Raw genomic sequence first — 144179 nt, forward strand, 5'->3', positions numbered from 1 at the left:
ATGTTTTGCTTGTGCTAATTGCTAGTGTCTCTTCCACTGTTTTACAATGTAGAAGAGGTGCTTTCTTCATTTGGTCAAGCACTGTAAAAGAGACAGCCTCCTGCTATTAACCAAGTATTTTGTCTGGAAATCTGGATCCCTGTCCTGTAACATGCTAAATGTCCCAACTTCTATTACATTTAATAGACACTTGAAAATACGGAATTGCTTTACTGATTGGAGTATGTGCCTATCAGATGGCTACACAACTGACATCTTTCATTTATGTAAGTTCCATGGCAGATTTCATATTGTAGAACTATTATGGCTCTCAGTATTTATTCAGAGTGAAAAAGCAGTTACGCATATGGAGAAACATTCTTATTGTTTCAAACGAATCTATTACACTTGAAATTGCTCAAATAATGCAACATTTCACATATTTATTAATAAATTATAATTACATGAGGCTGTATGAAAACAAACTATAACATGTATAGTTTTTCTGTTTGTACTATTAAATACATAAATACATAAATACTATTAAAATGCTTGTTAAATGTTAACAGAATTACTGAGTATTTCATTACTGTTCTTAGTATAACACTGACAAACAGCTCTTCACTACAGAGAATCTGAGGAATCTGGTAAGGTGACAGAGGGTCTGACTAATGTGAAGATTACTATTAAGAATCGAAAAGTCGAATTATTCCTTAAAAGAGTTGAATATCTAAAAAAAGTATTTTGTGGAAATTTTAATTTGATGAAAACATTTTTCCAATAAGTTAATTTTTATTTCCATTTCTTATTGCATGATTTAGATATATTTAGATATTGATAATTCATAGGTGGATCTTCTACTGTAAAATATCTGGATTGATTATTAGGCTAGAATGAGTATGTTTGTAACAGTGTATCAGCTAGTATTAATATTACTGGTGACTGAAATACATTTTTCCAAAGAAGCAGCTTTTTGTGTTTATACCTAGATGTAGCATATTTAGACAATGTGCTACATATCATTTACGTGTTTATACCTAACTGTTAGATTATTAATCCTAGCATCTTTGAAATAAATGACAAACCCCCACTGATTGCTCCTTAGCTGTCTTCTTTACTCTAAACTACTGGGAAAATTACAGTATGTGTTTAAATAAGTCAGAAAAATTGGCAGCATGCAAGGCTCCAAGGTTTAAATACCTATTTAAAATAATTGTCTGGTTTTCTTTTCATATTTTGTTGCTAGTTCAGTGTTTTCCCCAATAAATATGATTTATCTGTATCCGTTACTTCAAAGCAGAAGAACTGTGGTGAAGGAAACCCTTCCCTTGCATGTGGGGCATGGTACTACATGTACATTTCTGAGTGACATAAAATATATATTAAAGAGTATTTGATCTCTCAATTATTCAGATGTTTTTCTCTGTGAGTGTCTCACAACCTACAAAAAACCTTGATTCATCCTAAAACCTGAGTCAGCTCTGTTGCTCCAAATAACGAGGGGTTATTGAGTTGCTCTGGAAGAACAGCCACCGAAGGGGCTTGCTCTGCCCCTTGCTGCCAGGGAGTGCTTTCCAAACCACCCTGGGTCAGGCCTGTGCTGGGCTGAGCTCCAGCTGTACCTGAGCCCAGGCTGGGTTGTGGTACAGCAGGTCTTGTTTTGAGACCTCCCTCTGGGCCACCATTGATGGACAGAACAGAGACAGGCACAACAAGAGCATGTGAGACAAAGATAATCTAATAAGAGATAATACATCTCCTGATAAACTCAGTCTCCATAGGAACTGTTTCGGAAATAAATAATTGTGTATCTCTGAGTCACTATTTTCTACCAGGGCTTCACAGGGGGTAGGTCATTTATGTGCCACTGCAGACCTGTGCCATAAAATTTCTTTTGTCTCAGATATTTCCTAAGGGAGGCCAGCTGTCTTTTGATGCTTTGCTTTTGGTGAGCTGACTTTCAGTGGGTCATCACTTTGTAATGCTGAAGAAAATAGTTTTTCCCTGTGTGAGTACAGTGACATCCCTAGAGGCTGATGGCCCAGCCAGGAAGGAGGGTCGGGAAGGAGCTAAACTATTAACTGCTTGTCCATGTCTGACACGGTGCTTCAGTGGGGAGCTGGGGGCATTCAAGGGCATGGAAGAAATTCCATGATTTTGCCATCAGAAGAATGGTAAACCATCTGCTTTGCTTCTGTTTCTTCTTGTTTGCTTGCTGTTTTGACCGAAGTAGCCACTCACCTAGGGAATAGCAAGACTTTACACGTTTGCCAGGAATGGTGAAGCTCACTTGAGGGCTGAAGGAACGTCACCGGCCCTGAGAAAAAAATGTGCACAAAAGCCTCTGCTTTACAACCTGTGACTGCATTGGGTTTAAGGCTGGATCTGAAGCCTTACTACATTATCTGTAATGCAGTCATTTATGCAAGAGCATCATTTATGGGAGCTTCTGATTCCTCTCTCTTCTGACATTCACTGGGTTCAAGATGTTAGCTGGGCCAAATTCCTTACCCTCTGCCATTTTCAGTGTCATCATTTACTAAGGAATTTGCCAATTTGACATTTCTTTTCGCTACGCTCACAAGTAGCTTTTAAGGAAGGGAATTTACTTTGGCTGTGTTTCTGTTTAGGCTTAATTATTTCGATGTTCTTCATGAGCAGATGGTACCTTGAAACTTGATTTGACAGCAAGTCATTAGCATTTATAATTTTTAGCAGGAGTCTTGCAGAGCAGTTATTAAAAAGGAGCATGCAAAGTAGATTGCCATTGCTTGGAGAGTGCTTCAAGTCGTCAGATGTTGGCTCCCTGGCAGAAGCATGAGCTGCAGCACCCACATCGCTGTGCCATAGATTCGCCTTTTTTGCAAACACTCAGCTGCTCCTTGACATGGCATGCAAGAAGATGCCGGGCACATATACTTACAGCTTGCTTTGAGGAACAGAGTAAACTGGGATTTAGTGTTGCCACACCAGCTATGCTTTCAAATTACACAAAAGCTGGTGGGGCCTCAATATTTCTAATTGTAGTGATATGTGCTTGTAGATGTTGCTTGAATAAAGACTGTCTAAAACAAAAGACAAAAATCACTTTAGCAAACTATCAAGAGAACTGTAGTGTCTACATACATTTAGAGTGGGTAGTGTAAAATACAAGATCTGAAGATTTACAGAAACGTCTGTCTCCAAGTCCAGCTAATGCTCTTTGAAACTTCTGAAGGAAGCTGCGGGATTGTTCCCTCAGCCACGAACTGTATTTATTGTTCCTGGATATGAGCAGGGTTACCTGCTGATGGACCCTGATAAGAGAAGCAGGGACTGGAGGCTGCTCCCTGCCCACCTCTGTGTCAAATCCTTTGACTGTTACCAGGGAGACAGACAGAGATTAACCAGGAGCCACCCATCAGACCCCAGTAAGAAATGGGACTGAATTTTTCTTCAAAGAAAGCAGGGGTTTGAGAGCAACCTAGCAGATACAGGGATTTTTGGTTTTAATCTAAACATTTGTTGCAATATTCGGCTGGAGTCATTTTTATCTGAAGTCTAGTTGCAGAGATACAAGGCTCTCAGGCAAGGATCAAAGCTGTTAACTCTACATCCCAAGTCACAAAAAGGCGCTAGGGAGAGGTGGTCTTCACTCTGATGACAGCATTGCTGGACCAACATCCTGACCCTGTGAGGCAGCATTTATTTCATAACATTTATTTTGCTTTATTAGAAAACCAATTAGGCACAAATGGTATCTGTAAAAACAGAGGAGGAAGAGTCAGAGATGGTTATGAACAAGCCTCATTAATTTATCCATTGCAATGGCTTTAGCATTGCTTTACTTTTTAAAGAACAGAAATACTGTATTTCCTTATAAATCCATAATGTGAATAGTTAAATGTTCACTGCCCTGGCATGCTGAGCTCTGTCCTCATTACTGTTAACTGATTAACTGAGAGGAAAGTTTGTTTAAAACAGAAACTTGATGCTGTGAGTGACCCAGACTTAGTTTCTGACTCTCACAAGCTTCCTGTTGAAGCTTTAACCCTGATGCCATGTACTGCTCCACACACAGACTTTCCTGGTTAACACTGGGTGGGTGTTGCTGGAAGTTAAATGCATTCAAATACGAAGCCTTCAGATGCTACAAAACCGGGCAGGAGGCATGTAAATACTGACAGACGTTCCAGCAGTATCACCTAAAGGCACAAGGGTGATGAATACTTTACAAAACGGGGTAAGTAGCATTTCCTAAGTAGGCCAAGTAAATCAGGGATGGGAAAAGGGCGTAAGAAGGTAAGACGACTTGCTAATCAGCCAGCAGCTAATGCAGGCATACAACTCCTGGCTTTGCCATCCCAGTATTCATTGACCCATCCAGCTTTCATGTCTCCCACCCAGCAATATTTTTGCCAGTGCAGGACAAGTCGCGTTGAAGTGATTTTAGGGGTAGAGCTGAAATCCTGTGCTGACTTTCTAGTGGCCCACTCACGAAACTGCATTTGGGCCACATCCCGTGAACTGCATGGCAGGGCCTGGCGGTGAACACTGTATTGGTTACATGCTGGGAGAAGTGGTTTGCTTGCAAGGTGGCTGAAAGGAGAAGTGCTGGAATGATTATTGCTCAGAAAATGGAATTTTGCTCTTCAGTCATAAAAAGCGCAGCAGGCTTGATAGTGGTGTTGGTTTTGCTCCGGGGGTAAGCAAATTCCAAATGATGGCTTTCAGGTGCGAGCAAAATATTGTCTGTCTGGATGCAGGTTTTTACACTATTGATCGTGTACCAGATGAGCACCTTCCACAGAGAGCCAGTAGTAGTAGCCACGACTCTCTGTTTCCCCTTCTTAGAGGTTGGTTGTTTTGGGTTTTGTTTATTTGTTTGTTTGTAGGGGTTTTCTTTGTTTGTTTGTTTTCCTTGGTATTGGTATGCTGATTTGGCTAATGCTGCCTATTTTTTCTTTTTAGTTTTTAGTCAGTTTTAGTGGGTATCAATGTAGTTGTGCTCTGATTTAATTTTGTGGAAGAAGGGCCATTTAACAAATGGAGTATCGCATATTTCAGGCACAAATCTTGCTCTGCAGAAAAACTCCCATTTCTTTTGTACTGAAAGCAGTTTTTGCAGTCTTTGGGCAGCTGGGCTGATTCTGGTTTTCCCTCTATCAAACTTCTATTGTAGCCGAGTCCCCTCTTATGCATTGTCACAAGCAACTGAAAAAGAAGCAAAAGCAAGGTTAAACGGAGAGCCCCTTGAATCATTTCCAAGCCTCTGTGAGCAAAAGGGAGTACAAGTCCTCTCACAAAGACTGTTTCATAGGAAGGCAGGGGAACAGCTGTTTGGGCTACAACTAAACAATGAATACATACCAACTGTTTGTAGTCCATTGAGAAAGTAAACAGGGTCATCTTGCCTATTCCCCCCAATTCTTTCTTTGTCTGCAGCCGGTAGCCAGCTACTGATCATCCAGATAAGACGCAAACACATTAAGTCTTGAAAATTATGTCTGGCTTCTGGCTGTCACTGGAGATAGCTCTATCAGTTAAGTGAGGAAAACTGTGGGCGAGTGCTCCTCTGACTCCAGCACACCTGGAGCTCGTCCCTTTTAAGTCGCTTGATGACATTTTGCATCTAACTTCTATGTATCCCAGCCATCCGGAGGAAAGGCTCTCAGCATCTGACATGGTAACAGCACATGGCAGGCCAAGCTCGCTTCACTGTAACGCCATGGGAGCCTGTGGACCCAAAGTATCTCTTTAAAAGTCAAACTTCAGCCTAAATGCTGAAGTTTGAAGTTTGCTGAATAAGCAAATTTAAATAACGTCTGTAAGGTTTCACAAATAAATAAATGTGCTTCAAATACCTGAATTAGATTTTATGGCCAAATCTTCTCTAAGCAAAATTCTCTCTGGCATTAGCAGGATTATTTTTTTTTCTTAATAAGAATGGTAAAATATAATCCTTTTCCAGGCACTGAAAATGTATTTAAATCTAAATAGACAAAACAAGTGTTCCTGTTGCAAATGGTTTTGGTGAACTGACATTAAAACAAAGATTTGTTGAGAAACAGTCAGAGTTACACCCTGGACGTGAATTTCAGCTTCAGGTCTTTGAAATCCAGGTAGCTTTTTTTTGGTTATAAATTTATGTCCAAGCAATGGCTCATATTGTTTTTAAGGGTGTAGATTTACATTTTACAATTTCAAGGAAAAAAAAACCATCTTCTGGATAAATCCTAGCTTTCATTTTCAATTTTCTATGTTCACTATTTTTGAAAGAGTTGTGTTTTTTTTCTAAAAGTATTTGCAAACTTTTTCCTTCAAGTACACGTGCATCCTAAGCATAGGGTAGCTTAACTAAAACAACTAGCTGTGTCCTGAACTTAAGTGTGTATACAGATAGAATCAATATTCACAAACTGTTTGGGGGCTCACAGAAAAGAAAAAAATATTTTTAATTGTGGCAGTTACAAATTACTTAAGAGAGTAACTGCTTCACAAATGAGTGTGCCTGTTCGTGGTTGTAACTGCTTCACAAATGAGTGTGCCCGTTCATAGATGCATGGCATAGAATTGTTACCTGACTGCTATGCAAATAGTTCTTGTCTTTTCTGTTACTTGAGCTCTGTGGTTGAAGGGGAAGGGATACTTACTGGAAGTCTAAATATTCTCTACCTATTTTCACCCTCCTCATTTTACATCTTCCTTTACACACACCTTCTGGAAAAGGACAGCCACAAATGACAGCATTTTGAAGGCTTTAATACGCCTTCTGACTCCACCAAAAGACACATTTTTATTACAGCTGTCACTAATCTACTTTGCTTCAGTATTTCTCATGTAACGTTCAAGGAACTCAAAATGTTTTTTCAGGTTTCAATGAACCAAGTCACCAAGCTTTTGTGTAACCCCTTTTGATTACAAATGCATAGCCAAATGACCCCTTTTTGTGAGGAGTGAAGACGGCGAGAGAGAGCAGGACTGTAGCACCGGGACAGGCAACACGCCAGGCGTTAGCTGGACCACAACAGGCAGCTCTAGACATCAAATATGACATTGGCCTGACAGACATGACTTCTGTTTGAGTCAAACCTTTATGATTCTCTCTGTGTTGTCATACAGGGATGGCTTTTCTTTAAGTAGTCTGTAAGTCTCCTTGTCCATCTGGGAAGGCATCTAGTAGAACAATTATGTAAGTTATATAAGTAGATTTTGCATCTTATACACTTACTAAAGCTTTATATATATACACCCTAATGAAGTTACATAGTGCCTTCTCACAGCACTGTGATGTTGGGCCCTCAAAATCTGCAAAACCTCTGCAATTGCTCCTGTAGGGAGCATTCATATTGCCACAGCAATGCCCACACCAGGGCTGAGAGTCAAATCCACTGCTCCATCGCCACTCCACCACTTCGTGGGACAGCCTCATTGGTATTTGCGACAGATATTAAAGCTTCTGCAAAGGGGGAGAATCCAATTGAAAAAAACAACCAACCAAACAAAAAACCAACCAACCAAAACCCAACAGCTAAAACAACAAACCAGTCTTCAAACAGAAAGCATAGATGCAACATGCTTTAAAAGAGATGGGGAAGAAAATATCAGTTTTATTTGTTTGGGCCTTCAGTCCCTCAGAGTTCAGACGGCAGGTTCCTTCCCTGTTGCACATCGCCTCTATTGAGATCAAAGACATTTGGTTTCTATTACCCTATCTCAAAGAGAAGTTCTCTGATAAAGAAGTCTCCACCCTAATGATTAAACCCTATTTGGATTGAAATACCTGGGCAGAGCCCCGCAGCCTGCAGGCCAGGATTAGAGGGTCCATGACTCCAGCGCCCACGTGCTAATCGGGATGCAGACCATGCCTGTGAAATGTTGTCATTTGGCTTTCACAGCCCTTTACCCTCATCCCAGGGAAATCCTTTTCTTCCAGTGGTGCTACAGGGAAATGAAATAGAGGTGAATCCATTCTAAATAGCTGCATGACAGCAAGAGCTGAATAAATAAGGAAAAATTATAGAGCAATCATTTAGAAATGGCTCAAAATCAAACAATACCTAAACCATCTTTAAAACTAGTTTACTTCTAATTAGTTTAAGAAGCACAGGGAGAGAGAACCAGAGAAATAATTAAATTTAAGGTTAATCAGGAGAGGCAGATTTTTTTTTTTGGTCTTAGGAACCATTTTCATTCTCTAAATAGCATTAAGGGTTTCATGCTGGTTGTGCTGACAAAAGATTGATAACTGTATCCACAGGAGGCTCTTTTCATTATGGAAACCATAGAGGAGCAAATAGTTTAGAGGTTGAAAGTATTCTGAAATTAGACTCAGAAGCACCAGAGACAAGAGATTTGTGATTGCAGTTCTAGTTTCAGACCTTAAAAGAAACATGTTTGCCTGACAGCTTCTTTAGTGTTTTTTGTTTTCCCCTGGCAATGTCTGTCAGATAAAAGCTATCACCACTCCCTATAAGCCTTGCCTTGTTATATCTACATCTCTGCTGCAGCATTATCACTGTTAAATGTACTAGGCCAGGAGAGCTTTTTTGTTTGGTGTGAGAGAAAAATATTTTTAGAAAATATATATAGAGAGTGTAACCTGAGCACTCAGTTTTGGGGGTACATAATGCTCTGTTTTGTTTTGTTTTGTTTTTAACAAACCAAACCAAACCCAATTGGGTGATATTTTGTCATCCTTACTTGCTGTGTAGTAATTTTCTCATTGATGCTCTCTGAAAATGGAACAGAAGTGCTGGCATTATTAGCAGGCTGATCTTGTACTGAAGGAAGGCAATGACAGTTTCCGTAGCCCATGATTATATACTGAAAGGCAAGATTCTGCCTGTATTTCTCATGCTGTTACAGTACATCCTATTGATGTCAGTGCAATTCTCATGGCACACATTGATGTGAGCAAGACTGGCAAAGGTGACCAACACAAACAGGCCACCCATTCCTCTCTTTTTGGTGAATTAACTTTCAGGAGATTATATAAAAATGTTTGGTTTGGGTACATGATATTAAAAGAGAACTCGGTATGGAAGGTGCTTTCCCCTGCCATATGGCTGACTGAGTAAAACATCCTCATCCTAATATCTTGGCTCCAGCAAGGGACACTGCAAGTGCATATGCCAAGCTTTAAAGTGAACAGACGGTTTATTTCCCTGTGTTTGCTGGAGTTACACAGCCCTTCCCTCCCTGCTCTCTGGTGGGAGACACCAGCTTGGCTCTGTGTCCACATGTGCGAGAACATTCACTTGGTTATTTATTTTTTTGAGGATTAACATTAATCATGTAAAATCCAGGTGATCAGAACCACTAATCCAGCCATAAGGCATAAAAAGCTGCAAAAGCCATTGCGAAACCTAAGGAGAAGTAGTACTGTTCTGATTTAGAGTCTTAAAATGGCAATACTGAGTAGCTGCAGTAATTATAGTTACTGTGAGCTGTTTGGGAAGAGAATCTCGCTTGTTTCATAGTCACCTGGCTAAATACAGTCATAGTTTCTTCTGATTGTAATTCTCAGCCACATTGTCTTTCTCTATATTAGCACACTACTGTTCTTATGAAAAAGAAAATTCAGTCTTGACTCTCAAAGAGAAATGTAAGGAGTTTTCTCAGCGCAGCAAAATAGTTAGGCATAAGCCAGCTGGTACTACTTGGCAGCAGGAACTGTGTCACGTACAAGCACGGCTTTTAAAATGCCCCAAAAAACCTGCCTTGGTCCAAGCCCCCAGTGGACTAAATGCCCGTGGCTTCCCAAGTATAATTTTACTCTTATAATCTGTTATACTACTACTGTTACAATAACAATCAATGAGTTTCTCATTAATATCAGGCTGAATTGGATTAGGTGGCAGTCTTTGTGTTGGTATTACAGGTGTCAGCGATGGACTCTTCTGCTCCCTAGCAGCATTCTCAGACAGGATCTGAGCAATTGCTTTCACTACATTTCATTTGGTTGCTTTACCAGTTGCCTCATTTTGCCTCCCAAAGGTAACACTGTATGCAAAACACATTTTATGAAACATGAAAGTAGAGGAATTGCATGCTGAGATCACTCAAACTTGACTGGGAAATGCCCCTCATGTGTACTGATGAAAGAGACCTTGGGGTGAACTAGAAAACTCCAGCATACAAATGTATCAAGGTTAAGCGTGAGGGAGCTCTGCTTGCAGAGCAGGATAGCAGCACACAAATATAACAAATCCTTAAATTACTTTACTTGTCTCAACTTACCTCCTTGTAGAGGGATGCTGCTCCCGGCAGCTAAAGGCATGCGTCATTCCCATGCCTGAGAGCTGCATGTGGCTGCTAGGTGGCAATGCGGTTTTTAGATCATTATGTTACTATCCCAGAGGGCTGAAAATAATCTGTGTGCAAGAGCTGCTCATTAACTGGTAGTCTGTGAAGTTCCAAAGAGTGTCTGTAGAATGGAAGTCCTCCTCCCCCAGTCTTTCTCCAACTCATGCTTCTGAATCCTTAAAAATACTTAGGAGGAGATTCTAAGTGCTGTAGTCCATTAAACTGCCTCTGATGTTATTTGACTCACACAACCAGTTGCCCTACAGTGTATTCATGTGATGGAGAATTAATCAGCAGAGACAGCAGGTGGCATGAGTGCCTGTTCTTCCCCAGTACCTGCAGGGACCATCCAAAGGCCATAGGAGTATTTCATACGAAGATCCAGTGAATGATGACATCTAACAGATGCTTCATTCTCTGACCACCTTAGCTGAAGCAGACCAGAAGCATCTGCTATTTGTATTTGAACAGCAGATCAGAAAGAAGGAGGCTCAAAGAACCCCACACAGCTCAGATATCTGGTAGTTCAGAATAAAGAACGAAGTGGATCTTCTGAACACATTTTGGAGGACACATACGAGCACTGACCTCAGTGTTATCCTGTAGAAAACCCAGAAAATAATCAAGTGAAGTAGTGAGCCGTATCTGGCCCACACCACCACATTATCAAAATTCAACATGAACTATGAGTCTTTAATGCAATGAAGACTAGTACTCAAGGGGACAATCTTGCTCTAGAAAACTCAGGGGCGCATGGGTTTTCAGGACCAAGGTCCCACATATCCAGCTAGAACTCTGTTAGCGACTTCCCTGTCCAACTTAAAGATGTATATGCTTGATGATGGTCAATCTGATTTTGGCTTTTAAAATCAGACTGAGGAATGCAACTGTTTAAGGACTGAAATCCTGTCCTTCAGAACAAAGCAGAGATGGCTGGTAAATCCAGGATGCTGTAAGAAGTAATTAGGGGGCAGTAGTTCAATCAAATCAGCTTTGTGGATGATTTACAGTTTGGAAAATGAAAGAAAGGGGTTTCTGGTCCGACTGACTTCCAAAATAAACTGCATCAGCAGCTCATATTACATGAAAAGCACCTACAATATTACGTTTCATACAGTTTCCTTATACTGAAAATACTATTTTCAGGAGTGATTACACATTTGGGAATACATATGGAGAAAATCAGACCTTTACTGTGTAAAAAACAAACCTCCAACCTTTATTTGTCACAATACATTTCAAGTACATGCAGAACATATTTACATTTCTCTTTAAGGCAAACAGAAATTGGGTTCTTATTCCTGAGTTGCTTAGCACCAGCAGAAATAGCAAATAAAAACTTAGAAAACGGTGTCTCTCCCTTTGAAGCAGCAGCTGTCTCCCATGAAAAATATTGCCGCTTTCAACTTGCACTTCTTTAAATAAGCTATTTATATCAATAATCTCTATTGCTGTGTGGAGCCATTTCTGCAGATTTCAATCTCTTTGCTGAAACATCTTGCCAAGATGTGACAACCCTTCCACGTTTGATATTTTACCTTACAGACTGTTTGCTGGCTAGACAGCACAGCAGCACTTCGGTCTGCGCTGGCACGTGCATCAAGGTCTTCTCTTCAGTCATTTTAAGAGTTCTGTATTCTCCCAATATATACAAAAACTAACATTATCTTCTTGTATCTTTCTCATGCGGGCTAGCCACTTCTCCAATACTAAGTCAAGATTAAGAGGGGGAAAAGTTCACCATGGATGGTTTTAGGGCTTGACTGCACTAAAGCTAAAGGTGGGGGGGGAAATGAAAATGCCCATTGAAATGTTCGCATTTATGAAGAAAATGCAAAGCAGTTCAATTAAAAAAAATTCTCCCCCAAGTCTAACATTTGAGCCATCTGCATTATCTCAAGACTTTAGGTATTTGCTAGAATTCAGGATGTTGAAATTCCGTTTAAAATATAGAGGGAGTATTTTCAAAGAAGCTTTGCTATTGTTCCATTTCCCATTGACTACCTATATGAAGCCCACTAATTCCAACAGGCACTTTTCTGCCATGACTTTTAAGAGGACCACAGGGCATGATCCTAAAAAGGAAAACATCTATCCTGTAAAAAATAAGGTTCCTATTTAACATAAAAGTGTAGTCCAAGCAGAAAGTCAATAGTGCAAAATGGGGTATGACTCAAGTGTGCCTTCCTCAGTGACCTGTAGTGTGGAAAATGTTTTATTTCAAATTACATCCTATGCTTTTTTTTTCACGCATTCCTGAAACTGTAGTTTTTAATGACTTGTCAAATACACCAATAATTCAACATTTCTGTTACCATTTAGTCTCTCCAGGTGCCTGTCTCAGCTAATCAATGCTCATCACAAACAATTTTTAAACAAATGCTAGTATTTACAGGTGTTCAACTTAAATGTTCATTGAAAGAAACAGAACTGTGCCTTGATTAAACTTCTGATTTAAATTGGTTATTAAAGCAAAAAACACAAAAAAATTTCTTACTTCTTTTCCAGTTATTATCTGCTACAATCAAACATCCTCCTCCACAAGCAGCAACATACAACAGCATAGTGCATTGGGAATAATCCACATCCAAACAGTCAATTGTCAAGTCATTACCTTTAACAAGGAGAAGCATCTCACAAAGAAAGTCTTCACCAAAGGTTTGCCAATTTCTTTTTTCTACATCTGAGAGAATATTACAAAATAAGGGCCTAGGAAAATAAAATAAATGAACGCAGACAGTCAAGAGGAACTCATGAAGTGTCTAACCAATATCCCATCAGGAAGCTGACTCCTTCTGATAAGGCACCTCCCAACAGAAGGTCTGATGGTTTCCCCTCAAGTAAGAGGAGTTCAAAAGGCTTAAAAAAAAAAAAAAAAGGAACGTTTGTTATTCTGCACCTGGCACAGCACCTCTGCACACTGCGAACAAAACACTTTGCTGCAGGTATTCCCAATGAACAGTTGCAGCATAGCATTGTTATCCTCATTTTATGTTCTATGATGTGACCCACATGCAGCTTCATTTCTAAAATCAGCACCACTGATTCTATAACTAGTACGTCCTCTGAGAAAATCTACTTTCTCAGTGATCATCTCAATACTAAGATGCTAGAGAGCTTACAAAACTTTATAAAGTCTTAAGAATTTCTCCCTGGAAATCCTTGATTCCTACTCTATTATACAAGAAGACCTCACTGTATTCAGAGGAAAATGTTGCACCCCTTGAAAATGACTGTTTATCCATTGGCTGTTTACCCTGTGCATTTGTGAAATCTTGTCCTGCTGTGCTGGTTACTTTGAAAAACATCTAAGATGTTGACACTTCTCTGCTTCCAGCTTCTTGCACAGATCCATCAGACACAGCTGGAGCTCAGGTTCTTGTCCCCTTCACCCAGGCTGTGTCTCCACTATCTGCTGCACTGCCTGAGGTGACAGTGGCTGATTTGCCTCTCCACGCATCTTACTGAGTGGAAATATTCCAGAGGAAGTCACACAAATAGTTACTGCAGTCAAGACAGTTCAATGGCCTTGGGAAGCAGTCACGGCACATCTCGGACGTATCCTGTGTCTCCACTTGCTTGGGGTGGTAACTTGTATGTTTCTGGTCTCTGAAGAATTAGTCCTATCTGCTCTTTCAAGGATGGCACCAGGTTATCACAGTCTGAATCCTTTCGTGCAGAAGGAAGAAGCTGTAGGCAAGAATAAGTTCCTGGATAGTTTTGAAATGCTACTCTCAAAGGCACCAACTTCCAAGTGCAGAGTAAAAGACACGGCTCTTTCTTACAGTGCAGATGAAACAGATTACATCCAGTTTATTTAGAAAAGTTTTATACACCCGAATTTCACAAACATTTACAACTTTCCTGCTTTCTTCTGAGTTCTCAAAAGATGGAGTCATACAATTACACCGCTGTCTCCTTTGACTCCAATGTTTGTGGTGGCTTGAAGTTCAATATCTCTTTATATGTAATGCCTGGAAAAAAACAGAATAAACATAGTGTTGTTGGTCTAATCAGAAAAGGAGCTGTACAGACATCAGGAAAGTGCAGCCCCCCCTATGGTTAGGCTCTGGTCTAGGGTCAGGAAGAGAGAGACCTCTTCAGGCAAAAAACAAGAAAGAGTACAAGTAAGGGAACCAAGGATTGGGTTTTTTTTGTTTTACTGTTTCACATTTGAAGAAGTAGCCCAATACTGAAACGTTACAGATGCTTTCAAAGGGATGTGCACATGGGCTTTACAGTATAGTGTGCAACATCCTCAGAACGAGCTACTGAGCACATCAACTTCAAAAGTCCAGTCCTCACTTAAAAGTCAAAACACAAACCTCTGACATTGGATGAAAACTAGATTCAGGCTTAAACCTCTGCTGACACAGGTTCTCTCAGGGACAGGAAACATCTCTAAGGCCAGCAACAGTTGCACTCCCATAGGGCCAACAGCTGAGGAACCTTTGCCTGTCCTATCCACTGGAAGGAACATGTTACAGAAATGGTTTCTTTCCTACATTGCAGAAGATGAGAGAACAGACACACTGAGGAAAGTAACAGAGAAAACCTTTGGAGGTGGTTCCAGGAAGACTTGATAAGAGGAACACTGGCTTATCAATAGTGTTTCTCTGTCTTAGCGCTGTCTAATTTGTTCCATCAAAAACAAAGGAAGTAAAGGGGAACACTCCTATTTCGGGATGGCCTTCCTATCTGGTCGTTTTCTAAAACATCGCAAAACTAAACTCACGCTTCCACTCATCCAGTGGAAGATCCATGTTATCAAAGGTGTCATCGTATTTCTCAGCTTCAGTTTCTTCCTCAGGATCATGAATTGGTTCAAAGTAAGGATGCATCAAAGCCTCAGCTGCTGTGACTCGCTTCTCTGCATCCAGCACCAGCATCTTCTCCAAAAGGTTTACAGCTGTTGAACAGAAAACAAACAGTGCATTCAAACCACGCCACTGATTTCACCTCACACACAGTAATGTTGCCCAGGAAATCTTTTAAATAAACACAGAGCTGCAAAGCAGAATCATTGGTGTTCATCCTATAGCCCTGGCATGTCCAACTCATTTTCACCAGGGGCCAGAATCAGCCTGGTGGTTGCCTTCAAAGGGCCAAATGTAATTTTAGGACTGTATAAATGTAGTAGTGATTTTAGGACTGTGTAACAGCCCTAAACAGTGGGGCCCATCTGCATGACAAAATAATGTTGTGAGCAAGCTGGGATGTGTACAAAACCAGACACAGAGATGCTCCCTTGCTTCTGTATGCAATACAGCCACACCACCTCAGGTCATGACTTCTCTGCTCCAAGACCAGCATGCTTGGGGCCTTCCCAGGTGTCTGTCATCACTGCCACCACTGTGCTCTGGTTCTAAGGTCATCACAACCGGATAGCAGCAGAAAGAACAGGCGAGTGTAGAGCTAAAGAGAAATGCTCTGTGTGTGACCAAATCCAAGCCCAGGTACACTTTGAAGGCGGCTAAGGCAAGTCAGTTTTCCATGCTCAGAATTCTCAGTGCTGCCTTCATCTGCTGTGTGTTTCTGACCTCAGCCAAAACAATTCGTGAAAATCTTGCATGTTCCTCTCCAGTGGATTTTGGATGAGGTTCACTGTTAAACTGTCAAAATCAGCTAGTGTAAACAGGTGTGATGAATGATTTGTTTATTCTCTGTTTTTCCATCCTGAAAGAACATTCCTGGGTTGGATGGAACAGCTGAGAGGAAGAAGAGGCAGCAGTGCGGGACAGGACGCTGCACCTCCTGCTTGCCACATTGTGGATTCTCTCCAACCTTCTCTCTCAGACCATGAGCAGTTGCTCTCTATGTAAGGAGCAGCCAGATGGGCACAGAAGCAATAGGAAGAAACATCCTAAAAACCAAATGGAAATGTGTCTCATCTGCAGCTGAGAAGTTCAGTGAGCTAACCGTGCAGTCAGGATAAGAGCTGCTTATTAATCATGCTTATTTCTACTCTATCTAAACATAAAACTTAAACCTTTTAAGTTGAGAAGATTCAATTATCCTAAATGATAATCTAATAAAACTGGCTTTGTGAGTGTTTAGGTCATTGGGGAATGGATAAGGTTTGGGCAGAGCCACCTCAGAGGTCTGACTGCCTCGGGTCATGTCACAGTTATGCACACTCAGTGTGCTCTTCTGGCTGTTCATACCTATCAAATCCAAGCCAGTGCTTCTCAGGAATGCACAGATGTTTCTCAGGAGGTAATCATTCCATGACATGTCAGCTTTCTATTTGCTTGCATTTCTACTGTAGATCAGATTGTGCTTTCAGAATTATATTTCAAATACAATACACACAAAAAAATTATTACATATATTTAATTTCCCAGGGCTCTTGAGAAAGCTGCTCCAGTAAAACCATTAAGCAGATGCTGGATCGGAGCCTAAAACATGAAGTATTTTTTTGACTCTTTTAAGAAATATCTGATTCCTGGCAGAGTCTAAAATTAGCAAAGTTCAGCCACTAAAATCAGAGTTATGAATTATGGAAAGCAAGAGATAGAAAAGCACAAAAACCATCACAGAACCCACCACATGACTGATACTGCTGCTGTCTCCAATGCAAACACAAGACACATTGTACACAACCACACAAACTGTCTTACCCAAAGGACTTGCGTACTTCAAGATGGATGCAAAATCTTTTTTCTGGACTTTTGGGAGGCTTTTGATATAGTTTTTTGCCTTAAAAGAAACATAAATATTAAATTAGACCTTTGCTGCCATTCCAATGTAACAACATTAACTATATGCTTAATAGGTAATTCAACAATGCTTTGATAGCACATTGTACAAATGGATTTTTTAAGGGTCATAAACCCTGATTATATTCACCTTCTTGTTGAAAGGATTTTTTTTTTACATAAAGCCTTAAAACTGTGATTAAAAAATGATAATGTAAAGCTTTAATTATTAGTGCTAAATATTTAATATATTAATTAGAATAAATATGTAAGTATAGTTTGAAAGAATGTCATAGTTTACATTAATCTCTAGAAACGAACCTTATACAGTAATTCGTTAATATATAAATTGTATAATTACTGTAATGATTAATCTTAGTTTTTTTTACAGTAGGGCCTTAAGGATTCTAGATGGACATCCACACAAGAATAGGAAAGATGACATCAGAGACATCTGCAGAAACAAGTGGGTTCTCTGAATAGCTTGATGTTTTCAGTACATTTCTGATAAAGGTAGTAACGCATCAGCTCAGCTGTTTACATGGTACATACTGGAAACTTTGAAGTATTTAAATATATAGATTATTCAAGTGTCCTGATCATTTTCTGTGCACTCTTAATATCCAGTAGCTATTCTGGGTGTGCAAAGCATTTCAAGGCAGAGATGTACCCTCAGGGGGCATTTCAGTAGTCAATATATATTATCTCAGCCAGTCTAGGAACTGAGCATAGCTTAAGTCAGATTAAGACATGTGAAACCAACTGACGAAGCAGAATACTCACATCTTGACTCTGCAGTTTTTGAACAAAATCTTGAGTTGGTGTACCCGTTATTTTCATGATTTCTGTGAGCTGGTCCAGATCTGAACACCAGAAATAAGGAACAAAATCTTTCACCATAAAACTAAACACCTTGCAAAAATTGTGAGTTTCTTCACTATTGGAGAATAAAGCAAAAATCACAATGCAAGGACTGAAGAGAAGATACAAAGGATGAGATGAAAGTTCTCCGTTTTTCTTGCAAAATGCAAGGACACTGAAAGGACATGAAATAAAATGTCCTGTAACTTGGGAACACATAATTGAATCATCTGCAAACTGCTCTAATATCATCAGGTAGCCTCTATATTTTGGGTCAAAATCAGTCCAAAAGTATTGGAGTATCTGAACAATCAACACATATTGGATGCATTGTCCTGGTGTATGTAATACTTAGGTGACACAGGCAGGAGAAGTCACAGGGAACATCAAGTGGTACAACAAACAGGACAAAAATCAGAGGAAACCAGTCTTTGTTAGTTCTTCTCCATAATGAGAAACTTCAAGGATAGATATTAATCTCTCTGCTCCTCATTTCCCACTTGCTGAGCTCAAATTCCAGATGCTGAGATGTTGAAGACTCTGGGGGTCAGGCATCGGAATGCTCCCTAGTAGTTAATAATTTGAGTTGCATGTCCCTTCTGTGTCCTAAACCAGCACAGATTAACCACTGACAGTATTAGCTGTTTCAAAGAAGAAACACGAGACTCACAGGAGGTTAATCCTGCAGGGAACAGTTTGATGACTTGTTGCTGCTCTGGTAAGAGCAGCAGATAAGAAGCTAGAAGCCTGATTAGCGTCTGGCACACCAGGATTTCATCAGCCCCGGCAGAAAAGGGCAATGTTGGGTAATGCTGACAAAATAAAGAAATAAATAAAATCCCATAACAAGCTTGCAGGATAACCTGTTCATAACACTAAAACAAAAATTCCTTGTTCACCTACCTACAGCTGAAACCATGGCTGCATTTCCCTGGCAAAAGGTAATACTGATTCACACACTCAAGGGCCAGCCAGAACTGTTATGTGAGGGCAATTTCCTTCAGTACACAGGATGCAGAACTTCAGCCAATAGTTCTGAAATCTCCAAAACCCAGTACGACTAAAATTCTAATATTTCCACTCACATTTACAGTGTAACTTGAAAATTATGACTCATTCATTTCCTCATTTATGTACCTTAAAGCTCAAGCATTAGTTTAGAAACGCCGTGTTAGTCAACAGCTGTTCTTTGGCAGGCATTTTACTATTTTCTCGTTAAGAACTAATGTGCACTTAAAATCTGCACAGCTGAAATAATTTGATGTATTCTACTTTTCCACAGCCCAATTCATTTATTTGGTGAATGCCATCTTCCTTTTCTACATTTTTGCTCACAAAACAAGAATAAGATGATCCATGCAATGATGTCCTATTCTTACATGTAAGTACTTAAATACAAGCATAACTAAAAATAAATAATTGTGATGCTGTTATTCTGTAAACAAATATTTGCAGATAGGCAATTTGTTGACTGGAACTCCACAAGGGAAAAGCCGTGTAAAAAGATTAGGCTGAGCTGTCAAACATACAAAGCTGGAAACCAAAAACAAGTAAAAAATTCTTGTTGTCTTCTATTAACACTGTCATCTATTAACTATCACAACTACTCCTGCAAATAAAGTATCACTTGAGATTGAATTATGGCTTAGTCTTAACTGTTTTCTTAATTCCTCAGCAAGGAAATGATAGGATTAGGTGTTTTCTGTAAATATAAAAGATTTTACTAGGTGTTATTTACATAACATTTTTTGGTAAAAGTCTCAAAAAGCATGAAATGGACTTGCATGTGCACATAAGTCCATATACTACAGCAGAATCTGTGCGTGTTCTGGAGTTATGGAATCTATTAATTAAAAAATTAAAATATGCCTTTTCTATCATCACAGGACCTTTTACCTGACGATTTGAGATGTGATTCAAAGATCACCTATCTTCCTCCACTGAAAAAAATTTAGTAATAAAAGTTTTAATTTGCAGATGTGCAAAAGTGGCACAGATATCAAATAACTGCTTAACAAGAAAGGTGCAAGCCATTTTACTATTCATTTCCATTAATGATCACTAGTTTTTGAACAGACCTACTGTATCACATAAGAACCTTAGTGTCATAAATTCACTGAAGGATACGATCATTGCCTTTGAACAGAGGCCTTCCAGTTATCATCTCAGCCATTATACAGCCCACAGACCAGATGTCAACTGAAAAAAAGACCAATAGTAGCATTAAATTGCTGAATACTTGTCCATTTAAATGTACATAAAGTTTAATTTAAAACATATTTTAAGGAGGTGTAAAATTTACCTTTATAGCCTGTTACAAAATAAATTAGTGCCTTGACAAGTATAAGTAACAGCACAGCTATAACTGCAAGCCTTTCTAACTAGCAAACTGGAGATAATCTGATAATATGCAGAATCAGTTTCTCAGTAACAGGCAGATGCATGTGGGAAGTAAATTTTCAGCGCTTTCAAAACCTTCCATAGTTATCCCAATGTTACTTGATTTCCATCCTCCTGCCATTTCCCCCCTGTCTGTCCCAGTTACAAGCAGCACATCTTTGCAGGAAGATGACAGCGCATAATACAAGAACATAGAGCAGACTGTCACATCTGTATGCATTTATATCACTTTTTTCCAACCACCTTGGCACTTTGTTACTCTCAGAAAATACACAAAAAAGCCCTCATACTCACAACCACCAAATGATTACCTGCAATTTATCTATAAGGAAGTTTTACATAACTGTATTGTCATTTCCACCTCAAATTTCTTGCTCACTTCGGAAACAAGGACTTGATTATGTATTGCCTGATTCAGTGAACGTTTCAGCTCCGTTACGACTTTTCTGAAGAGAGGCTGACCTGTTTGCGTATAATGCATCCAGTTCAGTATGACCTCTGGGGCTCTGTACCACCTTGTAACCACATAACCAGTCATCTCACTGTCTGTGTGCCTTGCCAATCCAAAATCCAGAATCTGTAGTGGAAGTAGAAAGAACATCCTGATCACACAGCTAGTTATTTACTTCATACAGGCTTTACAAATGTGGAAAATAAAAGAACTGGAGCATTTTGCAGAGATTGGCTTATTTTTTCCCATTGAAGTGTCTTGCTCTCATTTGAAAAATCAAGACAGAAGTAGGAAGGAGCTTTAAATTTTTTTCCCCATGTTAGATATTTCTATAGCAACACTAAAAAGCTGTAAAATCAGTAAAGAAAATCATAAATTCTCAGATTTTTAATTAAAAAGATACACGTCCCATTCAATGCAAAAAATTCCCTGGCCATGGAACGACTATTGTAGCTTGTTACGGCTAAAAGAACAGCACCGTTCTTACATGGTATTCATTGCTCTCATATCCCAGATTGCACAATTATTCAAGAGTGCGTTCCAACAACATTCAAGTATCTTTAAGAGTTTTCATACAAGGGAAAGCTTCCTCTAGGTCACAATGAAAATATACAACAAGAGTAGGGAATTATGATTATTTAGCCCCACTGAGTTTTCCCAGACCTGCTGTGTCAAACTATAGAACTCTAAGAAATACAAGGTCAGTGCAATTTTTTTTGAAGGATTATGCACAATTTAGCTTATTTCTAAGACTCTCATACATTTATCTTTAGATATAGCAATGTGTACAGCTGCAAGATTAACAATGAATGTTATGACCTTTTGTCAACTTGTACAGAGTCAGCTAACGTAAAGACCCACTCGCATGGACCATCAAAAGATGGTGCCAAAAGACATGGCCAACAGCGAGGAAATTCCGCTCCTGGAATGACAGTTCAGAGTTTATTGAGAAGCTCATGCTTCTAACAAGAAGCAGGTGTCTCATGTAACTAAAATCTATTCAAGATAAATCATCATCATCCACAGATACTTGAATATGTAGCTTTGCATGAACAGCCACTAGTTTCTGTGTGTGTCGGGTTTCACACATATTGACAGGGCAGAAGTTTTTACTAGGAGCACCTCTGCATTATTACACCAGGAGTGATGTTTTTGTAATGCTCTCTGTAATTAAACATTTTAAAATATTTTAGGAGCTCTATCATTCCCTGACACCAGCAGAAAGGAAAATTATATTTTCATTCATAGGTCAAGAGTACAAAGTGTTATCACTTATCTTTATTGCCATTCTTGAAACATCATTTCCGAATCTTCCCCATAACTGCTAATTATAATGCTACCAGTTTAAAAACAGGAATAGCATGCAAAGGAAGAGATTTTTATTCTTAGCAACAAAATACAATTCATTACAGTTGAAGCTACCCCTCAGAAATTGGAGTACTTAACATTTACTGGACTCAGAGTATTTGCAGTAACAAAATATGCTTTCATACACAGCTTTCAAATTCATTCTACATATACAACACATATTATGTCTTCCCAGTAACACAGGAGGTGGGATGGAAAAAAAGGAAGTTTAATGTAACCGGTCATAAGCCAAATGTGGTACCATCTATTCCAATACAGCTTTTTAGACCTTTTCCATACTAAGGCTTGTGACACTTGGGAGTTGGATACAGCTAAAATATAATTTGGGTGTGTATTTATGGAAAGCAGAAAACAACAGGGAGAATTTTTGTGCCTTATGTATTAACTTCAGGATTTTTATTAACATATTCATTAGGTTCAGGAACAAGCATATCCTGTTAGCACTTAGTATTAACATGGTACCACTTCAACAACAAACTTGACATGAAACTATTATTCTCATACTCCCACCTTCAACTTTTCAGCTTGAACTTCCAAAGCAATTCTCAGAGCACATTTTAAAATCCTTTTTGTAATGCAGGAATTATGAAATAGAGATCACATTTCCCTAAGCTCCTCAAGGACAAGCTCCCTTTCCACTCAGCAAACTTAATCTTCCTAACTTGCTTCAATAACTGTAACAAAAATAACTTAGAGACCACAGAAAGGGCAGTGGTTTCCCCTCTGGCACCCTTCACCATCACATTTCTGATTCCTGTGTAACAGTTGAGAGCATCAAACAAGGTGGCCAGAAAGCTCATAGTGAAAAGTAAAACTGATTGCTTATTATTAATTACCAATTCAAGGAACTGTTCCAACTTGCCTACAGCCTCACCGCTGCTGGAGCTGATGCAAGGGAAGATGGTGAGCACACAGACACGGGGGAAAGAGGGTTTGGGTGATCCCTGGCTGCCTGGTCCTGCACCCAATAAATTGACTTTGAAGGTGCCACCTCCAAGCAGGGTCACATTTGCCCATCGCACCCGAACGCAGGCACACAGGCAGGGGAAGCCAGTTTAACCTCCTCTGGTGTAAGAGAGGTCCCAGTTACATCCTTGCCTTGGTGTTTTTATGCATCCTTCTCAACTTACTACAGTTTGCTTTCTGTTTATAGACCAGAGTTGCCTTTTGACAATCAGGATTTCCTAACTGCAAAGGTGCGCTTTCTTCTGCATATGTTATCAGAGCTTATTGTACAACCAGCGACAGCATCATTTCACTCTGAGAGTCAAGAAAAAAAAACACCCTAAAGCTTAATGCCACATTTTCTCCTTTCCATTGTGAAAAATTGTGCTCCGATGTAGAATTATTTGCCTCAGAGTTTATCTAAAAGCTTAAAAGTCTCCAAGGTAACAGAAAAATAAGTTGTGTTAAATAAGGAGATACAGTGATTGTATCATGCAATGATGTCTTAGACCTGGGCTGCATCTCAAAATGTAATTGCACAGCTGGGGCGGAGGGGGAAAGAAACAAGTACAACTGCATTGGCTATATTATCTTTTCTTCCCCATCTCACTCACTGTTTGGCCACCCACAAGGCAGGAGGAGACAATGATTTTTGTGTCAGATAGGGAAATTCTAAAATGACAGGACCCTGAACATGCAGGTCAGTCGCCAAAGACCAAAAAACCGTATTACAACAACTACACACAAGTATGTAGTTTGTATGTTATATGCTAAAAATCATCCTTGCAGTGTTGCATCAACTTTTATTTAATTAAGGGAGTGCTTCACATCCTATGGTCTTGTTCTGTAGAGTTTTTATATTTATTCAAAGCTGGAATTCCAACATAACTGAGCTTCTCCCACAAAGTCTTATATCTCTTTTAGGGAGGAAACCTTGGTCATAAAATCCAAATGTACTTACATATCAGGACACAAAAGCCCCTATTCAAATTTACTGTTGTTTTGTAAGGATGTATAGGCCAGTCATGACTCTAGCACAGCACAGAAGATGTAGCTTGATTTTGTAATTAACTGAAAAACCCTCACTAGCCTTTCCAACCACTAGGGCTAAGAGAAGGCAGGTGAAAAAAAACCCAAAACCTCTAAAAATTGATAAAAAATTAAAATACAAGAACAGAATTAACTGGGGACTAGAAGCAGTCTGGGGCTACTACCTCTGCACTCGAGAGAATTAACTATATTCCTAAAATAAGCAGTATTGAGTACTACATAATTCTACTTTGTAATAAATAATGGGCTTTTTTATAAAAAAGCCATTCTACACAAACAAATAGATGAGCTTTTGCTAGGTCAGGGTACATTGCATTATTATTTCTGAACTACGAATATTATCCACTCTAACAGGCTTTGGAAGATTTCCAATACGTGTAAGGAACTGCAGTCAGAACTGGCCAGATTCAGTATTTCAGTCCAATGATTTAGAAGGAGGCTTGAAGTGACAAACGTGCGTATGGGAATATAGTAGAAGATTCAGTGAGGAGGCTGGTTAAATGTAAATACCCTGAAGTGACCTGCACTTGTCTGTAGAAAAAGCACATACATCACACTAATTGTTTTACTGACCTTGTGTGCTTGATGAGTAGAACCTCTGTGTTAGATAACATAGGCCTGTGAGAAACTCTAGACACCTTATCGCTATGTCTGAGATTCCTGCTTTGTTGTGAGAAGGAGCAGGAGGCTGCGCCTGCCTGAAGCCTTGACATACAGGTGAGCTCAGCAGGCCCAGGGATCTTCCAGCAGGGCTGAACTGACCAGTGCCTGCGTCCCCGCCTGTGTCACCTCTGCCTGGGAGCTTAGGTGTGACCTTGGAGATCCCCTGGTAGAGAGGTAACCAAAATAAAACTTGCTCTTTGCAGTACATTTGTGTGCCTCTGGCTCTTCTTGCGATGTGCCTGTGTATGTGTACACATGTGCAGGAGAAGAACGGCCCCTCAGATGGACTCTACTGAGACCATTTCCAAGGAAGTGGCAACATCTACACTTCAACACAGGTAACTTTCCACGATGGGTGCGACAGCCCTGCTTCCCAGGGGTGCATGCCAGCTAAGTCCAGTTCCCACCCTGGCAAGGGGTGTAGGTGAGCACCACCCTCCTGCCCATGTCTGGCGGGCAGCCCCCATGGGTGGGATGAAGGAGTCAGGGTACACACCAACACCTGCCCCACTGCAGAGAAGCAGCGACCAGGTAATACAAAAAATGTCATCAAGTTCTCCTGTCTTGCAGAGTAGTGGCAGGAACTGCTAATAGCTGAACTACAGGAGGCTGAATTAGGAATTGTCTCCCTTTAATGTATTTTTTTTATCTCACTCCTTCAATTAAGAGCAAAAATTAAGAAGAACTGATATATTCCTGCTATGAAGTAATCTGTAGTCTACATGCAATTGATGCTACTGTTAGTTGTAACAGTGCAGAAGAATCACTTTCAAAGAAATAAGTTCTCGTTCGTGGTGAGCAGTATGTGATGTCTCTCATGCCCCTCTGAAGTGAATAAAACGTATCACAAAACCAAATCTCCATTACAGTTCATATTGGACTGTAACCATGACATGATTTTTTTCTTTAACACTATTTTTAGCTGAGTGCCTGCATACAAATATACCAGTATTCATTGCAACATACACACCACACAGGAAAAGGGTGAGTGTTACTGTCACACATGTGCACTCGGTGTGGGCACACAGCTGTGGCACAGACTGCTCCAACAACAAACCCACAGGAACAGTTTCAGTTCTTACATTGCTCCTCACCCAGCTGGAGGGACCCACATCAGCAACTGCTGTAGTGGTGCCATGAACATAACAACCTCCTCACCAGAAATCCTCCCTTATATCTTGGAGTCAACCCCCATCTCCACCCTGGTAGCACTGGGCACCAGCTCCCCAGAGTGTCCTGTCTTCCTGGACGTTTTCAGCTGGGACATCCTGGGCAATGTTTCCAGCTGGAGGTGCAGCCACTTCTTGTGCTTGGCTCTAGAACAATCTCAGGAATTAAACATCGCCTCTGCCATTCATATGAAATGCACATTTATGTCAGCTGAGGACATACAAATAGGAGGTGAACTGACACTCACTATTCAGGGCTTTATTCCTCAAATAAATATTTAATTAATCTTGCGGTGACTGCAGTAAGACAAATGGTAAAATACTTATAAGGAGCAGCCTCTTGTAATTTTTTTCAAGGCTGTTACCGCTGCTCATCTGGATCCTCTTCCCTTTCATAGTCCTGTCTTCTCCTATTTCTCCCTGACTCCTCAGAGCCTGTGGGCTGCAAGCCTGGCCCAGCACGGAAACCGGCCAGCACCTCTGCAGATGTTGCACTGGTTGTCTTCTGTGGTGTGGTTCTAATATATCTGACTATTTTTCCAAATACACATATCCTACCTTCAATTCACAGTCTTCATTTACTGCCAAGTTTCCAGGCTTTAGATCCTGTAATCAGATTTGAAATAGTTGTTATTTATTTATTTTCCAGCAAGTACTACAAAACACACTTTCTTTCTTTCATTTAGGTTTAATGGTTTTCATACAACTACTTAGAACAGCAACAAGTAAAACGATGTCATCAATCTAAATTAGAAAATGAAACATAACAAATAACAGAAACAGACACAAACTTGAATATGTTTGGCTTTTTTTCCAGTATGCTTTCCCTCCAGATAAATCAACTTTTTTTTTCTGCTACAAGTCAGAAAAATATTTGTCGGTGAAGGAACTCACTCATCTTACTGTTCCTGGGATTTGGACATAAATTTGTAGCATTTAATACACCACAAAGTTAAGGATTCACGTATACTGAGATGGAGTAAAATAAATTTCCTTCACTATTTTTGGACTGTACACAATGCATGTCTAAATGTACTTTCAAAAAGGTTCCATATCCTGATGGACCTAGAAGGAGCACCGAAGGAATCAAAGAAGATTTTACTTAAAAGCCTCTGCTCCTTTCTGTGGGAAAATCAATTTCCTAATGAAGTCAATTGAATGAAGAATGCAACATGAAAAAATAAAATTCCCTTAAGCCTCTTTAGCTGTTGTAGGGACTTCTAATGTTCTTTAAAAGTCGTACTTCTAAGTTTAGCAGCAAAAGGAAGAGTACTGGAAATGACTAAGAAGATTTTGCAATGTCAGTGACTCTTAGACATTCACAGTTATAAAGAGAAAAGAAAGTGGACTTTAGACACAGTAGGGATTCAAAAAGAATCAGATGCTTAATTTATCTCAGAAAAAAATGAGGCTTTCAAGGCTCTAAAATTTGGGACTATTATTTCAGTTTCTACGTTTTCATTCCCCCTGCCCCAACTTTGAACATTAACATGATGTTTAAACAACATTTAAACATTGTTTTTGAAAGTTTCATCCTAATTTAAAAAAAAAAAAGCCAGAAAAAAACCTTTTATCCATCTCAATTTAGACACTATTTGCTCTTGTGGGGATTTAAAACTCAACTTCACAAAGTAATTTAAGAAATCCAAATCTAAGTTGTATTTAGTGCACCTTGAGTTCCCAACTTACACTGATGTAGCCATACCACCTTTTGTTCCTATTGAACAAGAACCAAAAGGCATCATCAAACACTATAGACACTATAAACAGAATTTCAGGCATATTTATGAGAATGCTTACACACAAACACCACTCACATTATCAAAATATAAGCATCTTTTATATTATTTCAACTTACCCTGTGAATTATGCCTGATGAGTGAATATACTGTAAAAAGAGAATGTATTTTTTAGTTAATGAGGTCATGACTTTAAGAAGTTGCCTAGGGCAGGGGAGGAAGTAATTTTTCATAGTGCTAAATTAATCTGAAATAAGAAAATATTTATTGCACGGAAGATATTTTTTCATTATGTTTTTAATGTTCAGATAATAAACTAGCATTTTGCCCTTTCCCTCCCCCAATAATGAGAAACCAGCAAATCAGTTTGAGTACTGCAACAGATCATACAGTTTTTTCTAATTCTTCCCATACATAAAAACCTGTTTCCAGTTATTTTTTGGCACTGCTAGATATATATATATATATATATATATGCATAAAAATAAATCCTGCTATTTTATGTATCAGAAATGCTCTCTTGCAATAGACATCTCTGGTGTGCCATCGTATTTTAGATTCATATGCTCCAGCAGCACAGAGTTTTAAGACATCATTTAAGACCAGGATGAAGCCAGTCCAGGTCTTAGCTGAGAATTCTCGCTACAGTTATTGCTGCTTCAGTATTTCCTCAATCTAACATGGAGAGGTCAAGTTACAACATCTTTTACCTGAACAGTTTCATCACCCTTCCAGTGACCTATTTAAGGGCTCTCAGAAGTCAAACCAACAAACTGGACACCTAGGACTAGTTCTTTTGGGAAGACACCTGACTGAATGCAGACATCTGCACCTGTGAATGTGACCAGATACTCCCCGTTGAGGTAGAGAGTTCCTCTCACCAGCTGAGAAATGTAGAAAGCTGTCCTGAAGTGAGGACATGCTTTCCAAGAGCAGCCTGGGATGCACTCCAGGTGTGGGGATCTGACCTGAAAACCCCCAGACCATACAACTGATGGCAGCTCATCCTACTGACACTAAGCAACATAAAAACAATAAAGCCTTTTTAAAAAGTCCCCAGAAGAGATCTGGGCAGGCTGGGGAGTTGGGCGGGGAAAAATTTAATGAAATACAACAAGGGCAAGTGTAGAGTCTTGCATTTGGGCAGGAACAACCCCAGGTTCCAGTATAAGTTGGGGAGCAACCTGTTGGAGAGCAGCGTAGGGCAAAGGGACCTGGGGGTCCTGGTAGACAGCAGGATGACCATGAGCCAGCACTGTGCCCTTGTGGCCAGGAAGGCCAATGGCATCCTGGGGTGTATTAGAAGCGGGGTGGTTAGTTGGTCGAGAGAGGTTCTCCTTCCCCTCTACTCTGCCCTGGTGAGACCAAATCTGGAATATTGTGTCCAGTTCTGGGCCCCTCAGTTCAAGAAGGACAGGGAACTGCTGGAGAGGGTCCAGCACAGGGTAACAAAGATGATTAAGGGAGTGGAGCATCTCCCTTATGAGGAAAGGCTGAGAGAGATGAGGCTCTTTAGATTGGAGAAGAGGAGACTGAGGGGTGACCTTATTAATGCTTATAAATATGTAAAGGGTGAGTGTCACGAGGATGCAGCCAGGCTCTTCTTGGTGAAAACCAATGGTAAGACAAGGGGTAATGGGTGCAAACTGGAACATAGGTGGTTCCACTTAAATTTGTGAAGAAACTTCTCAGTGATGGTAACAGAACACTGGAACAGGCTGCCCATGGAGGTTGTGGAGTCTCCTACTGTGGAGACATTCAAAACTAGCTTGGACACATTCCTGTGTAGCCTCATCTAAGTGTTTCTGCTTCAGTGGGGGGATTGGACTAGATGATCTTTTGAGGTCCTTTCCAACCCCCAACACTCTGTGATTCTGTGAAAAGATGGATGAGAGGCAAATCCCACCAGCTTCACATGGAGAGTTTTCATTTTATTCCATGCTGAAGAACAGGACAATAACTGGGAAAGGAGTTACTGGGAACCCGCTGTCAGAGCCAGGAAAGACTCAGCAGGGACAGCTGGCATGGCATCAGAGGTGCACAGAAGCACTGGACCTTGTAGGACAACTGTCAACCAGCCATAGCCCCAGCAACCATTGCCTTCTTCCCCAGCAACCATTGCCTTCTTCCCCAGCAGCCACCAACATAAGCAATTAACCTTTTAAATGCAACAGTCCCTCTGCAAAGGGACCCTCACTGTGCACCTGACAAGGGGACTAGGGAAAAGCAAAGCTACAGATCAAAGCCAGCTTCTTCAGACATGCATTTCACACTTCAGTTTCTGAACTTAAACAAGTCCCATACAACCTAAGCAGCACAAGATGTGAATTTAAGGCACCAAGTTTTTAAAGCAGTGACTGAACAAAAATAAAACCTCTGACATTTACTTTTTCCTCTCTTACATTTGACACAGCACTCGAGTTGTAGCCTCCCAGGTTCAGAAAACAAGAGCTGGGGGTGGAAATAAATTAAAAAAACCACTTCCCTTAATCCTGTGCCTACAACTTTAGCAGTCCAGCCCAGATCGTGGTCAGGCTCTGCTGCCACATGGGTGCACTGTTGACTGCCGTGCCCAAGTCCATCTTGGCATTTGCAGCAGACCAGTTCCTGCTGAGTATTACTCGCAGATTAGGCAAGGTCTAACATCACCCATAGGAAATGCCAAAACGCTTCACAGGATTTCCTGGGGCAGACACAAGGGGCTGAGGGTGCAGCGCTGTTCCCCAGAACACAGGCTGTAAAACCACTACAGCAAACAAAGAACCATGAAATGCTGTGTCTGCCATGGATGTGCGGGAAGTGGATCGGGATGGGAGGAACCACATACACAAAGATGAAGTTTGTGATTTGTATGCAGAGACCAGAGAGGATATATGTGCTGCCCTTTTTTTTAAGAAATGTATCTGTAAGTAGTTAGACTCCCAATACATTAAGAAAAAGATTATGTATTCTGCCAATAGCCATCTTGATCAAGGATATCACAATGACTACTTGCATTCTAAATAATTTCAATGTCTTCTTACTGAAGCCTCTTGATTTTCCAGAGCAAATGCTGAAAATATTCTGTAGGCTATTTTTTGCTGGTATGACTGTACACAGTAAGGAAATATCTGGCAGATCCAGGAATTTCTGCATGTAAGAATGTGGCATGTAGAAACAAGAATTTTAAGGGCTGCACCCTTCGGAGTTTGAGTTAATCTCCCCTGTTTGGGGGGAAGAGCGTGGTTTCGCTGGCATTCTCAGCTCACTGATGGTTTTCTGAGTGTTTCACAGCACCAAAATCATGTTAACACTTTGGGGAGAACCCCTATATTTTCTAAACACTCCTCTTAATACAACACTACTGAGATTACTTGAAATAGCACTTATTCCTGATGCTAATGTACACATCAGTCTTTCTGTAAGCTCAGATACCAATGGTGTGCTGCAGTGTTTCTTTAACAATAGAAGTATTTTTTTAACTGCATTTTATTATCTCCTGGCAGCTAGGAGCACTAGAACTACGCCAGTCTTCACTCAGAAGGTTTTCCATTACAGTTCAATACCTCGCTGAAACAGGGTCCTATCTTACTGATTCTCCTCATTCAATTATCCATTTGTTGTCAGAATTCTCACTCTTAACATGAGAACAACATCCAGACCAGAGCAGACATATCCTTCGCAATGTTATTACCACTTCATCTGAACAATACTTGAATTAAGAACCCAGTTAACATGAGTGAAGTGCCTTAGAACAAAGGAACTCCGTGCGTTATTCTGAAGACAATCTTTGGTAGCATGTACAAATCCTTGAATGCAAGCTTCAGATTGTGCTAGGAAGCTATTCAACAGTTGTCTAAATTCTAGGCATTCTTGTCTGTATATGCAATCTCTACACAAAATAAAAAAGCTAATCAAAAGGGAATTAGAAAATACTCAGGAGAAAGTATTCTAGGCAGCACGCAAAATGAAAATGAAGAGTGACTTGGCAGGGAAGGAAAAACTAAAGAGTAAATGGGTGAGAGGGGGAAGGGAAAGCAGAGAAGCAGAAAAAATGTAAATGTGAACAACAGGCAGTAAAATAGAGATGACAAAACAAGAGAATTAGAGCAGTTAAATATTACCAGAGTATGGCAAAAGAACCGTGAACAGGTGTTTGCGTGGCCCGAGAGCTATCTGTCCATTCTTAAACACTGTACAAATAATGAAACGGGGCTGCCAGCTACCCCCCAGGCCCCTGGGGACAGGAACCCAATGGGCACTGCTGCAGAACAGGGACCCGAGACTGAAAGTGCTGGAAACCCCAGCTCCTTTCCACCAACATAAAGACATTTATGTTCAGCTTGGCTTCTGTACTATTTGACAATACACAGGTTTTCTGTCAAACAAGAATTGATGAAAGCCATCCCAAGTTGCAAGCTCATACTTAAATAAAATTTAATGCCAGACTAAGGCCCGAGTAGGAAACAGAGAAAGGAGAGGCACATCATTTTTTTTTAAGTAGCGTCAAATCACATTTTTTGTACCACAGATGAAGTTAAAATTATGATAATTTACAAGGGTCACCAAATAAGAGAAATGAGTATTTCTTTCTCTATAGAAAGAAGACAGTAAAATGGTGGGAACAGAAACTAACTGACAAACAAGGACTGTATGGGCTTACAGAGCAAAGACCTGAGGGCTTGATACAAATCTTCCTGAACTCAGTACAAACATTCTATTGACCCCAATTTATATATATATTTTTAAATCAAACCTGTATCACGTTTTGGCATACAACCAATCCAGAGGTAGTCCACAGAGAGAATGTAGAAATGAAGCCTGCAAAGAACTGACTTGGGGCTTAGCAAAAAATCTCCTCAGCCTTTCAAAATATATCACTCATGCGGAGCTTTTTCTACACGTTTAACTGTCACACGTAAAGAGGTTGTTACAATACAAGTATGCAATGTGACAAAAATGATGGACAGCCTTCTTGCCTTTTACCAGACATAAATACAGATACCATAAAGTCCTTATGTACTGTACACAAAGAACAAATGCATATTGCAGATAACATCTTTAACACAAAAAAACCAAACCAAACCAAACCACAAAAACCCCAAACAAAAAAAAAAAACCCAAACCAAACAACAAAGAGAGTCCATCACATTTAAAAGGTGCAAAAGAATAATATGCATTATAAAAATGAGAGGCTAAGCTTGGGAAGTTGAAAGAGTTTTACAACAAAGATCTACAAAGTGGCATATTCCTCCCTCCCAGTTGTTGCGAGTATTTTTTGTTATAATACCTCAACTGAGCACTAGCTAAATATATGTTTTGTTCCCCTGCTCCATCAAAAAAGCAATCTAAGTAAACACTGATGGACTGTCTTTAATTCAGATCCAGTAGTCCTTAAAAAGCAAGACATTTTAATGCAAAACTTGGCAGATCTTTCTACAACAGCTAACTTACTGATATCTGTTAAATAACAAACAAATTGCCAACTCATTTTCTTTTTTTCTGTGCATGCTAGCAATACTGCCTCAACCCACTTCCTAGCATGGACAGTGCTGCAAGAATGTCCCTCAAGCCCTGGACCACTCCTATTTCTTAAAGATATTTCCAACTAGGTGCATTTCTACAGTTGGATGAATTAGTTCAGGAAGAATCCAAAATTTAATGGAACAGATACAGTAAAGACTGTTCTCAAATGTTTGCTATGCAATAGGAAATGACAAAAGAGTCTAGTGAATAATGTCTTATTTCCTGATGGTAATTTTGAGGTAAGTACAGTTGTGCTCTTCAAAAATGTGGGGCAAGAGGAAAAATATTCAGGCAAACCACTTATTATAGAAGATTTGACAGAGCTACAGAGACCAGAGAAACCTGTTCACTAAGACTGTCCCAGCAGCCCTGCTGGTTGCCTTGTAGCTGGAATGAGAACCCTGGACACAGCAGCTTGCATGGAGAACTTCTTCCTCTTTTCCTCTGCGGTGGGTTGACCTTGGCTGCACACCCGCTGCCCACCAAGCTGATCTCTCATTCCCCCTCCTCAGCAGGACAGCGGGGAGAAAATACACTGGAAAAGCTTGTGGGTTGAGACAAGGACAAGTAAATCACTCACCAGGTACCATCATGGACAAAACAGACTTGAGTTGGGGAAGATTTTCAATGTATTGCCAATTAATAACAGAATAGCATAGTTAGAAACAAAACCACAAACTAAAACCACCTTCCTGCCCCACTCCCTTCCTCTCAGGCTCAACGTCACTCCTGACTATTCACCCTCCTCCTGCCAAGTGGCACAGAGGAATGGGCAAAGGCCGGGTCATCTCGCCTCGTCTCCGCTGGTCTCTGGTCCTCGCACTCCTCTCCTCATGCAGCGTGGGGTCCCTCCCATGGGCTGCAGTTCTTCATGAACTGCTCCAGCATGGGGTCCCTTCCGCAGGGTGCAGTCCTTCAAGAGCAGACTGCTCCAGCTTGAGTCCCTCAGGGGCCACAAGTCTTGCCACAAAACCTGCCAGGAGCCTGCTACAGCATGGGCTCTCCATGGGCTGCAGCTTCCTCCAGGGCACATCCACCTGATCCAGTGTGGGATCCTCCAAGGGCCACAATGTTGGTATCTGCTCTGACATGGACCTCCATGGGCTGCAGAGGGACAGCCGGACTCACCACAGACTGCACCACAGGCTGCAAGGGAATGTCTGCTCTGGTGCCTGTAGCACCTCCTGCCCCTTCTTCACTGACCTGGGTGTCTGCAGGGTTGTTTCTATCACATTTTCTCACTCCTCTCACAGCTGCTGCATAGTGTTTTTTATCCTTCCTTAAATACGTTATCCCAGAGGTGCCACAAACATTGCTGGTGGGCTCAAGTTTAGCTCAGGTTCAGAGGAACCGGCTGCGTGTGACACGGGGGCAGGTCCTGGTGTCTTCTCATAGAAGCCACCGCTGCAGCCCTCCACTACCAAACTTTGCCAGACAAACCCAACACATCCTCTTTAATTCCTGCTCTGTTTTCTTCAGATACATCAATCATGCACTGTTGCTCTGCCTGCCTTCCACATTTACTGACCAGCAGACTTCAGTGTCAGCCTTTGAGGCTTACAAACCCCACTCTATCGGCCTCTGCGAAACAATCCAGGCCACTAGGACCAAAATATGTTTCTAGGCCATTTCACTGCAATTAAATTCATTATTCATCCTTTCCACTGCACTCAACTCAGGCTAATTTTTCACAGTTCATATGTTGCTTGCCTGCAAAATTAGAACAAATGACGTTTTCCATCTCTGGGGAGCAGCATGCCTCTGCTGCAAACCGGCTCCCAGACAGTTACCTGGAACTGAACAGACCACTCCACTTATATGGTCCTTGAGAAAACAATTTTTAGGACATGGCTTTGCAATTAGGGAACTATCTACAAAACTGAAATCACAGCTCCACTTCTAAAGCACAGATCAGAGGTGAATTCCCTCTAGTTAAAATAAAGCCAATTTCCCCAAACCTGGATTTAGTTTCTGCATTTGTAAATTGGGAATTACCATGTTTAAATGCACAACTGTAGAACAAAAAGGATAATTACTTAGCATATGTAAAAGGCTATGCGAGTGAAAATCTGCTGAATGAATAACACAAAATCTATGGTAGGGTCAAAGAGAAATTACTAATGTGGGATTCAACAACAAAGTATACTTACTAAGTTTTGTGATGGGACTAAAACTATTTACTTGCCCTTCTGTATCTGTTAAGTACTCAGAGACAAAGGAATCTTGTGTATGCTGTTCCTGAGGTTCTTGTGCAGTAATGGAATGCTGTCCTGTGATGCTATTCATTTTTAATAGTGTTTGGCAATGCAAATACAGATCTGGAAGAATCAGCATCCCAATGGATGTGCCAGGCCTTCGTGTATCAAAACTAGTTCCATATTTCCACTGCACGAGTACATCCCTGTGCAACACACCTTCAGCACATTGATGCCACTCATCTCTGCACCAGCACAAAGTCTGCCCATATGCTATATGTTGCAGGCACAGGACTGTAAAACCAAAATTGTACGGTGCAAGCAGCAGCCAAGGAACAACATTCAGTTCAGACACTGCTGTCCCATAGCCTCATTACAACATGTACCTCCAGAGCAGCAAAGGGAATTAAACAGCCATCACTGCAGGAGAGCCTGGCTGAAGCCTGCAGAAATAGGTCAAGGTTTTTCTCCTCTTGGAATTGTCACCAAAAGAAAAATAATAAGGAAGTAATAGCCTTTTTACAATCAATGGTTTTGTACACCCGAAAAGCAAACACTATAATCTAAGAACTGCAGTGCCAATCAAGATTGAGGAGTATTTTCATTTCACAGTAATACAGGTTATACATGAACAGGTAGTTTAAAGAGTATCTTTTTGTGTTGTAAGATACAAACTTTAATAATCATGTTTCATTTTCAAAAAACCAAATAGAAAAAAAGCAGTAGCAATAATAAACAGTATTTAGCAGAGAGGAAGAAAAAACATACAAATTATATGACAGCTAATACATTTAGAATAATCTCTGTGAGAGTCAGTAAAATTCAAAGGCATGTTGTTTTGCTATAGCTGTTGGCTCTGCAGTCCACAGAAGTATAAGATCCAAGAGACAAGAGAAAGACTAATATAAACATTATTTCTGAGAAAGAGTGGGGGGTTAATAGTCAGGCTTAACTAGGCTTATAGTCTGGGTTATTCTCTCTCTCTCTCAAAAAAAAAAAAAAAAAGAGAATCACAAAGAATCCCAACAACCCCAAGAACTAACTTAAGGATGGAGTCTGGTTACACCTTTTGTTCAAGTATAAGAAAATTTTACATTGAAATAATTTTATTCTTCCCCAGATGCCATGCTCTAGCTAAGTCATGACTTACTGGAAGAGCTACAAGATGAAGCTTTTCTACACAGTTCAAAACTAGACGAATCTGAAGAGTCCCTCCTGGCCTATTATGAATCCTTTAATGATTTCACGGTGTTAAATGCTGGCATGTTACAAAAACAGGCACTAGAAGACAAAATCAAGTGAAGGTGGCAAGAGGCCTGCACGATGAACCAAGAGATCCAGGAGAAACTGAAACATAAAAAGAAAACATACAAGAGGTGGAAGCAGAGTCAGGTCACCCAGCGGGAATGTGGGGACATTGTCCAAGTATGCAGAGATGGAGTTAGGAAAGGTGAAGTCCACTGGGTGCTGAACCTGGTGAGGGACATGAAGGGCAACAAGAAGGGCTTCTATGTGCACAGCAGGAGCAAGAAGAAAACTAGAGAAAATGTGGACCCACTGCTGAATGAGGTACAGCTTCAGGTGACAAGGGACATGGAAAAGGCAAAGGTGGTCAATGCCTTATTTCCCTTCATCTTTAGTGCTAATACTTGCCAAATTAAAGGTCCCTGAGACCACTGGTAAAGTTTGGAGCAAGAAAGACTTACGCTCAGTGGAGAAGAATCAGAATAGGTAACACTGAAACAAACTGGATGGACACATGTCCACAAACCCTGATGGGATGCACTCATGAATGGTAAAGGAAGTTAGCCAAAGTCATTGTGAGGCCCCTCAATAATATGTGAAAAGTCACAGTGATCAGGAAATGTTCCTTATGATGGGAAGAAAGTAAACATCGTGATCGTGTCTTCCGAAAGGGCAAGAAGGAACAGGATCAAGGAACTAAAGGCCAGTCAGACACACCTCACTCCCTGGGAAGGTAATGAGTAAATAATTATGGAAAGCACTTCCAAATATAACAAGGACAAGGAGGTGACTGACAGTAGCCAACATGGATTTACAAAAGGGAAAATCATGCCTGATTAACCTGTTAGCCTTCTATGATAAGATGATTGGCTTGGTGGATGATGGGAGGGCAATCAATGTTGTTTATCTTGATTGTAGCAAGGCTTTTGAAACTCTTTCCCATAACACCCTCATACACAGGGGAAGAATGAGTTAGATTCATGGACAGTGAGGCAGACTGAACTGCCTGGACCAAAGCTGACGGAGTCAGTGGGCTGAACTGCCCAGATACAGCTGGAGGCCCACCACCAGCAAAAACTGAAACACAGGACTTTCTATTTAAATATAAGAAAAAATTATTTCACTGTAGGGAAGACTGAACCCTGGAACAGTTTGCCCAGAGAGGCTGTGGAGTCTCCATCCTTGGAGATCCTCAGAACACAAGTGCACGAGATCCTGAGCAGCCTCCGCAGTTTGACCCTGCTTTGTGCAGTGGGGTTGGACTACACAGTCTCCAGGGGTTCCTTCCGATCTCATAGAGTCTGTTAAAAGGCATTAAAAAATTGTGGTGTTTTTGTTTGGTTTCGTTTGTTTGTTTTCTTCCAGTGGACTCCCTCCTGACATCTTTCACAGCTGTTTAATCCAGGTGCCTATATAGTTTGGGCTTTAAGTGCTTTACCTGTGCTCCTCTCAGCCACCTCCACTCAGATTTGTTACTAAAAATCCACAGCCCTTCCTCTTTATCAAAGCTGCTCCAGACCTGGAGACTTCAGAGACTGTAACTTCATATGCATATTATGCAAAGGAAATACACTTTTTTTCAATTTGACAGAAAACATTCAGACATCTGGCTCAGAGGGGTAGTTCAATATGGAAATAATCCAAATGATTTACCTGCTTAAGTTTAGCAATGACCTTTAGTACTTTGCAGAACTGCACTTTCAACACGAAGGGACCAAAGTAGCACTTACTGTGGTCCACGAACACTTCCCAAACCCAGTATGAGCACCCCGAGTCAATGGGGCTCAGAATCTCTCTAGGGGTCAGGGTTTCACCCCAAAATACCACACCTATATGTTAATGATATGTATACCACACCTATCTGTAGGTAGCATACCTATATATGTACTATGCATATAAAAATACACCCCTCCCACCCCGCATTCCCCAATCACATATATGTGTATATAACAAACACACACACAAATATATATACGTGTGTTCTTCAAAAGAGCACAGAAAGATACTAAGAGCAGGTTGGGTGCAGAGCACCTTAGCAACAGTGTATCAGGCCAGTATTGGTAAGCCATGAAAAAATTTTCCAATTAGATAAATTTGAAGCCGATGGCATGTCTGGGGGCTCAGTTCGAAGGGACTCCTGTCTCTGAACTCAGTGGTTTCATTCTTAGTCTCTACGCTCTCCAGCTGCGCACAGCACAACATGTGGCAAAGCAGCAATGTAATCAACTACAGGGACTTCCGGTGTACTCAAATAAGGAAACCAAGGTCATCTTGGATCAACATACTATACAGATCTTGAATGACTTTTCTTTTTGCCTGAAAAAAGGCCCAGACAAAACCATGATAGAAAAAAACCCCAGATAACATATATCATCACAAAACAACTTCTATGCAGAATGTCTCTACAAAGTGAGCTAAATTTTTATCCTGCTATCAAATCATAAGTATTTACAGATTTCCAAACTGGTTTATTAGGAAAAAAGATTGCGAGATCAAAATAACATTAATAGTGTCAAACCTTTAAACCTTTCAACATCTGATATACCAGGAACTGGATTCGGTCTTCAGTTAATTTCTCATGCTTCATTATCTTGCTCAAGTCGGTTCCCATAAAAGGCATGACGAGGTAGCTAAAAAAAAAAAAAAAGGACAGAATAACTTTGGCAAATAAATTCAACCATAACTGTATGTTATAGTTCAGTGACAACACTAAATTATAGATAATTCCATTTACCAAACAATCCCATCATCATCCCCCTGCCCTCTATGTTTCTCTGGTTTTATCCATTTTTACAGTCATAAAGAGCTACAGCCCAACCCTGTCACTAATTATGGGAAGTTACTAGTTATCAGAAGAGTGCAGATTCTGAACTAGTTAGAAAGAACCTAACCAAGAGCTATGTGATATTTCAAAGGCACCTACACAGAAAGCAAAGACATACACGCAATGCTATTTATCTCACAGTCATTATCACAGCTTTGAACCAGCTGCCATCTACTGAAAGAAGTACACACCTTATAAGACAAGTAACTGGTTCTAAGGACAACCTGAAAACATCAGCCTACGAATTTTGAAGTTCCACATAAGAGTTATATAACAATGAAATTCAGAAAAAAAACCAACCATGAAGCGACAATTTTGGAATTCTCCATTTATAAAAGTAACAATCCTTCCTGCTGCACAAGTGATGATGCCCTGCTCCCCCACACAAACAACTCAGAACTTACAAGTCATTAAACTTCTCCAGGGTTACATCTGGTGTGAACACATCCAATATTCCAATGACCTAAAAGTAAGACAGGATGGAGAGGAAAAAAAAACCACATGGATTAATATTAACACAAAAAATCCTGAAATGCATAATAAGTGAAAAAACGTAACAAAAAATATTTCCATAGTGAGATGTTAGCTACAGACACAATGATGGCAGAAAGAATACCTAAAGCAGTGCCTAGCAACACCAGGATTTGTTATGTGCTAAATTTTGTAACTCTGAGGGCTATTTGACCCTGTGATAAAAAAATAAAAAAAGATGTATTTACTTGAACAAAAAGTTCGGAGGCTAACAGTTTCATGTAAGAGGAGAGAGCACCTTCTAATTTGAACCACTAAAGTGACAAAAATAAAACAGACAAATTGGTTTATAACTTGAAGCAATCATAAGCACTATCCACCTAGCCGGGCCTGCTGCTTGTCAATGAGGAACACTTCAGATGTCTTCTAATTTCAGTAACAGATAATTGAGGTACACAGACTACAATATCTAATTGGGAGTATGGAGAAGAAACTAGAACAAGACTGTCTTTACAAAGACTAAATTATCAAGAGCTTAATATGATTTACTATGGCTTATACCTTAGGTTCTCCTTAAGATTATTTTTTGTCAAACAAAATCATTCTATATCACTCAACCAAGAAATAACCATCTAGTAAGACAGATTTCCCACCACAGTTTTTCGTGCTACGGTGCTTTTCAGCAGAACTATATGAACTGACTAGATGCATTACGGTAACTGCCAATGCTTCTCTCCAGCCCATTAAACACCACAAAATTAAATATACAGAACTTGATGCTCCAAAAGGTGTAGCTGGAATTGTCTAAAGCCAGATGTCAGCTTGGATGCTGATAGCACAGACTTTTAGAGTTGCTTCTTTTTTACTACTAATTCACCACCATTTCTGTCTGCTCAGAGGAAGCCTCCAAAACCATGGACTGCTCATGGTGTTTGCCAGGCGCAGGCTGCCGTGGCAATAGGGCAGTGCAGGGGTTTGCTGGAAAGCAAACTGAAAGACTAGTAACCTTTATCAGCTTGTTCAGACCCATCTCCACAGCCGTACGATTTAAGGACACCAGACTGTACATTAAACTAGAACTGTATTAAATTAGAAACCATAAGAAAGAAACTGGGGTAAAAGCATATTATGCTGTCTGATGTTACCATCAAAATACTGAAAGGACTGAAAAATCCTTGATAACAATAAAGATGGATTTTGGGCATTACTACTATGTCTTAATTGCTAAAAAAACCCAAGAGTTATTTTAAAAAGGTATGTGAAAGTAAAGAGAAGCAATAGCAGAAATGCAGGAAAAAAATGCAAGAAAAGAAAGGCAACTTCCTTTTCCTTAAAACAAAATTCTCCAACTGTGATGAAATCCTTACTGTATGTATTTTTATCTCTTCCACATTCAGGCAGAACTACTACAGTTAATCTGGATATTATCAAAATGTCACAATGATGAACAAGACAGAAAAACTAATAAAGAGGAAGACAGAAAATTACAACTCTTTTTCTTTGTAGCCATGTATATCTTTGAAAAAAATCACTAATATTTTCCTGAGGACTGCTATATGAACCTAATTAAAGAAGAATAATATAACAGACATAAACCAATAATTAAACTCACAGAGGATGTGGATATTATTTGAAGTAATACCTTCAGTGCTAACATCACAGCAAGGTTTGTTTGTTCTTTTTTTTATGACAGTTTTACATAAGGTTTTCAATTTCTAGGTGGAGGAAGGGACAGAAAGGGAAGAGAGAGGAATTAGGGAGATGTATGTGACAACAATGGAGCATAATGCAGCTCTATGGGCATTTCCTAAGGCAGTCTGTACACACAGAGCACACACAGCCAGAAAAGTTGTGTGCTCTCCAAAGATTTCAGTATTAAAAAAAGGAAGTTAATGTTTTAACAGTAATCTTATCCAATATGTACTTCTTCCTCTATTAATCCTCACTTTTTCAGAAGTCCTGCTTGTTTTCTTCAATGGGATATTTCCATGTCTTCATTTAGCTAAGCAAGATACGTAAGAACACAAACCCCACCACGTGTGATTGTAGCAGTGAAAGGCACAGGGACACCAGCACCACAAGAACGGACACAGCAGAGGATGGGACAGCATGGCCCTGTACCACATTCATCTGCACCGAGGTGTTCTCAGGCACCCGCTGCGAAATAAGGGGGAAGCATGAAGAACACATCTCCATAAATAACATACCAGTCCAAAAAACACAGTTAATCAAGTTGACTCATGTTTTACTACTTCTCCATTGAAGAGTTCCCTGTAGTTACTTAATGCTGCCTGAGATACCACATAGATTACTGCAGAGGTAATGTTGCAAACTGATGGAGACAACTTGATCATTGCTGCAAATCCTCTGCAGTGAAGAACAGCTCCGAGACCAACGCTCAGCGCCTGCTGAAGGGGATTTTAAATAATAAACCAGAAAATGTTTTTAACATGCCAAAGACTTCACAATACTTCTTTTCTTCTTCTTACTTCAGCTTTCTAAAAATCCTGAAATGCATTTTAGTGTCCAAAGTGATGAGACATACTAATAGTTAATCCATTTAAAAATAAAAGTGAGGGACCCATTTCCTTTTCCTCACTGATCTTTATTTAATAGCTGTGCTTTGGGATGATTTTCCTGTACTGGAACAGAGTCATTAGTGGGCCACATCCTTCTAATGATATGTTAAGGAGAAGGAGGTACAGGATAAAATAAATCCTCTGAGGAAGACACAACTCCAGCTACTTCTTCAGGAAAAGAACTGGACAAAGTGTAGGAAAGTCCCTCCTCCAAAATACCACAGAAGATCCTGTGTCTGTCTAAAATGCTCTCAATTAAATACAGTATTTGTAAAAAAAAATCTTTACAATACTTAAAGATAATGTCCTAGCACAAAAGCAAGCCCCATAAACAATTACAAGAATCTTTTATTTTTCATACTGTGGCCCATATGAAATGTAACAGAGACATCTGTGAAACCTTCTGTAGATCTATTTTTATGTTATTTCAACATGCATACTGATACTATCAGAGATGGAACAGCTGAGGAACGAACCCAGTACACTCTGCAATGGCAACAAAAAGCATCTGTGGAAACCAGCAGGAGCACTGCCCTTTCAGAGTCTCTTTTTTTCCCCCATTAACCCTGCCAAAAGGCAATTTCTCAGATGAACTGGCCCACAAAGGATGCACCTCGCTTCCTACTGCCCATCTAACTAAAAGCAAACCAGGATTTCTGCAGACTCTACTGAAATACCTTCCTTGCTTTTACCTTCAAGAGAGAGTGTGATAGTGTATCTCTACCACCGTCCTGCAAAGAAAAACCACAGTAACAGCTAAATTACCCATTTATTGGTCTAACTTGTTTTCCACAGGTATGCTTTTACTCAATATATTTACTTTGCTGATTGTGTCTCTTTCCCATGAACCCGTGGGGGTAGGTGGCAATGTCTCCAGCCTTTCTCATCCCTACACTTGGTGTGTGTCCTGTCCTCCTCCCCAGACATTTATAATGACCACCCTGGCCAACTTTAACTACTGTCAACAAATAAATAACAGCTTTGTGTTGGTAAGGTGGTTTCTGCCCTACCCTCCTCACCTGCCTCCTTTTCCAAATGTTATTCCAGCAGTGGAGCACAACAGTGACGAGTTCCTCATCTCTGTCCTGCCCTGCACTTTGATGTCTTGGATTACTTTTATTCAAGGACCATTCCACTGCATTTCTGTAAAGGAAAGTTTCTGATGTAAGCAGCAGCACATCAACGAAAGACTCGGATCTTGTATAAATTAATAAGTAATGTAGGTTATGTCTCTTATTCAGTAAGTGCTGCTTTCTCTTGCGGATGTTATGCATGAAAACACAGTGAAGTTGAGTGACTTTGGCACTCGGGCTACAAACACAAGTACATTTTTAAGAGAGATCCCTGCTGGGGTGGTGCTGAACTACATATTATGCTGCATTAAATTTTATGCAGGGTTAGCTTCATGTTCCTGCGCTGTTCCACATCACAGGGCACTTGCATCCTTTTACTACACTAAGAAGTCTCAATGTTTTTAAAATTTTAACTATCCACACACAAGGCTTGCACCACAGTCACCTTTCTTCCTCACTGATTACTGCTACACGACACAAGGGATGGCTGCTGATGGACTCCTGCCAGTCAGCACACCAGCAGGCACAAACCGTGCCCATGAGTGTCACTACCCTCTTCCTTCAAAGGACCCATATGTAACACTTGGACAGATCCAAATCCTGCGGACAGACACATCTTCATCTCTGGACTGGATGCCAATTCAAAGAGAAAAGGTCTGGGTTTCGGTGTTACCTTATTTTCATTCACTGGACTAGGCTAATAAGTCTACTTTATTTACCCAAGGCTGGGGTGTGAATAAATGGCTATTAGCTGAAGCCCAGCTTAGGTAAAACACCTATTAGGCAGGTTTGCAAAAATAAGCAGAAGTGACCACTGATACCACTGTTTTGATTTATTGGCTTTTGAGTAGCAAAATGAGTGACTCTGGTGGCCTGTCAGCTCCCTCGCTATGCTAGGCTTTCACCCGCAGAAAAACACCCAGGAGTGTTTCTCCTCTACAACCTTCTGACAGCAATAAACAGTTATAACCGTATTTTTGCTTTCATAAGGACCCATAAGGAGACTTGCCACCACCAGCCAGGATTCCCAAACTGCACTTTACTGGCACTTATGTACCCAAAGGGTGTCAATTTTTAGCTGGTGCGGTCCTGCAGGACTTGCTGTGGGAAAGCTAATGCAGTGAGTGTGCTTCCATCTGTAAAGGCATCACTCATCTACAGCTCCCTTCTTGGTCTGATATTGTACACTGCAGAGGCTGCTGCTCTTCAAATGCTCATGTCAGGCTAGATGAGCTGCAAAAGGTGACAGGTTTAAGACTTTTTCAGGCAAGAACATAGAGTGCCCCACCATTTTCCCTGAAACAAACCCCTCGCTTGATTGATACTGCGTAGATGTAAATAAAAAGCCCAACATTTTTTCAAAATGAAGAAGTCAACAGAGTTAAATATTAGCCAACCTAGAAGAGAGGGCCTCAACCATTCTCAAAAACATACCTGTAGAGAGAAAGACAGTTTGGTGTCTGTTGGATACCCGAGTTCCTTCCAGAAGGTGGAAAAAAAGCTACATGGTTCTCATAATACAAAACATACACCGTTCTTCAGATGTGGGAATACACCAGAGAATAATTTCCACTCAGAGCAATGAATCAGAGTACAATATAGAGCACCTTTAAACAAATACTGCAGTTGCCTCTTATACACAGGGTTTCCATGAAAAGAAACCATCTGCAGAACATTAACTGACCCAAAAACTATTCAATGGGCATTTGTCAAAAAGTTTATGCCAGAAACACATTCAGAATTTAAGTTGGTAGAACTGTGTAAGAATTACTATATGTGCTTATATGTATACATAGGTATATCCATACATACACACACATACTTGTATACCGCACTTTCATATATTCCACACTCTGTTGTGACACAAGACATCACCATGAGCAGCTGCTTCTCTCTCCCTCTCCCCAGTGCCATCTCCCCTCACCAGCTGTTCTGCACTCCTGCTGCCAACTTCAAACTGGGAGGCGAGATGGGCACCAGGACTGGACCAGTAAAGGCACTATGCAATTGTTCTAACAAGTGTGGGTATCACGGCATCACTTCCAGTCTAAATACATCATAAAATCCAAGTTATTTGCCAAATAAAACTAAAGGCTCTTCATCTCTGCTTACTTATCTGGGTTTAGCTTTGCATGCACAGATATCTCTGCTAACTTCAGAAGAATACATGGATGCAGAGGTATGCAAATGTTTGAAAGCCAAAGTCAGGGACAAAGTTAGCACATTGGCCATATTTTTACTTGTTTTGGTTTTAAGTTGGAGCCCTAACAGATAGTTTTAAGGATCCTCACTTTAACTGAACTCAAAACAGAAAGAAATGGGGAACAAAAGCAGCACTAGTGAAAAAAATCTTTCTAAAGGCAAACAGTCTGTTCTTCTATACAAGATGTAGCAGATGCTGAAGAAAAAAAATCAAGAGCTGCTAAGGCTGTAGTGGGATGAATACTTCAAGCTAGGATGAATAAAGGAAGCGGAAAAAAAATCACAACAAAAACCCAGTGCTTTCTTCATTCTGCTTTAGCTGTTTTTATTCCTCATTTTCACACCATTCCCTCTCTTGTGCCAGAATATCTGTTTATGCAGCTACACAGTGATCCAGCAGCTTATACTGCTGGAATCTAACTTCTCTTTTTGGAAATGTCTGAGGAATTGATCTGGGTTAGACTGCTTGTTAGGCAGCAGCAGTAATTCAGTAGCTTATCATGTTTGTGAAACATCCCAGGCCCTCTCAAATTAAAAGCCCTACAGAAAAAAAAAAAAAAAATATATATATATACACATACATATATATATCAGCGTAATTAAAGACAGAAGACAGTGATTTATCTTCCAACAGCCAGGTCTCACTCTCTTCACATGCAGCCTCTGCCTCATGGTCCTCAACATCATTTTTCTTCTGTATTGTTTGCCAGGGGTTGATGAGAAGTTGCCTGCTACCAAGTTTGCACAGTTCATATAAAAATACTCCTCACTACACTTAAGTAATGTTGTGCTTGAGAGCCATCAGGGAGCACAGAGATCCAGTACATATAATGAAAGCAACCAGAATGGCCTCCTCCTGAAAATGCCTAAATAGACAAGCAAATTAAGCCATGAGTTAGCTTCACAGAACCACAGAATCACAGAATTGTTTGGGTTGGAAGGGACCTTAAAAATCATTTAGTTCAAGCCCCCTGCCATGAGCAGGGACACCTTCCACTAGACCAGGTTGCTCAAAGCCCCATCCAACCTGACCTTAAGCACTTCCAGGGATGGGGCACCCACACCTTCCCTGGGCAGCCTGTTCCAGTGCCTCACTACCCTGATGGTGAAAAATTTCTTCCTTATATCTAATCTAAATCTATCTTCTTTCAGTATAAAGCCATTACTCCTTGTCCTATCACTACATGCCCTTGCAAAAAGTCCCCCTCCAGCCATCTTGCAGATCCCCTTTCGGTGCTCAAAGGCTGCTGTAAGATCTTCCTTGCAAGCTAAAATACAGTTCCAGTAAAATTCAGCAGGATGACTACTGTATTTGTCTTTACAGGACTCCAGATCATCCTACAACCCTTCCACATTAAAGAGATGAACATATTCCTCAAAGGGTCTATAATGGAGGTCATGCAGGGTATTACGTAGAAGATTTCCTCTTTTCTTCACTGAAGCATGTCATGCTGATGAATTGTATTACTGTGGCATAGGCTTAATGGTATCTTCTGCTACCTTAATGGAAGATCAGAGATGCTATTTTTAACACAATGTGTCAAACCACTACAATTTCTTCCATCATTCTGAACACAGCATAAGGTTAAATAAACTATGATAATGTATTGCTATATGCTTAATAAAACACTTCCCTAAAAGCTATGAAAGCCAGAGATGGTCCATCGAGAGGTAATTATGCTGAAACAAACAAAATATCACACTTTTAATGTAATCCAACAGCAAATGCATCAGCTTACAGAAGTTATTTTAAAAGCAAAACAGATCAAAGGGGCCAACTGGATGTAATTTTAACTACCAAATTAACAGAACCTTGAAAGAATTTATATCCTGAAGTAGGAAAAAAGCAAGGTGGAGATTTTAATTCAATCCATCGTGGATGTATCGTTAGATCAGCTATCACACACCACTTCCTCTACATATTCAGATAACCAACACCCAAGAGAGAGATAACAGTGGCATGGCTATTTTATTGTGGTCTTTGAAACAATTCAATTTTATTAATTTTTAATACCAGTTGTATCTACAGCACAGCCAGAAAAACAGATAACTGCTATTTTATAGAAGTGTACTACAACATACTAGTTAATAGAAAAATCAGGAAAGCTCCTTCAATCAGTGTTCTATTTCTACTAATTCCTGTTATAAGGAGATGTGCACCCACGTGAGTGGGACCCATTCAGAACTCCACAGCCAGATCCACAGAAGCCACAATGGTAATGACAGAGGATGCACATCTGTCCTGTCACATGTCATTAAAGGTGTGCACAGCACACTGGGGGCTGCTGATGTGGATAAGAAAGGATCTTACTCTCTGCCTGCAAATCCATCATTTGGCAGAAACATGCAAAAAGAGGCTCTTTGACAGAATGGTCAACGGGGCAGGGGGAAGGGCTGGAAATCCTGACAAGGAGCAATATTGCAATTCTGGTTTAATTCTGGATGGGTGGAATGGCTAAAGGAGTATCCTGAGATCAGCGCAGGCATTAGAAATCCTAAAAGGTGTTGTTGCTATTCGTAATTAACTATGGGTGAAACGACTGACAGAAGGGTGTGAGACTGGGGTGGTGGATGGAAATTCCTTGATGGGCTGTTCTGCTATGTGATCCTGGTCACAGAGGGGTGGAGAAAGTCACCTTCTGACTCACCAGTGCCCATATATCCCTACAGGATCATTTATTCAGTCTTTGTTCTCTAATGAGTAGATGCCATAATTCATGGCAAATCTTTTCTTTAGTACATAGGCTAGATTCTTCTTTCTGTGGCCCGAACTGTTTCCTAAGACTGTAAATTATTCCCTTCCTTCATATATGTTGATTTGTAACATTTACAGATTGTGCTCATGTTCCCCAGGGAGCATTTTCTTCTAGACTCTTTAATCATCAAACAAGCCCATGGAGGGGTTCCAGAGTATTATCCTGAAGGGCATACACTGCATAAAAACCGCCAGGAGTGGAAAATGCTACCCAACCGATCATTCTGGGAAATGGAAGAAAAATAATCTCAAAATTCTGGACACAGTTAGGAGCTTGGCAACTGCACAAGCTGCTCTGCTCCCAAATGTTCAGTAAAGAAAAAGCTGAGAGTATGAAAGTCCATGCATGACACAGAAGTTCCCTACAAACTTTAACTCTTTAACATATACAGCAGTGGTTATGAAGCTGTTACTTCAAAGGAATCAAGTAAAATTATCAAAGGTATTAAAAGATTCAGACTAAAATATTAACAGGCACATAGGTTCTTAAGCCTACAAAAAGGTCTGTTTTTTTCTGAACAGCCAGGATATCCCACAGATTATTCTTCAAAATGAAAGCATATATTGTTGGTACACACAGTGTCGGTACCATAACATTAAATGGCATGGATAGGCTATTGTTATAACCAGTTTCTCTTATCCTCACTTTTGATCTCTTAGCTTTCTTTGAAGGCCATCTGATGGGACTATACTCTTAATCTCCCACATTATTAACATCTTAAAGCAGATTCTTATGCATCAATTTAACACCTCCCTCCAAACTCATTTTTTTTTCACATGCATTCATGGTGAACAGCATTTAAAGCCACTACTGTGATCCTCCAAGCCTACTCTGAGGCCCTTCTCACCTGGAGTCCATGTTCTGATTCCACAATAACTGTTCTAATACAATTTTCTTGTTCTTTACTTTCTTCTTAAACTACTAAGCACCATTGCGATTAAGTACCTTTATCTCAGTGACACTTTCAGCACTTCTTTCTACAGCTGTTCTTCTTCCACATTATGTCGGAATCTGTGCAGAGCTCTGCATCCTGCTCTCTGCTTCCCCATAAAGCAAATTATTTAGTCATTCATGAACTTCTCCTGTTTCATATTACTACAAATGCAAAACTTTCAAATGCTTCATGGAAGATTAAAAAAAAAGGAAAACCCCCTCCTCAAAGATATGCATGTGTACCATAGCCATCCTCATGCAAGTTCAGAGGAAAAGAGATGCCAGCACCTGAGACACACAGGTAAAGACCCATGCTCCCCCTTCTCCTGCACCTCACTGGAACGCACTGATGGAGATGGTAACTTCTGGTCCTTGATCTCTCTCACTAGCTCAGAATGCAAATTCCACTGTGGTCCTAACCTTCCCAACCCAACCTTTCCTACATGGAAATGATGTTTCCCACGGGATATTCTAGTTTGTGCCAACTGAAGGACAGATGGACAAAAGACAGGCCAAAAGTTTCCTGAATTCCACTCAGATACATATCTGCCTCATCCAAATCTGCATATTTTCTTTGTTTTTAGGGTTTCAGCCTTTTGGAGGATATCTGCTAACCACCCAACTCACGTTTTCGTGCTTCATGTGTTTCAGGAGGCGCAGCTCTCGGTATGCTCGTTTGGCAAAGAGTTCAGACTGAAACGGGCGGTACAGTTTCTTAATGGCCACTTTAGTACCACTTCTTCCATCGACGGCTGAGCTGTAAGGGATTAGGAAGAGTTTGGTGAGCGAGGACTGAAGCGAGACCGCAAACCCCACCACCCCACCGGTGCTGGAGAGCGGCTGCATCCTGCCCTGCCCTGCCCTGCCCTGCCCAGCCCTCAACCCCCTGCCTGCCAGTGCCTGCACGGCCTCCCTGTGCCCAGGGAGGAGACCACAACCCCAGAACACCTGACTGGCAGCACCCAGCGTTTAGTTTCACTCCTTTAAAAGGCTGCCAGGCTCGGTGATGAAAAGCAGCCAATTTTCGAAAGCTTTAAAGAGGAACAGCTGGGGAGGGCGGGAAAAAAAAAAGCCTCAAATCCCCCAACAGCACAAACCCAAATCAAGTGTCCAGTCCCGAGGGCCAGCACCACGGGTTTTGGGGACGCTGCAGCTCCGGGAGAACCGCACCCCGCGGGCCGGCTCCGAGTCTGGCGGTCGCGGACAGCGCTCCTCGGGCAGGGCTGGGGCTGCGCCCAGGGCTCTGTTGCTCCGGGACGCAAACACGCGTGGGACGAAAGGCGACACGTCCGCCGGCTGCCCCACCAAGGGCCGGGGTTCCCCCACGGCACAACCCGGCTCGGCGTCGCCCAGGTGGGCAGCGGGGCCGCCCCACTTCGCCCCCGCGGGGCCCGGCAGCACCGGGCGGGGCCAGGCTGGGTCAGACACAACAACTGGGAAAAGTTGTCAGGGAACAACGCGAGAGAGCCCTGGGCTGGGGAGCATGCCCCCGGCCCGGGGACAGGTCACCGCGGCGTCCAGCCGGCCCCGGCCGGCCCCTCCCGGGGCTGCCCCTGCTCGCCCCGCTCACCAGACAGCTCCGTAGGCGCCGGACCCCACCGGCTGCAGGTCCCGGTAGCGGTCCCGCACTTCCCAGAGGGTCTTGGTGATGTCCTGCCGGTAAAAGCCGTTCTTGGGGGAGGCCATGGCGCTGCAGCCCCCGCCGGCGCCCGCCGACAAAGAGCCCGGGCCGGGGGGAGCGGGAGCGGCCGGCGCCGCCGAGCCGGGCTGCGGCGAGGGGCCGGGCTTGGGCGAGCGGCGCCTCCCGCCCCCGCCCCGCGCACCCCCCGCGGGGGGCCCGGTCGCCCGCCCCGCGCCGCCCCCGGCGAGGCTGCGGCGGGCACCGGGCGGGACCGGCACCGGCACCTGGGGCTGCGCTCCGGGCGGCACGGGGCTGCGTGGTGAAAGGGGAGTCCCGCCTGCCAGCGCCCGGAGCACGCGTGGGCGGGGAAGCAGGTGCCGAGGCTCTCGCTGCCTGCACAAGTCCTTGCTACGGAGCTGAAAGTAAATCCATCCCAGCCCTCTTGTGCGTGTACACGCCGCGGTGTGGCACTTCACTCGGGGCTCCTTTTGCGGTCCTGTTTTAGATCTGATGAAATGCATCCGGCCTTTACAGGAAAGCGTTAAGGAGTGTGAGGGGCTGTAACTGGCGAGAGCTGGGAGCACAGGAGCGAGCTCGCAAGCGACCTTTGCACGGAGGTGAACGGCTGAGGGCTTCCCGGTTCGTCGCAGGGTCAGACCCCACGTTTCAACAATAGTTAAAGAGAAACAACCTCACGCGTGATTCATGTGCTCAGAGCAAGTGGTCCCATATGCGCGTCTGGTGAGATATGAAACAGTTTCAAGCAGCAGCTTGAAACAATTGCCGTGCTGGAGTATGGATAATAGCGACCTCAGTGTAGTAAATAGGCCTGGACGGGCCCGTGTGAGGCAAAGACCTTGTCTACTTTTTTTTAATGTGTAATCTGTGTGAATATAATTAATGTTTTTGCCCTTCGGGGTCTGGTAAAGCCTTTGTTTTGTCTGACTTCACCCCTGAGCAATGTTGCAATGTTGCTGAGGTTAGATAATTCAGACTTACTGCCACTAGAGTTCAATTTGTGGCTTTGCTCGAAAGGGACAATCTGGCCAAGTTTTGTTGTTCCCAATGCTTTTTTGTAGTTGCTATGGGCCCAGACTTTTTCGTGCCTGACTCCCAAATGTGGAAGCGCAGCCCTACCCGCTCTCCCTACTCCAGTCAGGTACGCGTTGGGTACAGGCAGAAAACATCCCGCTAGCGGTGTGTTCCAGCGCTGCTCTCTGCTGTCCTGTGACCTGTTTGAATCTCTGGCTGAGTGACAATGGAAACGAACCTTCTGACATTTGGCAGGTAGCGTGAGGCTTGTGTCAAGTGTTAGATTAATGATACACATTTGGTTTTAAAATCTACTGTCCCAGCAGATTTATTGTTACTATATTTTTTAGTTTCTGACATCACTTTTATGCCATGTTTGCCATTCAGATGATGGCTGGAGTGAAATGTGCTTTGGGCAAGGTGAAGGATAGAGCAGCTTCTGCTCAGTTTTGAGCCAGTCCATTAGTTAAATTGCTTTTAATGACAAGTATTTATGTTTCTAATATGATAAGAATTAGTTCTGCTTTTGATCCCTCATGTACTTTTCCTTTATCCAGTTATGAAAAAATGATGCTTTCTTACTGCTTGCTTTTTATCAAGGCATAAAGTAGATGATTTTGATACAGCAGATGAAAGTACTAACCCAGCAGCAAGATGATGAATGTCACTCTTGTGCAGAAGCTGAGAATATTACAGAACAACTTTTGTAAGATATTTAAAATTCATTGACAAAGATGGCCAATACTGGTTTTTCCATGTTTTTTCCTTTGTGTAAGTATTTAGGTATAGTTTGCTGTGGATGGATGAAGTAGCAGCATCCGTCAAATACAAGACCACCTTTCTGCATCAGGTCACACATACAGCAGATGAACTGATCAACTTACTGAAAACCTTAGGACATCAGCACTGTTGGAACAAGGGCAGCTTTGTCTAATAAAACCATTAGAGGTGTCTATGAAGGAAGTGAGACAAGAAACTTGGATCCATTCACAGCTGATAGATCTTAACAGCAGAATTGCAAAATGCACACGGCTCAGCATCCTGCCCAGCTCAGTTGGACAGATGATGTGTTTTCCCAAAGATAATCTGTTGCAATGAGACTAATAGGATACTACGGCTGTATCTTATCCCAGGCAGTGTGTGCTTGACAGTGTAAATTAAAAAAGGAATGCTATCAGATGTTTCTCCTTTTGGCATATGTTAATTGTAAAGTTTATATAACAAAGAAGGACCTTCTTCAGACATCATGAATAAAAAATAATAGATGGATTAATTATGCAAAAAATCTGTATTTTCTAATGCCCATCCCATAAAGGGAAGCTTGGCAAGGTTGTTACCAGTATTAATTTCAATACTTTTTTCCCCTCTTTTTTCGTTTTTCCTTTTTCCTTTTCTTTTTTCTTCTTTTTTCTTCTTTTTTCTTCTTTTTTCTTCTTTTTTCTTCTTTTTTCTTCTTTTTTCTTCTTTTTTCTTCTTTTTTTCTTCTTTTTTTCTTCTTTTTTTCTTCTTTTTTTCTTCTTTTTTTCTTCTTTTTTTCTTCTTTTTTTCTTCTTTTTTTCTTCTTTTTTTCTTCTTTTTTCTTCTTTTTTTCTTCTTTTTTTCTTCTTTTTTTCTTCTTTTTTTTTCTTCTTTTTTTTTCTTCTTTTTTTCTCTTCTTTTTTTTTCTTCTTTTTTTCTTCTTTTTTTCTTCTTTTTTTCTTCTTTTTTCCTTTCTACCTTTCTTCCTTTTCCCTTTCCCTTTCCTTGCTTTTTTTTTCCTCCTTCTCCTTCTTCTTTTCTCTTTTTCTGCAGCCAACTTTCAATGTGTTGGAAGGTTGCCATCAGCTGCAAAACATATGAGATAGATGGGATGCGGACAGTAGTCTGTCTGATCTCTCCAGGGATCAAGAGCTCAATTTACACTCCAGCCTGGACATGAGGCTTCGGTGCTGGAGCAGGAGCTCTGCGAGAAAGCTGATCATGTTCTCCTGAGAAACTCGGCATGTATGGAGTCTGCTGAGAGAGTTTGATGGCAACGCTGCTCGCAACAAGCTGTTAAATAGCAGTGATAAATGGCACAGCGTGGTTTGTCAGGAGCTGACCTGCAGGCTGGCCGCAGGGCCCCAGTGCAGGAGATGTGTCTGTGTGAGCAGGGAGGGCACTGGGACCTTGATCCAGTCCAGGCACTGGCAACATGGATTCAGCTGGGGAAAGTGGGAGATCACGCAAAGTCCTTAAAAAAGCATCTTCCCACCTTTCTGTGTATGTCTATAAGAGGTGTTTCACACGGTCATTTTATTCTTGATACACTAATTCACATATGAATAATTTAGTTCTGTAAAACATACCTTAAATGTCAATAAACATGAAGTCTTGCTGAACTGTCAAATGCTGATTCCTAGGATGTTATTTTTTTTTAACTGGCTTTCTATCCCCATCTACTCTGTTCTTATCTACTTAGATACATTGCCATGAAGGAAGTCCATTTTATTTATTACAGCAAATAAATTAAATAAATAAAACACTTAAATAAAAAGAAAATCGCTGTTTTCATCTGAAAATATTCCCATGTTATTGTGTCCCCACCCTTCCCTAGTGGAGCTGCTGCCAGCTATTTTGCAACTTTTCCGTTTTTGTCTCTCTGACCCCTGAGCAGGGTGCTGCAGTTCCAGTGACACGGGGCACCCCTGGCAGCCTGGCCATGCTGTGAGGGTACTCAGCCAGCAGTAGAAAGGAATGAATATGCATCACCTAAATGCCTTTTTTTTTTTTAATATCTATTTTTTAAACTGGACATTTAATTTGTTCAAGAGGTCGAGGGAGCACTTACTAAATAACTACTGACTACCCCGTTATTATCCCTGTTTGCTGGAGGGGGGTATATAAACCAACTGCTTTTAACACTCTCCTAACTCTTTCTCCTCCAAGCCTGCCTAAAGGTCCTCTTCATACTCATTCCTACAATAAACTGTAGGAGTTTAGTTTTTAAACTATCACAGATTATCACAATCTGAGATGCTGTTGCACACAGAAGAAACAAATACTTGTGTTGAAGTGTTTCCCAACTTCAGTGAAAAAATCATACAAAAAGAGCATTAGAAGATATTGTGCATAGCTTTACATATTTGTCGTTACATAATTGTGCACATCAACTGTGTAAGTCACCAAAAATTTAGTGGCACTCGTACCTTGGCTTTCCCATCCTTCTCAACGTCACATTCATTTGTTGCATTTCCATCTCAATCTAATGAGGCAGTTGGACAGGACAGGAGAACGCTGTGTCACTTTTGAACAGAATATAACATTAGCGAGGGTTTATTCTTGCTTTGAGCCTTTGGGCTTTATTATAAAATGAGTATGGAATAGGAATATATTACCTTAGTGCTAATCTGCAGAATATTATTCTATAAAGAGCAAAGTATGGCTCAGTGGAGGCTGCCAGTTATGGCAGATTGAATGTATATTTGTCTCAGGGCTGCCACTTTGATTCAGTATTTCTATTGCATTCAGTATTACTTGTGATCAAATTGGAACCTAAAAGGACTAGCTAAAACCTCAGTACTACAGTACACATCTTAATTTGGAACAATAATTGAAACCAGGGGACTATGTGAGTGCAAAATGAAGCATTTGTATGCACGCAGGATTGAACCCTAATTGGACAGTTTCACTCATTATGTAAAAATTTCCCGTCTAATGGATTTAGTGTCAGATTGGTTGTAAGATCAGTGTTCGTATAGGAAATTCCCTATATATTCCCTCCTTGTAGTGAAAACTTAGACCTTTTTAGGCATATCAGCTCAATATTTTATCTTGCAGCAGAAAGAAGGTCAGCGGCAGCTGCACTAATGCAGCTTTCTGAGTCTCTTGGCAGTAGTTCCATAAAAAGCCTTACGCTTTTTGCCTAGGCTCATAAATTAATGACACTTGGTACTCTCACATGTGTCAGTGTGATGATTTTCTAAGGACCAGCTTTAGAGAGCTGTGCTACATCTGTAAATGCTAGCAGCACAATTCACGTGTGAGAAAAACAAGAAGCTGCTTTTAAAGCAAGGAGAGGTGTTACTATTAGCTCCCTCCTCAGGAGACTGATCTTGCCAAGCCTGAACTTCTTTGTGCTGCTACCAAAGGGCAGAATTCACCCAAATTCCAGTACAGGTCTCTTTTAGCAAGAGCTAAACCTTTACCACTGCTCATCCGTCAGAGATTCTTGGAACAAGGCAGCAATTTACAGATGCAGCAAAGGATACTTCAGTAATTTGTGCCTGCAGCTAAATACAGTGTTTTTTTAACAGATTCACTGTTGACCAGGTCCCACGAGTCAGGAGCAAGGAGGTCTGTTTTCTCGTTATGATCCAGGAGCACACGTGATGGGAAGAAAGGAAGGAAGTGGCTTTTGTATTGACTGCTCCCCACTCTGTCAAAGGTGCTTTTGCTGCCAGCGTTTTGTCCTTGAAAGGGTTGTCACCCTCTTGTCCCCAGGGTGAGCTCACTGTGTCGGGTCCTGCAACCTACTGACCCCCCTTCCCTCTTGCTTTTGTCTTTTCCACCACATCAAAAACGCGCCAGGAGCATTAATGGGAATTCTGCAACAATGCTAATTAATGGCTCTTGACCTACAGGTGCGCGATATATTTTTTCATTTATCAGGGTTGATTACTTAACTTCCTATTCCCCACATCCCCCTTCACATAAATTCCCAAAGTTATTAGTAACCCTGCTGTTTCGTACTTGTGTAGCCACTTTGTATGTTCTGGGAGGAGGGAATTACTGTGTTACGGTGAGTGATGCCCTCTAACACTGAGCTTTTCCTCTAAACCATCCTCAGTTTTTCTTTCCATTAGCACACTTGTAAATTACAGATTTGTTTAGTCTTATTTCTGCTTCGGCTGTGATTCTGTGGTATCAATTCCCTGATGCTGGGCTTCAGTGCTTATGAGGTAGAGAGCTTAAAAAATGAAGATGCGGATTTTAGAAGAAATGTAGTGTATACCTATGTACATCAAAAGATTGAGATGTATGTAAAAGACTTTTATGTCCTTTTTCAGGACCTTTTGCTTCCAATTATGATAAAATTACTAGACTTGGGGTTGCACTTCACACTGATTAGAGTGAGACAAGAAATACTAAAAGTGATTTCAGTTCAGCAGGTGGAGGGATAACAAGCTCTTATGACTGAGAGCTGAAAATAGGTAAACTCAAATTGGAAGTAAATTGTTAACAGTGACAGTAATTAAGCCCTTGGAGAGTTGTGCCCTCTCCCAGTGGAAGCCTGAGCTGCCTCCTCTGTGAGCATCACCCAGCTGTGCTCCTCTGAGCATCCCTTCTGTGGTCCACAGGCGGTCAGGGATGACAGCACCCTCATTCAGCATGGACTAAAACCTATGGCGCTCTCATCAAACATATGTGCAATGCATAAAGGATCTACAAAAGCACGGTTGTAATTGTGTAGTCATGTCAGGAGATGAAAAGCCCACAGTATAAGCAGACTCCACTACTAATTTTGCAAATAAAATTTGGGCCATCTAAACAATGCCTATTTTTAGCAAATAGATTTTTATAAAATAAAATCCATACTTTTATATTTATTTATTCTGTAAAATGTGGTTTTAAGTGATCTGTCTTAGAGGTACACCGAGCATTACAAAGCTCTTACTCCTAGATGTTTACCGCCTTGCCTGATTGTGTTGGTTAACAAATGGTTTTTTCCATCTGTGCTTAAATGATAAGCATGATTAGTGCTAAGCCCTCCACCTTTCTGTCCCAGTGGGGTACTGGCTTTCCAATTACTCTGTCCTGCTGTTGTAAACTGATAAATTTACCACATTGCAGTCCCACGTTGGCTTACCACAAGGGAGTCAGTTACCTGTTCTAGAAAAATTCTTTAATTAGTGGCGTTTGAGCTCTAGGAAATCACCTTTATTTTGCAAATCTAGGAAAAGGATGTCTCTCTCCCTACTGTTTTCTTTGACATTAAAATGAGATGATTTATGAGTTTTGACATAAGAAGGACATGGACCTGTTGGAGCGAGTCCAGAGGAGGCTACATAGATGATCAGAGGGCTGGAGAGCCTCTCCTATGAAGAGAGACTGAGACAGTTGGGGTTGTTCAGCCTGGAGAAGAAAAGGCTTCAGGGAGACCTTATAGCAGCCTTCCAGTACCTAAAATGGACCTACAAGAAAGCTGGGGAAGAACTTTTTGCAAAGGCATGTAGTGAAAGGACAAGGAGTAATGGCTTTAAACTGAGAGACACTAGATTTAGACTGGATAGAAGGAAGAAATTCTTCCCCATGTGGGTGGTGAGGCACTGCAACAGGCTGCCCAGAGAAGCTGTGGATGCCCATCCCTGGCAGTGCACAAGGCCAGGCTGGATGGGGCTGTGAGTAACTTGATCTAGTGGAAGGTATCCCTGCTCACAGCAGGAGTTTGGATTAGGTGATCTTTAAGGTCCCTTCCAACTCAAACAATTCTATGATTTATTAAAAATAGCTGAGCTCTTGAGACCCATTACTGTCACTTTCGATTAGTTTAAATGTGGCTATGACTGGATCCTTCCTACATAATTTATCTCCTACAAAAAAATACATCTTTGCATATAACTGTCCAGTTAAAGAAGATTCAAAGTTGCCAGAAGAACAAATTTTGTAATATAAAACTTCGTCTTTCTACCTCAAGTATCAAAGTTACAGTAAGAGCAGACAGTCTGATCTTTGCCTACCACAGAGTTTTACACATCCTTTGAAACATTTGGCGATGGCCACCCTCATAGCCAGGAAACCAGATTAAACAAATGATGGGACAAATCCCACACTAAATTAATTGTTGTTGGATGCAGAGGGTTCTTGTGAAATGTCTTTATTTCATCCCTGCCATTCTGGCTGGAAGAGAGCTGCAGAACAGGCTGGCCAAGCTCATTATCAGATTTCAGAGAAAATAAAGCACTAGGCTACTTTTCTGTTAACTGGTAAACAAACAAACGAAAACCACATGTTTCAGACATGAGTAAGGGATTATTTTCATTAAATAGTCAGACAAGTCATTTAAGGATTTACAACTTTTTCACCTATTTCAGTCAGCATGAAATTCAGTCGTTGCATGACCATTACAGGCCTCACCTTGCTTCATAGGAAGCCAGAGTAATGATGGCCTGGCGATTATTCAGAGGACTTGCAGGAAACGTATACAGGCATTTACTTTCAGATTAATATACCTTGTAGAAAGCTGAATACAAATGATGAATTCTACTGGATGCAAGTATCAGATAACTGGCCAACATTATCAGCACCAGCCCACCACTCAATCCACAAACCAGGAGCATGTTTTCTAGATGGAATGCTTATTTCTGTTTCTGAAAGGAGACATGAAATACTGTGTCAAGTATCTCTGAAAAATCAAAGTTCTTGGACTTCATTTTTCTAAATCTGTTTATTAAGAAAAAGCTTCTCTTTTTACATAGAAAAGATACAGAGGAAGGTAAATAAATGCAGTAGAATTCATTACATCATGTAATAGCTGTACAATTGAATCCTAATGACAAAAGTTGCAGAAAACCTAAATAATATAAAAAGCCAACCTCCAAAATGAGACTCTGACAGACTGAGAACGAGACACAAAAATGAACAACAATGAACAACTGTGAACCACAAGTACATAGACAGACACAGCCAGTACACAAAGGGCCTCATGCCAAAGGATATTCCTGTTTCAGTATTATGCCTTTAGTGGTGAAAGAAGATAAATTAAATTCTTTGAGACATTCGGATATCCACTGTATCCTGCAATGTATTATTTAATTTTCCAACTTTTCAGAGCTGGAAAGCCTTTATTCACAAACAAATACTTAACTCTTCTTGTTTTGTCTTGTCTTCCAATGGCAGTTTATCAGATTATTTTCCCAAGGATTATGTGAAGGAAAATAAGACAATAAGGAATATTGAATTCAAGGCTGTGAACTGAACACTCTTGCACTGTCATCAGTCACTGTGTTTGCTGAAGCTTGTGGGAGGCTGCAGAGATCTGCCACGGTGCCTTCAGGGCAAATTCACCAGCACTTGGCTGATGGCGTGGTCAGGAGCAACACTGGGAACTAAAACGGTCTCACAACCTGGCACTGTGCAGATTAAAAAAAATATACACAGGGAAAATAACGAGAACAGACGCTTAAAATGGCAACAGAAGACAAAGATTTATTTTTACTGACTTTTAGCTGATGTTAAGATCGATTGAGAGACATCCAGTAAATTTGTAAGACCACCACAGATATGACTACATATGCATATTCTGTCTATCTCACTACCACGCCCTCTCTTCATAAAGGCACTAGCTATAAATAATATGAAAATGGACAGATAAAATGCCAGGAAAAAAACTGATCGCTTGTATGGACTTCTATGTTCATGTTCGTACACATTCATGCTTTAAATGTACAATTTAAAAATTAATTTAAAAAGTCATCTTTATTTTGGCAATACAACTGATAAAATGAAACATGCAGAACACACAGCGCAACAGAACTCAGTGCATAATTTTGTCAGAATGAAGCAGTTCATCACCCTTTGTGAGTTGGGAATACATTCATACTACAAGGCAAATAAACCCCCACCACAAACAGACAACATCTGGCTCCTGTATAACGCAACTGCTCTGCCACATCTCCAGAATCTTTGGATAGTAAAATCTACATCTGACCACAGGTTAAATTGTACGGTTATATTTTAACAGTCTTCATAGTGCAGCAAAGCAAGACAGAGCTGCCCATGTTCACTGTTCTATCTCCAGGCTATCCATTTTCAAGTCGGGGGGTTTAAAGCTGATCACTTCTTCATAGGTAAGTTCTGTAGAGAGAGTGTAACAGAGGGAGAATAATTGAGTGATATTCTGTTCAAAAGAAAAGCATTCTAGACAAAACAGGTCTATGGATGCATGTGACTTGTAGTTTATATTTCCAGCCTCTTTAGAATCGTGCTCCAAAAACAGACTGAATTCACCAGGAATCCTTCTGTTAACCTCAGATTATAAATTAAGACTCACAAATACTGTTATTGTACAATATGTCCATCCCTTCCAGCTAATTACTAAAACACAGGTCCTGAAATGGAAACATCAATTATGCTGTCAGATGTCCTGCCAAAATGACATAATAAAAGACAAAATGTAATGGAAAATGGAATTTTCAACAGCACACAATCAGGTTTTACATGTACGCTTGTAACTGCAGATTGTTCTTTATCATCTCTCAGTCAATTGCCTTCAACATAAATTCCTTGCAATTCTGTGTGAGTGCCTTGGGATCTAGTTTTTTAATATATATATTTTATTGTAAACTTAAGGTACTCTTAAAAAAAAAGTTCTTTTGTTTTAGAAGCATGTAACAGTTCTATTTTCATCAAGAAAGGCTTAACTAGGAACATGGATTCCTTGCTATTTTACCCCACTTTAGGAATAGCCCTTTATCTTTTCTTGCTGACAGTCATGTCCCATTTTGTGCCTTCCACAGTAACAGACTATGATGTACATGGCTACCTCCTATGTATTTTCTCAAGTTAGATATTGTATTTTAAAGGACCAAATCCTGTTTACACATAAATATATGGCTAACTTCCAGATCTGTTTTCCAAACACAGATGTTTAAATCATATCAAACTTGTGCCTATTAGTTTGTCTATTAAATAGATCTGTCTGAGACAGCTGCTACACAGGCAAGCAGACCTCGCACTCCTCTAAAAAGTATGTAAAAATCTTTGGGCTGACAACACATAGCATTCAACTCTGAATAGCATACTCTTGGCCTCTAGAATTTTGAAATATTTTCTAACTGATTAAACACGCCAGAAAGAAATCTATGAGCTTGGGCATCTAGTGCGCAATGGAGGCCAACAAAAGTCTTCAGTGCATAATGTGTAAGACAAGGTGTCTGAAATCTCAGTTTACTTTGCTCAGTCTGTCTCCCTTAGGATCAAGCACCACTGATTTTTAATTTGAACAGAAAAAGAAGGGAAATATGCCATTGATACCTTGAGAAACCAGGTCAATATTTCATCAACAATACAAAAATTTTATGCAAACGGTGACCATGTCATCTTGCTCAAAAGTGACACATACTATCCTTGAAAAGTACACTTGCCAAAATAAAAATATGGCCAGGAGGAACGGTTGCATGTCCTGTGACAGTTTTGAGATTTTTGTCTCAAGCCTTTTTTCCTCACGCTCCTGCCCCTGTATAAATAAGGAATTTGACCTGTAGGTCCAGCAAAGACAGTCATGTAGAAAAATGTGATACTGTCCTTCCTAGAGAATTCACCTCCATGTCCTCATCTCAGTTCAGAAAATGTTAAGCTAAGATTGCTCCTGAAATAATTTCAACAGAGTTTCATCACAAACAGAAATCAGCTTCGTGACTCGGAAATTGTTCAACTTTCCTGTTATGGACTCAGTCAACTGAAAAAGTAGCATAAAAAAATTGCCCACTGGTAAGTACAGCAGCAAATTGAACATGCTTCTCAATAAACAAGAAGCACGGTTGGTGCTGCATGCTGCCAGGTTTTGCAGAGGAGAGCACGTGTAAGGAATAAGTGATACCAGTCAACCCTTCTTGTTCGTACTGATATACTAGGCTTCTAGAAAACCCTTTCCAGGGCTCTAGGAGGTTGTTTTATTGTAGAGAGACCCATGACCCCACTCCTATTTTTCTTCAAGATGTATTTGCTGTAGTCAGACTGCTTGTCTCCCCCGTAATGCCCAGGATAAAACATGGCACAAGTGGAAGGGCATGAGTAAGACATGAGAGGTCAGTATTTTTCATCATAAACCTACTATGTTGATTTTTTTAAGCAAACCTCTCTGGAGTAAAAGTTATAGAGTATACGAATAGAAACAGAACATTTATTTTTAGAATACATATTTGATCTTAAGCCAAGGAAAGGACTTTATTGATAAACAGGAACAATTAGTTTTCTAGAACATTAATCTCAATTTAAAATGTCTACTAAGGAATTTTTAGCAGAACATGTCCTCATCAGGTAATGATGAAATTAAACTGTACTTTTCAGTACACTTGCAACTTACACATTTAGCCATGTTTCTCCTGTGATACTGTAGTGCAATAGGATCATGATGCAAGCATGGAATTAACTAATAAAAAAAGGTTGTTGCAATATTTCTCAAGAATGGGTTTTGGGGTGTCACTCCAAAGTAAAATCATCAGCTCTCATCTCAAACAGGATCAACAGCATGGTTTATCTACTAATCCCAATTACTTGGCTACATGAAAAATGATTAGCTAAATACACATTTGTCTAGAAAACTTCCATTTTCGGTGCTGAACAAAGCTAGATCAGAATCCCAAGTAGTGTCACTCACCCTAGGACAGCTACTTTAGCTGAGAATCTGACCTAGGAAACTAAAACTAAGACAGAATGCGTGGTTACCTGCTAACTCACATCACCTTTTAGTTAAGAGTAAACCCACTACAGAGAATGTAGTGAGGAGATGATAGACCGGGGGAAGGGAGCAAAATCCAGAGAGGAAACACAACCCTTTCCACACCCACCTCCTCTCCCACATGCATACAGGTGGACTTATCTTGTTTCCCTGAGGCTTAAGCATTCAAATTGCTCTGGTTAGAAACAGAGGAAAACTGTCACTTAAGTGAGGTTTTGTCCTGCTGTGTGTATTAACTACCACGCATAATTCTGTTACCTTTCCATTCATCTATGGTTCGCTCCTTATTCTCTATTGACTCGTCATACAGCTCGGCTTCAGGTTCATCGTCTGGGTCATGATACTGTACAAAATATGGATGTGCAAGTGCTTCTGAGGCAGTAATTCTTTTATCGCTGTCTAGTATAAGCATCTTCTCAAGAAGATCTACAGCTATGGGAAAAAGAGAAACATGGTTCAATGTCAGAAGAGATTGTCTAGAAGTAAAAGAGAACACAACTGTTTACACACAATCTGTTCTCACTCACCATAAACACAGTTAACATTGTTGGCAAACCCATGAAATTTAGGCAATCTACCAAACAAGTTTTGAAGATTTTATACTGTGAGTACAATTCTCGGAGCCGAAGGAAGCCTCTGGTTTGCTTACAGTGTGCACACAGGTCACAGAAACACAGAATGTTAGGCATTGGAAGGGACCTCAAAAGATCATCTGGTCCAATCCCCCTGCTAGAGCCATTACAGTCTATTTGTTATCAGATTCACCTTTACTGACATCCAATGCCTTAATTCTGAAAAGACCTCTGTGCTTAAAATTTAAATATCCTGTCTTGAAGTAATTAAAAGTGTAATCTCACATTCCCAATTTTAAATTAGTTGCACCAATGAAATAATCAGATGAAAACTGCAAAGCAACTTTACAGGACCCAGCATAAAGAAAATATGTTTGAAGTCAACAGTTGCAAAATATTAGAAAAAAGAAAGATCTGTAAGACTGAAATTGGTTTTAAATGGAAAGTTTATAATAACTATTTAAAATATGAAATAGAAATTTTCAGTGCTTTTATATAAGCACTGTGATTAATTTGCCTTTATGATATTAATACGTAGTATGCTGTCATGCACCTCATGCAAGTAAATCCTTTTTTTCTTTATAAATAGTTCACAGCTACTTGTATTTGTAAAAATAAAATAGTCTTTTAACACAGAAAGAATTCAAAACATTTTAACTCATAATACTTCCCTATCTTCAGTATTTTAATGTGCACTCAAGGGAACCAACCAGGCACTGTAGCAAGATGACTCCAGTGACTCAAATGTCTCCTTTGCCATGTCATAAGAAACAGTTCCGAGAAACATCTCTTTTGCACAGGCAGAGCCAATTGGTTAGACATAAAAACAATTGTGCAGGATCAGACTAAAGGTCTGTCTAGCCCAGTATCCGGTATCAACAATGGCTAATACATTTCTAGGAAATAATACTCAAAAGGGTCATTCTAACAGCTTCACTTCCTGGTACATTCTTCTGCTCACGAGCAATTTACAGCCCATGGCCTTCCTGAGCCAGAACTGATGTTTCTAGTCTAGACCCCATGACATTTATTTATTCCTGCTATATATAGCTGGCTTTTGCTTTTTATCCACAGAATATTTTCCTTTAGGAGGTTCCCATAATCTCCACCAGAAACAAAAAACACAGGCTTCATGAAGAGAAAACAGTCTCAGGATGAAAGCTTAAGCAATGCTTTTCTCACTGGTCCGATCATTATTATGTGGGATGATATAGCAAAGGAAGGCTTGAGTTCCTGTGTTAGTGAAAGTTATAAACTATATCCGTCTGACTTTCTTACCTAGCGGGTTTGCCCCACGGAATACTGCTTTCAAATCCTGTTGAGGCATATGTGGAAGAGATTCAATGTATTTTCTTGCCTAGAAATAAATCAATATACATATCACATGCACAGAGTTTAATTTTTGCCCGGCAGTAACCATATCAACTCTAAAAGAACAGATGTAATATTCGTTATGTTTTTTTTATACATGGGAAACCTTATTTACATAAAAACATAATGTATGACTTTGTTTTAAAGTCATTCCTGTATATTGGACAATAAGCAAGAGGTATATTTTCCTCTAAGGTTTATGTGTTAGCATATGGTTTTCAGCTACACTTACCGGTTCAATGCAATATATCCCCAGGGAACATGAACAGGTAACATTCAGCCAGAAACTGCAACCTAAATAATCTTTCAGTTACCCTCAGCAAAGCGGTATCATCCAATCTGTGTCCTTCCCTCCTCTCTTCTGCCGAACAGTAGCTTCACTAACCAAAGAATAAATCCTGATACTCGCATGGCACAGATATTCAAATATTTAACAGAATTTATAGCTTGGCTTGTCATCACAGCTGTGAAAGACTGATCCAAACTCAGGTAGGAAAGGGCTGCCCTCGTACTGGACCTACAATGTCAGCATGGAGTCTGACATGAGGTAAGTCACAAATTTCTGCGCTGAAGTAGACAAGTGAACATTTATCAGCAAGAGATGGGGTTGAATGCTGGTCATGAGGGCTAGAGTTGGACAGAACAGGGAGTTCTGAAATGGAACAGGTAAATAAGAGGCAAATGGCTGTCCCCAAATCCATAGAAAACTCAGCTGGTCTTTCAACAAACCTCAATCCTTTAAAAACACGCTTGTGTTACAAGGACATCTCCCCGCACACTTGGCAATCCTATTAGAAGGAGACTATCTGCAGGAGGCCAGCTAAGCATCCTTGGCCTGCTGAAGACTGCACAGGAAACAAAGTTGTTCACACTGGGCAGCTCCATGGCTTCACGTGAGATATGGGACTGAGAACTGGAACTATCTGCAGGATTGACCACCTCGGTGCATCGTGAAGTGATTATAAAATGCTCTGACAGGTCATCTGTGCAATACTACAGCCACGCTTGGGAAACAGACCCTGTTCTCTACACAGTTCTCTCTGACATCATCTTGATTTCTGCAGCTACAATGAACTGATATAAAGTTATTTTAAATCATTACAAAGCAGTCTCTTTTCAAACTGTTCTAATTTAATGAGGCTGATCTATTTTTTTTTTGGCCTTTTTAAGAGATGTAAGCATATTCTAACATAATTCTAGATTAGCATTAGTGACACATTCCAGAGTCTTACTAAGAGAAGCAAATCCTCATGTGTTACGTCCCCACCTGTTAAAACTATATTAGCACTTTTCCTCTTCATTATGGGGGTTGACAGCAAAGCTTTCTAAGAGGATTATTATTTTTCTTAGCAGCTGTAGCCAGTCATGAAGAGAACAGTGTTTAAAGACTAGTCATACACAGGCTTTGCTCCACCTATTTTATGCTCCTCAAGTTGGTGTGCAGCTCCCATCAGAGTTAAGTCTTCCAGGGCATTAGTTTATACATATGTATGAACAGCAGAGCCAAAGAGAGCTGTCACTCATTCTTGCATGGAAGATATGGACTAGGGTAGAAACAAGATGTAAATTTATCTTACGACAAACATCTGTGGATTTGTGGATTATTTGTTCCTGAATGGACATCAATTAACATCACTAATCCAAACATGACTGAACAAGATACCCTCAGAATTATCTCCACCCTTGTCCAGAAGTCCTTTGAAAACAACATAAACCTATCAAAATACACCTGCCAACTCATCCCCTCTGCTTATATATTTGTCACAGAAACCCAACCAATAGAATCTAAACATTTAAATTATCCTGAAAATAATGAAATGCAATCACAGTTTAAACCTATATTACTCCAAGAGACCAACAAATCAGCTCAGTAACTTGTGTTGAAATATCCCATGAGGTTGATCTTTTAGTTTCCAGTTCCTTAATCCTCCATTTATAACTGTGAATAGGCTTGGCATTTCAGAGAACCTCTGATCTTGCTGTTAAGAGGATGGGAAATACTGTCCAGGACTGCAAATTGCATTAAGAAATATCTAAACAATAAGGCCAAACTATAAGGTAAAGAAGAACTAGAATGACAGAACAGAACAGATACTCCCTTGCAAGAAGCAAGTATCTCCAAGTAGCTCCTCCAACCAGGCAGCAGCAGCCCAGAGGTGACCTCGCAACACTCCCATTCATTAACTTGCTTTTTATGTTCTCTCTATGCTCTAAAGGTATAATTAGCCCCAGTAAAACAGTTTAGGGATCTCAGTAGCTCACTGAGGTTTGCTCTGAAACACTACAAAATTAAACACAAAAGCAGATACTATCTCCAGTAAACATTTAAGGTGCTTAATCTCATAATCAAAAAGCTCGCAAACTGACTACTTGTGGGCAAGCCAGACGTTTGTATACACTACTGCAAACTCGTTACTGCAAAAGCTGTAGGATCTCAATAAGACATCAAGGCTATACAAGGGCTTAGGTTTCGGACAGCACAGTCCAAGATTTGCTGATGGATCCAAGCCTTGGCCATCCCCAGGTGCTGGTACTCACAACCTCTGGGGCTACGCGTTGACCTGCACTGATGAGGTTTCCTTATGCTGAGACCTTCCAGAAGTACAGCATTGCTCTGCTTCTCCTACTGTTCCTGCTTACTTAACCCACTGGTGTATTAAATGCAAAGAAACTCCATCAATATACACACATGAGCTGAAAAATTAGCCATTAGTATTAGACTGAGGTCTATATAGAAAATGTTTAAGAAAAAAGCTTCAGCTCAGGAGGTTTCTGTGTGCTGTTGTTTATCTGATTTTTTACATTGTGGCCATCACCTGCCTTTATCAATCAACACCACATCTCATTCCTCAGCTGGATATCCATGGCTATTGCTTGAAGTGAATCCTTTAAGTGTAGCTTTAGCAGAACAACAAAGTGGGAATTGTTAATGTACTAGATTACTATCTTAAAGAAGTCACACAGAGTTCAAAAATCACACCTTTAACTACAGATATTATCATGAAAGTGAACCTCACACAAGAATTCAAAAAGATGAATAAATATGAATTTCAAGTTAGGGATCCAAATAAGAGCATTTATGCAGAACACACATTATTTGATTCTGATATATCTGTTTAGATCCCTTACAACAACAGAAAGCATAAAAGTTAAAGAGACATCAGATTCAATAACAAAAATATAATGCTCTGAGCTGACTGTAACTTGGAATTTTTTTATTTTCAGTATAGCAGTAAAATAAAAGATCATGCGGACCAAGTGCAAAACTCCTTTCAAAAACTGAGTACACAATAACAAGTATAAAAAATAATCCAGCTGACAGTTAAGACATTTGGATACCTCTAAAAATAATAGATTTTTAAATCATGCCGGTCTACTGACAAAAAAAAAAAAAGAAGAGAGACATCACTTTGATATGTTTGCCCATTTTCAAATCAGAGTATCTGTGTAACACAACCAGTGACATATGATGCCAATTAGAAAAAAGACAGAAAGTCAGTTAACCAAATAAAGCTGTGAACTCACGTGTTCTGATGATATCTTCTTTAGAAGTTCAGGGCTGGGTGTGCCCACAACTTCCATTATTCTCTTTAGTTGATCAATATCTGCATTATTTCAGGGAAATAAAAACAGCACACGGTCCTTCTGGGTTTAAACAATTAATGAGCTTTCATGCAGATCGTTAAGATATTTAAAACTATTCAGCAAGACAATTCCATCGTAGTCCATGGAAGGACATCAATTCATACCTGCTGAAGCCTAGTCCTGGAGTATCAAATTCTCTGTTTGTACTATAGGAATCTCTGTCAGGTGTGCTTGTATGTGAGAAAGGTGCATACAAAATATAGCTTCCCTGTCTCTGTTCCCCATTTAACATATTCCTCTGAAGCTTACTTTTAATAGCACATTTACGTTTCAGTGATCTGAAGGATTTCGGAAGAACTGCCTTCTATAGCACATAAAGCTAGATTACTAACCTGAGGGCTGGTAAGTGGAAAATTCTCATTTGGCAGCTTTAAAAATCTGTTTTATGTCACTCTCAAGACTAAAAATTTTTAAATGTTCATTTTTCATTGTCATATATGCCCTGTAAAGTACATTACCTTTCCTCCAGAGACACAAGGTTATTTTACAGCTTTATTTAAACCGATGTAATCACAGAATTGTAGACAATATAATGGTAAAAACCATCTTATTTCTTGAAAACTACACGTATTGATTTTTCCAAATACCACATATCATGTAATCCAACAGTCTGAAGCAGTCAGCATCCAGATGATAAACATCTGGACAATGCCTGTGGTTACAATAGAGACTAATAATGCTAAGCACAATAGAAAGGCCAGTGGGGAGACCTGGTCACTCAGCTCTCTTTTGCAGGCAATTTTAGCGTCATGTTGTTTTGCACCTGGCAACACCTTAGTTTTAGCAGAAACCTTTGCTTTTTGAGGGGTTTCAAAGTAGTGAGAAATGTCAACATTTGGTACAGAAGAATGTGTGTCTGTTTCTTATGTTAAAAGCTTTTCCTGCTCTGATGTAGTTGTTTCCTCATTCCTCGTTGCCTGTTTTTCTTCAGTTTTCTTTTATTATTTTATGGCTCTTCTTTGTCTCCTGCCAGGGCAGCAAACACCAATGCAAATCCCTGACGTTCCAGCAGGGACCACAGCACAGCGCTGAAGAAAATGCTTCTGTGGCATTTCTAAAACTGCTGGATTTTTTATAACAGGACGCAATATGCCTATTAATTCACTTATTATCTAAAAGGTAATTTGTTCCTATTTTAGGAACTTTCAGCCTGAAAGCAGTTCTGTTTTTAAAAATTATATTAGCTGATCAAAAAATACTGCCTTTACTCAGCTTCAGTTTTAACATATGTTACTTCAGTAAGATGCACACATGGAAGAAATCTGCTCTGTTGTAACTAGGTTATTATTTAAATACTGATACACAACAAAGAGTAAATGTAACTTATCTTTGTTTAGAAACATCTGTTACTGTTTTTATTCCTACCAGTGGGTCTCATATTCAGCTGTCATATACACTAAACTGAAAGATTAGCAAAAATACTTTACTGTTTTAAAGTTTATTACCTCAAAAACATTTCCATAGAAACACTCAAATAATTATATATATATATATATAAAAAAAGGGAAGATTTACAGAGTATTTTATACATTTTATGTTAAGGATACAATCATCTCCTGGAAACAGAGCCTTCCCTTTCAATAGCTCTGCCATGATGCATCCAACTGACCAGATGTCAACTGCCAAAAAACGGAGACAGAAACGTGTACGATGAATCAAAGAGATCCTCAAACAGAGTTGCCAGTCCGTTTAAAACTATCATTATATCCAGCTGTAGCAAAACGCAAGTCTTCACAGTTTACCTGTTTGATTGTAGTGCATCCAGTTTAACATAATTTCTGGAGCTCTGTACCATCTTGTTGCAACATATCCAGTCATTTCATCATCAGTTTGTCGAGCTAAGCCAAAGTCTAAAATCTACAGGGTAAAAAAGAATTAATAAAAAATTCCTTTTCACTTTTGTTACAGGTACTGATTTTCCTCCCTTACTTATTTCTGCATTTCTCCAGCAGCCCAAGTCCCTCAGCACTCAATGAGTTCCTCTGCTCTCCCTCCTGTGGCCCTGCAGCCTACAGGGCTGCATCAGGATGCTGCCACTGCCACGAGCCTACTGAGCACTATTGCTATAAAAATGAAACATTACCAAGTGGCAACGTTTGTGTAAAATGCCAACAGCAAGCACCGCTGGCCAATTAACATTGAAAGACCACATGAGCTGATCACAAATCCACAGAATTTCTGTTGTTGCCCTCTCACGGCCACCTAACCACTGTTGCACACAGGTAGCACTTACCCAAATCGTGCATCATTCTGATGCCATTAGGAGAGAAGCATATATCCTGCGTAACAAGGTAGATTTAAACCACATACCATCTGTTTTTGGTAGAACTCCCCCACCAAAACAACGAAGAAACTCTGTTTAGATACACATACTACTCACAGGATTGATAGCAAAAAAGTTCCCCTCCATATGCTCTCCCTTGCTAAGTTTACATTGATGGTAAGCTATTTCAGCTAAATTTTTTCCTGCTCATTTCATTGCTGGTTTTTTATTAGTCTATTTCCCATTAATTATGGAGCTAAAAGGTACTCCTAACTCCAAGAGACACAGTTGCAAAAGGCTACAATCTGTGCCTCAGCACTATTCATTAAGACAGTCATCTAAGCTAGTTAGCATCTCTTCAAACAGAAATGTGAATTAAGATCAATGGCAACCTCCTGTGATGAGATCCAGGATTATTTATTAAGCTGATGGCTAATCCTTTTCATTGGGAGTAAGAAAATTTTAAGAGTATCATTCAAAATTCTTCAGTTATAATCCAATTTAAAGATACAAAAAGCCTAAAGAAAAATATTGATATATAAATAACACATTAACATCTTCACTTCTAATACACTTTTAAAGCATTATTTGTTTCTTAAATAAGAAAAAATAAAAGTGTGAAGTAAACATGGCATGAATAACAGCTTGAAACTATAACACTAATGCAATTGTTTCGGCAATATTTTTCTTTAATGGCTGATCCCTTCTATCGTATGTGTGCACACACGTTTTCCTTTTTTTTTTTTGCCTCTAATTCCTTTTTGTTCGTACTTGGAAATAACCACTAGTTTGTTGTATTAGAAAATAATTTGGTATCAGAAGAAATAAAGCTATAAATATACACAAAGCAAAGAGCAATGTAACAAAAGCTAGGCAGTGAGGTGCACAGATACCATAATAATAGGGGAAAAAAACCCACAAAGGTCTCTTTTACTTACAGTACAAAAATACAGCATACATTTTAGAGTTCATGATCAGACACAGATGACCCATAAAATTTCACAGATGCTGAACATACATGCATGAAGACATTAAAGGGATAATCATGAAACCTGGTGAGCATCTGCAAGTGTCGCTAAACCAAACAGGAACTACAGTTTCTCACCACAGATCTGGATTAGTGCGAGAACCTAACTGCACTGCTCTTATTCACTGTTGGGTTTTTTTGCTGATCTCGTAGTATTTGGAATCTTTTCTTAAATCCCTCACAGCTGGAATAAAGTGATTACATCAGAGTCTCTCAGGGAGAAAGATGTTTCTGGCTGTCATGGAGAAATGCTAAACTTCTCATTCTTAGGCTTAAAGGCTTAGCAAGCTACAATACATCTTCCTCTTCTCCAGAGTCTCATGCTTATTATGTATCACACGGACACACAAAGGTATGTATTTATATAGACATGTACATTAAAATAGCATCTGAGAAGAGGGGATTACAGGGAATTTTTTTCTGAGTGTACCTGCTGACATAACTGGTAATAGTGGTTATCTTTTTTTTCATATCATTATTGAATTTAGCTTGTATATTTGGTAGATATAAAAAAGGAAGTCCTTACAAGGCTTCACCTAAACATGGCAGATGCAGATACATATCACAGGACAAACTTCCAAGATATACTCAGTTAAGTACTCACTCACAGGCCAAATTATCAGCCTATGTGCCATCTCTGAGGAACTAGGGATGAATGTTTTACAAATATCTTTGTGTTCATACTAAATTAACACTGGGGAGAAAACACACGCTCATGAAAATGGGCTTTCTATGCCAGGGGAACAACAGTAGCAAACAGTGGAAACTAATGGAATCAGAAATAAAAATGGTAATGTTTTCTCAGAAAACTGTAATCTTGAGAGCTTTTACAGCATTCTTCATTACAACAGCATGATACCTACCCTCAATTCACAGTCTTCATTTACTGCTAGGTTGCTGGGCTTCAGGTCCTGTAGCAGAACAGGCAGAGTTAGTCTAGCACAATATTAACCTTTTAAAGTATATTATAACTATCTTGGTAACACACTTGATGCACAGAGGGACATATGTCATTCATTTTTATTATCCTGATGAGTGAACTCACCCGGTGGATGATTCCAGCTGAATGAATATACTGTGAAACAAAAAGGAAAAAAAAAAAAAAAGGTAAGATTTGAAGTTAGAGATGAAAGGAAGTATAAGTCACTTGTCTTCTAGCTTCTGAGATCGATGGTTTTATATACAGAAAAGACTTATGTCACACTACGTTTTCAGATCAAACAGAGATATGACGCACTTCAAAACCTCCTTGTTTTGACTTATCCAGAGCTGGATAGTTCAAGAAAGGTAACCATGAAGACTAGATTCTAGCATAAATGATAGCACTTGCAGTGATTCTTCTGTCCAAAGTTTCTTATCAATTTGGAATTCATTCCTTTCTTATCTGGATGCCCATGTTGACTGGCTATTGTGAGTGGCCTAGGGAGCTGTAGGGCTGACTCCTAGCTGACGTAAATCCCTTTCCCATGCTGTCAACACGGGATGTGGGTATTTGCACCCTGGGACAGGTTAGTGGCCAGGATACCCACCTGGGCCACAGCATTGCCTCAGGTGCACTCCCAAAGCAGGGACCTGAAGCAGTCTTTCAATGGCTACGTGGGGTCTCTGCTGTTTTACATAAAACATTAAAGCTCAAATACTGAGAAAAGCTTACTCCATAACTGCCTGCTGTTCACTTGTTAGGATTAACACCAATTTATCTGGGATCTTACAGACCAGGATGGGCAAGAACTCTAAAATCTTATCTTCCATACTCTAGAAGTGAATTTACCTTCTTATTTATGAGCAGAGATTACACGCAAAACCTGTATATTAACTGGGAAAACCCAAAGAAAACACCGGGGCACTCTCCTTGTTCCAGACCCTTACACTGCTTATCAGCAGGGCTGGGCCACCCCTGAGTGCTCCTCACGACAGCTGTGAGCAGCTGAACCGAGGGGAAACCAAACCCCGCTGCTGACAGAGCGAGGTGTGTCCCTGCTCTGCCAAGACCAGGATCCCCTGGTGCCACCAGCCAGCTCAGGATCCCGCTGACCCAGGCAGCTCCATGCCAAAGTGTCACCTGCTCCAACAGCTTCCGCAGGGCACAGAGCCCGGGTTCATCCTGCTGAGACACCAACCAGCCAGCCCAGTGCTTACTCAGGTGCGTGAATACACATCCTAATACTCCAGCATCAGTGTAAGGGAGGAGTTACACACAATCAAGTGTTCTTTAACTAATGAGGCATAGGAATTTCAATTGCAGAAGAGCTGAGCCACCATCAGCCCCTTCCCTTCGAAACAGAGCCAGAAATGCACCTGAGTGCATTTTTGAAATTTATATTCACTTTAGAGCACAACTCCTACTATTATTTAGCTCTGACAGAACATACTCTTGTATTCAAAACCACAAACTGGGTAATTAACTCCAGAATCCATCTTTCTAATTAAGCTATTAGCTTAAGTAAATGAGACGAAGCAATTAAGTGCTCAGTTCTGCAATTTTTATTCACTAAAATCGGCACATAAACTGACAGAACCTACATGCATGAATAAGAATCAGTCTCAGGCACCAGGTGACTTGCTGAAATAACGTAATAAGTGTATTTCAGAGCCAGTATTTACCATGGCTTACTTTCAAACACAGTTATTTTTCCATGTCTAAAATATCAATTACTGTTAAGTTACCTACTGAAGCAGCTGACCTCTGTCTTTTCTTTTTGCTTATACTTGGGAAAATCAACACTGGTCTGAGAAAATGCTTATCACCTAGTAATGGGAAGCATTTTCTAAAGCTTCTGCTGTTTATAGACACTTGCATGTTTAATGTCAGCAAAATGACACATATTTTAATTATTTCAGAAGAAAATTTTGCTACAATTGCTAATCACCTGTATTATCTAATCGTACAAATTTTAACTGGTACTATTAATGGAAACAATGACTTTACCGGCACAATAAATCCTAGGTGATTGTATGCAACATTGTACATTGTGAGGATAAACTTCTACTTCCAAACATTTCGGAACTCAGCTAACTTGGTTCTCTCACCCATGTGATGCTCTCTACAAAAATCAGGGTCGTAGTTTTCAAACTAGCTGACGTCTTTCAAAGCAGAAATGTAAGTTACTTGACATATCATTCTTTATCAATTTCACCTCTTCAGAAGTTTTTTCACTACTTTCTCATGACAGGTGAAGTATCTAAAACACACACTGTGTGCTACAGAATATGTTTGCTTGAGACACTATACAAGTGATTCTCCTTCAATAACTTTAATAGACACTGATCTGAAGTTAAAGTTCAGGGGGAGTGTTCATGTGTATTGCGCGTGCAAACACTGGCAGGCTTGGCGTTTTATTTCTGGTTAGAAAAATGAACTGATAATTTCCGAAATGATTGCTGCTATCTGCACACTCTTAGGACATTTAGAGAAAAAATTGTTACTACAACATTTTGGTTGCTGACTCTAAAACTCCTGCATTCAGCCAGTACCTTAAGACCTCGAAGTAACTGATATATGAGAAACTGTATATGATCATCCGTTAACTTCTGGCACTTCACAATGTTATTTAGGTCAGCACCCATTAAATTTGTCACAAGATACCTGTGAAAACAAAACAGAGAGAAGACAACAAAGAAACGCACCTCATTTAAGGAGGTGGAATGTAAACCCTTCTAAAAGCAGTACATCTGAAGAGTAACTATGCATTCCCGTGTAGGTGCCTTTTCCACTCCCTACTAACACGCAGTTTATGCCTTTTAAATCAGCGATGAGCTTTAATAATGAAATCACAGCTATGGGATTTAATATAATGAAAAAGAAAAATCCTTATGGTGCATTAAAAGCTTTTATCTCTTTTTTCTCCATGATGCACTACAGCAGTTCAGTGAGGGGAACGCATTGTATTTTGAGATGAGCAGGAACCCTCACCCAAGATCATAGTGGGAGCCTGAGGCACCAAAACTGCAGCACCTGAAAGGCCCCGAAATATCTGACGACAGCCACTAACACCGGATTGGTTGAAATAATTGTGTTTTGTGCAACTTTCCTCCCTGACCCCACTGGAAGTTCTGTTTTATGACAAATCTTGCAGAAACACTGACTGTCTTCCAAAAATAGTGCTGGGATGAAAGTACGAATCTATCATGCCCAGTTCTCATTTGTGTAATTTTGCCCCAGAGTCAAAGGGGTTTGGCCACTAATTTCCATGGACACAGAAATATATTAATTACTATTTTTTCTGCTTTTTTTTTTTTTAACCCAAGTGCTTATACACAATGTAAACCAAGAGGAACTCAGCATAAATCGTATGTTTGAGTAACACCAAAATGCACCTAGTCCTAGGTTAGTCCTAGGTTGTCTCAGTTAACCAACAGAATACTCTCTTGCATTCCTGAACTGTCCTATCTAGCTGTGAAAAAATAATATACAGCTAACACAAAATTGAATTGAAAAAGTTTTAAGTTTACTGGCATTTATGCAGCATCAAACCATTTACCATACACCTATAATCTTATTAATCATAATTCAAAAAAGTACAAAAAATGAGGCCCATCCTCCTGCCTCCTCTTTCGTGAAAAAGTTGCAAAAAGATTTATTGGAGTTTTTCACACAAAGGTAACTGCAGCTGCAAGTCTATTACAGAAGTATGTTCTTTTTTAAAAAAAAAAACAACAAAACAACAAAGTGGTACTTACTTTCTTACTAATTATTCAGAATGATTTTAAAATTTTACTTACACTTCATTAAAATTTTCTATTGATGTTGCAGGTGTAAAAACATCTAGCAATCCTATAACCTGAAAGATGAGGGAATAGACATTATATTTTTAGAAATCTGTAAAGCTACATGTAATTACTATTGACAGTGATTAACATTTTGGGGATGAAACTTGCAAAAATATGACATATGGTCATCCTGATAACTTAGTGCCACGATCAACAGAAAAATATATTAATTACAAAAAGCAATTATAAGAAGACTTTAACGTTTCATTTGAGAAAAGCTGACACATGGCTTATGCACTTGTTATACTTAAGATTATGCATAATTTCATGGGTTATCTTGCTCTGTTGTTTAACTTTTCTAGCATCCTTTCTCCAGGATACTTTTCAACCCACTGTATTTTATTCAGGCTTAAATTAATCAAGTTACTTTTAGGCAGGTGGATACTCCCACTGAAATCAACTGTTTGCCACATAAACTTTGAATAGTGCTCAGTTACTTGGGGCCTGAAGTTCTACTGTGTTTCATCTACATATTACACTGTTGTTAATACCAATGAGAGCATCTGCCCTTAATTTCTCAACAGAACCCAAATTCAGCAAAAGGTTTGAGGCATATTTTTTCCTGGACTGATGTTTCAAGAGCACCCAATAGTAGTGAGCAACACACTATTATTACTTTCGTTAGAGAAGAGTAGGATCACTTGTTTTGGATTTCAAGAGCTGCATCTTCCAGATGAATTTAGATAATTTTTCAATAAAAAGGCATCTTTTTACTGAAAGTCTCTATTTTGAAGTCCAGTGATTTCACTTCACATAAGATGGCCAGGTCCAGGTATCTTGGGTAGTTAGAGAGTTGCACATACAGGGTGTTTCAAAAAGATGGACCAAATTTAATGATGGCAACACGTTAATTACACAAAATTTTACAAATGGTTTAGTGAGTTGCCAAGTTTTAGTACCCTTTTTATAAATGCTCTACGTTCCTTCCAGCTGCTGTATGGACAACATCGAGACAATAGTTGAATTCGTATGTAGTGATTTCAAATTGGGTCCCTCTTTCTGAAACACCCTGTACTCTTCAAAAAAGATTGTACCTAATTGAAACTAAGGCTGTATTGCAAACTTTTGCCATAAAAATCCAAAGGGAAAGAAGTCACTCTCCACTTACATTCTCATGCTTCATGTGCTTAAGCAACCGAAGCTCTCGGTAGGTTCTCCTCGCATGGATAAGTGATTGAAAAGGTCTTGAGAGCTTTTTCACTGCCACCTTCTGTCTTGTTTTGGTATCATAAGCTGAACTACAAGAAGAAAAGAAAAAGTCCACGTTGAAGGCATGTTGTACTTCAAAGATCTCAGCTAGTTCACTGGAGAAACCTGTACTCTTTGGGCAATCTTACTCCTTCCTTTGCCCTTTTTCACCTTCTGCTTAGGGACTGCAGCTGGGGGAGCTGGTCAGCAGTAACTCTTGAGTATTCAAAGACAGTGCCCTTGTGTTCCATCTAGCAAACTACTAACCCTTATGATAATGTTCTGAACTCAACCCCAGGTAACCCTTCCCCATATGGCAGGAAAATAACCAGAGAATTACCTCCACTAGTGCAGCTCTTGCCTCCAGCTCCAAGGCAAGGCTCATTGGGAGTATGGGGATTCAAACTCCGGGTCTTATTCAACAAACATAGGTCTTTACTAATTAGAGGAACACTGCCATCATGTCTAGCAATATTAATTACTTATGTAACCATTATCTTGCTAGACGATAATACCACAAAGCTGGTATCAAATTAGGATGTTGACATAGCCAAGCCCACACCATTTCCTCAGAAGATGCTGGTAACGAGTCAACAACAGATACGTGTCTCACACTTCAGCCCATAGATCATGCTCACACACAGTATGTGCTTAATTTCATACAGATGATACAGCCTGCTGAGGAGGATACTAAAGACACACATCACCATTGGCACAAAAAGGAGACCCACTGCTTTTTGTGCATTAGAAAGACATGACAATCAAAAAAGCCACAAATAAATGCTGTCTGTTATGTAGAACAGGAATAAAAATGATCCTTGTATGCACTACTTCATGACACTACACACTACAATTATAAAAATATTCTGTTTGCTACCTACTGTTACGAAGAAAAAAAACTTTGAAATTGTTAAAATTGTGTTCAATTAAAATACCTTTAAATTCTCTCTGGAGGAGAGCACTATTTGCACCTGCTGGAGAGCATTAGAAAACGAAGAACCTTCACACATTTATCTTACAGAACTCTTTTGGAGTTACAGCCACTGAAAATTAGACAACATGAAAAACGTACAATGTACGATCACAACAGTCCATAGTCAGATCAAATACTATTAGCTCCTTATGAACAGTGTTTCAGATACTCCTGCAAGTTGTGGTAGGAGACAACCCCTAGAGAGAAGAAAACATTGATCTTCCCTGGAGTAGCTCCCAAACTAATACACCAATCCTATAATCAGCTCCAAACAGGTAGACTCATACACATAGCTGGTGCTCTGATAAAGTGAAGAGCTGGGTGAAGAGCAAAGCCTCTTTATTTGCAGGCAGCTGGAGGACAAGGTGGTGTTTCTAATTAGAAGTAACAAAGGTTACAAGCAACAAATGGGCAGGAAGAACAGAGGGGAATTAGATATTATCCTCGAATTCACCCAACCTCTGCCAAGGCCAACACAGGGCACACCCAGCAACAGATAAAAACGGAGTAAGAGGAAGTAGATTGGAGCAAAACATTTCTTGCAGGCACCATGGAAAGGGCGAGTCACTCATGAGATAAATGAAATAAGATGAGCAGATTACTTAGCTGGTTTCTTGCAAGCGCCGCAGAACTGCATCTTCAGGGAAGTTTTAGAGGCATAGAGGGTTGTGGCTTTGCTGAGCCCCTCAGGAAGGGGATTCCCTGAGCAGAAGCAAGCACAGGAAGGAGGAGAAGCCTGGTGGCATTCTGAAGGGTGAGAGGAAGGGATGTGACAGAGATAACATGTTCTGACAGTAGGGTACGGACAGAATTATTCAGCACGTGATGGCACAGTGGTGCTGAAACATGTGGAGCAGCTCAAGGAATGAACAGTGTGCGAAGAAGTGACAACAGAGACATCTTGAATTCCACATGACTGGCCACAGGCGCAACGTGACGGTTGCACAAGAAAATCTGAGGAAATAAAAAGGAAGCTGATGCTTAGCTGTTAATGTAACAAAGATCAGATATAATTGCCCTGTGGGTAATCCTGGCTGCTGAAGCCACTGGAAAATACTGCCAAGTCTCACAAATACGTATTCTCTATGTCCTTTCCAACTTTTTTCCAGTAAAAAAGGAAATGTTTATCCAGATAAATAAATAACATTGCTGAAAACAGCAGTCTGTGCTTAACATCTCAGCTCTTCTGGTAATTCACAAGGCTTCCCACTGATGTTTGTACCAGTTTGTGAAATACCGTGCACATTATACAAGGCTAGGACGAATTAAGTTTTAAATCCTGTTATCATGATAAACATCCCTCTCCTCCCAATTCTAAGGTCAAACATGGCTTTCAGTGTTTAAAAAACTGCTGATCGTTAAGATGGATTGCTTTTTAGCCTCCATATGACCCAAGGCTGCAAAGCTTTCAGATGGCATAAAGCACTGTTTTGTTTAACTTCAGTAATTCTTATGACAGCAGCTTTTTAGACCCAGGATGGAAGCACATAAGGAGGGAGGGGCAGGGAGGGGAAGGAGAAAACAAATGGCAACTTATGTCCTGGGAGCCCCAATGGGAAATCATGAATTGAAGCTGTACAGGCCAGGGACTGACTTGGTTTAAATTAGTTACTCTGCAGTCAAGAAACTGTACCAAATGATAATTAGAGCTAATGCCTTCAGGCTCTTTCCCTGCCTGTTTACCATCATCATAATTGAAGTTATTAACAGTGAAGCATTCAAAAATATAGATTTGATGTTGTTTGAACTCCCTTGTTTGTGAGGTTCAAGGATGACTTGCATCTGTGATCTCTGCTACTACCTCTGTGATCCTGTTTCACAAGCCACTGCCTGCATTCCTGCTCGGGTAAACTAGAGCTTCTTATTTTAGACTCGGTCTCCCCTCATGCTGTTATATCATCATAGCTGCAATCTGGGTCGTCCCCTGAATCCCTCATCCTCCCCTGAGTAAACTGTTAGGTGACAGGATGAACTGCTTTCCTTTCTGCATAGTTTCTCAGAGTGTTCAGGTTTCAGACTAGTCCCTGGACAGGACCTCCCCAGCCCCAGTCACGATGACTCTATGGACCCACTTCTGCTTGGCACCTGCAAACCCTTCCTTGGAGGCCTGTGACTGGCCCAAAGCTCACGACATGCGCTAACTAGTTTTATTAATGGGTAAGAAAAGGGGCAGGGGCCCTCACCTTCCCTTACCCTGCATAGCACTCGACTCACACCCTCCTCACCTCTGTGTCTGGATGGAGAGCGCTTTTCTGCCTGTCTCCTGGTGTTTGCATTGCCTCACCAGCACCTGCCAGCAACCTACAGCACCTTTTCTTTTTGCAGTTATTTTCTGCTGCTGTGGTGGTTTGGAGCATGGGCTTCAGCTTTGGTAAACCACTTGTGTTTATACCTAGTTTACGCTCACAGCTGGAAACAAATAATCCTTCCAATGATTGGTCTACTCTTTCCTGATTTTCTTTGAAACTACTTATTCTGAAGTGCCTTACCTCTGATTATTGTGTTACGCCATGAGGCTGGGCAGAATAGTATGATAGAGATAAACTTTGATAGTTATAAAGGGCTATCAACTCCCATCTCTAATCTACTATTTACTGCTAGCATTTAATTTGATGTAGGCAGTGACAATAAGTGACTTTTAACTGCACATCATATTTCTTACATTTAAAGCAATATGTTAACATGCCTCAGTACCATATGCGTATACCACTTTAGACAGAGTTTCTACCATAATCTAAAATGAAACACAATTCTTACTATTTTTTCTTATTTTACAAGAAACAACTTAGTAACAAACTTAGTAACAGCTTTTTCAGATATGATCATTCTTGACCCAGAACCCTTTGCAGTTACGACACCTTTTGTTTTTTTTACTTTCTGTCCTTTCCAAGATCAAGGATAAAAAGCTATTATCCTGCTTAGAGGGAAGGCATCATTTTCACACAGATTAGAGACTTTTACTTAGTGTGATTTTTCAACCATTGCTTAAATTAGACCTAACTTTTCAGTGTTGTCAACTCCTATATTTAATAATTCTATTGAAGTTTCAGTAGATGAAATATTAATCTCTATTTATATGCACATTTTTCCAGTTCTTAAAGTTTCAGAGAGAAGTATGAACATCGTAAGCTAATGTAGTCAAAAAACTCAGAAGGAAAAAGCACAGGATTTTAACGGCTTCGTGCTAACTTCAGGACTTTTGATGGGGCGTGGATTTTTAGTAAACCCATACAGTCATTTCCCTGGTATCCATGGACAGTTTATCCTGTGGGTGCAAAGCAGTAATACTGGACAGACAAGCCATTCACGTGTGCAGCCTTGCTCAGATTCTTCAGGGCTTTTGGGTTTCGGAGGACACTATTCAGCCACCGTTCCTCAGCCCCCAGGGTCAGATTTGCTCCAGCGGCTGCAGGGCTGCTTGCAGGAGCCCAGCCCAACAAACCACTCCTGGAGCCAGTGTGGATCCCATTCAGTAAACACCAGTATCCAATGCAGGCAGGACTGCTCCTGGGATCAGCTGGTACCCTTGGAATACAGCCGGCCGCTGAGCTTTCTAATGCTTTGGGCTCAGAGAAGGCTTCTTAGCTGGGTACAATACTACTCAAAAACGCCCAGAAAAAGTTCAGCTTGAGGGCAGTGTTTGCTCTACCAAGTTCTTTCCATTCTTGGGGCCAGCTCAGTTCTAGCTGATGCAGAATGAAGGCAAGACCCAAGCTGGCTGTACATGGTGCCCATCTTGTGTCTGCAGTGAACTCCCCATTTACTGGTTGGACACACTATACCAAACTTGGAGAAATACTATACACAGCAGATCCTTAACTTTGCCACATGTGACAATGACACTTGGTCTGGGCTTTCCCCTATTATTCTAGGCATCTATTTCTTTCACTGTAGTTTAACAAAGGTTTCTTTCTCTCCTTCACTGGGTCATATTCCTTCAGAACACATGAAGATTCCCCATAACATGTAAGTGTTAAGAGAAACAAAAAAAAAAAAAAAGGTGGGGTGGAAAGGCAATTCATGTTCAAAACACAGATTCACATGGAGAGAACTTTACTGATTTTGGTAAGAAAGAAGGTATCATCCAGAAAACAAAGTGCAAAGCGCACAGAATTTCTGCCACATATTTAGTGCAGTCACAACTTTGAGCTCTTATCCAGAGACCTCAGCATCGTTTCAGGTACTGACTCCTTTCATTACAGGAGACATGAACCTCCTTGTACACAAATGCACCCTTAATCTGTAAAATCCTGAATTTCTGACAAAAACAAGTAACAGCAGCACAAGCGCGTATGTGAGCAAGTGATGAGGGGAAGAAGGGGCACAGGGGTCAACACAGAGAACCTCATCACTGAGGTAAGCAGCGCTTATTGCACCACACGTCGGCCAGTAAGACAGGAAAGGGGGACACAGAAGGACTCAAAATGTCCTGGTGCATTTTCTAGTGCCCAATCATATAATATGAGTTTCACACAACTGTAGTGAATGACAACCCTTTTTACATTTCTCATAAATATCATGAAAATTACTGAAAGTCATCACATGAAAAACACAGATTTTGGGTTTTGTTTGCAAGGCTTTGTTTGTTAGCTTTGTCTTCTGGGTCTTCTCCAGGATCTTGCTGCTCTTTTTTAAAATTAACTTTTTAAAAGAATATATAGAGCTACTTTTTATTGGGATATAGAATAGTATTGAAAAAAAAAAAAAGCAGACACAGCATCTATCCAGTACCAGAAAATAGACCATAATAGCTATTGGCAGTGCAGCAAGAGAACAACAGAAAAAGCAGAAAAAAAGGCCACCCATGGTAAGCTTAAGTTAATCAGCCAAATAAACTCAGGAAATGGCTCATTTATTTCTTCTTTATAAATGTTTTGTTACTTTATGCAAGTTCAATTTGGTGATTTCCACCCTTTGAGATCCAGATTTAAGGTACAGAGTGTGTTTGTTTACTAACCAACACAAATCAGGAGATGCATGTGCATCAGAAACCATACAGAAAAATGAGATTGTAGCAAGACAAAAGGTGGGAGGATGAGTAATGGGCAGCTCTGGAATGACATGTTAATCTCCTCATTAGAGAAAAAAAAACCCTTGCTCAATGACGACAGGTCATTGTATTGTAAAATTACAACCCATCACTTGGATATTATTCCAACACACCATGCTGAGCACTGGCATGAATTGTTTTGGCCTCAGTAAAATCAGTGTCAATTATCTCAGATTAATTTATCACTAGATCTAAATATAAAAGCACAAAATCTCTCACACATGCAATATAATTATTCCATAACCAACATAAATATGTACATACTTTTAAGCAGCCACTGAAAACACTAAAACCATAATTGCTATCCATATATTTACATCAATATATCATCAGTCTTCTTTCAATGTAACAATATGATCATAAAAATGCTATTTTTTATTTTCTGATCTGTCTCATGTCTCCACAGTGACATAAATATTCAAATAACTTTATAAAGGAGCAGTCACACTTTTCTAGGTGAAGTCACAGGCAGTAGAGTTTCTATCAGTAGCAGTGATGCGTTCAAAATCACAATAGTAAGAGAAACATACAGAGGGTTGGGGTCATAAGCTGTTAGCTTCCCCGGCGCGTACAACCAACTCACGGACACTAAAATAATCGTGTATTTTAGATAGCCTATAAGCCAAATGTCAGCATGTAAACAAGAAAATCTGTCAGCTGCCACTAAACGAGTACACTGCTAATGACAAATGTATTCTATTCAGCATTTCATTAAAAAAGACCGCCAGGTAGTTATAAATCCTGGGCTTCAAAGCTGCAGCTAGAAATGTAGTTATAAAGTTTAACGTGAAAATTACTCATGCTTTCAAATACATAAACCTAAACAGATGAAATCTCATGTACATTCTTGTCCTTCTTTTTCCTATTCCTCCCCTACTTCTCCTTCACATTTCCTGTTTTCTCTGTCTGCAATGGCCAAAATATTACATGGTAGCAACTTGTTTGCAGGACACACAAAGGTTTTGAAATGCCCTCTCTCTCCCCAACTGTATACACAGAACTAAGATACTGGATTTTTGGTACATGCTAACAGGGTCTGAAATTGCAAACAGCTCCTTGGGAAGCTATATTGAAGGCACCCAGGACAAAGACTTGAAGGGCTCTGGAATAGGGACCATGTCCCCTCACCAACTACAACCACAATCATGACTGATGGCAGGAGAGGAAAGCAATTCGCTATACCACTGCTGTACCGTGTGCTCAGGAAGGTGCATATTGTAAGAAATTATATTGAAGTAGGGATGGAGGAGATCTTCTGCAGAGATTTTTATTCTGGTAATGTATTCCTACAGCCACATAGAAGGTTGTAATTCCATGATCCTTGCTGCCATTCTGCCACAACCTGCTCACCCCATGCCCTCTCTCTCTCCTGCACAATCCAAAGTGGTCTTCCCCACCTCTTGAGCTTGCCGTTTCTTCACCCTTCCTACAACTCCCTCTACCACCCTCCTCACACACATGCAGATATTTCTCATCTGCTCTGGAACTACTCCACAGGCCTTGTGACAGCATCATACCTAAAGATCTCCATCACAGCCACTCTCAGCCCTTCTCATCCTTCTCCGCAAACACCTCCTTCCTGATTCAGTCTCCTTCATTAAAAGCATTTTTAGATATTCTAATTCAAAACAGGAACTTTGACTCCTCTAATTACCATCCCACTTCCTTTTCCAGTAGCTATGCTGTTCCAAAAACTGGAAGATGTGCAGAATGAAACTGGACAAAGGAATTACAAGCAATCTGCATTCCATCCTAGTACTTCAACAAAACCACTCTCCAGTGATGTTTCCCTGGTGAGTGCTCAGAAACACTCTCCCACCTTTCTCCATGTATCTTTCACAAAATGTCTTGGATTCTTGACCTCCCTTGGTTTTATAGCTGCAAGCCCCACTGTGCCTCCATTCCTAATAGCTATTTCATCATGTTCCTCTTAGGATCTTTGTCACTCTGCAACATTTTTTGTTGCTTCACTTATTTTCATCCATTCATTCTAGCAAAGCTGCTGTAAAGATCCTCCTCCTAACCTGTAACGTTGACCATACAACTCCTTTTAGTTCTCCTCCTTATTGCAATCTCACTTTCAAGGGCCTGCCTCTAAGCATCATTATTACATACCCTCACTCTTAAGAGATGTCCTGCCTCTGACTGGTCTCTCATCAGCCTTTGCCTCTCACTCAGTTTTCAAGTGTTTGAATAAGCTTAAAACGGCTCATTGTAAATATCTGCAAAACTAACAAAAGGCTTCAAAACTTGCCTTCTGAATGATGCATATCAAAAATAGACAACTGCTAACAGATCTTGGACAGCAGTATTTTAACAATATTGTCTGAAATGTTTCAAATAAAATATTACCATGAACATATGTGGGATGAAGTTTCAGCCCCTGTTTTGCGTTGCAAACAAAAGACCTAATCTGAAGGAGGAACAGCCCAAAGAGTCCACTGAGATCAACTGGCTCTACATGTGCTTGGGTTCTGCCTTTAGCCTGTATAGATCTATACAGTCCCTAGTTTCCAGAGGTATTTACATACGGCAGGTGTGTGTTACTATCCTACCACCCTAAAATCTTATCTCAGCATTTACTATTTAAAATAACACATAAGGTCACAGTGATACAAATCATAACTCTAGCAACTTGATCTCATAATTGAAAGCACAGTTGTGATGTGATACTAAATATAAGTAAAAGATCCCTTAAAAAAAAAAAAAGTCCAAAAGTCATCAAGTACCATCTTGGATGAAGGAATTTTTCTTCTTGTCATTCAAAGACAATTTATATCAGCTTTTAAAAAAACTCACACTCGACTGAGTTGTCTCAGCATCTCCTTTGAGGTCCTCAGTGTGAAAAGGACAATATCAGCAATGTTATGTCCTAGTCTTGCAAGCTACTGCCCACAAAACACTTGTGAGGGACAGTCTAACCAAAAGCACAGGATGGCGTGGATGGGGGAAAGAAGGGGTTAAACTTCAGGACGAAACCCTCCTGTTTCTATCTTTCCACTCCTACTTCCTCAAAGCAAAACAGAAGCTTAAACACCACCCCACCTTCCCCTGTTTTGACCCAAAATTAGCCAGGACAAAAACTCAATGGATGGTAAGCATGCACTTAAAGTTAGCAGGATGAAATGCTGCATTGCAGAAATGACTTATGGCAGGCTTTCATTTCCTGCTTTTCTTGAACTGAGGCCTGTGCAACTACACTCTGACTTAACACATTTTAAAAAAAAGAGGCCTGCTAAGTCACCTGAGTTGGTGTCAGGTGTTGCATACTCTTAACATTAAAAGAGAAGTACTATTGATGCCAATGGCCTCTGAGGAAACAGTGCAGGAGTTTCCAGGTGGGAAGAAGCTCTGGACTCACTGATTCACCTTGAAAGGTCTCTTCTTTCCAAAGAAGGCAGAACACAGAGCTTGCAATATGCTAATGAGAAATAACCTGTTGGAGAGATCAAAGACAGCATGCTGCAGAAAGCAGTCCATACCTCCCAGGCAAAAACAGGACTAAATAGGTTGGAAGACAGTTTACAAAAGCCGGCATGAAAAGAGGCATACAGGCTCTAAAAAAAGAAACAAAACCAAAACCAACTAGCAAACAAACAAAAAAATCTATTCATGTTACATAATTTGTGGTATAACAAGAAGTTTCTAAAAAAAGAAGAGATGAAGAAGCTCTTTCTTAAGCAGGTGGTAACGCCAGCTCTCACAGGAAAAGGTGGACAAGTCCCAAACTATAGCGGACCTATCAGGGTAACCCAGCAGGGGAGCAGAGATGCTTCAGGCCAGAGAGTCCAGTTCATAAGCAAAGTCACCAGGATACTTAAAAGACACAAACACAGCCAGAATTCTTAACTAAAAGGCAGAGTCACAAGGGATAAGAATTTTAAATTCTGTTTGATGCAAGACAAGAATTGTTTCTTTTCTCTAGAACTGAAACCAAATTGTTGTAGATGAAGATTACCTTGTGAAAGTTTGCTTGCTTCCCATTTAAATGGCAATCAGCTTAAATTCTGCACTTAACATCAGAAATGGTTTTAAAACTCACAATTATCAGAGATAGTCCCTGATCTATAAGAGCCGAGCAACTCCTTGACTTCTGTGGGAGGTAAGTCCAACTCTGAAAGTAGACACTGTGAAAATGCATTGCTCAAGAAGACCTCAAATTTAACTGAGTTTCAACTTGAGGAAGAGTTAAAATAATCACCCAGTACAAAAAAGCCTCAATTTGATAAGCAAATTGATAACGCAAAAAGAAAACAACTTCAAAAGAAAAAGTTGTGCATGTATATTTGATATTTGCTAATAAGCAAACAACCCTGAAAAAAGAAAAAATAACCAAAGCATACTGTTGAAGACCCCGTTTATAATTTTAATCATAATTAAACTACCACACATGCTACGCTTTAATTTTTTTCCTTAACAGGAAAATAAATAAATGATAAAAAAAAATAAATCAATCAGATCTGACAGCAGCAAGTGACAGAACATCCACCAGCTTGAGCAGCCATAGGAAATAGCCAAGGTAAAGGGAAGCTCTCCACAGAGTTAAACTACAAGAAGAAAACACAAAATGTACTGCAATGGTGAGGTACTTGAGGGAAAGACCTCACAGTTCTCTCTGTGGTTCATGTAGAATCATTTCAGTTGGAAAAGACCCTAAGGATCATCGAGTCTAACCATAACCTAACTCTGTCACTAAACCATGTCCCTAAGAACCTCATCTAAATGCCTTTTAAACACCTCCAGGGATGATGATTCCACCACTTCCCCCGGCAGCCTGTTCCAACACCTGACAACCCTCTCCATGAAGAATTTTTTCCTAATATCCAACCTAAACCTCCCCTGGTGCAACTTGAGGCCATTTCCTCTCATCCTGTCACTTGCTACTTGGGAGAAGAAACCAACAGTCACCTCGCTACAACCTCCTTTCAGGTAGTTGTAGACAGTGATAAGGTCTCCCCTCAGCTTCCTTTCTCCAGGCTAAACAGCCCCAGCTCCCTCACCTGCTCCTCTTGAGACTTGTGCTCCAGACCCCTCACCAGTTTCGTCACCCTCCTCTGCATTATCTCTAATATTTCGATGTCCTTCTTATGATGAGAAGCCCAAAACTGAACACAAGATTCAAGGCGCGGCCTCACCAGTGTCAAGTACAAGGGCACAGTCACTTCTCTAGTCCTGCTGGCCCCACTATTGCTGATACAAACCAGGATGCTGTTGGCCTTTTTGGCCACCTGGCCACACTGCTGGCTTGTATTCACCTGGCTGTCAATCAACACCCCCAGATCCTTCTCTGCCAGGCAGCTTTCCAGCCACTTTTCCCTGAGCCTGTAGCCCTGCCTGGGGTTGTTGTGACTCAAGTGCAGGACCCAGCACTTGGCCTTGTTGAACGTCATACAACTGGCCTCATCCCAACAATCCAGCCAGTCCAGATCCCTCTGTATGGCCTTGCTACTCTCCAGCAGATCAACACTCCCACCCAGCTTGGTGTTATCTGCAAACTCACCAAGGGTGCACTCAATCCCCTCATCCAGACAATTGATAAAGACATTAAACAGAACTGGCCCCAGTACTGAGCACTGGGGAACACCACTTGTGACCGGCTGCCAACTGGATTTGGCTCCATTCACCACAACTCTTTGGGCCTGGCCATCCAGCCAGTTCTTTATCCATTGCAGAGTACTGAAGTGCAACTCCAGTGCGCAGCGTGACTGAGTTCTTCTGAGGATATCTAAGACAGAGTGTTCTTTATGATGTGTCATTAAAAAAGTGAGAAAAGCAGCTGACCTCTTTATTCTAAGGAAGGTTTGCCTTTTATATGTATTCCACATCTAAATTAAAAAAAAAAAAAAAAAAAAAAAAAGAAAAACACATTCTGGAAAGCACTGTGCTTGATATAGATACCTCTCTAAAAATGATTCAGTTTTAAAATGATAATATCTATGTCTGTAGCACATTTGATGCATCTGCATGGAAAAACTAACCCAAACATGAATTCTATTAGACTTACGAAATGTCAATAAATTGGGTCAAAACATGGCCTTTGTGACGCGAACTCTTCTATTGATTTTGAGCTGCAAACTAAAAAGGGCAAGCAGAAGTTAGCTTAAATGCAAATATTTACAATATGTTCCTTATTACCAGTTATCACTTCAGTTGCACAGTTTGACTGATAATTTACTGTAAAAAAGGAAAGAGTAGGACCAGAGAAGAGTTTCACTGAGGTGGAAAAAAATTTGTTGCAACAACTTTGTTCCTATTTTAAAGTCAATGTTTGGATTTCAGGACCTTGGCTTCTATTCAGCAAAGCACTTAAGAATTTGTTTAATTCCAGCGGTTTCTGTAAGACTTAAATATGTTTTTAGATATTTTACTGAGCAGGAGTACAATTATTCACAAAAGCAATATCGCGTATTACTCAAGGGAATGATTGTGTCTTGTGGGTCTCCTGAGTAAAGCACATGCACACAGACGGGAAAAAAAAATCAATTTCAAAAGACACTAAAAATAGATGGCTTTTCTGAGAGATGCAAACCTTTTCCTCACATTCAAGCTTCTGTTTGGTTTTATAGTTCATCGATGTTAACAAGGCTATTAATATAGAGTAATATTTTATTGCTGTATTCTGTTCTCAAATGTATATTTTAGAGTAAACCTCTCCCATAGCAGCTCCAAGTCTCCATTTAATGTCTCAGGCTTATATATTCACAGGCTTCTCCATTGACAAAATACTAAGATTTCCTTGGCTTTGCAGACAGAAGTCAGCACAATGAATTAACAACACTAACAGTTTAAAACAACAAAGCACCAGCTGTGCTGCAAGTGAATGACCACATGTTTTCATTTCCTTTGCCATTTCTCAAAAGTCTTGACATCTCATTACAAAATTCAGCAGAGTAGGTCTTCCCGCTAAAACTATGTCAGCGTGAACAGGGAAGATAACCAGAAATGCAGGTCCAGTTGGAATACGACAATAGTTACTGTCCTACTGTATTATCCAGCTCCTAGTTTGTAAAAGAGAAGAAAGTAAACCAAGATTTTATGGTCTAAATAAACTAGATCCTCGTGCAGCTATTCATGTCAGATAGTCACAGAACTACAGGCTGAACTACAACGGCAGGTACCACTCACAATATCTGCCTAGATTTCCCTGGTTCAAGCATAAGCCTGAAAAAATAAAAGAAGAGAATTCAGAGATACTTCACACTAATTCTATTTCTGCTGATTATTGGAGGTTTTTAAAAAATCTGTATTTCTAGTTTACATGTAATAGAAGTATGTCACAGAGCTAGGGGAGGAAGCAACAAATAAGAAACTCCATAAATGCTCTCCAGTGTCTGACTGTGAAAAGAAGTGACAACTATTGCACAAGTTCAGTCCAGAGCAAAAAGTTTTTTGTGCAGTACACTTACTTAAAAACCCATTATGGATTGTTTTTACATAATTCCACTTACCTAGCTTACAAAAAACCACAATTCTTTTCCAGAAACCCTTTAACCACCATTATTTAAAAAAATTGATTCAAAGCTTTTATAAGCACAGTTAAGCGTGCATCAAATACAACAACAATAGCGCTCTCTGCACTGGGAGTTCCCGAAAGTGCAAACCTGATATAGTAATTATCATAGAAAGGGAAACGTGATGTGATAAACCCTTACACAGCCCTAAGATGGTGAAGCCCTTGGGTGGCAATCTCCCGTCACTGGCCAACCCCAAATGGCCAGGTGCAGCCCCTCAGCCCGCTCTGCCCCGCTTCAGGGGGTTCTGGCCGTGGGTGTCCCGGGCCCCGGGTCAGCCCCGCTAGCCGCTCTGTCCCCATCACGGCCCAGGGCCGGAGCGGGCAGGTCCGCGGCCCCCGGGGAACCCTCCTGGGCCGGCAGCAGGGAGAGCTCCGGCAGCCGCGCCCGCCGCTGCCTCCCGGTCCGTCCCGCTCGGACACGCCGTGACTGTGCAAGATTCTCGGCTGCGGGGCAACTTGCGGCGACAACCGGCGAGCGGCGCGGCGGCCGGTCGGCTTAACCGGCGCTGCGGAGAAGGGGCGGCAGCGGCGCGGCCGTGGGGCCCGGCGGGCAGCCGGCGGTCCTGCACAGCCTCGCCGTGAGGCGGGGGGCGGCGGCCCGAGCGGGCAGCGGCGGGAAGACCGGCAGGGGCCGCCCTCCGGCGGCGGCGGGCGCGGTTGTCCGGGTTACGGCGAGGCATGCCCGGCCCCGTGGGGCCGCCAGCCGCGGGGAGACCCCCAGCGCCCGCCGCACAGCCCGGCGGACACGCCCCCGCCCCGGCACGCTCGGGGCCGACCCCGCCGCACGGCACCCCCGACCGGCGCACACGACCCCCGGCGCGCCCGCCTCCCCGGCATTGTCTGTCCCCGCCGGGCGGCGCCGGGCTCCTCCCGCTGCCGGCCGGCAGCACCTGCCGGCTCCCGGCCCCGCACCTACCAGACGGAGCCGTAGGCGCCGGAGCCCACGGGGGTGAGGTTCTGGTAGCGCTGGGGCACCTCCCACACCGTCTTGTTCAGCTCCTGCCGGTAGAAGCCGCCGCGCTCGGACATCTTCCCGGAGCCGCCGCCGGCAGCAGCAGCGGCAGCCGCCCCTCAGCCGAGGCGGGGAGCGAGGCGGGCACGGCGGGCGCCGGCGGGGAGGAGGGACCGGGAGGAGAAGGGGAGGAGAAGGCGGGAGGCCGAGGGGGTGGGGGCAGCTGCCGGGGGGAGTCCGGGCGGGGGTGAGGTGCTCCCAGCGCACAGGCCCAGGAGCCCCGGGCCGGCCGCCGGTATGTTCCCGGGAGGCGTGTGGGGTGTGGCGAAGCGCCGAGCCCGCCCCGGAGCGGCCGGCATCGCTGGCGGGGCGATGGCGGCCGGAGCGGCGACTGCCACCGCATCGGCCACGCCCGCCGGAGCGTACGGGAGGAGCCGGCACCGCTGCCCCTCACCCGACGTCCAGCAGGCGTTTTAAAGCCCCGCTGACACCGCTCTTATTTTGCCACGGCCACCTGAAGCTCCTCCTCGGCCCGCCAGACCCCCCTCGCTCGGGGTACAGCGATAGCGGGATGTGAGCCGAGGCATCGCCCCCGGACCCGCGGACCAGCGGCGGTTCTCCTGCACTGACAACCCGGCCGGACCGCTGGGGTTTACTCGGAGTCCCCTGGTGCCGAGAATTGCCCCTTGAAGCATTGACTCCCGCATGCATTCAATCATTTGAACACCTCCGCTTTCATCGATGAAGACTCGACCTCTCAGAATAACAGAAGAAAAATCTTGAAAATTTTAAATTCCCAAAACACATGAACCAACTGACATAAAATGTTCTCTGATTTTTTACTTTTTTATTTTTTTAAGTGTGCTTTATACAATATCTCAATGACTCGTGCAATCATTGCAGCACTACTGCAATGTTACCAGTATATTTTGTTATGTATTGTTTCCTTCCTTAATTTCTAATGCTTCCTTGAGCCCCTCTAAATAACTGGTATGTAGCTTGCTTGCATACATTCATTGTATGGAGATTGTTCTGCACCTGCCTTTGAGTCAGTGTGAATTCCTGTAAATCCTCTCTTTTCAGAACCCTGTGTCAATTCCAGTACCATGGAACTGACAAATGGATGCTCAGTTCATGACAGGACATCATTGTGAGTGTGCAGAACACAGACACTTGTGTAGTTGTGAGCATGATGAGCCTGAAGGCAAGTTTTAAGGATGCTCCAAACACCAGATGGATCAAGTCCCAGCTCCTAAACCTCAGCCCATATTGCATGACAGGAATTCCATGCTAGGACTGCCAGAGTGAACAGTGCCAGCAACTTTGGCATTTGCTCACCGCATTTCAAATTAAGAATGTATGAATGGTACTATAGATATTTATCTGCAGCCACCCACTCAACAGGTACTAAGCACTCTAAAGCCATAGCCTAGTTCTCACTTCTACTCTGCTCTAGTGCAAAAGACATCTCCAGCCCTCTCCAGACTGCTCCTTGGTCCCACTTGAACTTCTGTACAGAGGGCAGAGTATTTGAAGGAAATGGTAAGCATGAACAATTCAGCAATACATTCACATATCTTATTTTTCTGTGTAGCACCATTCTGATTTTTAAAATCAGAATAACAGTCTGATCACCCTACACCAAGCCAAGAAGAAATATTCCCATCCCTGTAGTTCCCCCTTCCCTCTCCCCCCCTGCAAGTAAGCAGACCCAAATGTATTCCAGTGACAAAACAAACCAAATATTCCTACTTGCTGACTTTTATTTTACTTGGTCTCTGGAGGTGTTTTGGTCTCTAGCCCTCACCCACTCAGCAAATATTAGATTATTTCTTGCTAACTGGAGCCATGATTACTGGAAGTTGAGTCTATCCATATCTGCCCAGGCTTCTAATAATGTAATTTCCACAGGATTTAATTTTCTGCCTTGTTGATATTTACAGTTGCTCTCAATTTCCTGTCTTCTGTGAGCTTCCATCAGGTGTTTGTATTTCAGTCATGACTCTCAGATTGTGCGTGATTACCTTGTCTTATTGGATACTACATCGATGATGTTCTGCTCCACATAATGAGGGAGATATTAGAAAACACAGAGGTTGCAGGACAGTGCATGAGTTGTTTCAAAGCTAGGTAGGTTGCAGGTCTCCAGAAGCCTCCCACAAAGCAAGCCCTGACAGCTGCTCCTCCCACGGCAGAAGCAGCTCATCCCTCTTTGCTCAGTCTGTGGAGGCACATGAGGAAGAGGCAGCTCCCTTGTCAGCCGTATTCTTGTCTGTTAGTTCCTGTTTTACAGGCTGACCAGGTCTGTGTGTGCACAGGGGAGAGCAGCGTGACCATACTCTGATGAGGTGTGAAGGCATAAGGAAGAGATAAGGTCTAGGCTTCTTCTGCATATACATTGACTTCTCATGAACTTTCATTTCCTATATAGAAAGGAGTGCTACATTAAACTGTGCATCAGGCTGTGTTGGGGCTGCCCATGGACAGGGGGAGGTCACAAAACTGATGAGGACACTGCGCACCCCTTCCCCTCCTGCCATGACAGCTCTGTGACAGTTCCTTGCTATGCCAAGTGCTGATGGCCAGATGGTGACAGGTCAGAATGACTCACTGCATTTCACATATGGTGTCATGGTGCGGGACAGAGGCCTGAGTGCTGCCACGGGGCAGGCTGACATGCTGTACTTCTACAGTCAGGTTCTCTAGCAGAGCTGCCACAATGGGGCAGCCCAAATAGGCTTGCCTCTGCACTGCCAGTTATTTTGCTTCCACTGCTTTAACCACCCCCTACAAGGCATTTGCCACCATCCATGAGTCATGGTAGAGATAAAGTACTGGCCACTTTTCTCTTTCAGCAATGTCCAATGCCAACTGTATGGCTTTTACCTCTGCAAACTGGCTTGATTCACCTTGTCCCTCATCAATCTCTGTGACTTGTCATGTAGGACTCCATACAGCAGATTTCCACTTTGATGTTTTCCTACAAGACGACAGGATCCATCAATGAACAGGGCATGCTGCTTTTCAGTCTCTGGTAAATCGTTAGATGGTGAGGCTTCCTCAGCACGCATCACCTCCTCTTCTTCATGTGACACTCCAAAATCTTTGTCTTCCAGCCAGTCTGTGATAATTTCTAAGATCCCTGGGTGGTTTCCCTATTCGAGCCTGCTCTGTGATTAATGCAATCCACTTGCTCCATATAGCTTCAGTTGCATGATGTGTGGAAGAAACCTTACCCTTGAACATCCAGCCTGGTACTGGTAATCGGGGCGCCATGAGGAGCTGAGCTTCAGTACCAACCACTTCTTAAGCAGCTCAAACTCCTTCATATGCTGCCAGTATCTCTTTCTCAGTTGGGGTATAATTGGCCTCCGAGTCTTTATGTCCTCTACTCCGAAATCCTAGAGGTTGACCTCGAGTCTCACCTGGTGCCTTTGCCAGAGGCTCCAGGTAGGACCATTGTCCCCAGCTGCAGTATAGAGCACATTCTTAATACATTGTCCTGTCCAGACTGGCCCAAGAGCTACTGCACGAACAGTCTCTTGTTTAATTTGTTCAAAGGCTTGTCGTTGCTCAGGGCCTCACTGAAAATCACATTTCTTTCGAGTCACTTGATAAAGGAGGTGCACAATCTGACTGTAATCTGAAATATGCATTTTCCAGAAGCTCACAACACCTAAAAAGGCTCGTGTTTCCTTTTTGCTAGTTGGTGAGGACATAGCTGCTATTTTGGTAATCACCTCTCTCAGAATCTGCCGACACCCATCTTGCCATTTAACTCCCAGAAACTGAATCTCTTTGGGCAGCTCCCTTGATCTTACCTCTCTTGATGGCAAACCCAGCTTTCAAAATAATTTGAATTATTCTCTCACCGTTTTGAAGATTTCTGCTGCTGTATCACCCCATACGATGATGTCATCAATGTATTGCAGGTGTTCTGGAGCTTTACCTTGTTCCAGTGCAGTCTGAATCAGTCCACGGCAGATAGTAGGGCTGTGTTTCCATCCCTGGGGCAGTTTTTTCCACAGGTACTGGATAGTCCTCCAGGTAAAGGCAAACCGTGGCCAGCATTCGGCTGCTAAAGGAACTGAGAAAACTCCATTAGCAGTGTTAATTGTGGCATACCATTTGGCTGCCTTTCACTCCAGTTCATATGGCAGTTCTAACATGTCTGACACAGCAGCACTTAACGGTGGCATAACTTTATTTAGGCCATGATAACATACAGTCAGTCTCCATTCTCCATAAGGCTTTGGCGTGGGCCATATAGGACTATTGAAAGGTGAACAAGTCTCAATGATCACTCCTTGAATCTCTACTCTATCGTATGTCAAAGGTGGCTAGTGGAGTTCCCAGCCTAGATCTCCAGGAGTCAGCTGGCATGTGCCACGAGAAAGAGCGATGTTTTGTTTGCAGAGCCGCATGGAGCAGGCTATGGCTGTCCCTGTCCAAACGTGACTCAGGTGCCTTTGGAATATCCGGGGAGAAATGGAAGGGCTTGGAGAGATTCTTATGAAAAGCTCATGTGCTGTCAGGGGCTGTGTGTCACCAGACTGAGGAAAAACATCTATTTTTTGTAAGCAACCGCTCACGCTTCCATGCCAATGCCGTATTTACGTCACACTTCAGGCGACCACGCTCTCTTGTGAAGCTGGAAGTCCTGCACACAGGCTTTCCTGTCCCTGGTGCAGAATGGTAAGAGAGCATGAGTGCTCGGGAGGGCTGAACGGGCTGTTGAGGAGGGACAGACAGGGCAGGTGAGGTCGGGGGAGTCGCAGGGTATGCAAGGGAGAGGTTTGACTTGGCAGCCCTTAGGGTTAGGGGTGATGTAGTTGAGAGCCTGTGAGTGAGGATTAGGGGCTGGAAAACAAAGAAGGTTCATTGTGGGTGTCTATTAGCAATCAGCCAGCCAGGATGATAGCACTGGTGAGTTCTTGCCTAGGAAATGAGGAGAAACGTCTGGCAACGCTACGGGCATGAAGCGTCCTGGGACACGTGCACCCAGACTTGTGACCCAAAGCAGCTCGGCAAAGCTGCTGGCAAAGAGCGTGGCACAAAAGGTCCTGGGCTCCCGGTGGACGGCAAGTTGAGCAGGAGCCAGCGAGGTGGCCTTGGCCCAAGGCGGCAGACAGTGGTGCCCTGGGCTGCACGGGGCAAAGCCTTGCCAGCCGCTGGAGGGAGGGGACCCTTCCCCTCTGCTCGGCGCTGCTGAGGCCAGGCCTGAAGTGCTGTGCCCAGGGCCGGGCTCCCAGGGCGAGACAGACATGGGCATAGTGGGGAGAGCCCCCAGTGCCCCTCCCCCACCACTGCGCTCAGAATGTTGGGCTGTGTTGACCCGGCGCTGTCCCGGCAACGCTTCTGTGCCAACTCGGAGTGCCAGGGGCAGGAGCCAAGCTCTTGCCCTGCACCACTGGGACGGCACTGGGGCGCTCTTCGCCAGATTTTCGCACGCGTCTGGCCACCCCCTCGCGCCCCGCAAGCGTGCCCAACGCGAGGCAGCTCTTGGTTCCGTGGCGATGGGCCAGGTGAATTGCTGCCGCGGCTCCAGGTAGGCTCCCCCCGCGCACGGCTCGGGGACACCCCAGAACAGCCGGACCGTGCAGCAGCCGATTTTCTCACACCCGACGCCCTCTGCTCCGCAGGGACGAGCCTGAGCCCGAGCCCCAGCACCCACGCACGCCCAACGGTGGAAGTGGCCAGTTGGCTGGTGAGTTTGGAGAAGACTAGGGCAGGACGGCCCTTCCCTCCTCCTCTTGCGGACGGGCACTCAGGCTGCACTGGGGCTGCTGCTGCCCTTCCCGCAGGGCACGTCACAGTATCACAGTATCACAGTATCACAGTATCACAGTATGTTTGGGATTGGAAGGGACCTCAAAAGATCATCCAGTCCAATCCCCCTGCTGGAGCAGGAACGCCTAGGTGAGGTCGCACAGGAACATGTCCAGACGGGTTTTGAATGTCTCCAGAGAAGGAGACTCCACAACCTCCCTGGGCAGCCTGTTCCAGTGCTCTGTCACCCTTACTGAGAAGAAGTTTCTTCTCAAATTTAAGTGGAACCTCTTGTGTTCCAGCTTGATCCCATTACCCCTTGTCCTATCATTGTTTGCCACCGAGAAGAGCCTGGCTCCATCCTCGTGACACTCACCCTTTATATATTTATAAACATTAATAAGGTCACCCCTCAGTCTCCTCTTCTCCAAACTAAAGAGCCCCAGCTCCCTCAGCCTTTCCTCATAAGGGAGGTGCTCCACTCCCTTCATCATCTTTGTTGCCCTACGCTGGACCCTCTCCAGCAGTTCCCTGTCCTTCTTGAACTGAGGGGCCCAGAACTGGACACAATATTCCAGATGTGGTCTCACCAGGGCAGAGTAGAGGGGAAGGAGTACCTCCCTCGATCTACTAACCACCCCCCTTGTAATACACCCCAGGATGCCATTGGCCTTCCTGGCCACAAGGGCACAGTGCTGGCTCATGGTCATCCTGCTGTCCACCAGGACCCCCAGGTCCCTTTCCCCTACACTGCTCTCTAATATGTAATTTCCCAACCTATACTGGAACCTGGGGTTGCTCCTGCCCAGATGCAGGACTCTACACTTTCCCTTGTTAAATTTCATTAGGTTATTCCCCGCCCAACTCTCCAGCCTGTCCAGGTCTCGCTGGATGGCAGCACAGCCTTCTGGCGTGTCAGCCACTCCTCCCAGCTTAGTGTCATCAGCAAACTTGCTGATAGTACACTCTATTCCCTCGTCTAAATTGTTAATGAATATATGGAATAATACGGGCCCCAGTACTGACCCCTGCGGCACTCCACTAGATACTGGTCTGTCCCCGTCACTCTGCGGCAGGAGAGACCCGAGCCCTCGGGATCCCTCGTTGCCAAAGGACACTTCTCCCGTGCGCTCCAGGGCCCAGGAGCGCTGGCCAGGCGCTTCTGCTCCACCTCTCTTTGCTCTCTTCTCCTCGGCAGACGGTGGCGCCCGCAGCAGGAGGAGGAGGTGGCTGCCCTGGCACTTTGTGCGGCCGGGCACCTCGGCGACTGCAGAGGCACCGGGGCCGTCGGGCTCTGCCCGCACGGGGCTTCTCTTTGGCCGGCCCCTGGCGGATCTCTGCAGCCAGGACGGCATGCTGCCCCAGCCCATGCAGGTAAGCGAGCCTGGCCACGGGGTCCCCGTCCTGCTGGCTCCTCTGGAGAGGCGCTGTCCCCATGGCAGGCATCCCAGAGGAGTCCTGGGGACAAAGCGCGCTCCTCTCCACGTCACCCAACTCCAGCCAGCCCTCTGTTCTGCCCCATCCACACTCACTCCTGCCCCTGAGGAAGCCTGGCCTCTCCCAGGGCATGTCTCCAGCCCAGCAACGTCCTCCTCTCTCCCCTGCAGGACCTGCTGGCTCTGCTGCAGGAACAGGGGCCATCCACGGAGGGGATCTTCCGGCTGGCGGCCAGCGAGCGTGCCTCCCGGGAGATCAGGGAGGCCCTGGACAGCGGGACCGAGGTCCACCTGGCAAGCCAGCCGGTGCACGTCCTGGCCGTCATCTTGAAGGTGAGCCCTGCTGACCTGCAGTCCGGCAGCTCCCGGCTCTGGCGCTGCTGACGGGCACCTGCCCTGGCAGGAGCCCAAAGGCAGGAGCTGCTCGGCACCCAGCGTGCTGGGGATGCTGCCCGCGCTCCCGGCAGCAGCGCTCGCAGCCTGACGCGCAGCCCTTGGCATTGCAGGACTTCCTGCGCAAGATCCCCTCCAAGCTCCTCGTGGCGGAGCTCTACCAGCAGTGGATGGCCGCCCTGCAGAAGAGCAGCAGCGAGGAGAGGCTGGTGGGGCTGAAAGAGTAAGTGTGGCCAGCAGCCTGGCTGCTGCGCAGGGACTGGCAGAGCCCGGCACTGGCCTGCAAACCCACAGCCTGCCTGAAAAAGATGCAGGCCTTGGGGCTGGCTCCTTGTGCAAAGGGACTGTGGCCAGAAGGGCAGGCAGGGAGGGAGGTGACAATATCTCAGGGAAGGCAGCGCCTCTGCTGTAGAGTCGGCTTGGCCAAGGAGCCTTCCCTGGGGTGGGCTTGGCTGACATCAGCATGGGACACCTGTCTTGACAACGCCTACTTCATCTCTGAACGTTGCGTTGCTGTTCCCGCAGGGTGGCCCGCAAGTTACCCGAGGCCAACCTCCTCCTCCTCAACACCTTGCTGCGGCTGCTGCAGAACATCAGCAGCAACGCCACCGTCAGCAAGATGTCAGCCAGCAACCTGGCCATCTGCGTGGGGCCCAACCTCCTCGGCCCGCCAGAGGAGGACACGCTCCCTCTGGACATGCTGGTGCAGGTGACCGCCAAGGTACGCTGCGTTTCCCAGCCCGCTGCAGCCTTCCAGGCCCACGCCAGCTTTGCTCTTCAGAGGTTCCTGGCTGCCTCCTGTCTTCAGCCAGTGCTGGCAGGGGAGCTGCTGGGAAGAGCAGCCGCACAGCTGCAGCTTTCTGTGCGCAAGGCAGGACGAGGAGTGGGAAGGGCTGTTGGAGCCATTTGCAGCCAGCGCGTTGGAAACCAATGGTTTACTGTGTGCAGGTCACCCAGCTGGTAGAGTTCCTCATCAACCACCGGGAGGAACTCTTTGAGGCCGAGGAGGAGCGGGAGGAAGAGGAAGAGGGGGCCGGGCTCGCTGCTGAAGGGGCCGAGGAGTCGCCGGCAGCAGGAGCAGAGGCGGAATGTGCCGAGGTAGGTGAGGTCCACAAACAGCGTGAGAGAACGCCTCCCCCCTCAGAAGGCGGGATTGCCGCTGCAGGGACCAGCAAGTTCATCCACCAACCTGCAGCTTTGCACAAGTGCAGAGTGAGGCTGACGCAGGTTGGCCATCACTCTTTGTGCAGTGGCCCCAGCAGAAGTGGCACAGCTGGGCTGAGCAAAGCCACCCAAGGGATCTGCCTTTTAGAGCTGAGCTGGAAAACGGGCAGGGGGCAGGTGGCATCTTCTGCGTTTCCATTGCAGGCGCCTGCAGTCGCTGCAGAAAGCAAAGGCCAGAATAGCTCCTCTGGGCAGAGCAGGTAACATGAGCTAGCTGCGATTTAGAGTAGAATTGATTCCAGTTTGTCATGGCTTTACCTGCCTAACAATCCTTCTGGATGGAAAGCTTGCCAGGCTCTTCGCGGGAGGGGGGAAACCCTTCCCCCCGGAAGAGAAAACTCCCACGCGAAGAGGAGAGCGATGCGCAGCCCAGCAAGCGCAGGAGGAGCCTGGAGCCAGAGAGCTCAGGAGCGGGCGACTGAGCCAAGCCAGGTGGGGCGAGAGGAACAAGGAGCCCTGGTGTGTGAAAGAGCCTGCTCTCCCTCTTGCCAATTGTCATGCTGCTCTGAGTCTAGGAAATATTTCTGTGGTGCCCAGAGACGGCCCCAGAGAGGAAGCATTCCCCTTCCCTTGGGAGAAGGGGGATGTCTGGAGGCAAAGAGCACTCCAGCGTTGGTGCTTTTCATTTGGCACTTAGAATCCTTGAATCAAAGAAGAGTTTGGGTTGGAAGGGACCTTCCCAGGTCACCTAATCCAACCCCCCTGCAATCAGCAGGGACCTCTTCAATGAGATCAGGTTACTCAGAGCCCCGTCCAGCCTGGCCCTGAATGTTTCCAGGGATGGGGCATCTACCACCTCTCTGGGCAACCCGTGCCAGTATTTCACGGCGCTCATTGTCAAACAGTTCTTCCTCTTGCCTTTGTCTTTGTGCTTGTCTTGGTGTTTGTCTTGGTTCCTCCTTCCTTTACTCTGGTTCGGTTCTACTCTCTGTTCTTACTGCAGCTGTACCCAGGCCTGGCCCTCCAAGCATAGATATGTACGGCAGTCGAGTCAAAAGCCCCTGTGTCCGCTCAAGCCTCCCCAAACTCGCACAATCTAAATCATTCATAGCAAATCTATACCTAAGCCCTAAGCCCTAAGGAATCCTGCAGAGGAGAACTGTGGATGGGGATTGCCTATCCCGGCAAAGCACGAGTTGCTTGTTCTCCTCTCAGCCTTGTACTTAATGCCTGTCTTTTCCCCCCCTCTTTCTCAAGGCAGGTTGAAGAGGAAGTCGCCCTCGTGTTGCCACCGTCACGTTGGCTCGGCCGGACGGTCCAGAGTTTGTTTGTTAGTTTGTTTGTTAGTGAGTTACCAAGTTTGTTAGTTTGTTTGTTAGTTTGTTTGTTGGTTTCTTACTTAGCAAGTTAGTTAGTTAGTTAGTTAGTTAGTTAGTTAGTTAGTTTCTAGTGTAGGTAGCTGTGTACTGAGTACACTTTTTTTTCACATACGGGTTTGCAAGTTTCCAAAATTTTCCCATAGGTTTTTGAGCCAGTAGGGCAAGAGAGTTTGTTTGTTTGTGAGTTAGTTAGCAAGTTTGTTATTTTGTTTGTTTGTTAGTTTCTAGTGTAGGTAGCTGTGTACTGAGTGCACTTTTGGTTCACATGCGGGTTTGCGAGTTTCCAAAATTTTCCCACAGGCTTTTGAGCCGATAGGGCCAGAGAGTTGGTGAGTCAGGTCGGTAGGTAGGCAGGTACATTTGGCTGAACTGCACAAGCTCCCAACAAATGTATGGAGGACACCCGTGCTGTCAACAACGTCTGCGGCTGCACAAGATCAGGGCCTGTCTGAAGGAGCTGCAAGAATCAACTGCCAAGCAAGAAAACCTGGCGACCCAGCGACTGAGGCAGGATCCAGCTGTGCGAGCCTCACTCCTGCTGAGCAGGGTGTCCGGCGCGGATGTGAGCCCTGGCGCAGCTGCGAGGGGACCGTGGCCCCGCGAGGTGCCAGAGGAAGAAGACTTGCTGCTGCGTCAGGGCACGACTTACCTGTTGTGGTTGTTCTCGCACTGCACAGTCCAATGCGACGTTCTGCTCACTCAGACAAAGCCCAGTTAAAACAAAGGAATGTATCACTTCAGCCAGTTGCGAGTTACCGATTTCCAGTTATTCCTCATTTCTACCTCCTCTTTTGTTTGATACATTCCAGAAAGTTTCTGTAACTAAAGATTTCGCAAGTTTCAGAGGGGTTTTAGAATGTGAACCACCTTGATTCTGCCGCTCGATCTGTTACAGACTTAACGTTGAACTTGGAGATGTTCATCAATACATTCCCTCCTTTCCACCTGAAATTGCTAACAGTAAAATAAACCTGAGAATGCCAAGAAGATGATTCCTGTGCCGCTTTCTTTTGAAATGTAATCAACATCTTTATAAAAGAAAAAAATATCGTGGAGCGTTCTGTACATTGCTATGAATAACTAAACATTGTGGTATTCTGATCAGCTATAGTGGTGGTCTTGTTGGTTTTTGTGCATTTCTAAAACTGTGACTATGAATATGTAAATATAACAGGAAAGCTGTGGCTGTTTATCGCTACAGAAAAGATGGAGTACGGGCAGCAAGAAAGGCCCAATGAAGCCTCTGTAAACAGGGAGACAGTCATTAGCTGGTCTTAGAGTAACGGTTTCCACGAGATAGCTTTGCAAGAGACCGTGTCTCTTTATTACTGAATTACAAGACACTTGTTGCATATGCCCGCAGGGTAGTGCCGCTCTTTTTTCTGCTATTATTAGTAAACACCAGTTCTTGCTGTTGAATAGCTGTTTGGAAGCCGCCTAGAGCAGCCCAGTCGATCCAGATGAGCTGCTCCAGCCTCAGGCTCTTATGTCCTGTTACAGCTTAGATGTTGCGACTGGAGAAATGTTTGTGACATTGTGAGAACACGAAGGGTCTTTCTTTGGAGAAAACTTAAAATTTAGCTCTTCTTTTTGAAACTCAAATTTGATAATGCAAAATCCAAGGTATTTAATACCTGTGGTTAGGTACAACATCCACTGAGGAACGCTGCTCTTGACAGAGGAGCTTTACAATCTGGCTAATACCTTAAGAATTGCATGGCAAGGACGGGTTTCTGTTCTTCCTGAGAAGACATATTCTAATACGGTTTGAGTGGAGAGCTGGGGCTTTGTTTCCTTTTCTCCCCGATTCTTTCTCTGCGGACTTCTGAGGGTCACTAGACATGTTTGTGCCACCTTTCCACATTCGTGAACTGAGACTAGTATTGTTTCCCTGCTTTAACGGTAAATGTATAGGATTGACATTACCTCAGATAGTAACTGGGTTAGCCCAAAGCCTGATGTGCGTTAGATACCAAGAGCAGAAACTTCATTCCAAAGGCTCCTGTCACTGCCCTTTGGCTTCTACCCAGTTGCACACGCTGCAAAAGGCACGTGTGGAGCTGCAAGGATTTCCTCTAAGGACACAGGTAATAAAATGGCCGTTCTAAAATGACTCTGACCCAGTTCTTCTTGGCACATTTCCTCCATGCAGTGAAAGGGTGAACCTTGCCATCAACCTCTGCGAAGTCGCACTCTTTGTTAAGTGGTTGAAACACAGCTCTGGGGCAAGCAGGACCCTCAATCGCTCCTCTGTGACACTTCGTTCCTTGCCTCCCTGCCTCCTTGCCTCCCTTCCTCCCTTCTAGAAAATGTAACACAACAGCTTGGCTTTGGATTTTGGGCTTCTCCTGACTTTGCTTCATAGATTTGGAGCCAGAGAGGCAAGAAGACTGGCCCGAGGAGGCAGAAGGACAGCTTTCTTGTCTCTGCCAAGTGTCTAAGGCACCCCACGAAGAGTGGGAAGTGGGCAGGATGTCACTGCAACCCCCTGGCTTGCACTCTTCTGATCCCTTCTGTTTCTTGGAGTTTCTCCTCGATATTTTAGAGGCTGGGGTCTAAAAGATAGTACCAACCACCACCTTTTAGCCAGGTATTCTGTGAAGAACAAAGTCGGTGTGAAAAAGCTGGAGTTAGGGAAAAAAGACATAGGATGGGGTTCTACGGAAACTCCACCTCTGGACTCTGTCACCAGGGTGCATCCTCTTTCTCCCTGTCCCGTAACAAGAGAGAGCCTTTCCGCCTGCGCCACTGCTTGGGCTGGAGGAAACGTGCCCTCCTCATCCTCACAGCAGTGGCAACAGGAGACGTGCGGCAAGAGCGTGGGACCGACTGTGGATGGCACGGGTACGGGCGTGAAGCACGTCGGGACACATGCGAACCTTGGGACTTGTGATCCAAAGCAGCTTGACCGGGCTTCTGGAAAGCAGCGTGGCAGAATATGTCCTGGGGGTCCTGGTACACACCAGGTTGACCAGGAACCAGCAAGATGAGCTGACTTACGTGCAGTACACACCCTAGCAGCTAAAACATGCCTTTGCCGTAAACCAGTATTATGTTCTTCCCCTAATATGCTCCACAAATGCAGCCCGGGCCCTTGAGTAGGTGACCAATGTCTAGAAGATGAAGCTGTGTATCCTGTGTACATCCTTTCAAAAGAAGGCATTTTAAATTCTGACCATCTTCTAATACGTCTTGCTCAGATGACGTGACAAATACTTCTACACAGTTGCACGTGCTGCAGAAGGCACGCGCTGAGCTGCAGGAGTTACCGCTAAGGACACAGGTAACAAAATGGCCATTTGAAGGCATTTCCTGCAGGCTGGAGGAAACGGGTAGCAAGCACTGAGGTGCTTTCCATATTTAAATGTTTAAATTAGTGTTTCTTGAAGTTTGCCAAATGGAGATGGTTAGAACAAGACACAGTAAAAAAATAAACAACAACAAAGCGCGTTCCTTAGCCCCAATATCTGCTCTTCACTGCACAAGCTACCCAAAACGTGCGGAGAATGCTCCCACTAGGTCTCAGCTATGGGGATACAGAACACAAACCTCCTTGGCGGAAGAGGTAATAAAACGGGCATTTGAAGGTATTTCCTGCACGTTGGAGAAAACGGGTAGCAAGCACTGAAATGATCTCCATCTCTCATGAACACACAAGGAAATGGGTGAGGCATTCGAGCCTCCTGAAATGCTGCTGCTTTATGCCCTTCTTACTGCATTAGAAGGAACGTGCACACAGAGCCGCATCACTCAAGCCAGCTGCGCGCTTTTCCCTGTTTGTTTGGTCAGGTAGCCTGGAACGGTGACAGACCTATTGCGTGTGAACTGTATCACAATCCCGCCACTTCTCAGCATGACAGTTCTCAGGAGCCACTTACTTTGAGCCCTATAAAAGTCAAAACGAACCAAACCTGGAGAAGACATCAAAGTAGAAGTCCTGAAGAACCTCCAAGGTCAACTTAGAGAGGTTTTCATGGAAGATAAGAAACAGTGAGACGCAGGCGGTGAACAGTCTGTAAGGCAGCTTGCAGAAACATGATGGTTACCTAGAGAAACCTTGTATTCCATGGGCAGTTTTGTTGTATCAAAATGTATTTACTAGAGAGAGACATGCTTCATGATAGAATGAAAAGACGTAATCTGAAAGGTGACGTGAAAAAGCGAGATTCTTCATCCTAAACTGTGCTGGTGCTCAACAGCACACAAAGAGCGGTCGCTGGCTTGGCACTTTTGAAATTACTTCAGTGGGAAACTGGCAGGGCACGATGCATTAGCTGCGGTCAGGCGCTTTGCTGTGGGCTCAACCTGTTGCTTTCAGCATGTTGGTTGACCAGTTGCTGCCTGTGAAACTCACTCAGGTATTCAACGGAAAGCAGGAGCGATGGGTGGAGCGATGTATTTGCTGTTTCATGACTACTTCAAAAATGTCTCTTCACTTTGGCCGATGTCTTGTAGTATGTAGATATGTTATATATTAATACATTTTCTTCAATAAGAGAGTGTTTCTTTGCAGGAAACAGACACGAGACACATCCTTTCTTCAAAGGTCAAAAGCTTGTTTCACTAAGTCCATTGTGTTTTTTGAAACTTGCCAAGTGGAGATGGCTAGAACAAGACACAGTAAAAAAATAAGCAGCAAGAACACCACCACCAAAGCGCGTTCCTTAGCCCCCAATATTTGGTCTTAACTGCACGAGCTACCCAAAATGTGCGGAGAATGCTCCCACTGGGTCTCAGCTATGGGGATACAGGACACAAACCTCCTCGGCGGAAGAGGGAACGGCAACCAGGGTGGGGTTCGGTTCACTGTGACTTGGGTGTCACAGTGTTGGGACTTGGTTTCCACAAAGCCGTTAGAGTGAGTGGGCAGCAAGGGCTTGATGACAGAGCCTCTCCCTGGGCACGGTTTGGGAATGATCTGAGATTCTAGAGGGGATGTTCTCTGACCTCCAGCTGTCCCCTCAGAAGGGCCAGACTATCCCTAGGTCCTGCGTCACATCTGCTGATCCCCAGGTGCTGGTTTCGTTACGGCATCTGAAATGGCATTAAGTTGCCTGCGCGTAGGAAATCCAACTGAGGCCTTAGTCGATACACTCCCTTAAGTCTAAAGGTGTCCTAAAGACGTCTGCTTTAGGACAGTAGGAATAAGTCCTTCCTCTGCTAATTAGAATGGGATCTTGGCAATTATTTCACATGCAAAGCTGCAATAGAGCTCTGTAAATTGGGAGGAGCTGAACGCCCAATTTAGTGTCTGGTGTTGGCTGCTTCTCAAAAACCACTACTCTATCGTATGTCAAAGGTGGCTAGTGGAGTTCCCAGCCTAGATCTCCAGGAGTCAGCTGGCATGTGCCACGGGAAAGAGCGATGTTTTGTTTGCAGAGCCTCGTGGAGCGGGCTATGGCAGTCCCTGTCCAAATGCAACTCAGGTGCCTTTGGAATATCCGGGGAAAGAAATTCTTTACAGAGAGAGTGGTCAGGCATTGGAATGGCTGCCCAGGGAGGTGGTGGACTCGCCGTCCCTGGAGGTTTTTAAACTCAGACTGGACATGGCACTTAGTGCCATGATCTAATAAACGGACTAGAGTTGTACCAAGGGTTGGACTCGATGATCTCTGAGGTCTTTTCCAGCCCAGTCGATTCTGTGATTCTGTGGGGAGGAATGGAAGGGCTTGGAGAGATTCTTATGAAAAGCTCATGTGCTGTCAGCGGTTGTGTGTCACCAGACTGAGGAAAAACATCTATTTTTTGTAAGCAACCGCTCACGCTTCCATGCCAATGCTGTATTTACGTCACACTTCAGGCGATCACGCTCTCTTGTGAAGCTGGAACTCCTGCACACAGGCTTTCCTGTCCCTGGTGCAGAATGGTAAGAGAGCATGAGTGCTCGGGAGGGCTGAACGGGCTGTTGAGGAGGGACAGACAGGGCAGGTGAGGTCGGGGGAGTCGCAGGGTATGCAAGGGAGAGGTTTGACTTGGCAGCCCTTAGGGTTAGGGGTGATGTAGTTGAGAGCCTGTGAGTGAGGATTAGGGGCTGGAAAACAAAGAAGGTTCATTGTGGGTGTCTATTAGCAATCAGCCAGCCAGGATGATAGCACTGGTGAGTTCTTGCCTAGGAAATGAGGAGAAACGTCTGGCAACGCTACGGGCATGAAGCGTCCTGGGACACGTGCACCCAGACTTGTGACCCAAAGCAGCTCGGCAAAGCTGCTGGCAAAGAGCGTGGCACAAAAGGTCCTGGGCTCCCGGTGGACGGCAAGTTGAGCAGGAGCCAGCGAGGTGGCCTTGGCCCAAGGCGGCAGACAGTGGTGCCCTGGGCTGCACGTGGCAAAGCCTTGCCAGCCGCTGGAGGGAGGGGACCCTTCCCCTCTGCTCGGCGCTGCTGAGGCCAGGCCTGAAGTGCTGTGCCCAGGGCCGGGCTCCCAGGGCGAGACAGACATGGGCATAGTGGGGAGAGCCCCCAGTGCCCCTCCCCCACCACTGCGCTCAGAATGTTGGGCTGTGTTGACCCGGCGCTGTCCCGGCAACGCTTCTGTGCCAACTCGGAGTGCCAGGGGCAGGAGCCAAGCTCTTGCCCTGCACCACTGGGACGGCACTGGGGCGCTCTTCGCCAGATTTTCGCACGCGTCTGGCCACCCCCTCGCGCCCCGCAAGCGTGCCCAACGCGAGGCAGCTCTTGGTTCCGTGGCGATGGGCCAGGTGAATTGCTGCCGCGGCTCCAGGTAGGCTCCCCCCGCGCACGGCTCGGGGACACCCCAGAAGAGCCGGACCGTGCAGCAGCCGATTTTCTCACACCCGACGCCCTCTGCTCCGCAGGGACGAGCCTGAGCCCGAGCCCCAGCACCCACGCACGCCCAGCGGTGGAAGTGGCCAGTTGGCTGGTGAGTTTGGAGAAGACTAGGGCAGGACGGCCCTTCCCTCCTCCTCTTGCGGACGGGCACTCAGGCTGCACTGGGGCTGCTGCTGCCCTTCCCGCAGGGCACGTCACAGTATCACAGTATCACAGTATCACAGTATGTTTGGGATTGGAAGGGACCTCAAAAGATCATCTAGTCCAATCCCCCTGCTGGAGCAGGAACGCCTAGGTGAGGTCGCACAGGAACATGTCCAGACGGGTTTTGAATGTCTCCAGAGAAGGAGACTCCACAACCTCCCTGGGCAGCCTGTTCCAGTGCTCTGTCACCCTTACTGAGAAGAAGTTTCTTCTCAAATTTAAGTGGAACCTCTTGTGTTCCAGCTTGATCCCATTACCCCTTGTCCTATCATTGTTTGCCACCGAGAAGAGCCTGGCTCCATCCTCATGGCACTCACCCTTTATATATTTATAAACATTAATAAGGTCACCCCTCAGTCTCCTCTTCTCCAAACTAAAGAGCCCCAGCTCCCTCAGCCTTTCCTCATAAGGGAGGTGCTCCACTCCCTTCATCATCTTTGTTGCCCTACGCTGGACCCTCTCCAGCAGTTCCCTGTCCTTCTTGAACTGAGGGGCCCAGAACTGGACACAATATTCCAGATGTGGTCTCACCAGGGCAGAGTAGAGGGGAAGGAGTACCTCCCTCGATCTACTAACCACCCCCCTTGTAATACACCCCAGGATGCCATTGGCCTTCCTGGCCACAAGGGCACAGTGCTGGCTCATGGTCATCCTGCTGTCCACCAGGACCCCCAGGTCCCTTTCCCCTACACTGCTCTCTAATATGTAATTTCCCAACCTATACTGGAACCTGGGGTTGCTCCTGCCCAGATGCAGGACTCTACACTTTCCCTTGTTAAATTTCATTAGGTTATTCCCCGCCCAACTCTCCAGCCTGTCCAGGTCTCGCTGGATGGCAGCACAGCCTTCTGGCGTGTCAGCCACTCCTCCCAGCTTAGTGTCATCAGCAAACTTGCTGATAGTACACTCTATTCCCTCGTCTAAATTGTTAATGAATATATGGAATAATACGGGCCCCAGTACTGACCCCTGCGGCACTCCACTAGATACTGGTCTGTCCCCGTCACTCTGCGGCAGGAGAGACCCGAGCCCTCGGGATCCCTCGTTGCCAAAGGACACTTCTCCCGTGCGCTCCAGGGCCCAGGAGCGCTGGCCAGGCGCTTCTGCTCCACCTCTCTTTGCTCTCTTCTCCTCGGCAGATGGTGGCGCCCGCAGCAGGAGGAGGAGGTGGCTGCCCTGGCACTTTGTGCGGCCGGGCACCTCGGCGGCTGCAGAGGCACCGGGGCCGTCGGGCTCTGCCCGCACGGGGCTTCTCTTTGGCCGGCCCCTGGTGGATCTCTGCAGCCAGGACGGCATGCTGCCCCAGCCCATGCAGGTAAGCGAGCCTGGCCAGGTGGTCCCCGTCCTGCTGGCTCCTCTGGAGAGGCGCTGTCCCCATGGCAGGCATCCCAGAGGAGTCCTGGGGACAAAGCGCGCTCCTCTCCACGTCACCCAACTCCAGCCAGCCCTCTGTTCTGCCCCGTCCACACTCACTCCTGCCCCCGAGGAAGCCTGGCCTCTCCCAGGGCATGTCTCCAGCCCAGCAACGTCCTCCTCTCTCCCCTGCAGGACCTGCTGGCTCTGCTGCAGGAACAGGGGCCATCCGCGGAGGGGATCTTCCGGCTGGCGGCCAGCGAGCGTGCCTCCCGGGAGATCAGGGAGGCCCTGGACAGCGGGACCGAGGTCCACCTGGCAAGCCAGCCGGTGCACGTCCTGGCCGTCATCTTGAAGGTGAGCCCTGCTGACCTGCAGTCCGGCAGCTCCCGGCTCTGGCGCTGCTGACGGGCACCTGCCCTGGCAGGAGCCCAAAGGCAGGAGCTGCTCGGCACCCAGCGTGCTGGGGATGCTGCCCGCGCTCCCGGCAGCAGCGCTCGCAGCCTGACGCGCAGCCCTTGGCATTGCAGGACTTCCTGCGCAAGATCCCCTCCAAGCTCCTCGTGGCGGAGCTCTACCAGCAGTGGATGGCCGCCCTGCAGAAGAGCAGCAGCGAGGAGAGGCTGGTGGGGCTGAAAGAGTAAGTGTGGCCAGCAGCCTGGCTGCTGCGCAGGGACTGGCAGAGCCCGGCACTCGCCTGCAAAGCCACAGCCTGCCTGAAAAAGATGCAGGCCTTGGGGCTGGCTCCTTGTGCAAAGGGACTGTGGCCAGAAGGGCAGGGGGCGAGGGAGGTGGCAGTATCTCAGGGAAGGCAGCGCCTCTGCTGTAGAGCCGCTCCTTGGCCAAGGAGCCTTCCCTGGGGTGGGCTTGGCTGACATCAGCATGGGACACCTGTCTTGACAACGCCTACTTCATCTCTGAACGTTGCGTTGCTGTTCCCGCAGGGTGGCCCGCAAGTTACCCGAGGCCAACCTCCTCCTCCTCAACACCTTGCTGCGGCTGCTGCAGAACATCAGCAGCAACGCCACCGTCAGCAAGATGTCAGCCAGCAACCTGGCCATCTGCGTGGGGCCCAACCTCCTCGGCCCGCCAGAGGAGGACACGCTCCCTCTGGACATGCTGGTGCAGGTGACCGCCAAGGTACGCTGCGTTTCCCAGCCCGCTGCAGCCTTCCAGGCCCACGCCAGCTTTGCTCTTCAGAGGTTCCTGGCTGCCTCCTGTCTTCAGCCAGTGCTGGCAGGGGAGCTGCTGGGAAGAGCAGCCGCACAGCTGCAGCTTTCTGTGCGCAAGGCAGGACGAGGAGTGGGAAGGGCTATTGGAGCCATTTGCAGCCAGCGCGTTGGAAACCAATGGTTTACTGTGTGCAGGTCACCCAGCTGGTAGAGTTCCTCATCAACCACCGGGAGGAACTCTTTGAGGCCGAGGAGGAGCGGGAGGAAGAGGAAGAGGGGGCCGGGCTCGCTGCTGAAGGGGCCGAGGAGTCGCCGGCAGCAGGAGCAAAGGCAGAATGTGCCGAGGTAGGTGAGGTCCACAAACAGCGTGAGAGAACGCCTCCCCCCTCAGAAGGTGGGATTGCCGCTGCAGGGACCAGCAAGTTCATCCACCAACCTGCAGCTTTGCACAAGTGCAGAGTGAGGCTGACGCAGGTTGGCCATCACTCTTTGTGCAGTGACCCCAGCAGAAGCGGCACAGCTGGGCTGAGCAAAGCCACCCAAGGGCTCTGCCTTTTAGAGCTGAGCTGGAAAACGGGCAGGGGGCAGGTGGCATCTTCTGCGTTTCCATTGCAGGCACCTGCAGTCGCTGCAGAAAGCAAAGGCCAGAATAGCTCCTCTGGGCAGAGCAGGTAACATGAGCTAGCTGCGATTTAGAGTAGAATTGATTCCAGTTTGTCATGGCTTTACCTGCCTAACAATCCTTCTGGATGGAAAGCTTGCCAGGCTCTTCGCGGGAGGGGGGAAACCCTTCCCCCCGGAAGAGAAAACTCCCACGCGAAGAGGAGAGCGATGCGCAGCCCAGCAAGCGCAGGAGGAGCCTGGAGCCAGAGAGCTCAGGAGCGGGCGACTGAGCCAAGCCAGGTGGGGCGAGAGGAACAAGGAGCCCTGGTGTGTGAAAGAGCCTGCTCTCCCTCTTGCCAATTGTCATGCTGCTCTGAGTCTAGGAAATATTTCTGTGGTGCCCAGAGACGGCCCCAGAGAGGAAGCATTCCCCTTCCCTTGGGAGAAGGGGGATGTCTGGAGGCAAAGAGCACTCCAGCGTTGGTGCTTTTCATTTGGCACTTAGAATCCTTGAATCAAAGAAGAGTTTGGGTTGGAAGGGACCTTCCCAGGTCACCTAATCCAACCCCCCTGCAATCAGCAGGGACCTCTTCAATGAGATCAGGTTACTCAGAGCCCCGTCCAGCCTGGCCCTGAATGTTTCCAGGGATGGGGCATCTACCACCTCTCTGGGCAACCCGTGCCAGTATTTCACGGCGCTCATTGTCAAACAGTTCTTCCTCTTGCCTTTGTCTTTGTGCTTGTCTTGGTGTTTGTCTTGGTTCCTCCTTCCTTTACTCTGGTTCGGTTCTACTCTCTGTTCTTACTGCAGCTGTACCCAGGCCTGGCCCTCCAAGCATAGATATGTACGGCAGTCGAGTCAAAAGCCCCTGTGTCCGCTCAAGCCTCCCCAAACTCGCACAATCTAAATCATTCATAGCAAATCTATACCTAAGCCCTAAGCCCTAAGGAATCCTGCAGAGGAGAACTGTGGATGGGGATTGCCTATCCCGGCAAAGCACGAGTTGCTTGTTCTCCTCTCAGCCTTGTACTTAATGCCTGTCTTTTCCCCCCCTCTTTCTCAAGGCAGGTTGAAGAGGAAGTCGCCCTCGTGTTGCCACCGTCACGTTGGCTCGGCCGGACGGTCCAGAGTTTGTTTGTTAGTTTGTTTGTTAGTGAGTTACCAAGTTTGTTAGTTTGTTTGTTAGTTTGTTTGTTGGTTTCTTACTTAGCAAGTTAGTTAGTTAGTTAGTTAGTTAGTTAGTTAGTTAGTTTCTAGTGTAGGTAGCTGTGTACTGAGTACACTTTTTTTTCACATACGGGTTTGCAAGTTTCCAAAATTTTCCCATAGGTTTTTGAGCCAGTAGGGCAAGAGAGTTTGTTTGTTTGTGAGTTAGTTAGCAAGTTTGTTATTTTGTTTGTTTGTTAGTTTCTAGTGTAGGTAGCTGTGTACTGAGTGCACTTTTGGTTCACATGCGGGTTTGCGAGTTTCCAAAATTTTCCCACAGGCTTTTGAGCCGATAGGGCCAGAGAGTTGGTGAGTCAGGTCGGTAGGTAGGCAGGTACATTTGGCTGAACTGCACAAGCTCCCAACAAATGTATGGAGGACACCCGTGCTGTCAACAACGTCTGCGGCTGCACAAGATCAGGGCCTGTCTGAAGGAGCTGCAAGAATCAACTGCCAAGCAAGAAAACCTGGCGACCCAGCGACTGAGGCAGGATCCAGCTGTGCGAGCCTCACTCCTGCTGAGCAGGGTGTCCGGCGCGGATGTGAGCCCTGGCGCAGCTGCGAGGGGACCGTGGCCCCGCGAGGTGCCAGAGGAAGAAGACTTGCTGCTGCGTCAGGGCACGACTTACCTGTTGTGGTTGTTCTCGCACTGCACAGTCCAATGCGACGTTCTGCTCACTCAGACAAAGCCCAGTTAAAACAAAGGAATGTATCACTTCAGCCAGTTGCGAGTTACCGATTTCCAGTTATTCCTCATTTCTACCTCCTCTTTTGTTTGATACATTCCAGAAAGTTTCTGTAACTAAAGATTTCGCAAGTTTCAGAGGGGTTTTAGAATGTGAACCACCTTGATTCTGCCGCTCGATCTGTTACAGACTTAACGTTGAACTTGGAGATGTTCATCAATACATTCCCTCCTTTCCACCTGAAATTGCTAACAGTAAAATAAACCTGAGAATGCCAAGAAGATGATTCCTGTGCCGCTTTCTTTTGAAATGTAATCAACATCTTTATAAAAGAAAAAAATATCGTGGAGCGTTCTATACATTGCTATGAATAACTAAACATTGTGGTATTCTGATCAGCTATAGTGGTGGTCTTGTTGGTTTTTGTGCATTTCTAAAACTGTGACTATGAATATGTAAATATAACAGGAAAGCTGTGGCTGTTTATCGCTACAGAAAAGATGGAGTACGGGCAGCAAGAAAGGCCCAATGAAGCCTCTGTAAACAGGGAGACAGTCATTAGCTGGTCTTAGAGTAACGGTTTCCACGAGATGGCTTTGCAAGAGACCGTGTCTCTTTATTACTGAATTACAAGACACTTGTTGCATATGCCCGCAGGGTAGTGCCGCTCTTTTTTCTGCTATTATTAGTAAACACCAGTTCTTGCTGTTGAATAGCTGTTTGGAAGCCGCCTAGAGCAGCCCAGTCGATCCAGATGAGCTGCTCCAGCCTCAGGCTCTTATGTCCTGTTACAGCTTAGATGTTGCGACTGGAGAAATGTTTGTGACATTGTGAGAACACGAAGGGTCTTTCTTTGGAGAAAACTTAAAATTTAGCTCTTCTTTTTGAAACTCAAATTTGATAATGCAAAATCCAAGGTATTTAATACCTGTGGTTAGGTACAACATCCACTGAGGAACGCTGCTCTTGACAGAGGAGCTTTACAATCTGGCTAATACCTTAAGAATTGCATGGCAAGGACGGGTTTCTGTTCTTCCTGAGAAGACATATTCTAATACGGTTTGAGTGGAGAGCTGGGGCTTTGTTTCCTTTTCTCCCCGATTCTTTCTCTGCGGACTTCTGAGGGTCACTAGACATGTTTGTGCCACCTTTCCACATTCGTGAACTGAGACTAGTATTGTTTCCCTGCTTTAACGGTAAATGTATAGGATTGACATTACCTCAGATAGTAACTGGGTTAGCCCAAAGCCTGATGTGCGTTAGATACCAAGAGCAGAAACTTCATTCCAAAGGCTCCTGTCACTGCCCTTTGGCTTCTACCCAGTTGCACACGCTGCAAAAGGCACGTGTGGAGCTGCAAGGATTTCCTCTAAGGACACAGGTAATAAAATGGCCGTTCTAAAATGACTCTGACCCAGTTCTTCTTGGCACATTTCCTCCATGCAGTGAAAGGGTGAACCTTGCCATCAACCTCTGCGAAGTCGCACTCTTTGTTAAGTGGTTGAAACACAGCTCTGGGGCAAGCAGGACCCTCAATCGCTCCTCTGTGACACTTCGTTCCTTGCCTCCCTGCCTCCTTGCCTCCCTTCCTCCCTTCTAGAAAATGTAACACAACAGCTTGGCTTTGGATTTTGGGCTTCTCCTGACTTTGCTTCATAGATTTGGAGCCAGAGAGGCAAGAAGACTGGCCCGAGGAGGCAGAAGGACAGCTTTCTTGTCTCTGCCAAGTGTCTAAGGCACCCCACGAAGAGTGGGAAGTGGGCAGGATGTCACTGCAACCCCCTGGCTTGCACTCTTCTGATCCCTTCTGTTTCTTGGAGTTTCTCCTCGATATTTTAGAGGCTGGGGTCTAAAAGATAGTACCAACCACCACCTTTTAGCCAGGTATTCTGTGAAGAACAAAGTCGGTGTGAAAAAGCTGGAGTTAGGGAAAAAAGACATAGGATGGGGTTCTACGGAAACTCCACCTCTGGACTCTGTCACCAGGGTGCATCCTCTTTCTCCCTGTCCCGTAACAAGAGAGAGCCTTTCCGCCTGCGCCACTGCTTGGGCTGGAGGAAACGTGCCCTCCTCATCCTCACAGCAGTGGCAACAGGAGACGTGCGGCAAGAGCGTGGGACCGACTGTGGATGGCACGGGTACGGGCGTGAAGCACGTCGGGACACATGCGAACCTTGGGACTTGTGATCCAAAGCAGCTTGACCGGGCTTCTGGAAAGCAGCGTGGCAGAATATGTCCTGGGGGTCCTGGTACACACCAGGTTGACCAGGAACCAGCAAGATGAGCTGACTTACGTGCAGTACACACCCTAGCAGCTAAAACATGCCTTTGCCGTAAACCAGTATTATGTTCTTCCCCTAATATGCTCCACAAATGCAGCCCGGGCCCTTGAGTAGGTGACCAATGTCTAGAAGATGAAGCTGTGTATCCTGTGTACATCCTTTCAAAAGAAGGCATTTTAAATTCTGACCATCTTCTAATACGTCTTGCTCAGATGACGTGACAAATACTTCTACACAGTTGCACGTGCTGCAGAAGGCACGCGCTGAGCTGCAGGAGTTACCGCTAAGGACACAGGTAACAAAATGGCCATTTGAAGGCATTTCCTGCAGGCTGGAGGAAACGGGTAGCAAGCACTGAGGTGCTTTCCATATTTAAATGTTTAAATTAGTGTTTCTTGAAGTTTGCCAAATGGAGATGGTTAGAACAAGACACAGTAAAAAAATAAACAACAACAAAGCGCGTTCCTTAGCCCCAATATCTGCTCTTCACTGCACAAGCTACCCAAAACGTGCGGAGAATGCTCCCACTAGGTCTCAGCTATGGGGATACAGAACACAAACCTCCTTGGCGGAAGAGGTAATAAAACGGGCATTTGAAGGTATTTCCTGCACGTTGGAGAAAACGGGTAGCAAGCACTGAAATGATCTCCATCTCTCATGAACACACAAGGAAATGGGTGAGGCATTCGAGCCTCCTGAAATGCTGCTGCTTTATGCCCTTCTTACTGCATTAGAAGGAACGTGCACACAGAGCCGCATCACTCAAGCCAGCTGCGCGCTTTTCCCTGTTTGTTTGGTCAGGTAGCCTGGAACGGTGACAGACCTATTGCGTGTGAACTGTATCACAATCCCGCCACTTCTCAGCATGACAGTTCTCAGGAGCCACTTACTTTGAGCCCTATAAAAGTCAAAACGAACCAAACCTGGAGAAGACATCAAAGTAGAAGTCCTGAAGAACCTCCAAGGTCAACTTAGAGAGGTTTTCATGGAAGATAAGAAACAGTGAGACGCAGGCGGTGAACAGTCTGTAAGGCAGCTTGCAGAAACATGATGGTTACCTAGAGAAACCTTGTATTCCATGGGCAGTTTTGTTGTATCAAAATGTATTTACTAGAGAGAGACATGCTTCATGATAGAATGAAAAGACGTAATCTGAAAGGTGACGTGAAAAAGCGAGATTCTTCATCCTAAACTGTGCTGGTGCTCAACAGCACACAAAGAGCGGTCGCTGGCTTGGCACTTTTGAAATTACTTCAGTGGGAAACTGGCAGGGCACGATGCATTAGCTGCGGTCAGGCGCTTTGCTGTGGGCTCAACCTGTTGCTTTCAGCATGTTGGTTGACCAGTTGCTGCCTGTGAAACTCACTCAGGTATTCAACGGAAAGCAGGAGCGATGGGTGGAGCGATGTATTTGCTGTTTCATGACTACTTCAAAAATGTCTCTTCACTTTGGCCGATGTCTTGTAGTATGTAGATATGTTATATATTAATACATTTTCTTCAATAAGAGAGTGTTTCTTTGCAGGAAACAGACACGAGACACATCCTTTCTTCAAAGGTCAAAAGCTTGTTTCACTAAGTCCATTGTGTTTTTTGAAACTTGCCAAGTGGAGATGGCTAGAACAAGACACAGTAAAAAAATAAGCAGCAAGAACACCACCACCAAAGCGCGTTCCTTAGCCCCCAATATTTGGTCTTAACTGCACGAGCTACCCAAAATGTGCGGAGAATGCTCCCACTGGGTCTCAGCTATGGGGATACAGGACACAAACCTCCTCGGCGGAAGAGGGAACGGCAACCAGGGTGGGGTTCGGTTCACTGTGACTTGGGTGTCACAGTGTTGGGACTTGGTTTCCACAAAGCCGTTAGAGTGAGTGGGCAGCAAGGGCTTGATGACAGAGCCTCTCCCTGGGCACGGTTTGGGAATGATCTGAGATTCTAGAGGGGATGTTCTCTGACCTCCAGCTGTCCCCTCAGAAGGGCCAGACTATCCCTAGGTCCTGCGTCACATCTGCTGATCCCCAGGTGCTGGTTTCGTTACGGCATCTGAAATGGCATTAAGTTGCCTGCGCGTAGGAAATCCAACTGAGGCCTTAGTCGATACACTCCCTTAAGTCTAAAGGTGTCCTAAAGACGTCTGCTTTAGGACAGTAGGAATAAGTCCTTCCTCTGCTAATTAGAATGGGATCTTGGCAATTATTTCACATGCAAAGCTGCAATAGAGCTCTGTAAATTGGGAGGAGCTGAACGCCCAATTTAGTGTCTGGTGTTGGCTGCTTCTCAAAAACCACTACTCTATCGTATGTCAAAGGTGGCTAGTGGAGTTCCCAGCCTAGATCTCCAGGAGTCAGCTGGCATGTGCCACGGGAAAGAGCGATGTTTTGTTTGCAGAGCCTCGTGGAGCGGGCTATGGCAGTCCCTGTCCAAATGCAACTCAGGTGCCTTTGGAATATCCGGGGAAAGAAATTCTTTACAGAGAGAGTGGTCAGGCATTGGAATGGCTGCCCAGGGAGGTGGTGGACTCGCCGTCCCTGGAGGTTTTTAAACTCAGACTGGACATGGCACTTAGTGCCATGATCTAATAAACGGACTAGAGTTGTACCAAGGGTTGGACTCGATGATCTCTGAGGTCTTTTCCAGCCCAGTCGATTCTGTGATTCTGTGGGGAGGAATGGAAGGGCTTGGAGAGATTCTTATGAAAAGCTCATGTGCTGTCAGCGGTTGTGTGTCACCAGACTGAGGAAAAACATCTATTTTTTGTAAGCAACCGCTCACGCTTCCATGCCAATGCTGTATTTACGTCGCACTTCAGGCGATCACGCTCTCTTGTGAAGCTGGAACTCCTGCACACAGGCTTTCCTGTCCCTGGTGCAGAATGGTAAGAGAGCATGAGTGCTCGGGAGGGCTGAACGGGCTGTTGAGGAGGGACAGACAGGGCAGGTGAGGTCGGGGGAGTCGCAGGGTATGCAAGGGAGAGGTTTGACTTGGCAGCCCTTAGGGTTAGGGGTGATGTAGTTGAGAGCCTGTGAGTGAGGATTAGGGGCTGGAAAACAAAGAAGGTTCATTGTGGGTGTCTATTAGCAATCAGCCAGCCAGGATGATAGCACTGGTGAGTTCTTGCCTAGGAAATGAGGAGAAACGTCTGGCAACGCTACGGGCATGAAGCGTCCTGGGACACGTGCACCCAGACTTGTGACCCAAAGCAGCTCGGCAAAGCTGCTGGCAAAGAGCGTGGCACAAAAGGTCCTGGGCTCCCGGTGGACGGCAAGTTGAGCAGGAGCCAGCGAGGTGGCCTTGGCCCAAGGCGGCAGACAGTGGTGCCCTGGGCTGCACGTGGCAAAGCCTTGCCAGCCGCTGGAGGGAGGGGACCCTTCCCCTCTGCTCGGCGCTGCTGAGGCCAGGCCTGAAGTGCTGTGCCCAGGGCCGGGCTCCCAGGGCGAGACAGACATGGGCATAGTGGGGAGAGCCCCCAGTGCCCCTCCCCCACCACTGCGCTCAGAATGTTGGGCTGTGTTGACCCGGCGCTGTCCCGGCAACGCTTCTGTGCCAACTCGGAGTGCCAGGGGCAGGAGCCAAGCTCTTGCCCTGCACCACTGGGACGGCACTGGGGCGCTCTTCGCCAGATTTTCGCACGCGTCTGGCCACCCCCTCGCGCCCCGCAAGCGTGCCCAACGCGAGGCAGCTCTTGGTTCCGTGGCGATGGGCCAGGTGAATTGCTGCCGCGGCTCCAGGTAGGCTCCCCCCGCGCACGGCTCGGGGACACCCCAGAACAGCCGGACCGTGCAGCAGCCGATTTTCTCACACCCGACGCCCTCTGCTCCGCAGGGACGAGCCTGAGCCCGAGCCCCAGCACCCACGCACGCCCAGCGGTGGAAGTGGCCAGTTGGCTGGTGAGTTTGGAGAAGACTAGGGCAGGACGGCCCTTCCCTCCTCCTCTTGCGGACGGGCACTCAGGCTGCACTGGGGCTGCTGCTGCCCTTCCCGCAGGGCACGTCACAGTATCACAGTATCACAGTATCACAGTATGTTTGGGATTGGAAGGGACCTCAAAAGATCATCTAGTCCAATCCCCCTGCTGGAGCAGGAACGCCTAGGTGAGGTCGCACAGGAACATGTCCAGACGGGTTTTGAATGTCTCCAGAGAAGGAGACTCCACAACCTCCCTGGGCAGCCTGTTCCAGTGCTCTGTCACCCTTACTGAGAAGAAGTTTCTTCTCAAATTTAAGTGGAACCTCTTGTGTTCCAGCTTGATCCCATTACCCCTTGTCCTATCATTGTTTGCCACCGAGAAGAGCCTGGCTCCATCCTCATGGCACTCACCCTTTATATATTTATAAACATTAATAAGGTCACCCCTCAGTCTCCTCTTCTCCAAACTAAAGAGCCCCAGCTCCCTCAGCCTTTCCTCATAAGGGAGGTGCTCCACTCCCTTCATCATCTTTGTTGCCCTACGCTGGACCCTCTCCAGCAGTTCCCTGTCCTTCTTGAACTGAGGGGCCCAGAACTGGACACAATATTCCAGATGTGGTCTCACCAGGGCAGAGTAGAGGGGAAGGAGTACCTCCCTCGATCTACTAACCACCCCCCTTGTAATACACCCCAGGATGCCATTGGCCTTCCTGGCCACAAGGGCACAGTGCTGGCTCATGGTCATCCTGCTGTCCACCAGGACCCCCAGGTCCCTTTCCCCTACACTGCTCTCTAATATGTAATTTCCCAACCTATACTGGAACCTGGGGTTGCTCCTGCCCAGATGCAGGACTCTACACTTTCCCTTGTTAAATTTCATTAGGTTATTCCCCGCCCAACTCTCCAGCCTGTCCAGGTCTCGCTGGATGGCAGCACAGCCTTCTGGCGTGTCAGCCACTCCTCCCAGCTTAGTGTCATCAGCAAACTTGCTGATAGTACACTCTATTCCCTCGTCTAAATTGTTAATGAATATATGGAATAATACGGGCCCCAGTACTGACCCCTGCGGCACTCCACTAGATACTGGTCTGTCCCCGTCACTCTGCGGCAGGAGAGACCCGAGCCCTCGGGATCCCTCGTTGCCAAAGGACACTTCTCCCGTGCGCTCCAGGGCCCAGGAGCGCTGGCCAGGCGCTTCTGCTCCACCTCTCTTTGCTCTCTTCTCCTCGGCAGATGGTGGCGCCCGCAGCAGGAGGAGGAGGTGGCTGCCCTGGCACTTTGTGCGGCCGGGCACCTCGGCGGCTGCAGAGGCACCGGGGCCGTCGGGCTCTGCCCGCACGGGGCTTCTCTTTGGCCGGCCCCTGGTGGATCTCTGCAGCCAGGACGGCATGCTGCCCCAGCCCATGCAGGTAAGCGAGCCTGGCCAGGTGGTCCCCGTCCTGCTGGCTCCTCTGGAGAGGCGCTGTCCCCATGGCAGGCATCCCAGAGGAGTCCTGGGGACAAAGCGCGCTCCTCTCCACGTCACCCAACTCCAGCCAGCCCTCTGTTCTGCCCCGTCCACACTCACTCCTGCCCCCGAGGAAGCCTGGCCTCTCCCAGGGCATGTCTCCAGCCCAGCAACGTCCTCCTCTCTCCCCTGCAGGACCTGCTGGCTCTGCTGCAGGAACAGGGGCCATCCGCGGAGGGGATCTTCCGGCTGGCGGCCAGCGAGCGTGCCTCCCGGGAGATCAGGGAGGCCCTGGACAGCGGGACCGAGGTCCACCTGGCAAGCCAGCCGGTGCACGTCCTGGCCGTCATCTTGAAGGTGAGCCCTGCTGACCTGCAGTCCGGCAGCTCCCGGCTCTGGCGCTGCTGACGGGCACCTGCCCTGGCAGGAGCCCAAAGGCAGGAGCTGCTCGGCACCCAGCGTGCTGGGGATGCTGCCCGCGCTCCCGGCAGCAGCGCTCGCAGCCTGACGCGCAGCCCTTGGCATTGCAGGACTTCCTGCGCAAGATCCCCTCCAAGCTCCTCGTGGCGGAGCTCTACCAGCAGTGGATGGCCGCCCTGCAGAAGAGCAGCAGCGAGGAGAGGCTGGTGGGGCTGAAAGAGTAAGTGTGGCCAGCAGCCTGGCTGCTGCGCAGGGACTGGCAGAGCCCGGCACTCGCCTGCAAAGCCACAGCCTGCCTGAAAAAGATGCAGGCCTTGGGGCTGGCTCCTTGTGCAAAGGGACTGTGGCCAGAAGGGCAGGGGGCGAGGGAGGTGGCAGTATCTCAGGGAAGGCAGCGCCTCTGCTGTAGAGCCGCTCCTTGGCCAAGGAGCCTTCCCTGGGGTGGGCTTGGCTGACATCAGCATGGGACACCTGTCTTGACAACGCCTACTTCATCTCTGAACGTTGCGTTGCTGTTCCCGCAGGGTGGCCCGCAAGTTACCCGAGGCCAACCTCCTCCTCCTCAACACCTTGCTGCGGCTGCTGCAGAACATCAGCAGCAACGCCACCGTCAGCAAGATGTCAGCCAGCAACCTGGCCATCTGCGTGGGGCCCAACCTCCTCGGCCCGCCAGAGGAGGACACGCTCCCTCTGGACATGCTGGTGCAGGTGACCGCCAAGGTACGCTGCGTTTCCCAGCCCGCTGCAGCCTTCCAGGCCCACGCCAGCTTTGCTCTTCAGAGGTTCCTGGCTGCCTCCTGTCTTCAGCCAGTGCTGGCAGGGGAGCTGCTGGGAAGAGCAGCCGCACAGCTGCAGCTTTCTGTGCGCAAGGCAGGACGAGGAGTGGGAAGGGCTATTGGAGCCATTTGCAGCCAGCGCGTTGGAAACCAATGGTTTACTGTGTGCAGGTCACCCAGCTGGTAGAGTTCCTCATCAACCACCGGGAGGAACTCTTTGAGGCCGAGGAGGAGCGGGAGGAAGAGGAAGAGGGGGCCGGGCTCGCTGCTGAAGGGGCCGAGGAGTCGCCGGCAGCAGGAGCAAAGGCAGAATGTGCCGAGGTAGGTGAGGTCCACAAACAGCGTGAGAGAACGCCTCCCCCCTCAGAAGGTGGGATTGCCGCTGCAGGGACCAGCAAGTTCATCCACCAACCTGCAGCTTTGCACAAGTGCAGAGTGAGGCTGACGCAGGTTGGCCATCACTCTTTGTGCAGTGACCCCAGCAGAAGCGGCACAGCTGGGCTGAGCAAAGCCACCCAAGGGCTCTGCCTTTTAGAGCTGAGCTGGAAAACGGGCAGGGGGCAGGTGGCATCTTCTGCGTTTCCATTGCAGGCACCTGCAGTCGCTGCAGAAAGCAAAGGCCAGAATAGCTCCTCTGGGCAGAGCAGGTAACATGAGCTAGCTGCGATTTAGAGTAGAATTGATTCCAGTTTGTCATGGCTTTACCTGCCTAACAATCCTTCTGGATGGAAAGCTTGCCAGGCTCTTCGCGGGAGGGGGGAAACCCTTCCCCCCGGAAGAGAAAACTCCCACGCGAAGAGGAGAGCGATGCGCAGCCCAGCAAGCGCAGGAGGAGCCTGGAGCCAGAGAGCTCAGGAGCGGGCGACTGAGCCAAGCCAGGTGGGGCGAGAGGAACAAGGAGCCCTGGTGTGTGAAAGAGCCTGCTCTCCCTCTTGCCAATTGTCATGCTGCTCTGAGTCTAGGAAATATTTCTGTGGTGCCCAGAGACGGCCCCAGAGAGGAAGCATTCCCCTTCCCTTGGGAGAAGGGGGATGTCTGGAGGCAAAGAGCACTCCAGCGTTGGTGCTTTTCATTTGGCACTTAGAATCCTTGAATCAAAGAAGAGTTTGGGTTGGAAGGGACCTTCCCAGGTCACCTAATCCAACCCCCCTGCAATCAGCAGGGACCTCTTCAATGAGATCAGGTTACTCAGAGCCCCGTCCAGCCTGGCCCTGAATGTTTCCAGGGATGGGGCATCTACCACCTCTCTGGGCAACCCGTGCCAGTATTTCACGGCGCTCATTGTCAAACAGTTCTTCCTCTTGCCTTTGTCTTTGTGCTTGTCTTGGTGTTTGTCTTGGTTCCTCCTTCCTTTACTCTGGTTCGGTTCTACTCTCTGTTCTTACTGCAGCTGTACCCAGGCCTGGCCCTCCAAGCATAGATATGTACGGCAGTCGAGTCAAAAGCCCCTGTGTCCGCTCAAGCCTCCCCAAACTCGCACAATCTAAATCATTCATAGCAAATCTATACCTAAGCCCTAAGCCCTAAGGAATCCTGCAGAGGAGAACTGTGGATGGGGATTGCCTATCCCGGCAAAGCACGAGTTGCTTGTTCTCCTCTCAGCCTTGTACTTAATGCCTGTCTTTTCCCCCCCTCTTTCTCAAGGCAGGTTGAAGAGGAAGTCGCCCTCGTGTTGCCACCGTCACGTTGGCTCGGCCGGACGGTCCAGAGTTTGTTTGTTAGTTTGTTTGTTAGTGAGTTACCAAGTTTGTTAGTTTGTTTGTTAGTTTGTTTGTTGGTTTCTTACTTAGCAAGTTAGTTAGTTAGTTAGTTAGTTAGTTAGTTAGTTAGTTTCTAGTGTAGGTAGCTGTGTACTGAGTACACTTTTTTTTCACATACGGGTTTGCAAGTTTCCAAAATTTTCCCATAGGTTTTTGAGCCAGTAGGGCAAGAGAGTTTGTTTGTTTGTGAGTTAGTTAGCAAGTTTGTTATTTTGTTTGTTTGTTAGTTTCTAGTGTAGGTAGCTGTGTACTGAGTGCACTTTTGGTTCACATGCGGGTTTGCGAGTTTCCAAAATTTTCCCACAGGCTTTTGAGCCGATAGGGCCAGAGAGTTGGTGAGTCAGGTCGGTAGGTAGGCAGGTACATTTGGCTGAACTGCACAAGCTCCCAACAAATGTATGGAGGACACCCGTGCTGTCAACAACGTCTGCGGCTGCACAAGATCAGGGCCTGTCTGAAGGAGCTGCAAGAATCAACTGCCAAGCAAGAAAACCTGGCGACCCAGCGACTGAGGCAGGATCCAGCTGTGCGAGCCTCACTCCTGCTGAGCAGGGTGTCCGGCGCGGATGTGAGCCCTGGCGCAGCTGCGAGGGGACCGTGGCCCCGCGAGGTGCCAGAGGAAGAAGACTTGCTGCTGCGTCAGGGCACGACTTACCTGTTGTGGTTGTTCTCGCACTGCACAGTCCAATGCGACGTTCTGCTCACTCAGACAAAGCCCAGTTAAAACAAAGGAATGTATCACTTCAGCCAGTTGCGAGTTACCGATTTCCAGTTATTCCTCATTTCTACCTCCTCTTTTGTTTGATACATTCCAGAAAGTTTCTGTAACTAAAGATTTCGCAAGTTTCAGAGGGGTTTTAGAATGTGAACCACCTTGATTCTGCCGCTCGATCTGTTACAGACTTAACGTTGAACTTGGAGATGTTCATCAATACATTCCCTCCTTTCCACCTGAAATTGCTAACAGTAAAATAAACCTGAGAATGCCAAGAAGATGATTCCTGTGCCGCTTTCTTTTGAAATGTAATCAACATCTTTATAAAAGAAAAAAATATCGTGGAGCGTTCTGTACATTGCTATGAATAACTAAACATTGTGGTATTCTGATCAGCTATAGTGGTGGTCTTGTTGGTTTTTGTGCATTTCTAAAACTGTGACTATGAATATGTAAATATAACAGGAAAGCTGTGGCTGTTTATCGCTACAGAAAAGATGGAGTACGGGCAGCAAGAAAGGCCCAATGAAGCCTCTGTAAACAGGGAGACAGTCATTAGCTGGTCTTAGAGTAACGGTTTCCACGAGATGGCTTTGCAAGAGACCGTGTCTCTTTATTACTGAATTACAAGACACTTGTTGCATATGCCCGCAGGGTAGTGCCGCTCTTTTTTCTGCTATTATTAGTAAACACCAGTTCTTGCTGTTGAATAGCTGTTTGGAAGCCGCCTAGAGCAGCCCAGTCGATCCAGATGAGCTGCTCCAGCCTCAGGCTCTTATGTCCTGTTACAGCTTAGATGTTGCGACTGGAGAAATGTTTGTGACATTGTGAGAACACGAAGGGTCTTTCTTTGGAGAAAACTTAAAATTTAGCTCTTCTTTTTGAAACTCAAATTTGATAATGCAAAATCCAAGGTATTTAATACCTGTGGTTAGGTACAACATCCACTGAGGAACGCTGCTCTTGACAGAGGAGCTTTACAATCTGGCTAATACCTTAAGAATTGCATGGCAAGGACGGGTTTCTGTTCTTCCTGAGAAGACATATTCTAATACGGTTTGAGTGGAGAGCTGGGGCTTTGTTTCCTTTTCTCCCCGATTCTTTCTCTGCGGACTTCTGAGGGTCACTAGACATGTTTGTGCCACCTTTCCACATTCGTGAACTGAGACTAGTATTGTTTCCCTGCTTTAACGGTAAATGTATAGGATTGACATTACCTCAGATAGTAACTGGGTTAGCCCAAAGCCTGATGTGCGTTAGATACCAAGAGCAGAAACTTCATTCCAAAGGCTCCTGTCACTGCCCTTTGGCTTCTACCCAGTTGCACACGCTGCAAAAGGCACGTGTGGAGCTGCAAGGATTTCCTCTAAGGACACAGGTAATAAAATGGCCGTTCTAAAATGACTCTGACCCAGTTCTTCTTGGCACATTTCCTCCATGCAGTGAAAGGGTGAACCTTGCCATCAACCTCTGCGAAGTCGCACTCTTTGTTAAGTGGTTGAAACACAGCTCTGGGGCAAGCAGGACCCTCAATCGCTCCTCTGTGACACTTCGTTCCTTGCCTCCCTGCCTCCTTGCCTCCCTTCCTCCCTTCTAGAAAATGTAACACAACAGCTTGGCTTTGGATTTTGGGCTTCTCCTGACTTTGCTTCATAGATTTGGAGCCAGAGAGGCAAGAAGACTGGCCCGAGGAGGCAGAAGGACAGCTTTCTTGTCTCTGCCAAGTGTCTAAGGCACCCCACGAAGAGTGGGAAGTGGGCAGGATGTCACTGCAACCCCCTGGCTTGCACTCTTCTGATCCCTTCTGTTTCTTGGAGTTTCTCCTCGATATTTTAGAGGCTGGGGTCTAAAAGATAGTACCAACCACCACCTTTTAGCCAGGTATTCTGTGAAGAACAAAGTCGGTGTGAAAAAGCTGGAGTTAGGGAAAAAAGACATAGGATGGGGTTCTACGGAAACTCCACCTCTGGACTCTGTCACCAGGGTGCATCCTCTTTCTCCCTGTCCCGTAACAAGAGAGAGCCTTTCCGCCTGCGCCACTGCTTGGGCTGGAGGAAACGTGCCCTCCTCATCCTCACAGCAGTGGCAACAGGAGACGTGCGGCAAGAGCGTGGGACCGACTGTGGATGGCACGGGTACGGGCGTGAAGCACGTCGGGACACATGCGAACCTTGGGACTTGTGATCCAAAGCAGCTTGACCGGGCTTCTGGAAAGCAGCGTGGCAGAATATGTCCTGGGGGTCCTGGTACACACCAGGTTGACCAGGAACCAGCAAGATGAGCTGACTTACGTGCAGTACACACCCTAGCAGCTAAAACATGCCTTTGCCGTAAACCAGTATTATGTTCTTCCCCTAATATGCTCCACAAATGCAGCCCGGGCCCTTGAGTAGGTGACCAATGTCTAGAAGATGAAGCTGTGTATCCTGTGTACATCCTTTCAAAAGAAGGCATTTTAAATTCTGACCATCTTCTAATACGTCTTGCTCAGATGACGTGACAAATACTTCTACACAGTTGCACGTGCTGCAGAAGGCACGCGCTGAGCTGCAGGAGTTACCGCTAAGGACACAGGTAACAAAATGGCCATTTGAAGGCATTTCCTGCAGGCTGGAGGAAACGGGTAGCAAGCACTGAGGTGCTTTCCATATTTAAATGTTTAAATTAGTGTTTCTTGAAGTTTGCCAAATGGAGATGGTTAGAACAAGACACAGTAAAAAAATAAACAACAACAAAGCGCGTTCCTTAGCCCCAATATCTGCTCTTCACTGCACAAGCTACCCAAAACGTGCGGAGAATGCTCCCACTAGGTCTCAGCTATGGGGATACAGAACACAAACCTCCTTGGCGGAAGAGGTAATAAAACGGGCATTTGAAGGTATTTCCTGCACGTTGGAGAAAACGGGTAGCAAGCACTGAAATGATCTCCATCTCTCATGAACACACAAGGAAATGGGTGAGGCATTCGAGCCTCCTGAAATGCTGCTGCTTTATGCCCTTCTTACTGCATTAGAAGGAACGTGCACACAGAGCCGCATCACTCAAGCCAGCTGCGCGCTTTTCCCTGTTTGTTTGGTCAGGTAGCCTGGAACGGTGACAGACCTATTGCGTGTGAACTGTATCACAATCCCGCCACTTCTCAGCATGACAGTTCTCAGGAGCCACTTACTTTGAGCCCTATAAAAGTCAAAACGAACCAAACCTGGAGAAGACATCAAAGTAGAAGTCCTGAAGAACCTCCAAGGTCAACTTAGAGAGGTTTTCATGGAAGATAAGAAACAGTGAGACGCAGGCGGTGAACAGTCTGTAAGGCAGCTTGCAGAAACATGATGGTTACCTAGAGAAACCTTGTATTCCATGGGCAGTTTTGTTGTATCAAAATGTATTTACTAGAGAGAGACATGCTTCATGATAGAATGAAAAGACGTAATCTGAAAGGTGACGTGAAAAAGCGAGATTCTTCATCCTAAACTGTGCTGGTGCTCAACAGCACACAAAGAGCGGTCGCTGGCTTGGCACTTTTGAAATTACTTCAGTGGGAAACTGGCAGGGCACGATGCATTAGCTGCGGTCAGGCGCTTTGCTGTGGGCTCAACCTGTTGCTTTCAGCATGTTGGTTGACCAGTTGCTGCCTGTGAAACTCACTCAGGTATTCAACGGAAAGCAGGAGCGATGGGTGGAGCGATGTATTTGCTGTTTCATGACTACTTCAAAAATGTCTCTTCACTTTGGCCGATGTCTTGTAGTATGTAGATATGTTATATATTAATACATTTTCTTCAATAAGAGAGTGTTTCTTTGCAGGAAACAGACACGAGACACATCCTTTCTTCAAAGGTCAAAAGCTTGTTTCACTAAGTCCATTGTGTTTTTTGAAACTTGCCAAGTGGAGATGGCTAGAACAAGACACAGTAAAAAAATAAGCAGCAAGAACACCACCACCAAAGCGCGTTCCTTAGCCCCCAATATTTGGTCTTAACTGCACGAGCTACCCAAAATGTGCGGAGAATGCTCCCACTGGGTCTCAGCTATGGGGATACAGGACACAAACCTCCTCGGCGGAAGAGGGAACGGCAACCAGGGTGGGGTTCGGTTCACTGTGACTTGGGTGTCACAGTGTTGGGACTTGGTTTCCACAAAGCCGTTAGAGTGAGTGGGCAGCAAGGGCTTGATGACAGAGCCTCTCCCTGGGCACGGTTTGGGAATGATCTGAGATTCTAGAGGGGATGTTCTCTGACCTCCAGCTGTCCCCTCAGAAGGGCCAGACTATCCCTAGGTCCTGCGTCACATCTGCTGATCCCCAGGTGCTGGTTTCGTTACGGCATCTGAAATGGCATTAAGTTGCCTGCGCGTAGGAAATCCAACTGAGGCCTTAGTCGATACACTCCCTTAAGTCTAAAGGTGTCCTAAAGACGTCTGCTTTAGGACAGTAGGAATAAGTCCTTCCTCTGCTAATTAGAATGGGATCTTGGCAATTATTTCACATGCAAAGCTGCAATAGAGCTCTGTAAATTGGGAGGAGCTGAACGCCCAATTTAGTGTCTGGTGTTGGCTGCTTCTCAAAAACCACTACTCTATCGTATGTCAAAGGTGGCTAGTGGAGTTCCCAGCCTAGATCTCCAGGAGTCAGCTGGCATGTGCCACGGGAAAGAGCGATGTTTTGTTTGCAGAGCCTCGTGGAGCGGGCTATGGCAGTCCCTGTCCAAATGCAACTCAGGTGCCTTTGGAATATCCGGGGAAAGAAATTCTTTACAGAGAGAGTGGTCAGGCATTGGAATGGCTGCCCAGGGAGGTGGTGGACTCGCCGTCCCTGGAGGTTTTTAAACTCAGACTGGACATGGCACTTAGTGCCATGATCTAATAAACGGACTAGAGTTGTACCAAGGGTTGGACTCGATGATCTCTGAGGTCTTTTCCAGCCCAGTCGATTCTGTGATTCTGTGGGGAGGAATGGAAGGGCTTGGAGAGATTCTTATGAAAAGCTCATGTGCTGTCAGCGGTTGTGTGTCACCAGACTGAGGAAAAACATCTATTTTTTGTAAGCAACCGCTCACGCTTCCATGCCAATGCTGTATTTACGTCGCACTTCAGGCGATCACGCTCTCTTGTGAAGCTGGAACTCCTGCACACAGGCTTTCCTGTCCCTGGTGCAGAATGGTAAGAGAGCATGAGTGCTCGGGAGGGCTGAACGGGCTGTTGAGGAGGGACAGACAGGGCAGGTGAGGTCGGGGGAGTCGCAGGGTATGCAAGGGAGAGGTTTGACTTGGCAGCCCTTAGGGTTAGGGGTGATGTAGTTGAGAGCCTGTGAGTGAGGATTAGGGGCTGGAAAACAAAGAAGGTTCATTGTGGGTGTCTATTAGCAATCAGCCAGCCAGGATGATAGCACTGGTGAGTTCTTGCCTAGGAAATGAGGAGAAACGTCTGGCAACGCTACGGGCATGAAGCGTCCTGGGACACGTGCACCCAGACTTGTGACCCAAAGCAGCTCGGCAAAGCTGCTGGCAAAGAGCGTGGCACAAAAGGTCCTGGGCTCCCGGTGGACGGCAAGTTGAGCAGGAGCCAGCGAGGTGGCCTTGGCCCAAGGCGGCAGACAGTGGTGCCCTGGGCTGCACGTGGCAAAGCCTTGCCAGCCGCTGGAGGGAGGGGACCCTTCCCCTCTGCTCGGCGCTGCTGAGGCCAGGCCTGAAGTGCTGTGCCCAGGGCCGGGCTCCCAGGGCGAGACAGACATGGGCATAGTGGGGAGAGCCCCCAGTGCCCCTCCCCCACCACTGCGCTCAGAATGTTGGGCTGTGTTGACCCGGCGCTGTCCCGGCAACGCTTCTGTGCCAACTCGGAGTGCCAGGGGCAGGAGCCAAGCTCTTGCCCTGCACCACTGGGACGGCACTGGGGCGCTCTTCGCCAGATTTTCGCACGCGTCTGGCCACCCCCTCGCGCCCCGCAAGCGTGCCCAACGCGAGGCAGCTCTTGGTTCCGTGGCGATGGGCCAGGTGAATTGCTGCCGCGGCTCCAGGTAGGCTCCCCCCGCGCACGGCTCGGGGACACCCCAGAACAGCCGGACCGTGCAGCAGCCGATTTTCTCACACCCGACGCCCTCTGCTCCGCAGGGACGAGCCTGAGCCCGAGCCCCAGCACCCACGCACGCCCAGCGGTGGAAGTGGCCAGTTGGCTGGTGAGTTTGGAGAAGACTAGGGCAGGACGGCCCTTCCCTCCTCCTCTTGCGGACGGGCACTCAGGCTGCACTGGGGCTGCTGCTGCCCTTCCCGCAGGGCACGTCACAGTATCACAGTATCACAGTATCACAGTATGTTTGGGATTGGAAGGGACCTCAAAAGATCATCTAGTCCAATCCCCCTGCTGGAGCAGGAACGCCTAGGTGAGGTCGCACAGGAACATGTCCAGACGGGTTTTGAATGTCTCCAGAGAAGGAGACTCCACAACCTCCCTGGGCAGCCTGTTCCAGTGCTCTGTCACCCTTACTGAGAAGAAGTTTCTTCTCAAATTTAAGTGGAACCTCTTGTGTTCCAGCTTGATCCCATTACCCCTTGTCCTATCATTGTTTGCCACCGAGAAGAGCCTGGCTCCATCCTCATGGCACTCACCCTTTATATATTTATAAACATTAATAAGGTCACCCCTCAGTCTCCTCTTCTCCAAACTAAAGAGCCCCAGCTCCCTCAGCCTTTCCTCATAAGGGAGGTGCTCCACTCCCTTCATCATCTTTGTTGCCCTACGCTGGACCCTCTCCAGCAGTTCCCTGTCCTTCTTGAACTGAGGGGCCCAGAACTGGACACAATATTCCAGATGTGGTCTCACCAGGGCAGAGTAGAGGGGAAGGAGTACCTCCCTCGATCTACTAACCACCCCCCTTGTAATACACCCCAGGATGCCATTGGCCTTCCTGGCCACAAGGGCACAGTGCTGGCTCATGGTCATCCTGCTGTCCACCAGGACCCCCAGGTCCCTTTCCCCTACACTGCTCTCTAATATGTAATTTCCCAACCTATACTGGAACCTGGGGTTGTTCCTGCCCAGATGCAGGACTCTACACTTTCCCTTGTTAAATTTCATTAGGTTATTCCCCGCCCAACTCTCCAGCCTGTCCAGGTCTCGCTGGATGGCAGCACAGCCTTCTGGCGTGTCAGCCACTCCTCCCAGCTTAGTGTCATCAGCAAACTTGCTGATAGTACACTCTATTCCCTCGTCTAAATTGTTAATGAATATATGGAATAATACGGGCCCCAGTACTGACCCCTGCGGCACTCCACTAGATACTGGTCTGTCCCCGTCACTCTGCGGCAGGAGAGACCCGAGCCCTCGGGATCCCTCGTTGCCAAAGGACACTTCTCCCGTGCGCTCCAGGGCCCAGGAGCGCTGGCCAGGCGCTTCTGCTCCACCTCTCTTTGCTCTCTTCTCCTCGGCAGATGGTGGCGCCCGCAGCAGGAGGAGGAGGTGGCTGCCCTGGCACTTTGTGCGGCCGGGCACCTCGGCGGCTGCAGAGGCACCGGGGCCGTCGGGCTCTGCCCGCACGGGGCTTCTCTTTGGCCGGCCCCTGGTGGATCTCTGCAGCCAGGACGGCATGCTGCCCCAGCCCATGCAGGTAAGCGAGCCTGGCCAGGTGGTCCCCGTCCTGCTGGCTCCTCTGGAGAGGCGCTGTCCCCATGGCAGGCATCCCAGAGGAGTCCTGGGGACAAAGCGCGCTCCTCTCCACGTCACCCAACTCCAGCCAGCCCTCTGTTCTGCCCCGTCCACACTCACTCCTGCCCCCGAGGAAGCCTGGCCTCTCCCAGGGCATGTCTCCAGCCCAGCAACGTCCTCCTCTCTCCCCTGCAGGACCTGCTGGCTCTGCTGCAGGAACAGGGGCCATCCGCGGAGGGGATCTTCCGGCTGGCGGCCAGCGAGCGTGCCTCCCGGGAGATCAGGGAGGCCCTGGACAGCGGGACCGAGGTCCACCTGGCAAGCCAGCCGGTGCACGTCCTGGCCGTCATCTTGAAGGTGAGCCCTGCTGACCTGCAGTCCGGCAGCTCCCGGCTCTGGCGCTGCTGACGGGCACCTGCCCTGGCAGGAGCCCAAAGGCAGGAGCTGCTCGGCACCCAGCGTGCTGGGGATGCTGCCCGCGCTCCCGGCAGCAGCGCTCGCAGCCTGACGCGCAGCCCTTGGCATTGCAGGACTTCCTGCGCAAGATCCCCTCCAAGCTCCTCGTGGCGGAGCTCTACCAGCAGTGGATGGCCGCCCTGCAGAAGAGCAGCAGCGAGGAGAGGCTGGTGGGGCTGAAAGAGTAAGTGTGGCCAGCAGCCTGGCTGCTGCGCAGGGACTGGCAGAGCCCGGCACTCGCCTGCAAAGCCACAGCCTGCCTGAAAAAGATGCAGGCCTTGGGGCTGGCTCCTTGTGCAAAGGGACTGTGGCCAGAAGGGCAGGGGGCGAGGGAGGTGGCAGTATCTCAGGGAAGGCAGCGCCTCTGCTGTAGAGCCGCTCCTTGGCCAAGGAGCCTTCCCTGGGGTGGGCTTGGCTGACATCAGCATGGGACACCTGTCTTGACAACGCCTACTTCATCTCTGAACGTTGCGTTGCTGTTCCCGCAGGGTGGCCCGCAAGTTACCCGAGGCCAACCTCCTCCTCCTCAACACCTTGCTGCGGCTGCTGCAGAACATCAGCAGCAACGCCACCGTCAGCAAGATGTCAGCCAGCAACCTGGCCATCTGCGTGGGGCCCAACCTCCTCGGCCCGCCAGAGGAGGACACGCTCCCTCTGGACATGCTGGTGCAGGTGACCGCCAAGGTACGCTGCGTTTCCCAGCCCGCTGCAGCCTTCCAGGCCCACGCCAGCTTTGCTCTTCAGAGGTTCCTGGCTGCCTCCTGTCTTCAGCCAGTGCTGGCAGGGGAGCTGCTGGGAAGAGCAGCCGCACAGCTGCAGCTTTCTGTGCGCAAGGCAGGACGAGGAGTGGGAAGGGCTATTGGAGCCATTTGCAGCCAGCGCGTTGGCTGGTCTTAGAGTAACGGTTTCCACGAGATGGCTTTGCAAGAGACCGTGTCTCTTTATTACTGAATTACAAGACACTTGTTGCATATGCCCGCAGGGTAGTGCCGCTCTTTTTTCTGCTATTATCAGTAAATACCAGTTCTTGCTGTTGAATACCTGTTTGGAAGCCTTCTAGAGCACCCCAGTTGATTGAGACGAGCTGTTTCAGCCTCAGGCTCTTATGTCCTGTTACAGCTCAGATGTTGCGACTGGAGAAATATTTGTGACGTTGTGAGAACATGAAGGGTCTTCCTTTGGAGAAAACTTAAAATTTAGCTCTTCATTTTGAAACTCAGATTTGATAATGCAAAACCCAAGGTATTTAATACCTGTGATTAGGTATGACATCCACTGAGGATTCCTGGTTTTGACCAAGGAGCTTTACAATCTGGCTAATACCTTAAGAACTGCATGGCAATAATAGGTTTTTATTCTTCCTGAGAAGACGTATTCTAATACGGTTTGAGTGGAGAGCTGTGGCTTTCTTTCCTTTTCTACCTCATTCTTCCTACGTGGACTTCTGAGGGTCACTATATATGTTTGTGCAACCTTTTCACATTCGTGAACTGAGACTATTATTGTTTCCCTCTTTCAAGGACATATATATAGGATTGCTATTACCTCAGCTAATAATAGCATATGTACTAGGTATGATTATTTTTTGCAGACATTGATAACGACATTTTTCAAATATTCCTTTAATACTGCTGTGGATGCAAGGTGGGAAGTATTTTCTAATATCCTGTTAAATTAATTTAATTTTGAAATAAAATCAGCTTCCTTTACCTGAAGTTACAGTGAGGTGTGTGTTGTCCTCCGGTAGTCTACCCGTTCAAGGTACCGGTGTTTTCTTCATCCAGGAACAATATATGGTTATTATTCTAAGCTCACATTGATATTAGATTTTCAATGTGATTGGAACTGTAAACATGCTAGCAATTGGCATCAGAAGTCTTCAAAGTAAATTTAATAAAACACAATATCCTGTTCAGTTATGTCAACAAGGGCTTCTCAGTGTATGTACATTCAGAACAAGGCCATCATCAGAAAAATAAATACAGATTTAACTTCAAAATAATCCCTAATTAAGTAAACAAAAGTCTGCATATAATGAGGGAAGGCTGAGATGGGCTATTAATATACAGTGCTATATTTTGCTTTGTGTTTCTCTTGCAATCCATGTAATTGTGTTGCCTGGTGTCACACAACAACTCCATGATACTTTATTCTTATGCATAATACAGCATCATTCACAGACTAATATTGACATGTATAATCAGTAGCTGCAGAGAGCCCTGCACTGTTCCCATTGAAGTCAAAGGCAAATTTCATTGCGTGAGTGGGAGCAAGAACACATTGTTCCAAATACATTAATTTGAGTTTATGTCCTGAAGAAATATTAGTTGTAAATTTCTCCCGGTTGACTCTGAAGACACTCCAAAGACAAAAGCAGATGTGGATGTAAGAGCTGGCATACACCAAGCTATCTGCTTTTCTCTGCTGAAGGAAGGCTGTTTAATTGACTATTGGGTTGACTTTTTTGGTTCCAAAGAAAACACTACGTGATCTTTAAAATGATCGTGCATTCCTAATCATGAATTCCTCTAATCCAAATCAAAAAATATTTATGTATTGGAACATTTATATTAACAAGTTGTCAGTTTGGCTAAAATTATTTTTACTGTGCACACTAAGTCAATATGAAGAGAACGTGCTACTGATATGGCTTTTAAATAGCCAGGCTTGTAGATGTGTACAAACTTGCACCCACACCTGCAGGGCTGCTCTGCCTGATTCCTGTGAGCTTCAAAACATGGTGAGCGCTAATACAGTGCTTTAAAAATATGCAAATATTTGCAGTTAGGGCAGAACAATATGTGAGTTCTGATTCAGCCTTAACTCTTGGTGAACACCTAGAGGAAACAGTTACCAATGCTACCACATGTGAAAGGAGAACACTAATCTCTAGTAAATTATCAGCCTGGCTTAGTATGGGATGCATGTCTTCACAAGCCTTCATTTGCCATCTGCTACTCATCTACAGAATTTTGTACTGCAATCTGGTGCTGTTCATCTCCCATAAAGCAGCTACACTCAACCCTATCATACTGAACATACTGCATCCTTCTCCATCACTGTGCTTTCCAGCCATTATTCGATATATTGTGAGGGTGCAACTCAGGTTATTTGAGAAAAATGGTACAAATTCAGTTGTGCTATTGTATATGAACCTCTCCAACCTATTTGCAGTTTGTTTGTTTGTTTGTTTTTTTCCACCAGTATGACTCCAGTGCACAGTGGGCTATTCCACAAAGGTGAAAAGTGGAATTTCTACTTTAATAACAATTATGTCCTTCTCACTGATATTATAAAGTCACCTTCTTGGTTTTGACTTAATATCCTGTCTTTGGACTCTGCTGAACAGACTTTCGATTCTTCAAAGTAAGTGTGTCAGCAAGGCTCCAAATAATGGTCATAATATGGCTGTAATGTGGTATGCTGCAGATGTTGAGCAGTGTGGACAATAATGGACCTGATGCCCTCTACCGAGACTTCACAGGGGCTCGACAAACCCAGTGAAACAGTTGTTGCAAGGTTTGGCACACTGTTCCTTTATTGGGCACATTTGGGCCCACAACATACTTTGCTTGCTAAATATCTAGAACAAACTTTCTGCTGCTATTATTAATATTATTATTATATTGGCAGGATGGTAAGACAATAATGTGATGTGTTCCAAATTATTCCAAACAGCCATTTGTGTGATCCACGTGATGCACATTCTGTTCAAGAGATGCCATCCGTAAAGGGGGAAAAATTTTCACAGCTTCATCACAATTCAGGATATGTTCAATACACATTGGATCTTTCAGATTATTTAGACCATGAATCTACTGAAATTTAATAATATTTCTACTAATGAACCTACATAGTCTATATGAAACTGTTGTGAAATAGTAGTTTATTACTCCTCAGTTTTTCTTGTCCTTATGAGAGTTCTTATGAACAGAGCTGCATAAGCTGTGCCCACAGATTAAGCAATCTTCTTGTACATATATTGCCCTCTTAAAGCAGATAAAGACATAAACCTTTGCATACAGAGTTGTGTAGACATATTATATATGTCTACTAATATTTCAGAAATAAATATCAGGTGGCGCCTCAGTTTCCCTGTTTTATATTATTGTACCTGACTGTACACGGTTAAATCAATGAATAAAAGAAATAGCAGAGATAAAGCTGTTTTGAGAAACAACTAATTGATGGCCATCAACTTGAGGATTTAAGCCCCTTAATGACATTTTTATAAACTGAAACTTAACAAAGGAAATACTAAATCACTGTGAGATCAGAGGCCCTGGAAAGGAATGGGGTTATCAGCAGTTGCAAGAAATAAGTGAGACAGGTCCTGACTGCAGCAAGTATATGGCCACACAAAAAGATGAAGGGAACTGCGCTGGGAAGAGTTTTCAAGGGAAGGCTCTGTGATGAGAAGGAATACAAGACTGGAAGTTGTTTTCCAGGTAGGTCATTGAGTCACAGGTGCTACATTCACCATCACAAACTTACTGTGTGCCAATTCAAATGTAATTCATTTTCACTGGCCTTATAAGAAAATTTATACGAGTTTGTACACTACCAGTATATACTTGTGCTGGTGCTGGTGCTGCTCTGTGGCCTTTCCTTGGCATTTCCATTTCCCCCAGTGTATTCTAGACATCAATTGTGGCTGTGGTGGCATTCATATTAAATACACTGAGCTCTTCATGTTTCCTGCCTTAAGCCAGGCTTACCCTTCTCTGCATGATGCTAAGGAGAACAGGCAAAAACTGTAACAGCTCCTCCTGTGGAGTTGATTATTTTATGAAAAATACAGTGTGACTGTTCTCTGTAGCCATCAGGGAGTTATGAAGTAGTCCTTTTTTTGTACTGTTCTCTATTGTATAAGCCAAAATTAATTATTCCCAATTTCCTTGAGGTTTTACTTAGCCTGTAGCAAAATACAGACTGTCACTTTTGCTGCTTGCTTACTGCTGTCTCTTGTAAAATAACAAACAGGCTATGTTCTCTTACTGACTGGGACTGTCGGACGTGAGTGCCATAGCAGTGGGCTTTCAAAAGTAATGGTCATGCCCATTACTTTCTTTGTGTGAACATCTAAATGACATGACAGTAACCTGTGGTAAAACCTTTTACATCCTCAGAGTGCATTTGGGGGCATAATTAAGCTTAGCAGAGGTAAGAGACTTACAAGCAAAAGCAAAAGGCATTTCAATACAGTTTTTAATGCATGCAAAGTTATTGCTCCTGTCTTGCTAAGGGGAACGAATGCAAGGTGTCTTCACTGGCAAAGGCAGCACATTTGTTCTAAACACTAGCCTGTTTTATAGCAAAATACCTTGGTAAACTAATGTTTCTAAACACTACTTAACATCTTCAATCTCCATTTTATGTAGGATTAGACTGAATATACATTAAGGAAATTCTTATCACCAGCTAATAAGGCAAATAGGTCCTTAATTTCAGATAACAGAAAGTGATTTTTATGGCATGCTACTGGTGTTCTTGAAATCATCATGGAGATGGGTATGAGCCCATATTTTACTACAGCCATGGTAACATGCCCCATCTTCCCCCAGTAAGTCTTTATACACCCAGTCGTCTGCCCCTCTTGTGAAATAGTGTGAAACAGTGGATCAGCTTTTAGGCTGATCAAGTATAGTTTCTGTTTTCATCGGTTCCAATCTGTTCTGGCTTCCTCCTGAAAGGCATCAGCCAACTGCCTCATCCAGCAGTCTCAACAATTTTTGCTTTGTGATGGAGACCAATATTTTCTTTAAAACCTTGGATTGATTCTAAGCATGGGCATTGGAACGAATTCTCTCTGCCAGTCTTCAGCTCCCATTTCTTAACGCAGAGGTTTAGCAAATAGTGTATCAGTTTTAGTTAATTCTCCTTCTAGAAAGCTCCATGGGAGGATTTTCCCAGTAGGGGTTTTAGAAGCACCAGGTTTTCTGTAACTTTTCTTCTTTTACTAGTTTTCACAACTTTTGTGTTTCAAAATGTAGAAACAGCAAACCTTGACTCAGGCTTCTTTTGAAAGTGGTGTTTGTTATGTATTGTAAAATTCAAGTTGTTTACTGTTTTCTGAACTTAAGGGATGCCCTTGAAGAGTGACCATTTACTTCTGCCTGATCTGTTTCTTGCTTTTCTGTGTGATGTTGTTGCACCTACCTAGCAGCTTTACAAGTTCTCTCTCCCTTGACTCAGCAATTATTAATGCATTTTTAAGGCCCAAATCAATGTCTAGTTGCCTCAGTTTGTGTATCCTACACTAACTCATTTTTTGAAACAAAGATTAGCAACATTTCAAGGGCCTAGTGCTTGACTGTGATTTTTCCTCCAATTTAGACAACAAGTATGTTACCAGGAGCTCAGCGGAGTGCTGATTTTTTTTGCCTTTATACAAATAGAAACTGCTGTGTTTTGAACCCAACTAGATCCAAGTACCTGTGAATGTTGTTCATGTCTCTCCTGAGATACGCTGTGGTGTCAGGGCCTGGTTCTGTACCAGTTTTGCTGTATGCCAGCTAAAAGAGGCCACGTACATTGTTCGTTACTCCTCCTGCAGTTTCCTGCCCCTTGCTTTGGTGTGATGAATTGCTAAACTCATACTGTTCCACCAAACTCTTAATCCAGCTGCATACTGGGAAAATATGATACTTTCTGTTTGACACTTCTATGGCAGCAGAAGAGCTTTGCCATCACCAGTGGCTTTGTGGACAGGTGATCCTGCAAAGTCATTCTGTCTCAGCACTATTTTGTGTGCTGACTTACAGAAATTGCCAGATATAGAGTAGCTCCTTTATTCTCAGAAAATCAATAAATTCTGTCATTAGCTATTAGAAACTCCACATTCCCCATGCAAGTGGAGCAGTAGATTTTTTTGCAAGCATCCCATCTTTTGACACTTTTCTATCTCCTAGATAATTTTCCTTTTTTTTTAACATTGCAGCAGCTGCAATGTGATGAGGTCTTTTTAGTTTCATTCAGCTGGCTTCTCCTTTTTCCTCATTTCCAGTTCAGGATTCCAGCCTCATTCCAAATTGGCAGGACTCTCACTCTGCAAATAACAACCATTTGTTAAGACTGGACCCCATCAAGGCTGCGCAGTTTTGCATCAATTGTGATTGTTATAACGATATTTGATGTCGACAGGAGCCTGGACTTGACCTGCGAGATTCCTTCCCAGTACTGTGACGCTTCCATTACAAATCACACAACCAAAAGACCAAATGGCAATGAGAAGGAAAACCTAAATCACAACATATAGATAAGAAACAGCACAAGGAGGAGTTCCCTGGAAAGGCACAGTCCCTTACCTCAACTCTACTGTCCAGTGACTCATTGTACCTCAAACCCACACTGCACTACAAAACTTAATCACAACTGAGCTCAGATCTTCACAACTACATAAAAAGCGATGTACACCAGAAAACATATTTTTGGTTTTATATTAAATAACATAATGGGGCTGAATTCTCCTTCAATAGTACCCTGTTTTCAGTTATTTCCTTCTATACACATGTATGCATAGTTATCAGCAATTCTGCTTTAATAGGGAGAACTTTCTTTAAATATCTCCAGACTTTCCTTTCCTTCATATTCACCTCTGTAGCATGAGCATTTTCTTTCCTCTTTCTTTCTTTCTTTCTTTCTTTTCCTTCCTTCCTTCCTTCCTTCCTTCCTTTTATTCCTTTCCTTCCATTCTTTCTTTCCTCTCTTTCTTTCCTCTCTTTCTTTCTCTTTCTTTCTTCCTTTCTTCCTTTCTTTCTCTTTATTTTCTTCCTTTCCTATGTGACTTAAACCAAAATGAGCCCTCAATACATTTCCCAAAGTCTCACATGCCAGAGAAGACAATAAGAAACTGAGGGTGGCTGGGTTTGCCAGCAGTAGCCCCCACTGCTGTGTTGATCATGCATTCTCTCTCATTAACTTACCTGGAATGAGGAGGTTTGACCTGCTGGATTCTGCATGTTCTCTTTCTTCCCTTACACCTGCTTTTCACCATTCTGCTGATAGATCCTGTCCATACAGCTGAGGGACCTGCCTAGTAGGGAATTTCCTCACTGTAGTGCAAACTGTGGCTAGTAAGAATGTGTGAATAGCCTGGAAGCATCGTGGTTAAAAGGGAATGAGAAACAAAATTACTGAGCTTGGGCTTGGTGACCTTCTCTTTCCAGCCATGAATTCTGCAGAAAGCATAACTCAACCTGAATTAATAATAGCTATGCAATATTTGTTCAACAAACAAACAAAAAGAGCAACAATAACGAGACCTTAACCGAGGTTTATGCTTGCTTTCTGAGGTACAAATTGATAAGAGTCTAGCTTAGACATAAATATCAGTTTCATTAGATCTTTTGGTTAAGGTGACAGCCCTTAGTGTAGGGAATATGAGAGGTGATGCTTTGAGAGGAAATGGCAACAGATAAGGATGCTCAGGCTGTAAATGCTGTCGCTTTCCCTCTTTCTTTAATGAAATAACAGTAATCATAGAGAGAGAAGCAGACAAATGGTTCACACATATGGCAAGCTTCAGCAGTCAATCAAACAATTCCCCCAACACAATGACGACAATCTTTCCAGCTCTAGGCCTTTGCCACAAAGCTAATAGCTCTGCTGTTCCGGAAAGCAATCACATGCCCCATGCCTGTCCCTGCAGGTGCAGCTTTCCTGGTCCATCCAACCATAAACACTGTATTTTGCACTCCCTTGTAGAGGAGTAAGTGGCAATCTTGCAATTAGGAAATGCCATGATCACAAGCCATTATGGTAAATTCTCCGAAGTAATGCAAAGGCACACAGGGAATAGCTTTGCATGATCTTAAAGGCTTCACACAGAGGCTGCTAGATTCTCTGAAACAGTAACTAGTGACTGAAATAAAATGATAGGTTATCGCTTCCCCTCCACTCTTTTTTTTCCCCGTCAAAGCAGGAAAGAAAATTAAAGAAAAATCTGTTTTTATGAAATAGAAATAGATTTTTATTATAAATAAATCTTGGGCAAAACCAGAGCAAGTAAGAGCACTGCAGTTTCTCTTTTTGGCAGGTAACTTGGTAAAGTATGGGACAGGTGGCTTCAGGAAGTAAAACACTCTGTACCGCTGCAAGTGGTTGGCAATCTGTTAAAACAGCAGCTGTCCCAATCTCAACCATAAGGAGAGGGAAATTATTATAGCCTCAGTTACGACTATAGGTAAGTAGACAGGCTTCAGCACAACTTGAATCCTGTTTCTTTTGCTCTTGTTTACCAGAAGCCACACACTGCCCCAGGCATTTCACACAGCAAGCAGCCAGATTCCACACATCGGTTATCAGCCAGAAAGAGCAACGGTGTTGTCCAGACCTTAAGAAAGTGGGTTCAGTTCTTGTCCTTGCACAGACATCCTATGGGATTTTATACAAATCATTCAGTTTGTCTAGTCCAAATACTTTAAAAGACTTTTTTTTTCCCTAATTCCTAAAACCTTTACATGCTAATCCTTCAAAGAATGCACTATGAAAAGCGAGGTACCAAAGTTACGCAAGGATTGAGCATCCAGAAAGAGTTAGAGAAAGACTCACTCCTTTATTCTAACACTAGGACAAGCAGACCCTTTTCCATACAAGACTTCAGTGTTTGGAGAACTCATCTAGGAGTGAGAAGCATGAGTGCAATTCTTCCTTCACACTTACTGTCTTGAACCCTAGATTTCTGCCCACTGCCTAAGGCTGTCCCAGTTCCAAAGTTCCAAGATACGGGGCAAGAAGAAGGGAAGTACAAATGGATCAAGATGGGATGGAGGAGGAGAAACTATTCCTCTTATACAATGTGTAGTGTTTTGTACTGACAGAATCTGAAGACCAAAC

General features: G+C 44.4%; 2 protein-coding genes across 2 annotated transcripts; both read right to left on the reverse strand.

The window, feature by feature from the left end:
• Positions 1-14169: 14169 nt before the first annotated feature.
• Positions 14170-51079, reverse strand: MAPK12 (mitogen-activated protein kinase 12; the record flags this gene model as incomplete). The annotated part of the gene is made up of 12 exons (XM_080349826.1): positions 14170-14240; positions 15002-15175; positions 16887-16965; positions 17748-17827; positions 19953-20024; positions 20688-20802; positions 26430-26477; positions 27730-27759; positions 39074-39185; positions 39784-39842; positions 50021-50150; positions 50964-51079. The coding sequence occupies 12 exons, from the start codon at positions 51077-51079 to the stop codon at positions 14170-14172; spliced, it is 1086 nt and encodes a 361-aa protein (XP_080205952.1).
• A 9707-nt stretch (positions 51080-60786) lies between these two features.
• Positions 60787-92866, reverse strand: MAPK11 (mitogen-activated protein kinase 11; the record flags this gene model as incomplete). The annotated part of the gene is made up of 12 exons (XM_080349839.1): positions 60787-60860; positions 63724-63897; positions 65316-65394; positions 68934-69013; positions 70601-70672; positions 70796-70910; positions 73207-73254; positions 73389-73418; positions 75818-75929; positions 77066-77124; positions 78222-78351; positions 92754-92866. 12 exons carry the CDS (start codon positions 92864-92866, stop codon positions 60787-60789), a joined length of 1086 nt encoding a protein of 361 aa, XP_080205965.1.
• Positions 92867-144179: the final 51313 nt, after the last annotated feature.

This window comes from Nesoenas mayeri (genome assembly GCF_963082525.1).
Source record: "Nesoenas mayeri genome assembly, chromosome: 1".
NCBI lineage: Eukaryota > Metazoa > Chordata > Aves > Columbiformes > Columbidae > Nesoenas > Nesoenas mayeri.